The sequence below is a fragment of the Phascolarctos cinereus genome, unplaced genomic scaffold (assembly GCF_003287225.1).
Source record: "Phascolarctos cinereus isolate Bilbo 61053 unplaced genomic scaffold, phaCin_HiC Scaffold_2;HRSCAF=192, whole genome shotgun sequence".
Lineage (NCBI taxonomy): Eukaryota > Metazoa > Chordata > Mammalia > Diprotodontia > Phascolarctidae > Phascolarctos > Phascolarctos cinereus.
Genome location: NW_027555625.1, coordinates 121,633,705 through 121,745,140, shown reverse-complemented (window position 1 = coordinate 121,745,140; position 111,436 = coordinate 121,633,705). Strand labels below are relative to the sequence as shown.

The 111,436-nt window shown below is 42.4% G+C and overlaps 1 protein-coding gene and 1 pseudogene across 11 annotated transcripts; one reads left to right on the top strand and one right to left on the bottom strand.

Annotated features, from left to right (window-relative positions):
- Positions 1-14,789: 14,789 nt before the first annotated feature.
- RASSF2 (Ras association domain family member 2) lies at positions 14,790-91,043 on the bottom strand. 11 transcript variants are annotated; one of them, XM_078149558.1, is made up of 15 exons: positions 90,822-91,042; positions 88,445-88,499; positions 82,587-82,688; positions 71,144-71,367; positions 56,052-56,142; positions 44,504-44,579; positions 41,615-41,740; positions 39,602-39,753; positions 37,703-37,791; positions 33,852-34,012; positions 32,634-32,735; positions 29,980-30,031; positions 27,081-27,202; positions 23,798-23,895; positions 14,790-20,686 (listed from the first exon to the last, which is right to left on the bottom strand). In XM_078149558.1, the coding sequence occupies exons 5-15, from the start codon at positions 56,108-56,110 to the stop codon at positions 20,617-20,619; spliced, it is 1,107 nt and encodes a 368-aa protein (XP_078005684.1). In that variant the 5' UTR covers positions 56,111-56,142; positions 71,144-71,367; positions 82,587-82,688; positions 88,445-88,499; positions 90,822-91,042; the 3' UTR covers positions 14,790-20,616. The 11 variants fall into 11 exon arrangements, with proteins under 11 accessions (XP_078005684.1, XP_020841005.1, XP_020841002.1 ...); XM_020985346.2 differs by lacking the exons at positions 71,144-71,367; positions 88,445-88,499 and adding an exon at positions 59,455-59,588 and having other exon boundaries at positions 90,822-91,043; XM_020985343.2 differs by lacking the exon at positions 88,445-88,499.
- LOC110207739 (RNA-binding protein with multiple splicing 2-like) lies at positions 46,081-48,574 on the top strand (annotated as a pseudogene).
- Positions 91,044-111,436: the final 20,393 nt, after the last annotated feature.

Sequence of the window (111,436 nt, the reverse complement as noted above, 5' to 3'; positions counted from 1 at the left end):
TGCACAGCTCAACCCCTACTCTGTTGCTCATGGTCACACAGAGTGGCCTGGGGCAGTGACAGGTTAAGCCACTTGCCCAGGGCCATCCAGTTTGCTCTCTCCATTCACTATACAGCTAAGTGATCCAGTGCATAGAGCACCTGACCTGGAAGTGACCTAGGAAGACCTGGGTTTGGTTCAGGTCTCACCAGCTGGGTGACCCTAGGCAAGTCCCTTAACCTTTGTTTGCCTCAGTTTCCTCATCTGTGAAAAGGGGATAATAATAGCACCTCCCTCTTGGAGCTGTTGTGAAGGTCAAATGATACTCATTTGGAAAGAGCTTGCAAACCTTAAGGTGCCATATAAATGGTAGCAACTATTTTTTGTCCTAGCACCTTCTCAAGCGTGAGGTTTTTTAAAAGCTTAAATCACTTTATTTGGATTCACTTTTAATTTGGCATGCTATACTGAAAGGAGCATAGGATTTTTTTTTTAAGGCATTTGGGGTTGAGTGACTTGCCTAGGGTCACACAGCTAGAAAATGCCAAGTGTTTGGTCTGAGGCTGGATTTGAACTCAGGTCCTCCTGAGTTCAGGGCTGGTGCTGTATCCACTATGCCATCTAGGGGCCCCAGAGCATAGCATTTAGAAAGAGAAGAGGTGAGTTCAAATCTTGACAAACATTCAATTTCCTCCTTTGTAAAATAAAGGAACTGGATAAGATGGTGTCCTGGGTCCCTTCCAGATTTAAATCCCAAGAAACCTGTGAATTCAACAATAAATATTTTTAAGCGCCTCTTATATGTTAGGCTATGTGTTTGGTGTGGGAGATAAAAAGCCAAAACAAGGCACAATCCCTGCCCCTTGAGGAGCTTACAAATCTATTAGGGGGGTTGCAATATATTCACCAAATAAAGTGTGATACATGGTCGAATGTTCTAGGGACAAAAGAGAAACCCAGGCCAAGTGTTCTAGCGTAGAGGTACTCAATTCTGGGGCTAGCAACAATCTCATGTGGGCCCAACAAAATTAAAAAGTGATTTGGAAATATTTAATAAAATAAATAAAAATACAATAAAGCAAAGATAATGCTAACATATTTTCTGAGTCAATATGTGGCCCACAGGGATCAAGTGACATGGAGGTGGGCCCTGAACAGAGGTGATCCAGATCTATGTATTCCGCCCTTGTCTCTATCCTGAGTCACATCACCAACTGCCTATTGGATGTTTCGAACTTGCTAGCATATTGCTAACTCAACTGTCCAAGAGAGAACTCATCATTTTTTTCTCTCTTACAAAAGACTTTATTCTTTTTTTTTTTTTGGCTAGGCAATGGGGTTAAGTGACTTGCCCAGGGTCACACAGCTAGTAAGTATTATGTGTCTGAGGCTGGATTTGAACCCAGGTCCCTCTGAATTCAGGGCCAGTGCTCTATCCACTGAGCCACCTAGCTGCTCTGAAAAGTCTTTATTCTTGTTGGCACTGCCATCCTTCCAGTCATCCAGGTTTTCGATTTTAGTACCATCCTTGATTCTTCATGCTTACTCACCCCACATATTGACTCCATTACAAAATCTCATTTCTATCTCCACAATCTCTCTCCTCTTTAACACTCATCACCTCTTTCTTAGACTGTAGCAATAACCAGCATACGTCAAATGTCTCCTCTCTCCAATCTATCCTCCACAGAGCTGTCAAGGCGGTTTTCCCAAGTCTGACTATGTCACTCCCCTACTCAATTAACTCCACTGGCTCCCTATTACCCCATTACCTCTAAAATCAAACATTAACTCATCTTTTGGACTTTTTAAAACCCTTTGCAACCTGGAAACAAACTATCTTTCTAGCCATCTTATGCATTACTCTCCTTCACAATACCTATAGGCCAAACTAACCTTTTTGCTGTCCTCATATATGGTGCATCTCCATACCTTTGTACTGCCCCACCCCCACTTCTACCTCTTGGAGTCCCTAATCACCTCACCTTTCACACGAGGTCTTTTCCAGTTCCCCAGCTTGTCCCTCTTCCTTTCCCCCAAACCACCTATTTTGTATACACCTACATATGTACATGTTGTCTCCCTTGAGAGAACGGAAGCTCAAGGAGAGTAAGAACTGCTCCACTTTTGTATTTTTATTTCCAATGCCTGGCACATAGTAGGTGCTTGATGAATTCTTGTTGACTGATTATTTGAAAAAGAATAGATGAACATGAGATTGAGATTGAGTAATAGCACATAACCTTGTTTGTCTGGAATGTCCAGTATATAAAGGGGCAGAATCAGGATGAGGATACTGGGACTTTGACTGAGTTGCCACTATATTTGGATGGTGATGGATTTAGAGGGCTCATGCTAAAAGCAACACCTCCCTCCACCCCCCATCCTGGGGAGGTAGCAGTCAGGGGGTGACTACTTAGGGTAGGTGGGAGGGTGATGGCAGAAGGGGTAGGGCAGCCAAGATTTGAGCCGGCAAAAAGGATTAATTTGCCATTGACCTTCCACCAGGTCTAAAGAAGTCTGAACTAAAGTTTTTCTCTTAATATCTCTATGACACCAGTACCCTAACACCAAAGATCCCCCTTAACAAGCACTCAGACTGGCAAAGTATCCACTAGAGAAGAGGTTTTATTTACAGAGTGAATACAGAAAAGATTTTCACTGAAGCCCACAGGAGTTTTTGTCCCTCCCCCTTTTCTAGTGAGCTTTTGTCTCTTCAATGGGGATCAATATAGTCCAAATGACTTCTACTTCTCTAAGTTACTAGCAATATAAGTTACTACCAATGTAGTCCAAAGGACACATTTCTATAATTCATTTGGACTATATTGGTAGTAACTTACATTGCTAGTAACTAGTAGTTTGGTAGTAATTTTTCTCAGGTAACTAAGTTGGAAAAGACTCACACAAAGGGGAAGAAGCTCAGGGTCACAAGAAGTTAAGCAACTCCAGGTACAGTAGACAAAGCTTTGGGACTTTCAACACTGCCCTGAAGAGGGCCCTTGGTGGACAGCATTATGTTAATATCCTTGAAGACTATCTCAGAAGGTCCATTTCTGCCCTAAGAGGCTGTCATCTCTTAGGTGAATGAGCTTTAAGAGAAGAAGGGGAACATTGAAAGAATATCCTAATAATGGAAGAAAATTTCATTGGGGATGGGGATAGAGTATGAGGGCAGAACTTACCATAGCGGTATCATCCTAGCCTGAGTCAAGGAACAACCAAATTGTGTCCCAGTCACCTTTGGAGTGCTCCAAAGTCCACATAGTGGACTGTATCAGACCATGGACGCTGTGAATGCTCACAAGGGAAGACTCCTATATTATGCCAACTTGTCTTCCTATTCTTGTCCCTTGATAGGAGGTGATCAGGTGGCCCAGAGTACCTGGGCCTGGGTCAGGGAAATTGGACTTCAAATCTGGTCTCAGATACTTAGTAGCTACGTGACCCTGAGCACTTAGTTTCTGCCTCAGTTTCCCCAACTCTAAAATGGGAATCATAATAGCAATCTGAATCACAGAATTGCTATGAGGATCAAATGAGATAAGACTTACAAAGCACTGAGCACACTGCCTGATTTTGTTTGAATAAAAGCTTTTTAATTTCATATAATTGAAATTTTCTGTTTTATCTTTTGTGATCACCTCTGTCTCTTGTTTAGTTAAGACTGCCTCCCCTTAACCATAGTTTAGAAAGTTCTGGTGACTTCTTAAAGAATGTTTATCAGAAGCATCTGAATTTGTTTTGTCCTGAAAACCAGAAACCAGATAACAGAGTGAGTAAAACTGTCAACAGAGGATTTACAAAATGTTGTTAATTTGAAGAAAAGCAAATTCTGGCAGCATTTTCACAGATTTGAGAAGAATGGATTACCAGACATGACAGACAAGCTTAAAAAAGCATCTTGTACAAGCTCCTCATTCTGCAGAGGAAGAAACTGAGTCCCAGAGACAGGAAGTGCCTTGTTTAGGGTCACACCTCTAATGAATTGCAGAGCCATGAGATCAGATCTGACACTCGATGTAGTGTTCTTTCCATTACACTGAGCTGCTGACGAGAGCACCTACGTTACAGAGATGCTTGACTTGCTGATTTTATTAGAGGTTTTCCTGAGGAATTCAAAGTCGTCAAAGAGTTCTTGGCACTCACTCTTTCCCATGAAGGGAAAAATGGGCTCCTGAGACATTTTCTCCATGAGGGCATCACTCACTAACAAATACTGGCAGCCTCAGGACAAAATGGTACCTAGACCGATGATTGGCCATGTCACCACACTGGTTGGCAAGAAAGATGGAATCAGAGAAAGCTTTATAAAAAAAAAAACACAAACAAGTTACAACAACTGGTTCACTGGAGCAATTATTAATTCTCCACTATATAATATCCAGAGGTAGGTGTGCCAAAAGCCTGCAGATGAATCACAGAATGGAAACTCATTAAAGTTGTCAACTCCATTCATGAAAGAGGATTGAGACATTCATGTGAGGTCATTCAACTGTCAAAGGGAACTCAACATCGGTACAGAGCGTATGGGAGGAATGCCAGGTGGTAAGCTGTGGATTTGTCCTGAAGTCATATTTGAACAGTAGAAGGAAACACAGAGTTTTAGTTTATTTTATGGTTTGGGAAAGCAACCAAAAGCATTAAAGAATTAAGTAACTGTCCATGGATAAGTGAAGGAAGTTTTTTTTCTTTCTTTTTCTGAAGGCTATAACACAAGAAACGGCCATTTGGTATAATAGAGTGTCCAACCTCGAATTGGATGTCTTGGCTTCAAATCACAACATGTATAAGCTGTGCAACCATGAGTAAGTCATTTTAGGTACAGTGGAAAGTGCTCTCAATTTGGGTTTAGTTGACCTGGCTTCATATCCCAGCTCCACTTCTTCCTACCTGGGTAACCCTGGAAAAGTAAAACTCTCTGTACCTCAGATCTCCATCTTTTAAGGGGGTTGGACGAGATGAACTCTGAGGGACTCTTCCAGATTGAATCTTTGATACTACAACCCGCAGGTTTCAGTTTCCTTTAGAACTATAAGTAGCAATTTTTATTTTGGAGACAAGGAATACCTCAAGGACATACAAAACACACCCTTGATTTGGTTGGGGATGTTAGCGCATGGCAGAGACACTTGGATATACAAGGCCAGAAGCCACTACTCCCTTGAAATGGAATTCGGAGGAATTCAGTGGGCTGGGTACAGAACAAAAACCATCTGATAATGAGGAGGATTTATATTTTAAGTAATTATTCTTACTACCTAGAGTTGTTTCTAAGTTACTGGAAGGCTGAAGGTGCTATCAATATATGTTTCAAATTTTGATATCCTAGGACAAAGCACCAATTTCTCCCACCCTAATCATGGCCTTGGTTTCCTTCCCTGTAAAATTCACTTATTCTTCCCTTAGCGAGGAAGAAAGCCTTAATAACTAAAAAATTAGATTAGTCATTATTAACATTTGACTTGTCTAAATAAAAAAGCTGGAAGTAAAACAGTTATGTCTTGTGAAAGTTGCACCAAGTTAAGATTTAATGCTAAACTTAATGCTAAAATCTCATTATTTTGGCCTTTCTTGACACTCAGGAGAAGCAGCATGGTATAGTGATAGAGAGCTGGCCTTGAAGGCAGGAAGACATGGCTAGATCCAAGTCATGCCTCTTATACTCTGATACTAGCTGTGTGACCTAGACAAGTCACTTTACTTCTCAAGGCTCTGGGCACCTCTCAAGGATGAAGTCTCAGAAGAGAAAGTGCTGAATGACATTGGTTGGTGGCCTGGGAACTTCTTCCACCAGTGATATAACAGGCCTAGTCTCTTCCCTCAATACTTCAATCCCCAAGTGTTTCATTTTTGGGGGAAGGAGGCAATCAGGTTAAGTGATTTGCCCAGAATCACTAGTAACTGTCTGACGCCAAATTTGAACTCAGGTCCTCCTGATTCCAGGGTCATTGCTCTATCCACTATGCCACCTAGTTGCCCACCCCCAAAGTGTTTCATTTTTAAATGCTCAAGAATCTGCCGAGAAAACATTATTGCTGTATGATTTAATGAAAGATTTAAGAATTTTTATAGAGGAAAATCCTGGATTTTTGTTATGATTTTTCATTGCCTTTGAAACTTGATGGGGCAGAACAGTAAGCCACCTTCAGAGTCAGGGGGCAAACGCGTTTGTGCCCCGCTCCCTGGCAATTCTCTAAGACTAAAAGGTACGGATAAAGTGCTGAATCCCAGAGGAAGTCCCCTATAATGATAAAAATTAAGTTCTAGTTTAATTAAAAGAAATTTGATGTTATCTCAGCCCCAGAAAGTATACAAATAGAACTAATGAATTTTCAGTATGACTTTATCCTAGAAAAATATACCAGAAAAAAACAAATGCTAGATTTTGAGTCAGTTTTGACAAAGGATCAGCACTCTGGGTCCCTGGCAGTGAAAGTGCTAGCTAGCTACCTGGGCCAACCAAAGAAGTCTTTTCACAGATGACCCCACTCACTTGAAAAGAAAAACAGACTGATGGGGAACACTGAGATGGGGCAAAGAAGGCAGTGCCCAGAAATTTATCTCCAAGGATAACAAAAACTTTCAGAATCCAAATGGTGTCACCCATCCAGCTCGCCTATGCTGTTAAATGAGGTTGCTTTCCTTTTAGAATCTTTTTTAGGGCACTCACCTTTTAAAGTAATTCTTTCATTTATTATTATCATATTTAATTAAGCCTATATTTTAAATTTTTTAAAAAATGAGTCTGTAAGGAAATCATTGATGAGTTTTTCACACTCGGATCTATATAAAGTGTTTGCCAGCATCACTTAAGAAGAACTATTTACAGTGTTAAAATATGATTATATATCATACCATATGTTTAAAACCCCACCATTTATCCCCTCTCCTCCCATCCCCAATTTTGTATGGTATCATAGGCAGAAGTAGATAATATCAGATTTGGAATCATAGCACCAAGTTCAAATCCAGACTTTACTACTTACTACCTATATAACCTTGGGCAAGTTACCACCTCTCTGGGCCTCAGTTTCTTCATTTGTAAAAAAAAAATGGATTGGACTAAATGGCCTGTAAAGGAGACAGAGTTCTGATTAACTGGAGCTATCAGAAAGGCCTAATATAATCAGTGGCACTTGAGTTATGCTTTCAAGAAAGCTAGGAGTTTTTCCTTTTTTTAAAATTATTTTTAACATGTGTTTTTAAAACTTTGGGTTACAGATTTTCTCCCTTCCTCCCTCCCCACCCACCCTCATTGAGAAGGCAAGCATCTTGATACAGGTTATAGATGTGTAGTCATGCAGAACACTTTCACAGTGCTCTTGTTGTGAAAAACTAAGTGTATTTCCCTTCATCCTATCCTACCCCCCATTTATTCTATTCTCTCTTTTGATGCTGTCCCTCCTCAGAAGTGTTTGCTTTTGATTATCCCCTCCTCCATTCTGCCCTCCCCTCTATCAGCCCCCTGCTCTCTTGTCCCCTTCCCCCCTTATTTTCCTGTAGGGTAAGATAGATTTCCGTACCCCATTGTTCAATAAGATTCACTCATTCCCTCTCACCATCCCCCATTTCCCCTCTGCTGTAAAAGCCTTTTCTTGTCTGTTTCATGTAAGACAATTTACCCCATTCTACTTCTGCCTTTCTCCTTCTCCCACTCCTTAATTTTATTTTCCAGATATCACCCCTTCATCTTCAACTAACCCTGTGCCCTCTATCTATCTATCTATCTATCTATTACATACATATAATTTTTTTCCCCTCCCACTACCCTACTACTGACAAAGGACTCATGAGAAAGCTAGGAGTTTTTCAAGGTAGAGGTAAGAAAGGACTGCATTCCACACATGGGAAACCACATCTGCAAAGACACGGAGGTGGGAGATAAAATAGTATACACAAGGAACAGCACCAGGCCACTTACTTTGTTGTTATTCAGTTGTTTCAGTTGCATCCAACTCTTCTTGACCCTATTTAGGGTTTTCTTGGCAAGGACACTGGAGTGATTTGCCATTTCCTTTTTCAGTTCCTTTACAGATGAAGAAACTGAAGCAAAGGGGGTTAAGTGACTTGCCCAGGATCCCCCAGCTCATAAGTGTCTGAGGCCAGATTTGATTTCAGGAAGATGAGTCTTCTTGATTCCAGGCCTGGCACTCTGAAGCAGAATAATAGGGAGCTGTCCCAAATACTTATAACTAGTTTATCAGATATCAAGATAAAATTCTCTTGATTTATAAATGGAAAATTCTGTACTAAGGTATTTCTAATTCTTTTTTTGCTATCTTGGTAAAAAAGTTCTTTAAAGAAAAAAAAGACATAGTCTTGGGGAGGAAAATACAAAAGATTCCACCCAAATGGTTTAAGGATTAGAAAGTAAAGAATGAATGAAGTAAATGAGGAAATCCTTGGGTTGGGCTGATCAGAGATGAAGCCAGGAGAGCCTCTTCCTGTAACGGATTATGAAGGGATAAGTGGGTCTTACTTTCAAAGTACTTAATAGATGTTTATTCATTTGATCTTAAAAACCTTTCAAATGGGTTATGGCACTAGTGAACAGAAAGAAGGTTGGACTTCAGTTTGGAGTCAGTGGACCTAGGTTCAAATCTTGACATTGACACTCACAAATTTTGTGGCCATGGGTAAGTACCTTAGCCTCTCTAGGCTTCAGTTTTCTCCTTCATTAAACGAGGCAACTGGACTAGATCAAAGGCTTTTAACTTTTTGGTACCATGAATCTTTTCTAAAATAACATTTTCATTGCATAAAACAACATTCAACTATTTTGGTGTGTGAGAGGCCTTTTTGTTAACAATCTCTTTCAGGTGTATGCCTCACAATAGACTCTTTGGGTGAAAGGATATGGACATTTTTGTCACTTTACTTACATAATTCTAAATTGCTTTCCAGAATAGTTGTACCAGTTCACAGCTCCACAAACAATGCATTAGTGTGCTTGTCTTTCCACAAACCCCACAACATTCATCATTCCTATCTTTTGACATCTTTGCCAACTTGCTGGGTGGTAGGTGGAAACCTCAGAGTTGTTTTGATTTGTTTCTCCTATTATTAGTGGTTTGGAGTGTTCTTTCATAATATTTTTAAATAATATTTTCCCCAGTTACATGTCAAGAAAATTTTAGTATTCATTTTTTTACAAGATTTTGAGCTGCAAATTTTCCTCCCTCCCTCCGTCTCCTCTTCTGAAAACAGTAGGCAGTTTGATACAGTTTATACATGTGCTAGCATGTAAAAATGTTTCCATATTAATCACAGTTGTGAAAGAAGAAACAGATCAAAAGGAACCCAAAAAACCACAAGAAAGAATAAAGTAAGCAAAAAAAAAATGCTTTGATCTGCATGCAGAGTTCATCAGTTCTTTATCTGGATGTGGATAGCATTTTCCTTTGAGTCCTTTGTACTTGTCTTGGATCATTGTGTTGCTGAGAAGAGCTGAGTCATTATAGTTGATCATCACACAATGTTGCTTATACTGAGTATTGTACAATGCTTTCCTGGTTCTGCTCATTTCACTTTGCATCAGTTTGTACAAGTCTTTCCAGGTTTTTCCGAAATCTACCTGTTCATCGTTTCTTATTACACAATAGTATTTCATTACATTCATATACTATAGCTTGTTGAGCTATTCCTCAATTGATGGGCATCCTCTCAGCTTCCAATATTTTTGCCACCCCACAAAGGGCTGCAAGAAATATTTTTGCACATGTAAGGTCCTTTTCCATTTTTTATGATCTCTTTGGGATATAGATCTAGTAATGATTTTGCTGGATCAAAGGCTATGCACAATTTGGTTACCCTTTGGGCACAATTCCAAATTGCTCTTCAGAATGGAAGGATCAGTTCACAACTCCACCAACAATGCATTAGTGTCCCAATTTTCCCATATCCTCTCCAACATTTATCATTTTCCTCTTTTGTCATATTGGCCAATCTGATAGGTGTGAGGTGGTATGTTAGAGTTGTTTTAATTTGCAAAAGTGATTGAGAGCACTTCTTCATAAAGATAGCTTTAATTTCTTCATCTGAAAACTGCCTGTTCATATCCTTTGACCATTTAGTTTCTTTCATGATATTATTGATAATTTGCGATTCTTTTGAGAATTATTTATTCATCTCCTCTGGCCACTTTTCTATTGGGGAATGACATTGATCTTTTATATTTGTTAATTCTCTAAATACCTTAGACACCAAATCTTTACCAGAGATATTTGATAGAAAGATTTTTTTCCCTCAGTTGACTATTTTCTTTCTTGAGATGCATTATTTTTGTGAAGAAGCTTCTCAATGTCATAGAGTCAAACTTATCTATATTGTTTTTGTAGTTGCCTCTATTTTTTGTTTAAGAATTCTTCCCCATCTATGGCTACGAAAGTTATGATTTGCTTCTCTTCTAATTTTATATGGTGTGAGCTTTAATATTTAGCTTATTATATGTTTTGAATTTGTGGTGGAATATAGTAATAGTCTAAGCTCTGATTGGTGGGTTTGTCTTGCCAAGGCCAGCCATTTCCCAGAATCTGTACTCTATGTTCTATATGAACACCTTCTTTTCTAACACCCAAAGATATTTTGTCTCCCTCCATTAGAATATAAGCACCCAGAAGGCAAGGACTATCTGGTTTATATATTGGTATCCCTTACTTACTAAGCACTTACTAGATGTTTTATCTACCTATCTACCTGAAGGTTCACCAGCCATCCCATTGATGGTTCTAGAATCTTTCAAGGCCTCAAAGTCAAGCTCACAGAGCTTGCACTCTGTTTTCTTCCCTTTTCTGAAAATGGGATATTTTCTCTTCTCCAGTATGGAGGTATTTCTCCCACATTACTCACAACAACCAACTGGCCCTGGAGAAGAGAAGAGGAAATACACCTCATTCCTTTCATGTGGAGAGGGAGGGGACTGCGCAACACTGTATATTCTGTGAGATATGGTTGGCACATCAGGTAGTTTTCTTGAACTTCCTTGTTACAAGGATTGGCTCATTGGAAAGGTAAAAGGATGGGGCATATTCAGAAACGAGTATGATGTAAAAATAAAAGGCATCAATAAAGATTCAAAAATGCAATAAAATATAAAATGTTGTTTTTGCTCAGTTGTGTCCAACTCTTCGTGACCCCATTTGGGGTTTTCTTGGCAAAGATATTGGAGTGGTTTGCCATTTCCTTCTGCAGCTCATTTTACAGATGAGGAAACTGAGGCAAACAGGGGTAAGCGACTTGCCCAGGGTCACACAGCTAGGAAGTGTCTGAGGCCAGATTTGAATTCAGGAAGATGAGTCTTCTTCATTCTAGGCCTTCAATCCACTGTGCCACCTACTTTCCCCCAAAATGTAAAATAATGGCCTAACAACCCCATAAACTGTATTTTAAATTCTATGGTTTGTTGATAAATTGATCTACCTCAATAATGCCATCTCATCCCACGATAAACACTCTCCCATCAGGAGTCCAACCTTATCTCGTAAAGATACCCAAATGGGGGCACGATCAGGCACTCATTGCACCAAAGACAGCATACCCCTGGGCCTGGGAGCCTCAGGGCTGGGGATGTTTTACCTTGCATCTTCTTTCATGCAAAAAATGCCAGTGGTGGCTGGTACATATTGTGGCAGAATGCCATCCTCTCCTCTGCCTTGCTTTGCAGACATGTCTGTGTGCTCCACCCACGCTCCCAACTCCATTACTGTACCTGGGATGAATCACTGTCCACTCCTGCCCTACCCTAATAATAGCCATACAAAGGCTGGGCGAGATCTCTGTCGGAGCTAATTTCACAATATGGCGACAGCGGCAACAAGAAGGCTTTACTCTCCCACTCTGCTCCCTCATTAGATAGTTCCACAGCCATGACCTCATTTGAACCTCATATCAACCTACTGAAGTAGATAGAGGAGGTAGTAGAACACACCTTTTGCAGTGAAAGGGCTGAGGTCCAGAGGGATCTGTCAGTATCTCACAGCTAGGCAACAGCATGGTTTCCCCATTCTCAATCCAGGGCTTTCCCCACTATTTTTATCTCTCCACTAGGGACAGCTAGCCTGGAGTCAACAAGACCTGAGTTCGACTCCAGCCTCAGTCACTTACTAGTTGTGTGACCTTTGATAAGTCACTTAGCCTCTGTCTGCATCAGTTGCCTAAAATGTAAAATAGGGATAATAATAGCCCCCATCTTTCAGGGTTGTTGCATATATCACCTGAGACAATAAAGAGCTTAGCACAATGCCTGACACATAATAAACATTTAGTCATGTCCAACTCTTCGTGACCCCATTTAGGGTTTTCTTGGTAAAAATATTGGAGTGGTTTGCCACTTCCTTCTGCAGCTCATTTTACAGATGAGGAAACTGAGGCAAACAGGGATAAGTGACTTGCCCAGGGCTTCATAAAAGTTTTTGAAGTTAAATTTGAACTCAGGAAAATAAGTCTTCCTGCCTCCAGGCCTGGCACTCTATCCACCATGTCACATAGCTGCCCTGAAGAGCTATATAAACGTTAGTTATTATTATTTTCATAGCTCATAGAATGCTAAAGGTCAAAGGAAACTGAGGGATCTTAGATCTAAAACCCTTTTACAGATGAGGAAGTGCAGGGAAGTCACACAGGTAGTAAGCATCAGAAGTAGGATTTGAACCGCAAACATCTCACCAACTCCAACACCACCATTTTGCAAATGAAGAAGTTGAGCACCAGAGACAAAAAAACATGACTGTGAAGTCCAAGTCCTGGGTTCAAGTTCTAATCCCCGGCTCTCCCACTAATGAACTCTATGCCTCTGACCAAGTCATTGCTCTCTCTGGGTCTCAGTTTCCTTAGCTGTACAATGAAATGGTTAGACAAGTGGTGTCTAAGTTTCTTCAGACTCTGGCATCCTCTCATTCTATAAGATCATATGAGTTGAGCTTTTCCTTCTAAGACTCACCTCCCACTTCACAGGGTGTTATGAGGAAACTGCTATATAAAGCACCGGAGGAATACTCCAGTCCTTTCAGGAATCCGTGATTTTGGCAAGGCTGGGTAGTCCCTCCACTGATGCAGACCCCCACCTTTGTTCCCTAGTTGTGTGCTGTTAAGAGTCCTTAGGTCTGGAAAAAAACACCAAACATCTGGCAATGGACATCTCCACGCCCAACCAGGCAAGCCCTTGGAGGAAAGACGTATGGTTTATCCCTAGGCCCATTCTTGAATTTTTCCAGCTTACACAAGCTCTGTTGAGACTGTACTCCACTAACACAGACTTTCAGAACTCAGGATCACCTCCACATCCTGGTAAGGCAGCAGAGGATTTTAGTACTGCTAAGAGGCAGTGTTGGAGAGACAATTAGGTGGCTCAGTGGATAAAGCACCAGTCCTGGAGACAGGAGGACCTGAGTTCAAATCTGGCCTCAGACACTTACTAGCTGTGTGACCCTGATTGTCTCAAAAAAAAAAAAAGGCAGTGGTGGCACAGCAGACAGAGAATTGGCCTTGGAGTCAGGAGGGCCTGGGTTCAAGTTCCACTTCTTTCACATACTAGCTGTGTAACGTGGAGCAAGTCACTTAACTTCTCAAGTAACTCTCTACAATTGCTAAGTTGAAAAACATGCTGACCTTTATTGACGGAACTCCTCACTAGGAGTTCCTTATACCAATAAGAGGGCAGCTAGGTGGGGCCATAGTGCATAGAGCACTGGTCCTAAAGTCAGGAAGACTCACCCTCCTGAATTCAAATCCACTCTCAGACACTTACTAACTGTGTGCTCCTGGGCAAGTCACTTCACCCTGTTTGCCTCAATTCCTCATCTATAAAAGAGCTGGAAAAAGAAATGGCAAACCACTCCAGGATCTTTGCCCAGAAAAATGCCAAATGAGGTTATGAAGAGTCAGACACAACCAAAATATCAATGAAATCAGAGATCTTGGTGAAAATTAAGAGTTACTTTTAAAATGTGAGTTATAATAGACATAATAGCTGGAATTTCTACAGTGTTTTAAGGTTTGCAAAGCGATTTCCATGTCATCTCATTTGAGCCTCACTAACTCCTTGGGACTATTGGCATTACTATTATTACCATTTTACAGATGAGAAAACTGAGGTACAGAGAGGTTAGTTAAGTGACTTGTCCAGGGTCACAAACTCAAGTGTCTGAGGTTGTCCGGGCTTCCTGACTCCAAGCTTAGCACTGTATGCACTGTATCATGTAGCTGCCCAAGCGTAACAGATATAGTGGGCAGTGGGCCAAACTCAGAGCCAGGAAGACCTGCCTGTAATCTTTGGAATTCCCCTTAAAAGATATATGCTAGTTGTTTGATTGTGAGCTCCTCAACGGCAGGGTCCGTCTTTCATCTAGTCTTTCTCCTTTCTTTGTATCTTCATTGCTTCGCACGGTGCCTGGCACACAGTAAGGGCTTAATGAATACTTTATGATTGACCATGGGAGAATCACTTTAACCAGTCATTGCCTCTGAGGCAAGAATCTCAGTCTGCATGTAGCCGCTGAGTTACGTATTTGTAGATCAGTATCAGTGGAGGGGTTTCCATACCAGGAGAATCTCCACAATGGTGAAATCACAGATCCAGAACAACAATAAATTATAGGCTCAATTAATTCCTCACCTTGATTCAGTAACCATTGTTTGGATTTTATAACCAAGTTTCAACCAGTTTATTACCTCAGGGCCACGGAGATCCGTGATTGAGAACAGAACAAAAAGGCGTCCTCCCCCATTTTCTCCTGCCTCACCACCATAGCAAAGGTCCAGCTCACCATCAAACCAGGCTCATGGTGGACAGCTGAGGCATGAGGGAGCCATTCTCCACAAAGTGCTTTATTTGAACAAGACTCAATCATGTGCTTCAGACTGTTTCAATGAGTTACATTAACATTCACTATTCGTTTCCAACTGAGGCAGTGTCAAAACTTGTGCTTAAAATACAAAAAATAAAATAAAAGCAGTGTCACTTTATAAGTTCATGTACCATCTTCGAGGTGTAAGCTACAGGTGAGTAAAGGATACTCTACAAAGCTAAAAGGGGGAAAAGAAGGTAGGAAGGCCAGGAAAAATGTTACCAATTACATGTGAGAAACCACTTCTGGTCAACTTCAGAAACAGGAATGCCTACAGATTGGCTGACTGTCCTAGTGGAAATACTCCAGATTTGTGCTCAGTCATCCCCCTTTGCCATCTCTTCCCTGCTTTACTCTCAGAGAAAGAAAGTAATTCAGTATCCCCTCCTCCATGGTATCATCTGACTTAGCAATGCTGCATGGAAAACCTTATTTAAAATATTCACTTTCAATTAAGAATCCAAAGCTCTTTTCCTTTCTCAGAAACTTCAAAAAAGACAGTTTCTCCCCTCTACTAACCACCTCCCACTTCCCCTACTCAGTATTTGGCCACCAGGAAGCCCTGCCATGCTCCACCATCATTCACGGATGGCTGGCGTCTCCAAGGTCCTAGGCTCTTTCTAGAAGGAAGCTTCTCTCCCTCAACACCCACAACTCTCCAGCCAGAGTCTTCACCCACCCTATTCTATACCCAGTTCACTGGAATTGTCAAGTCTCAGTCAGGTTAAGAAAATCCTTGATCCTGAAGAAAAATGGATGTGGACAAAAGATTAACATGTCTACGCCAAGGGTATTGTTTGTATTGATAGAAAACAGTTTTGAGTTACTAAGGCGAGAGTTTTATTATTGTTGCTGTTGCTGCCTTCTGGCTGAGAGGGTAAAAGAGCTTTCTCTTTGGCATCAACAGCCCTTGGAGGAATGATTATACTCTCGGGGTGATGGTCTTAGAATGATTTAACAAAGCAGGGAGCAATCCCAACACCTCAGCCAAGTAACCAAGTCTCCAACGCCATCCTCTAGTACTTGTTAGAATTCAGTTGTCCAGTGTTATTAATGTGCCCCAAATCTCCCTACACAGAGTCCCCATGGACAACGCATTCTGTTTTGTGCTGCCTGATCTCCTTAACACCACCACATTGAAAACTTGGTCATTCAAGTCAAACCACAGGCCCTCCCCTGTGATGTGAGCACAGATTAACACCATCATGTGCTTCTTCCATCAACACCTGTGGAACCGGCCCCAGCTCCTTCTCTGCCACCAAGCTCAACACTTTATTCTTTTCATTTGATCAGCCTGTAAACAAGCTGAATCCCTTTGAGAGAGAGAGAGAGAGAGAGAGAGAGAGAGAGAGAGAGAGAGAGAGAGAGAGAGAAGTACAGAGAAAAGAGAGGGAAAAAAAGAAAAGGATTTTTAAAAACAGGAGAAAAGCAAAAAAAACCCAACTTGCTTTTCATCTTAACCACATTTCAGGGCTCACGGCAAACAGCTGCAGAGCCCTATAAATCAGTTTAGCATTTCAAAGAATCAAAATTCACATGATACTGGTGGGAAAAGCTTAGCTCACTTTGTTGGACTCAAGACATCCCCCCTTGTCATCTGCCAACACCCATAGCCCAATTTCCTATGGCAAGAACAACATGGTTGAGACAGTTTCTAAATGGGCAGTTTAAAATCAGGATGAGAGGAGCAGAAGTTTATTGTACTGTGTTTATTCCTCTCCTCCTTTTTATTTCCAAGAAAGCACATTTTAGAACTTTGGGGAAGTGGGAATGGAAGAGTGGTAGGATAAGGGAAGATTTGGAATAACTTGGGCAACCAAAGGTTTATGATATTTAACACTAGTGGGATCCTAAGCCTAAATCAGAAATGGCTTTGGCATCCCAGATGTGGTGTCCAAAAAAAAAATCCCAAAACAAAACAGATAATTGTTAGTGATAGATAAACCTAGATACTCCTGCAAGAAAATGTACAGGGGCCACGAGAAGTCGGAGTATAGCTGGGAAAATATAAATGTACCTATAGATAAGGAATGTAGCAAGTTAAATTTTTGAAAAGACAAAAGTAGAAAATTTAGGGCACTTACTTTACTGTCTTGTTACCCTTGTTAAAACAGGGAACATCTTCCATCTTGGCCTCCCTCTCCGGACACACAAATCGTTTGCCAAGTTACGGATCTGGGCTGTAGAGAGACTGTTGGTTCCTACCTGGACCCCAAGCTAAGAAGTTTCCTCCAGAGATGTCATGTGGGATGATGACCATGAGGGAAGTTGACTTAGTAGCCTCAAATGGTGGGTAGCTTTGTGGGGCCCTTTATTCTCCTGAGGAGGAAACCAAAGCCTAGAGGGGTTGACTGACTGGCCCAACACCACACATTTATTAAAAGGCAAGGTCAGGATTCAAGGTCCAAAGTCAGAGCTCTTTCCACTCCTCGAATCACCCTCTCTAATGATGCTCATTACTCAAGTTGAAACAGAAAGATGCCAGATGGTCCTCAAACTAGTTCCAAAACTCAATAATGAAACCACAACAAGGCTGAATTTTTTAAAGGGAAAAGGAAGAAAGGAAGAGTCCTATCAAAGCTGGAAATTCTCATTCTGAACAACCATGGTGCACTCTAGCCAAGTGGGTGGGAGCTAGGTAGTACAGTGGAGAGAGCCATGGACTTACAAAATCTGCTTCAGGTCCTGATTAGCTGTCTGACCTTGGGAAGTCACCTTACTTCTTTCTGCCTCAATTTCCTCCTCTATAAAACAAGACTAAAAGCAGCACCTACCTCCCAGGATTGTGGTCATGAGGATGAAATGAGAGAAGAGATGTAAAGCTTTATGTAAACCTTTAAAGCATCACATAAATGCTGGTTATTATAACAGCTCTGTCTCCTATAGCTACCTCACAAATGAACTTTTGAAACACAACCCCTTTCTAAGCCTTCCTGTACATTCCCAACTTTGCTTTAATTGGCATTAGAGTTAAAAGTTTAAAATCTGGCAGTTTTCTCTTGAAGAAACAAGCAACAACATTGCACCAATTCGTGTATTCTAGGGATTTCTTAGCATTCCAATGATTCTGGTGGAAGCTGATTCTGTGGAGGGGTCACTGAATGACCTCCAAGGTCCCTTCCACCTTTTAGGTCTGATTCTTTGAGGAAGCCATGGTACAGTGGGAAGAATGGTAGATCTTGGTGCCCCCAAAAGATGGAATTCCAATCCCAGCTCTGTTACTTACTACCCCTGTGACCTCAAGTAAGTCAGTTAACCCTCTCTGGGCCTCAGTTTCCTCCTGTATAAAATGAGGGAGGTTGGACTGGACGTGCCCCATGGCTTGCTTCTATCCTACGTCCCCAGGTAGCAACAAAAATTCTAAACACACAGATGGTATCATTTTAAAATGTTGCTTCAGGTTCACACAAATGGTCTTATCCTCCTGGACAAAGGACAGGGAAGGATTTCTTTTTAATCACTAGAAAGGGGGTGGGAGGAAGTGCTGTCAATACTAATTAATGATTTTAAAAGAATGAAGCTTAAACCCTGAAACCTGTGGCCTCAGCTCAAAAGTCCAAGGAGATAACTGAGTGACAGGAGGCAAGGCCCTCTCTTGCTTCCTTCTTTTACTGCACATAGTAAATATGCTGCCTTCCACTTGAGGATCAAGGGGGAGGGCACTGAAGGCCCCTCCTCATAGAAACACACTGTCCATTTAGCACAGAGCAAGCAGAGGGTAAGAAACCATGATGTGGACAACACCCTAAGAGGAAACAGGCCTCTGCTTTGCAAGGAAATTCACTTTTGCCACTGAGCATAGTCTTTTCTCTAGCTTGATAATGAAATAGAGGAGTGAAAGGGAAAGTCCTCAGTCAGCTAAAAAGTGCCCCTCTTTCTTTATTCTAAGTTCCTAGGAGATCTAAGGTACCACCTCACACCTCCTAGCATGGTAAGTGGAAAGTGTGCTGAATTTGGAGTCAAGGGATCTGTGTTCAAATCCTAGTTTTGCCACTTACTATCCATGTGACTTTAAGCAAGTCCTAACCTCTTTGGACTTCAGTCTCCTCATCTATGAAATGAGGGAATTGGACTTGATGGCCCTGATGGGCCTCTCGCTTTAAATCTATGATTGTATAAACAGAAGGGCAGTTTCTCCAGACTCTGTGACTTTGAGTCCTATCTTGATGATGTAGGCACTGCTAATGATGCCAGTGATCTCAAAAAAGGCCCCAGTGCTAAAAATTTCACAAACCATCCTTAGCAGCACACATCCTGCTCCAGTCTCTATGTGTTCAAATGCACTCCTGAGCAGTCTTCCCCATTTGTCTTGCTATGAGTTTCAAGGGCCTTCTAAAACACTCTGGTTGGCATCTAAAAGTTCTGAGTAAGCCCTTCTTATTGAGAAGGCAGGAATGTGCTAGTTCATTTCTTGATTTATACAAAGGCCCAGTAAATACTTTGGATTAATTGTAGGAAGAGAAAATTCTTTTCATATTTAGGGACACCACCATAACGCATTACATACATTTTTGTTTTCAGGAAGGTCAAAATTGCCAGGCAACAAACCAGAAGCAAAGGGTCACACCAACTGTCCAGCTCTGTTAACTTCTTTTTGGTTCTGTCAGACACACTAGAAGAGTGGGCCCTGACTCATTGCTTTCAAAAGGAATTATGTAAAGGATGCTACAGGTGATGGGGTCAGGGTACAAAATGAGACATTTTTCAGAACCAGTGAGTAGGAAAATTGTTTTTTCTTGACTATACAAATTTGTTACAAAGAATTTGTTTTTCTTTTTTTTTTTTAATGAGGTGGGAGTAGGAAAGATAGGAAATATATTTTTAATTGAAAAAAATTTAAATTTAAAAACATTTTTTTAAAGAAATCCGGCAAGGATTTGTCCCTCAGCCAATTTTTGCACATCTGTCAGATCTAACTGGAGATCCTGACCTTGACTACTCCCATATTAAAGAGGTAAGTGTGATGTCATGGAAAGAGTTCTGAACCATTAGACCTGGATTTGAATCCTGACACACAGCTACCTGTGTGGCCTTCAACACTTCCTTCTGTTCTTTGTGCCTCAGTTTCACCCTCAGTGAAATAAAGAGAACAAATCATCTTTAAATGCTAATATGTAATAATTCCCCAAATGGTGGCATCATTTCGAATGAGAGTCACAGGAACCAGGATCTCTGAGAAACTAGCCTCTCGTCTAATCAAGAGCCCTAACTAATCCTGGAACCCTGGCCCTTACGTCAGCCTAAATCTATCAGAACACATGATCCAGGTCTGAAGCCATCATTTCTACCAGATTCATAGCCCAGTTGCTGGTTGTTTGGAATTTTTAAACTGCATGTGAAAATACTCTGAATATTAAAAAAGACCATTCCCCACTCCCACCCACTCCCAAAACACATACATACATCTCTCTTCTTCCCTCTTCCACCTACCCCAAACATACGTGTAAGTGCCCTCTCACACAAATGCACATACACACATATACACACAAACATTCACAAGGTCAGGTTCTCTAGACACCACAAATCAAGGTCCTCTCCCAGAGAGGGAAAAGAGCTGATTGGGAGTGTCCAAGAGCTGTCTGCTGGTGCATCTGCTTCTGGTCCAAGAAAAGGAGGGAGACTGTCAGGGGTTTTGTATTCAGAAAGTTCCAGGTTGAGGGAAGGGTTTTTCAAGGCCCTTCAGGAAGCCCCCATCCTTCTCCATCTCAGTATTTCTTCATGTAAACAAAGGCTTAAGACTCATCTGTTTCCAGAAGGGCCTCCAGGCCACATGCGGTTTCCCACCCCCGGTTTAGATGGTAGCCGGGCTTTCTGCTATCTCCTCTAATCTCTGTTCAATCATTAGTCTGAGCACCGTATATCTGTGAAAAGGACAATAAAGCATCACTTGTCAGCTACCTGCAAAATGCTACCTTCAACTAAGTCTTAGGGTTTCCAAGAGCTGGTAACATGATTTGTGGAATTTTCCAGGCTCCTTTTCTGGCATTAGACCTGTGGAGAGACCTTAGAGACAAAGTCTCATTTCCTTATATACCAGAAAGAGAACTCAACTTGAGGTCTAAAGAGACCTGGGTTTGAATCCCACCTTTGACAATGACACTGTGAGGCCATGGGCAAATCACTTCACCTTTCCTGAGCCTCAGTTTCTTCATCTGTAAAAGGAGGGTAATTGTATTTGTACTATCTATTTCATAGGTGCTTGTGAGGAAGAAAGTGTTTTATAAACTGTAAGGCACTATAAAGAAAAGCTCACCTAAACCCTCTGGCCCTCAATTTTCTTATCTGTAAAATAATAACAATAACTAGAATTTTTATACCATTTTATAGTTTGTGAAACATTTTACAAATATTATCTCACTTTATCCTCACAACACTGGGAGGTAGGTGCTGTTATTATTGCCACTTTACAGGTGAGGAGACTGAAATAAACAGAGGTTAAGTGACTTGCCCAGGATCATACAGCTAGTAAGCCTCTTAGGCCACATTTGAACTCAGGTCCTTCAGATTCTGGGACCTCCCTATCCAAGGTTTTGAAGTAGATCAGGTATTTTTAGCCTTTTTTGTATCATGGTCCTCTACGGCCAATTTGGGGAAGCCCATAGACTCCTTCTCGGAATCTTATTTTTAAATGCATAGAATAAAATACATAGGATTACCAAGGAAACAACTTGTACTGGAATACAGTTATAAAAATATTTTAAAAACAAGTTCACAGACCTGAGGTGAAAAACCCCTGAACCAGATGATTTCTAAGATTCCCTTCCATCCTGACATTCCCAAAATATATTATAATCAATAGTTTACTACAGGAATGTCTAATTGAGCAGTTTTCAAACTTTTGGGTCTCTGGACCCTTTCATGCTTTTAAAAAAGAGTCTCTCTGTCTTTTGTTTATGTGAGTCCTATCTATTAATAGTAATCATATTAGAAATTAAAATGTCTTAGTATTATTATGAAAATAGTTATGACCCCCTATTAGGGTCTCAAGGACTCCAAGAGGTTCCTGGCCCACACTTTGAGAACCATTGGTTTTGCACAAGGGTAGGGAACCTGAAGCCTCAAAGCCACCTGTGGCCTTCTAGGTCCTCAAGTGTGGCCATTTGACTGAACCTGTGAAGCTTGGATTCAGTCAAAGGGCCTGACTTGAGGACCTAGAGGGCCACAGGTTCCTCATCCCTGGTCTAGCTCGTCCCTTTGACAAAGACAACATTTTCAGATGTCAAGGACACGCCAGATTTCATCAGTGTGGATGTGTATTCCCTCTACTGATGCTGTCATAATAAATTGGTCAATCAACAGTCCCTTGTTAATACCTCCTATGTGCTACACACTATGCTAAGCACTAGTAGGAACACTAAAACAAATAACTCCACTAGAGCTAAGCAGGTGGTATTCAAGAGCTGCCATGGCTAAAAAAAAAAAAAGCAGTGTCCTGTGATTGAGGAGATGAGCCCTTCAGCCCTTCGCTAGTCTGGTCTTTGAACAAACACACCCCTGTGCCATGGGGCACAAGATGAACCAGAAATATGGGGGCAGCTAGATGGCACAATGGATAGAGCACCGGCCCTGGATTCAGGAGGACCTGAGTTCAAATCTGACCTCAACACTTGCTAGCTGTGTGACCCTGGGCAAGTCACTTCACCCCATTGCCTAGCAAAAAAAAAAAAAAGATGAACCAGAAATAAACTAGGATGTTCCAGATGATCTGGTCTCACAGAAGTGACTCAGTCTTGGGAGAAATCAACCTTGTTTGCTACTATGATTGTCATCCCCGCTCCTATATAACTGCTTATTAGGACAGCTTAACTCCAGGCATGAAGAATTCCTGACTCAGGTGATTTTCTTCCTTTCCCCCAAGATCTTTCTCTTTGTTGCACTTTCCCCCCACCCCTACCCCCACTCTCTCTTATTAATCATCCCAAGAACAGAGACGTTGCTTAATTAATGCAGTCATGTACATGAACAGACAAGAATATTGTAGATGGGCACATGGGAGGCAGGCCCGGAAAATGAACATTAAAAGCAGTCACTCATTCTTGACATAGATATATGCTGAAACCTGCATCATGGATCTGTGGCCCAGAAGATGAAGAAGGGCCATTCTGGAACATGAGGGATTCAATGCTGGGAGGCAGGAGGGGAAGAGATAATAAACTGAGATGAGGAATGGCAGTTTTTGCATTTCAGTCTCTCCTCCCTGTCTGGAGAGCCCATCCAGAGTTTGCAAAGGTCATCTTTCTGACAGTTAAGACCTGAGAGGCCCATGGCCAAGTAGGCACAGGCAACAGACTAAAACTAGAGCATGGTAGTGGAAAGGGCACTTGTCTTAGAGTCAGAAGACGCGAGTTCAAATTTGGGCTCCGATCCTTAATGGTACTGTATTGCCCAGGAATAGTAAAATTGCCGAGGGGGTTGAATTAGATGACCTCCAAAGTCCCTCTCAGCTCTAAATCTATTATTTAGGATCCCAGGATACTATCAAGGAAGGCCTTCAGCATGTTGGGAGGCTCCTGTGAGAAAGAAGACAAGGACCCGGCTGGCACAGGCTAAGAAAGCATGGTTCGGTTGTGGAAGGAATGTCTGTTTCAAAGAGGGCACCAATGCATTCAAAGAGTGAAAAAAAACCAGCAAACTTTTGACTCTTGGTTCCCACTTAACCTCCCTCTGCCTCAGTTTTCCATCCATAAAATGAGGATTATAACAAATGAGCCACACCCCAAGATTCTTGTGGGAAAAGTACTTGGAGAACTTGAACTAATATAATAATGTAAATTATTATCTAATTATGGTTAATTATGGCAGTGTTATAACATAATAATAATAAATCTCCCAAAGTGTATTTTTCCTTCCAAGGACTGTCCTCAGGTACCCCTCTGCCCTTGCCACCTGTAACAACTGCCCTGGAATGTGCACATGGCCACAAAGCAATGAATCAAAGCAGCCCCTCTTCCCACGAGGGCTCAGACACTCACTTGCGCATTAGTTTCTTTACTTCCCGGTCCTCTTCCTCTTTGAGTTTCTGAATGAAGCTCTTCAGGACTGGCATTTCGAATTTTATGTACTGGGCCACCTGGGTGGAGGGGTCAGAGAAAAAGGAAGAATGTGAGGGTAGGAAGAGGAAGCAGCTAGGTGGTTCAGTGCATAGAGCACTGGGCCTGGAGTCAGGAAGACTCATCTTCCTGAGTTCAAATCTGGCCTCCGACAATCACTAGCTGTGTGACCTTGGGCAAGCCACTTAACCTCTGTTTCTCTTAATCCACTGGAGAAGGAAATGGAAAACCATTCCAGTATCTTTGCCAAGAAAATCTTGGCAGACATGACTGAACCACCAAACAAGGGAAGGAAAAGTAAGAGAAAAAGAAGGGGAGGAGGAGATAAGTCTGACAAGGAAAAGTTCTCAGCTGACACATTAGCTCTAGGCTCCCCTGGGCCAACTTTCTCCCGGTGCTTAAGCAAATTGCTTTAGTTTTCCTAATCCTCTTAGCACCTCTTAGACAGTAGATTCAAGCTACTGCCCCTCCATTAGGCTGTCACAGCCTTATCTTGTACCTTATTTCTCTTCTGACTCATTGACTCTGAAATGAAACCAAAGCATCTTCCCCCAACTTGCTGATGGTGAGACAGGAAAAAACATAAGGCACAGCCTCCTTCAATCAGGAATCCCTCTGTTATCTCCCTTTAGGGTGGAACAAATGCTCCTCCACAGAGGTAGGATGGGGGCAGTAAAGATAACAGGAACCCAGAAGTCCTGGCACATACTTACTAGCAGTAAATGAGGCTGATCTCTTCCAGCACTGAGTCCTCTGTGAGACCAGATTGTCTGGAACATCTTAGTTTATTTCTGGTTCAGTTTGTGCCCCATGACACAGGTGGTGTGCTTGTTCAAAGACCAGACTAGCAAAGGGCTAAGGGGCTCATCTCCTCATTGCTCAAAGGGCAATGATTATTTTTTAGCCATGGCAACTCTTGAATAACATCTGCTTAGCTCTAGTGGGTTTATGATAGAATGTAGGCTCCTTGAGGGCAGGGATTGTTTAATCTTTGTAAAATATGAACTAAGAGATGGCTTTCCACTTTGAGGAAGTACACCGTGTACCTTGGCCACCTCCCATTCTATGACAAGAAAGCATGGCTCAAGGGATGTGAGATGATTCAACCACATCCAGGTTCCCAGGCAGAACTATAACACTTTGAAAGGTCTGGGATTTTACAGGCTCATATGATTTAGAGCTAGAAAGGACTTTAGACACCATCCAATCCAACCCCCTTGTTTTATAGATGAGCCAAATGAAATTAGAGAGAAGAAACGTGCTCAAAGTCAAATTATAAGTGAGCAAGGCAGAGCTTGAAAGCCAGCTCCCCTAGATTCTATCTAAATCCAATATTCTTTCTACTACTTTCTTCTTCTTCTTCTTCTTCTTCTTCTTCTTCTTCTTCTTCTTCTTCTTCTTCTACTACTACTACTACTACTACTACTACTACTACTACTACTACTGCTACTACTACTACTACTACTACTACTACTACAACTACAATGATCCTTCTCTCTCTTCACCCCCACTCCCCACCCCAACCTTAGCAGAGAATATCATGAGTTGATGTGGCTTAAAATATTCATCACCTTGTGGCCTGCCTGGTGATGAGCCTTTAAAAACTGAGCCAGGCTCGTCCTTCCACAACAGATACACACTCTATCCTGGTTCCATAACTGAAGTCTGCCCAGTGTGGAGGGCTCTGTGGGAGCTTATGCTGTCCTAGCACAGCCTTCAAGATCCCAAGGCCATCCCCATGCTACCATGAGGATTCAGAAATGGATCTCAGTGGAATCTCCAATGAACACAGGAAGGAAAAGCATACATGTCAGCATTAGGAGACTTTCTGCTTCCATATCTCAGGATGGACACCAGGGGGCAAAAGCCAACTATCTTCCACAACAATCTCTATGAAGCAGCCCTGTAACTCACACCAATATCTCTTTGGATTCTTTCACCAGCTAGATAATGAACAAACATTATTTCTGAGCTGATTGTGAGTCACTGATTCAAAGACAGACCCGAGGGTCCAGTCCTGCCACTGACAGCCCAACAGAGTGAGACATCTCAGTAGGATAAACAACATACAAACTGACTTCTGCCCTGCCAGTCACTCACTGAGAGCTTGAGGGCTTCATGCGCACTGAATGTCCAATCCCACAGCAAGCACTGGTCTCCTCTGCCCAATGGCACAGGCCATAGTTTTGCCCCAAAGAGAATCAACAATTCCCTGGGACAGGATCTTGCTCGAGTCCACATCCCATAGTAAGCACAAGGTTTTGCAACAAGGGAGATCTGGAAAGACTTACAGGACAACCGGTGTCAAAGGGTTAGTCAAAGAAAGGTCAATTACATAAAATTACACAGGAAATAGGTACAGAGTCATCCTGGCTGGGCAGATGACAAGATGTGTGTGATCCCTGGCCTATAGCCCAAGGGCTGTTCTCCTGTGCATGCACCAAGCCCAACCCCAGAGCACAACCTGTACTCCAGTGATTCTGTGCTACTGTAACAGCCAGCTGGACACGGGTGATAGGGGCTAAATACCAGCTTGCTAAGGAAGGGTTGTTTTCAAAATCAAATGAGGTAGGTGAAAGGACTTTTAAAAGTACAATTATACACACACACACACACACACACACACACACACACACACAGAGTATTATTTTTCTCAGAAGTAAGAAAAAGCTCCCTGACCCTTCTGTTGCTGACTTTGAATCCATTTGCCCACTTTTAAGCAGGAGATGGCCTTAAAATGCCCTGGAACCTTCTGCTCTTCTTCTCCCATCTTTTTTCATTGACCACAGTGGTAGATGGGGAAGAAGGTGGCATAATGTGCTACAGAGAAAACTAGTTTTGAAGTCAAAGGTCCTATATTCAAATTCTGGCTTTGCTGTTTATTATCTACGTGACATTGGACAAATAACAACCTCTTTTGACCCCAGTTACAAGTAATTAGGTTTGTTAACCTCAGAGATACCTTCTAGTTCTGAATTCTATCATCCCGTATTTCTCATCCTTAGATAATTTTTCCACCTGGTTCCTCTTTTCTCTCTGGTCTTCAACCCTGTGAGCTACCCAACTTGCAAATGCTTCAGAAATGGCAGGGAAAAGGGATAGTCAGGAAAGATGTTCAACAAAACATATGGATGCAAAAACTTGGGGATGAAACACAAGCCAGTAACATTCCATAGGTCAGATGGCCTGTCCAAAGGTAACTCACATCATAGGTGACCTCTTCCACTTGGTCCTTTTCCATAAGGAAGACTTTAGACACCTGTTCACATGGGCCTTGGAGGATTCTGGCAATCAGGGGGTAATCTGTGACCTTTAGCTTCTGTTTCTCTGGAATAGATAATCATAGGGCCAGTCATTCCTCTGAGCACAAAGCTCCTCAGTTCAGTCCCACCTTCTCGCACTCCCACAGCTAACACTGACTCTGTGGCATTCATGCCTCCTTAGGACAATCTGAGCTAGACCCTGGGCAAGTCACTTAACCCAGTTTGCCTCAGTTTCCTCATCTGTAAAATGAGCTGGAAGAGGAAATGGCAAACCACTCCAGTATCTTTGCCAAGAAAACCCCAAGTAGGGTCAGGAAGAGAAATGCACCACCTACAACAAAAATGGGGACAATAATAGCTCTTCATGGTGTTGCCAAGAGGATCAAATGAAATCATATGTGTAGAATGCTTGTAAATTTTAAAGTGATATGTAAATGTTATCTGTTATCATTGTCATCATTATTAACTAATTTAAGTGTCTGACTACGAAGTAATGAAACTTTTAATGTCTGAGATTCCTTCCATCTCCTCGGTATGTATTCTGTATGTCCATAATGTTGTCTTCCCCATTAGATTATGAGCTCCTTGAAGGCAAAGAGCTGTTTCTGCCTCTGTTTGTATCCCTGGTACTTGGCACAATGCCTGGAACACAGTAAGCACTTAATAAATGCTTACTGACTTGACTTTTTGAACAATCATGTATGATCAAAGGTTCTCAGGAATGTAAGATCATCACCATCCATTGTACAGATTGTAAAGATGAGAAGACAGAAGCCAAAAAGCCAAGTATAGAGGTGAGATTCGAACTCGTGTGTCCTGATACTAAAACCAGAGTTTCCTCCCCTGGACCTCACTACACTATTTAAATAGTCAAAGGAGTTCTGTCTTCCAAAACAGGCACCATAGAGGACCACACTCCATTGAGGCTACCAGGGCTCAAAATGTTCCTGGAGCCAATTCTTCTTCAGCCGCTGTTCTCAAAGATTATCGATGAGGCACACAACAAAAATCAGCCCCAATCCTTTTTAATCATAGTTCTATTTCTGACCCCAAATACTCTTCCCCAGCTTGATCACCAGACTCCCTTCCTAGTAAGTTTGGGCTACTTTCCAAAATCAAACTCAATCCATTTCAATAAACATTTATTAAGCACCTAGTGTGTGCAGGGCATTGTGTTAAATGATGGGGGAGAAAAGAAGCCTTTGAGAAGTTTACACTCTAACAGAAGATAAAAATTCATACATAGGTAGCTAGAATACACAACGCTGGAGGGTCATGCTCCAGTGATGCTACCAGGGCTCAAAATATTTGGGAAACCAGCACGTTCAGTGCATTAGAGTGGTACAAAACAAAGCGCTATGGGAGGTCTGAGAAGGGAAAGATCATTTGCGACCCGGGAAGGCTTCACGGAGCTATTAAAAAAGACCAATGTGGATGCAGAAGGAACGGAACAAAAAACCTAGATTTTTAAAAGCCACACACAGAAGTCAGAAAGAAGGATAGGTAGTGGAAGGTGAATACAAAAAAAAGTATCTACATGGCAAAGTCTTGGGAGAAGAGCATCAAGCATAGTAAAGCTCAGAAAGAGGAGAAAAGCTGAGAAAGCTAACGACAACGAAAGGGTTGGTTGTTTCTTAAAGCTATCATCTCACTCAGAGTGGATGAGAAAATGATAACTTATGACAGAGATGGTAATGATATTCAACTTTAATGTTTCTTTTGTTTCTCCTACAAAAGAAAATAGTCTTAGTAGGGGAAGGACAAACACAGCTAGATGACCACTTGGGGGATATGATGCATAGTAGCTAGGTGGACTCGTGACTGGTCAGGTCAGAAAGACCTGAGTTCAAACTCTGCCTCTGATACAATCTCTGTGACTCTGGCAAGTCACTTCCTGAGCCTTAGTTTCCTCATCTGTAAAATGGACATAATAACAGCACCTGATTTCCTGAGCTGTTGTTGAGAATCAAATAAGATAACTTATGTAAAGTGCTTTATAAATGCTAGGTACATATGGGCTGGACTACATGTCCTCTGATGTTACTTCTGACTCTGAGATCCTGTGACCTTGTGATCCTGAGGAGCTAGCAGGGGTGGGAAACATAGCTAGAACATGAGGTGGAGGAATTTAACATGGAATGAAAAAGAAAACAATGACATTCTATTCAGAGAATACAGCCTGAGCAAAAGTATAGAAATAGGAAAACACAACTCCTATTTGGGAAGGTAGAAAATGACCCAGTTGGGCTGCATCATAGATTGCACGGAGGGGAAAAAACATCAGGAAAGGCTGGAAGATAAGGTAGGACCACAATGTGGAGGGCCTTGGATTCTAGAGGATGGAGTGGGAACTTTACCTAGAAGTTAACAGGACAGCCTAGTTTTCTGACCAGGCTAACCAAGCCACTGTTTGCTTGTTTGTTTTCCTACACTTTCCTCCTCTTTTGGACAAGGAGATAGTCTTTGGGTAACAGACATGTAGGGGATGCAAGGCAGAGGTCATGCAGAGAGCTTGCCTTCCCATGTTCCCTGTTCTCTCACTGGCCCTCTATTCTAGAATCCTGGGCCATTCTATGTCCAGGAGCCTGGGCCTTGGGTGGCATCCCTAGCTGCCTCTCACTAGGGCTGCTTGTCTGGCTTAAATTCTGTGAGCTAAGGAGTGACATGGCCAGATCTACACATACAGAACAAAGGCCTGCCACCACAAGGAGCTCAAAAGGACAAGCCCTAACTAAGGGTTTGAATGTAATCTTACATGCAAAGTCGATCTATAAGTAATAACTAGCAAAGGAAGAAATGGTATTTTTAAAAAGTTGACTTAACAGACATTTTCAAGCTTACCTCCACTGGTATGAACGATGTACAAAGCAAATTCCTCTGCAGAATTTTCAATCTGGAAACAAAGGAAATAATTTCAAGAAGGGTTGTTAATCATCAACACGTATTTATTAAGACCCTATCATAAACTGTTAGATTTTTTAATGAAGCCATTTGATTTCAATTCCCTCTTTTCCCATTTTCTTCATATCAAAAACCCTTGACGTCATTTCTCACTCTCTCTGTTCCCCTAGTCTCAGACAAAGAGTTATCCCATCTCCTTACCAAGGCCAACCCCTCTACATGTGTACTTCACCTCAGCCCCTTCTATCTTCTCCAACACAATACAACCTCAATCATCAACTTCTCCCTATCAACTAGTCCTTTCCCTGCTGCCCTCAAATATACTCATCTTTAAAAAACCTTTACTAGATTCTACCATCCCCTCAAGCTATTGTACTACATCTCTCCTCCCGTCCTTAGATATACTCCTTGAAAAGGCTCAATGCTTACGCTTCCTCTCCTCTCACTCCTCAACTCTGTAATCTGGCTTCCAGTCTCATCACTCAACAGAAACTTAGTTATCAATGATCTTGTAATCGTCCAATCCGATGGTCTTTTCTCAGTTCTCCTCCTTCTTAACCTATCTACTGAATTTGACACTATTGTCCACCCTCTCCTTCTGATAACCATTTCTTCTCTGAATTTGTAGGTTTCTCCTTCTACATGGCCAGTTGCTCCTCTCTCTCCTCTGCTGGCTCATTATACATATGACACTAGCTAAATGTGCATCTTTCCCAAGGTTCCATCCAGGTCTTTTTCTCTTCTCTATTCTCTTCCTCCTCCTCTTTTTCCTCTCTCTCTCTCTCCCTCTCTCTCTCGCTCTCTCTCTCTCTCTCTCTCTCTCTCTCTCTCTCTCTCTCTCTCTCTCTCTTTCTCTCCCTCCCTCCCTCCCTCCCTACATCTCCCTCCCTCTCTCTAGCTCCCTCTAACCTCATCAGCTCCCATGGGTTTAACTGTTATCTTTATACAGATGATTCACAGATAAAGACACAAATATAGATATATATGTGTATAGATGTGTGTGTGTGTGTGTATATATGTATACATACATATATTATGTACACACACAAACACACAAACACATAGACACCCAATCTTTCCCCTGAGATTCACACCTGCATCACCAATTGCCTACTGAACATTTCAAAATGGATGTCCCGTATGCCTTTCAAATTCAATTTGACTTAAAATGAATTCATTATCTTTTCAGGGAGCAACTTGTGGCACAGTGGATACAGCACTAGGCCTGGAGTCAGGAAGACTCAAGTTCAAATCTGGCCTCAGACAATTACTAACTGTGTGACTGTGGGAAAGTCACTTAACCTCAATTTGCCTCAGTTTCCTCAACTGTAAAAAGGGGATAATAATAGCATCACCTACCTCCCAAGGTTGTTATGAAGATCAAATGAGATAATATTTGTGAAACTCCCTTAGCACAGTAAATGTACACTGCAGGTATTTAATAAGTGCTTATTCCCTTCCTCTTCCCTTTTCTCCCAGTACCAGACTTGCAAGGCCGCCCTTGGCAAACACATGTTCCCTATATATGTGCTCCCTCTCTCTAAAGGTCTTATATGTATAAGAGAGTGCACCCCTGATCTTGAGGAGTTGTTTTGCAACAACTGTTCTTGATACGCTTTCTCATAAATTCCTTTTCTAAAAGTCAATGAGTTCAACTGGCTGACTGATAATGAGAAGCACCCTGGTGGGGGGGTTCAGGAACTATAGTGTTAGAAGCTTTAGTCTCTTCTCCATCCTGTTCCTGATTTCTTCCTTTTCTTCCTTCCTATAACCCCTCAGGGTTACTCCTGAAATCCCAAGGAGAGTTATAGCTACCTTCTAAAGACCCAACCTGACAGTGTGAGTGGGGAGTGAGTCCAGAGAAGACACTACTACACTTATGTATGTACTTGTCTCTTTCGTTAGACTATAAGTGGTTTGCCATTTCCTTTTCCAGCCCATTCTGCCGATGAGGAAATTGAGGTAAACAGGGTTAAATGACTTGCCCAGGGTCACAAAGCTAGTAAATGTCTGAGGCCAGATTCGAACATATGAAGATGAGTGTCCTTTACTCTAGGCCTGGCACTCTACCCACTGCACCACCTATGTTCCCACTGCATTGGCATAATGGATAGAGTGCTGAGTGTGGAGTCAGGAAGACTTGAGTTCAATCTGGCCTCAGACACTTATTAGTTTTGTGACCCTGACACAAAAAAATTGTCTGTTTGCCTCAGTTTCCTCAATTTCGAAGTATGACTCATAACAGCACCTCCCTCGCAGGGTTGTGATCAAATGAGATAATAACTGTAAAGCACTTAGCACAGTGTTTAGCACGTAGTATGAGGCTTAACAAATGCTTTTTCCTTCCTCTCTAGATTAGAATGTAGAATCTCAATGTCTTGACTCTCTAATTTCTCGTATCTATGGATCCTACTCTCCCTGCCTTTGGAGGAGGAGCCCTATGACTCTACCCATGAGGATCTTTTGGCAAGGCCAACCACTGCCATGATACTTAGTAAAAAATCCTGCCATGAGCCTCCTTCTGCACACCTACCATCGACCATCGACCACTGCCCAGAGGCTGTTGGTCAGAACAGCTCTTGAAGACCACTCACCTTAAATTTATTGAGTAGGAGCTTGAGGACCTGAGGCGTTGTCATGGTGCTGTTAATCCTGACATTGGTGATGGAGCCGTAGGCTGGGGTGAACACAGAGGTCTGCCAACAGAAGAGCACACTACTGCAGTTCTCATTAATGAGTCCAGTGATGGGGGAAGGAGGAGAAGAGGGGAAAGAAGAAAGGTCATATTCCAGCTGTGCATCCACAGCTGGAATACGACCAGAAGGTCTAGAAGCCTGGGGACAATCCTCTAGTGACCAGGGCTTTCTGGGCAGCTCCTCAGGTCTCCCACAGGACCAGGGGAACCAGGCCAAGCCCAAGAGACATCAGCAGGGTTAAAGACAAAACAACTTCGAAATTTAAATGTCTGTGAGACAGACAAATGGTTGTGCAGATTGCTGCTTCTCCCTGTTGTATCACCATGGGGGAGGAATCTACAGGCTAGTTAACACAGTAGCTACAGAGGCTTCATTCATTCTAGGAATCCAGATTCCCTATGTGGCTGGCTTTTTATAGGAGCTCTACAGAGCCCAAGAGGCCTTAACTTTAATACCCCTTTCCAGTGGTGATTAGGTATTTGATGACCACCCAAAGGAAGAATAAACAGAGAGTGCCCTTCTCTTTTAGCTATAAAACATATCATTCTGTGGCTCTGTATCATATAGTTGGGCTTCTTGGGCAGTATTTATTCCGACAGAGAAAACAGAAGGGGCAGGCTGTCAGGGGCTGACTCTCTCTTATTCTGACTCATTTGTCCTCCCTTGCCTTTTTGACTTTATTCCATGAAAACCAGTCCCATATGTGCCCCTCCATAAACTGCCTATCTTGTAGGGAGATTTGCACAAGAGGATAATGTATGTAAAGGCTGTGTTTTATAAGGCATTGGTGGTTTTTGAGGACACCTTACTAAATATGCCCAACCATTGGTAGATTGGGGACTTCTACAAGCATGGCTGCCAAAATGGTATACTTGGGCCAGTTTCATTCCTAAGTGCTTGTAGAAAGCATCTGAGCAGTAGCTACATCTGCTCCTAGCCAACCCACCAGTCTAAAATTCAGAAAGTCAACACGTTACCTCCCTGCGCTGTGCTATCCATGGACCCCACGCCCTTCTTCTTTTGAAGTGGACCTTCCATCCATAGCCCTGACTACAGCTATCTCTTGTCTTAAGAGAAGACATTGCTTCTTTCTCCCTGCCCACCCTCCCACTCTACCTTATGGTTGTAGAAGTGGCCATTGATGGAGAAACGGTGCCGCTTGATGCGCCGCTGGTCACTAGGGGTGCGCACGTTGCCACGGCGCCGAACCCCAACGTCACTGTGTGTCCTCATCAGCTGAGGTGTGTCTTCTTGTAGGGCCTTCAGGTCTCTGGTACCTGGGAGAAAAGTGATATATTATGAGCCCCACTTAAGGATCTGACCATCATCTTCACCACTGGCCACATTTTCAAAATGTCATGCCTACAAACATACATCCTAATAAAAACTACACTGACAACTCCTAGACCTCTCTTTCTATCAAAAAAATCTCAAGAAATTAGGAAATGGATGACTCCTGCCTTCTCCACAGCCTCTCTGTAGGCAGCTAGTTGATGGCACAATGGATGGAGTACTGAACTTGGAGCCAGAAAAACCTGACTTCAAATCTGGCTACCTCTTGACTTCTGTTTGCCTCAGTTTCTTCTTCTGTAAAATGGGGATAATAATAGCAACTACCTCTCAGGGTTGTTGTAAGGATCCAAGTAAAACACCATGCTAACTATGATTATTATTTCCTAGCTTCCATGACTCTCCTCCTACCTCTGTCCATTTCTCCTGTCCCCTGGGCTGGGACCTCTCCCTCCTGACCTTGAAACATGAGTGTCCCCTGCAGTGCAGGAGCTTAAAATGATTCTGGCTTCCATAATCTGCTCTAAGCTATTTTTCCAGGCTCATTTCATATTATTTCCTTCCACAGCCAAATTAGACAACTCTCCATCCCACTTGGAACATGCCTTTTATGTCCTTTATCCTTACTTATTCACTCCATCCCATCACCATCTGCTGAAGCACCTTTCTTTCAAGGCACAGTTCAGTGCCTGCCTCCTCCATGAAGCCCTCATGACCACCCCAGGTGAAAATGACCTCTCCATCCACAAAGTCCTCTTTACTTTAATCTTTCTATCCTTTAAAGTTATCTTAAGAGGTAGCATGGCACAGGAGATAGAAAGTTGACCCCAAAGCCAGGAAGGACTGGGTTCAAGTCTTGCCTCTTGACATACATTGGCTATGTGACCCTGGGTAAATCACTTAATCTTGCCACGCCCCCAACCAACCAAGACTATAAATTTAAGAACAATTGTCAATCTGCCTTACAAGAGGTAGTTTCCTCTTTGAGTACGCAAGTCCTTGACAGACGAAATCGCTGGTCTAAACCAAAACATACAACTAAGGCCCAAAGATGGCAAAAGTCTCTCCTTTAAAGTGAAAAGCCTTACAGCCAATATGATAAAAAGAGATCCTTCAATTTAGCTGGATTTCCTTCAATACTAGAGATAGTATCATGTACTTGAAAGCCCACTAGAATAAGAAGACCTGGGTTCAAATCCTGTCTCCAACACTTATGATCTCTGTGACCACAAGGAAGTCAGGACCACTAGGATTCTTCCAGCTCTAAACCCTGTAACTTCCTTAGAGTTCATGGGTCTGACCTAGCTCTAACCTGGACCCAACCTTTCATATCCTCCTTTTCCCCAATCAACCGGGATCAGTTCTTGTTCCTCTTCTCCTAGCTATTAATAATAGCTAGTATTTAGAGAGTTAAAGTTTGCATTATCTCATTTGAGCCTAATACTTGTGATGTAGGTGTGTTATTATTATTATTATCTCCATTTTTACAGATGAGGAAACTGAGGCAGGCAAAAGTTAAGTGACTTGCCCAAGGTCACATAGCTAGGAAGCGTCTGAGGCTGGATTTGAACTCAGATCTCCTTGACTCCAAGCCCAGCACTCTATCTACTGTGCTACCTAGTTGCCTCAAGAAAAATTCTTGCCACTTTTCTGAGTTTACAGCTCCCAATGGCCCTAGAAATAACATTTTCCTAAGTTATAAATTTCTTACTTATCTAGGAGAATAAGCAGGTAGAAGAATATTCTGAAGTTACATCTCCCAGCCTCTGCTCCCATGAAATAGTCAGGGAGATCCCCAGAAAAGGAGAGTGAGAGGGACTGCACTGGGGCTCAGCTGGGATTTGGAACCCCTGGGCCAGCTTGCTTTAGGGCCCAGAGGAAAGTCCCACGTGGGAGCAGTCCTACAAAGAGGCAAAGTTGTCCACAGGGCATGATGTAAAGGGCAATCTTCCTCAATGACACCTGAAGGAGGCAGGTGCCAAGGCCTGACTCCCTAACTCAGACTCTTAACAACTCTCCACTACCATTTTAACTTTACCCTAGAGGGACTCCAGCTATGAGTAACTGACTGTCATTAAGCAGACAAGCAATGAATCATTCCTTTGGCTTAAGTAAGGCTTTTCTCTAGAAACCACTTTTTATTTATTGTCAAAGCAACGCCAAGATAAAGAACATATTAAATGTGATCCGAAGCCCCTGCCACTTCAGTGGAGCCAAACTGACTCATCAACTTCTTCAACTACAAACTTGAGAAACTCAGGAACAAGGATATATCTGGTGGTAGTCTGGCATGGAGGGAGAGGTTTGGGGACAGGGAAGACAAGGTGAGGAGGGAGAAGAGAACAGAGGGGAGTGGAGGGAAGCCCCACTCATTCACTTCCTAGAGTTCTCTAGGGCTAATCGGCATCCCACATGGTCATAGCATCTGGGGAACTAGAAATCCAGGCCCTCTTCTGGCCTAGTGAATTTCTCTAAACTGATCTGATCTGTACTCACCAGGGAATGCTCCCTATACGTGGTATAAACCTTTTGGAGCCTGGACCAAAGGCAGAGGATGTGTTTGCTATGAACAATGGTATGTGGCTCAGCAGAAGGCTTTCTAGGACCTCTCTGCTCATATACAGTCCAAAGGCCATGGTCTACAGGCTCATCTTAGGAGCATAGATTTAGAGCTACATGAGAAAATCTAAGTCCACACCCTCTCATTTTACAGATGAGAAAACTGAAGCTAAGACAAGTAAAGTGGACTGTAGGAGATCAGGGTAATAGGTGGCAGAGACAGGATTCAAACCCAGGTCCTTAGACAAAGAATCCAGGGCTCTTTCCATTGTTCCATTATCTGACATAGAGCATTGTCCTCAGGACCTGGCACATAGCTCTTGCTGCACCCTCCCTGGAAATAAAGTGAGGCCGTCTCTTATAACCACTTCTTATCCCCCACCCCCAGACAGAAGAGGTCTGAATCTGAATCCCTGTTATGCTACTTATTAGCTGTGTAACTACAGAGAAGTTACTAAACCTCTATGAGACTCAGTTTTCCGCAATGATAGAGCAAGGAGCCTGGAATCAGGAAGAACTGAGTTTGAATCTGACCTCAGACACTTAAGAGCTATGTGACCTCCAGAAAGCCACTTAACCTTTGTCTGCCTCAGTTTCCTCATCTATATACTGGGGATAATAACAGGGTCATGGTGAGGATGAAGTGAGAGATAATAATTGTAAAGCACTTAGCACGATGCCTGGCACATAGTATGCACTACATAAATGTGAGCTATGATTGTATATGATAGTAACATCACTCAAGGATTCAAGCTGACCTCCTGAATAAAGTGAGCCTATTCTTTCTCCATTAAAAAAAAAAAAAGATCGCTGCTTCATGTCTTGGAGCTACAAAAGAGAAAAAGCATGGGAAGAGGTGGAGAGAGCGAATTAGTGATAGAGCCCTCCTAGACACTCTGGCTCCCCACATAATCCTGCCCCTTTATGGGCAGGATTATATAGGTTGGCCCCTCCAATTTTCCCCAAGCCTGAAACTACTCACTTCTCAAGCTAAGCTGAGCCAAACTCTGAGAAAAAAAAAATCAGGGAAACACACTGGCATTGACAGCTAGTATCATATCTCTTAATGGGCCTGCCCCGATGACCCTCCCTCCCACTTTCCCCAATCAAAGTTTCACCTGTTGGGCTAAGCCTCCTGTCACTTCCAGGGGCTGCATCCGTGTCTGTAATCTGAATATCTGGGATGGCAACGGGCTTCATCATGGACCTACGAGACAGAAAACAGAATGTGAGCTCCTCGATGGAGTTATTTCGCTTTTGTCTTCACTTCCCCGGGGGCCTGGCACGCAGTAGGGGCTTAATAAATGCTTGCCGAATGGAACAGAGGGGCCAGTTCAGCCCACAGCCAGGCAGCTGACATTGGGTTTCCTTGGCCCTTTCAGCGGTGACAAAGCACCCTCTCTCGCACCGGCTCTCAGAATGGCACTAGCACATGGCAGGGAGTGGAGGGACGCTTCCTACTGGGCTGGCCCAACTCCCAACACCTGAGGATGAAGGCCACCTACAGAAAAGACAAGGGATTCTGGCACTCAACATCTGCAGCAATACAATTGCCCATTTCATCAAACCCCCAGCCTGAGAACAAAACCAATTTGTTGCCTGTGGTCCAGGCTCTGAGGCCGTTTGGGTTGTGCTGTTTATTTGGGAAAACGCTAACAGAGCTCCTTTGTTCACCAGGATGACATCCTGGAAAGGTTTCATCTCTGCGGGACTAATAACTCAGGGGCTGCTTTTTGGAATCTTAAAAAAAAAAACCCACCTGGCAAAAATCAGGCCTTGTGGAAAAACAGAGTACGGACAAACACCTGGTGGGTATAATCATGCCTCTTACGTTTCTCAGTCTTCTCTGAGACAAAGCCCATCCGTGGGCTGGAAGAAAAGAAAGCTGGGTACCAGACAGCCTCTTGGTGACCTATGACCTTGGTAAGGTAGGGTCACACTACGTCCTCTTTCCCCAAAGCCACGGGGAGAGGGAAATGGGAGAAAACACAGAGCAATGCGCTCAAAATCATCAAGGAAGCTAAAAAAATAGGTCAGGCAGGGGAAAAAAATATCATTTGGGAATATCTGAAGCGTGATCAAAAAGCACATATTTCACATAGTGTAGGGGATGAAATTTTTAAAAGGGAAAATTAAAGCTGAAACTATGAATTCCTGAGCAGTCCATAAAAGTCTTCTGAAGGAGATCTCCCACAAGGGAAATTTCCTGACCTCATTTCCATCTCATGAGAGGTAGAGGACGAAGAACAGACACTGTGGGAGCTAAGGGGCTAGAGGATGCTGCTCTGTGGAGAAGTAACGTGAAGGAGAGAAGGAGGCAGGGTGCAGCTGACACAGGCCTAGGCTGGGCCACTGCCAGAGCCTTCTCATCCAGACTGAGGCCCTCCCACAGTGAGCCATGTAGACCGGCCATAAAATGGACTGGGCCATACCAAGGTCAGTGCTTGTGATGTGCTCCAGCTCCCATGATCTCTCCTTTCTCACTTCCTCCCAACAAAGCCCAAAAGACAAAGCATTTATATTTGAAAGGGATTGTAGAAGTCACCAACCTAACCTCTTTATTTTACATAAAAGGAAACCGAGGCCCACAGAGGTTATATCTTATCCAAGGTCACCCAATGGATAAATATATTAGGTGACATTTGAATCTAGGACTTCCTGACTCCAAGTCCAGCTTTTATCCACTACCTCATGCTGGGAACAGATTGGTGAAAAGAGAGAAGGGATGAGGTCCTGGTTAGGGAGAATCATTGGATTTCATGACCCAAGTCCAACTTTCTATCCATTACCCTATGCCAGGAACAGACAGGGGGAAGAGAGAAGAATGCATGAGTTTGGGGTTAAGAAGAACCATTCAAGACCCTTTCTTCCCCTACCCAAACTTTTGGTGCTCATGAGCACGCACACACACGCACGCACGCACACACACACACACACACACACACACACACACACACACATGCAGAGGAATACACATATAAGGCTATCCCCCTGAGAAGGGGCTGCTACATACTGACCCATGGGCTCCCAGGTTGCAGCCAGAGTGCCAAGAGGAAGAGGAGGGAGGGGGCCTAATCCGTTCATTGTCATCTTGCATCTGCAAACGGATAGGCCGGCGCAGGCCCCAGAAGATGTTCAATAATCCCTCCACAATGAACTCATCTTCTTCCTGCCCCAGAAAAGCAATGAGCTCATCAAAGCCTAGATGAGGGGACCCTGTGCCCTTGCCCTCTTGACCAAGTCGTCCATGCCCTAAAGCCTCACCCGACTGCTATGGAAGCCAGATTCCATTCTCACTGAACAAAGAACAAATGTATCTTGTGAGCCCCAGGGCCAGGGCAGAAGGGCCAGGGCAGAACAAGAAGTATATAGTAGATGAATCTATTATGACTATGGGAGGGAAGAACAATTAGCCAGTTCATGAATCTGGCCTCTAGTTATGTATTTGAATGATGGTCCTTTGCTAATTTAAGTAAAACCCTAGGTTTGATTGATTAAAAGTGATAGTTAAGGTCCCCACTCTGAAAGTCAATCATGCTTTGGGAAATTCAGAAACATTATCATTAGTTCTTTTAAGGAAGGCAGAACTTCTTAAGTAAAAATACACAAGTGGTAAACTTTCTCTTCTAAAAAACAAACAAGACCTAAACATTCAATCAACTAGTGTGTGTGTGTGTGTGTGTATACATATATGTGTGTGTGTATATATATATATGTGTGTATATACATATACACACATACACACCTACATAAAGATAGATAGATAGATAGATAGATAGATAGATAGATAGATAGATAGATAGATAGATAGATAGATATACACACACATATATAATCTCCTCACAGACCACAGCTAAATATTAAACAGGGATCCCAACCTTCCCAGCTCAAATGCTACCTCCTCTAGGTCACTCTTTCCTGCTCTTTCCTGAGCTAGAAGTATTTTCTCCCTTAAATGAACTCCCAGTCTACTTTATTGGTATCTGTGTGATAGCCCCTATCAGAGCCTAGCTTGTGTTACAAGTACAGTATTTCTGTAAATGTCCTCTCCCTGATTGGTCAATAAACAACACAGTGAAAAAAGCTGTGGGTTTGGAGTTGAAGGCCTGCCATTTCATACTAGTATGACCTTTGATAAATCACTTCCCCCTCTCTAGGCCTGTTTTCTCATCTGTAAAATGGGGTGGTTAGTACCAGTAGTATCTACTTGGGTTCAGATCCCACCTTTGACATTTACTAGCCATGTGACATAAGCAGTCACTTAATGTCTCTGAATTTCAATTTCCTCATCTGTAAAATGGGAATAACAACACCTATACTACCACACCTACCCTATGGGATTGTTTTTGCCTTGCCCAAACCTGTGATTTCACAGGATCATTGTAAAGCCCAAGTGCATAAATCTATGTAAAATGTTCTATATACATAAATGTATACAGAATATGTATACAGAATACGTATTGACATAAATGTCAATTGTTTTATTATTGTTGTTGTTATAATAATAATAACTACTTATAGAGCGCTGTTAAGGTCTGCAAAGCACTTTACAAATATTTTCTCATTTGATCCTCACAACCACCCTGGGAAGTAGGTACTCTTACAATCTCCATTTTACAGATGAGGAAACTGAGGCAGACAGAGGTTAAATGATTTGCCCAGGGTTACACAGCTAGCAAAGTCTAAAACTAGATTTGAACTCAAGTCATTCCGATTCCAAGTCCCACACTCTATCCACTGAGCTACCTCATTTACCAACCCCTGAAGGGATTAAATCAGATAATCTCTGAAGTCCCTTCAGCTGTAGACCTTATAAGCCTCCATGCTTCAAAGATCTGGGACCTCATTATGCTAAATCTTCCTTCCCCTAATACAGCTCACAAGTCTTCAATGATTTAGTAGATGGATTTAAAAAGAGTTTCTGTGGCCAAATGATTCATCACACAGCAGCTAAATTGGTGCTGAACCTTTCTGCATTTATCCTGCCTGGTCCTCAAATGACAGGCAGACGGTCTATTCCCAGGCCCGACCTCAAAGCCTTTCCAGCTTGGCAGCAGCTGCCAAAAATCAACTTTCAACTGGCACATCCTCCACGAACCAGGGTCACCTCCACACCATGATGAGGCATTGAAGTAGGATTTTAATGGAAGATAAGCCTATGAAACAATAGAGGTCAAAATTGTATTTATAGTGTGTCTGTGATTGGCCTAGGATCCTCTGGCCAACAGAATGGGTAGTTGCTTCACAGAGGGACACAGGGAAGGTGTCCCCCCTGTACCCAAAGTTATCATTCAAAGGCTGTCATGGTGCCTGAATTTCTTTCATTAGAAAATCATTCTTTTACATTAAAGGATTCAGACATTATTGGAAAAGGTAATATTCCTTGCTCCCATCAATCATTAACACTTTGTTATGAATTAATCAGACTGCTTTTTTGGCTTGACAGCTCACAGTACATGGGGCCCTTACAGGGGTAAGTTTTGATTGGGGATCAGAGGTAGTGGGGAAGAAGCCTGGTAAGGCCTGTCTTGAGCAAGGGTAAGGGGAGAAGAAGCGAGAGCTTATGTCTCATAGCTGGAGAACCATTACCAGAAGAGGTTAAGGGCTTTTCTGAACATCATGGCTCCTCAATGACAAGAGGGAGAACTCACTCCCATACTTCTAAGACTCTAGAACCCTAGACAGGACCTCTGGACTGAATATGGGAGAACGGCCTATTAAAAAACACACACGTAATACATAAAATTGAATAGAAACCAAGTATTTTTCATGTCTTTTCAGACTTGTAATAGAGGAACAGGTTTCAGCCTCACCTGAATATCACTTTCACAGCACAGAAATGATATGTCATTTACATGCTATGAGGACCATCTTAGCTCACATTTCTATAGCAATTTAAGGTTTACAAAAACACTTTCCTCACTACTCTGGGAAGTAGGTCATCTAAGTCTTCTAATTCCCATTGTACAGAATAGGAAGCTAGGGCCCAGAAAGAGTGACTTGGACAAGGTGGAACAGCTAGTTAGTGGTAAATAAAGAAAGAACACATGCTCCTGGTAGAATGTAAACCCCTTGAGAAAAAAAAAAACTGTTGATGGTGATCTTATCAGTTTCCATGGGTTTAATCATCTCTATATAAATTATTCCTAGATCCATATATCCCATATATATATATCATATATACATATACACATACACATACACATATATATACATATATATCCTAACTTCACGCCTGAGCTATACATCACCAGCTGCTTTTCAGACATTTCAAATTGAACATCGCATAGTCATCTCAAACTCAACATGTCCGAAACTGAACTCATTATCCTTCCTCTAAAACCTCTTTCAAACATCCCTGTTACTGTCAAGGGCACCACTATCCTCCCCGCTATCCGGACCTGCACCTCAGTGTCATGCTTAACTCCTCAAGCTGTGGCCAGATTTTGTCATTTCTACCTTCCCAGCACCTGCCATATACGTCTCCTTCTTCTGTCTGCTCATACAGCTACCACTCTGATACATGCTTTTATCACCTCATGCCTGGATTACTGCAATAGTCTTCTAATTGGTATCCCTATGTTAAGCCTCTTCCACTTCCAATCCACACTCCACTTGCCTGCCAAAGTGATTTTTCTAAAGGGCAATTTGTCCCATTGTTCAATGAAATCCAATGGCTTCTTATTACCTCCAGGATCCAATATAAAGCCCTATGTTTGGCACTGAAAGCTCTTCATAACCTGACTCCTTCCTACCTTTTCAGTCTCCTTATATCTTATTCCCACTCCCCACATACTCTATAATACAGCTATAGTGGCCTTCATGTTCCTCACAGAGAACACACCATCCTCCACTGTCCCCATACCTAGAATGCTCTTCCCTCTCACCTCCAGCCTCTTAGCTCAAGACTTGAACTCTCAACTGTTTCATAACAAAATAAGCCCATGGTTTCCTTCAAACAGAACACCTGGATTCACTGTTAACATGCCAAGATAATACAGCCACTGCTACTGAAGGCCCAGAAAAGCTAGTTCTTGCCACAAATTTCCTTGGCCCTGTCAAATGGTTCAACATCAGAAACTGATATGATTTTATTGATGGCAATGACACAAAAGAAGAGGCATTATCTTCTGCGGTGCCTATGCAACCCTAAGGACCATGGGACCTTCCCAACTGACTTACAGCTGAAACCTTCCATATCTGTTGTCTCCTCCACTGGAATGTCAGTCCTTGAGAGTGGGGATTGTCTGACTTCTCTGTTTGTACCCCCAACTCCTTACACAGAGAAAGTGCTTCGTTTGTCTTCATTCCTTCATTCAATGAAAGGGTAACTAAACTGATGTAGCTACTCTCATCATCTCTTTTGGGGGTCATAAAACATAAAGCTGGAAGGGACTTTACATCATCTAATCCAATCACCACATTTCACACATGAGGAAACTGAGTCTCAAAGAGGGATTTGCCCACAGTCACATAGGTACTAAATAGCAGAGCTAGTTGTTGAACCTAGGGCCTTGGACTTTTAAATCTAGCATTATTGACATTATATCCCATTGCCCATCATTTAATTTCTCTTTTTTTGTGAGGCAATTGGGGTTAAGTGACATGCCCAGGGTCACACAGCTAGTAAGTGTCAAGTGTCTGGTCTGAGATCAGATTTGAACTCAGGTCCTCCTGACTCCAGGGCCAGTGTTCCATCTAGGCACCACCTAGCTGTCCCCATTTAAGTCCTTTTGATCCAAGCACTGCCATCTCTGGCTGAAGCCAAGTAATACCAGATCCTTTCAAAAAAAAGTTCAATTCATTCCAATTATCATTTATTAGGAACCTATTGTCTACAACGTATTGTTTGCTGGGTACCATGCTTCCTACCAAAGTAAATAAGGCCACGTGTCACTTACCATCTTAGGATTTCTTACCTCACGGTGCCGTAGCTGCAAATTCTGACCCTCGTAATATAAATTGTAGGTCTTCAGATGTACCAGAAGTTCATTTCTTTAAAGGGGGGAAAAGATACACATGAGAAGGCATGAGGTTGTCAAGTGTAATGCAGGCATTCAGTCGCTGAAAAGCTCTTTTCTCACCTCCAAACCAGCCTTGGCTCAGTCTTTTTGAGAAACAGGATCAGTCTTGGGAGAATCAGAGAATGTCAGAGTTGAAAGGGGGCCCAGGGTCATCTACTACAACCCAAATCTGGACAAGAGTCCCCTCTACAATGATGGCTTAGCCAAGGGGTCACCCTTCGCTTCTGCTTGAAGATCTAGAGCAAGGGGCAAGTTACTGCCACACAAGGCTATCTATTCTCCCTTTGGACAGTGTAGTTTTTAGAAAGCTTGTTCTTAAATCTTTTCATTGGCTCTCTTTTGTGGCAGAAGAAAAAGAAAGGAGGAGGAGAGAGAGGGGAAGGGAGGAGGTGGAGGAGAAGAAGGAGAAAGAGAAGGATAAGGAGAAGGAGAAGAAGAAGAAGGAGAAGGAGGAGAAGGAGAAGGAGGAGAAGGAGAAGGAGGAGAAGGAGGAGAAGGAGAAGGAGAAGGAGGAGAAGGAGAAGGAGGAGAAGGAGGAGGAGGAGAAGAAGAAGGAGGAGAAGGAGAAAAAGAAGAAGAAGAAGAAGGAGGAGGAGGAGAAAAAGAAGAAGAAGAAGAAGAAGAAGAAGAAGAAGAAGAAGAAGAAGAAGAAGAAGAAGAAGAAGAAGAAACAGCAGCTAGCATTTACAAAGCACTTTAAAGTTCGCAAAGCACTTTAAATATGTTAACTCATTTTATCCTTGCAATTATTATCCCCATTTCACAGATGGGGAAACTGCGATTGAGAGGAGGTTAAGTCCTTGCTCAAGGTCACATAGCTAGTGTCAGAGGCAGGTTTTTCTGACTCCACGTCCAGCACTCTATCCACTGTGCCACCCAGCTGGCTTATATTATACTAATACTGATCAGCTGAAGGATTTGTTATAGAAATCTACCATTAACAACAAATTTATAGTTATTTAAAAATGCAGTTTCATATGGTTCACAGCATATAGAATTTAGGGAAATTCAACTCCCTCATTTTACCGAGGAGGAAACTGAGGCCCAGGGATGCTAAATGATTTGCCCAAGGTTCCATAGCTAGTAAATGTCAGAGGTAAGATTCAAACCCAGCTCTCTCCTGACTGACAGCGGCCTTCTTTCCATTACAACACCCTACACCCCTCAGGGTCTAACCATAAAGCAGCAGAGGACCCAAGATTATGGGTTTCAGAATTCCATTCTTTCCCCCTTTTGCATTATTCCTCTCCTCATCCTGTAATCTACTATTATTTCACTCTCTGGAAGACTCTCTCCTCAACTTTGCAGATGGAGCCCTTATTTACAGATGACCTTCCTAAATGAAGCAGCATCTCTAGAAAAAGAATAGTGACTGGCTTATTTTTAGTGTTTTTTAAGATTTGCAAAGCACTGTCCATACATCATCTCCTTCGATTCTGTGAACTCTGTGGTTTTAAAAAAAATACCTTAAGATGCTTTCGCTGCTGCTGTCTGCTAAAGCTAATGTAGCTTTTATTCTGGAGTTCCCAAACAATTTTTTTCAATCACTCTGCTGGTATTTCAATCATCTTTCAAAACTAATCTTTGCTTCTTTATGTCTTTCAAAGTCAATGGAGCTGAAAAGAGATCAGGGCAACTCTACCTTTAAACATCATCAGTCAATAGAAACTCAATGATCCATAAGCATTCATTAAACACCTACTATTTTCCAGGCACTGTACTAAGGGCACCTGGCCACAGTGTTGCTTATTGCTTTACTCAGCTGTACTTATTTCTTACAAGGGAAGGTTCTGTTGGGCAAGGAAACATCACTGGGAAAAAGACAGTGACATTAAGGACGAAAGCCTCAAAACATTTTTTCTAAATCAATTTCATTTTTTTTTTCCATTCTGAATTATCTCCTTCCCACATCCCCCTCCTACCACCATTGAGAAAACAAATAAATAAAGTTACCAGTATGTATAGTCAAGTAAAATAAATTCCCACATTAACCAACAGCAAAAAATAAAACAAAACAATCTGCCCTGTGAGCTCATCACCTCTCTCTATCTGGAGGTGGACTGCACGTTTCATCATGAGTCCTCTGGAACTGTGGTTGGGTCCATTGTTATAAAACACCTTTAAAAATTTAAAGCATGATCTTAAAAATTATGGCCTTTAATAAAAAAAAATATGGCTTTCACTCTGAATGCAAGAGTTTTCCTTTTAGTGTGTTCCTTATATGGCAATGGAAATCATCATCATCCTCCTCCTCATAATTAGCATTTACATAGTGCTTCAAAGTTTGCAAAGCACTTTACAAATATTAACTCATTTTATCTTCACAACAACCCTGAGAGATGGGTGGGATTATTTTCCCCATTTTATAGACATGGAAACTGAGGCAGACAGAGGTTAACTGACTTGCCCAGGGCCAACCAGTTAAGTGTCTAAGACCTGATTTGAACTCAGGTCTTCCTGCCTCCAGAGCTAGCATTCTACCCACTGCACCACCTAGGTAGTTTCCAAAGTTCTAGACTTGGGTTATCTCTAACTCTTCCTCTCACTCCCAGATCCAATCAGTTATTAAGTCTTGTCACAAGATCTCATATCTATCTGTTCCGCCCTTTCTCTTTTCCCATAGCCAACTCCCTAATGCAGGCCCTCATTACCACTCATTACCAAAGGCTCTAACAGGTAATCATGACTTGACTTTCTCCCTTTTTCCAAACCGTCTTTTTGCAATACAACCAGACTTGTTTTCCTTGTGCATGGAAATAGTCACATCAATACCCTGCTGAAAATTCTGCAGTGGCTCCCTGGTACCTTCTTGGCCAAACTCAAACTCCTTGACCTACCCTTCCATTCAAGGCCCTCCACTACCTGGCACATGGTCATCAAAATCCAAAATAAAAACTTCTGTTTGGTGACCAAAGCCCTTCACAAGTTGGCTGCTTCTTACTTTTCCAATCTTCTAATACTTTATTCCCTTCCATGCTACACTTGCCATCCCTCCCTGCTCTCCATCTCTCAGCTTTGGGCCTAAGTACTGGTAATCTGCTCCCCATGCCTGCTCTCTCCTCACCTCCGACCCTGGCTTCCTGAAAGATGGAATTCAAATTCCACCTCGGGCAGAAGGCCTTTCCCAGCCTCTACCCCTACTCCCACTGACTAAATAGGAAAAGTGAGATCCTTGGGGCAGGAATCCTCCTTTGCTATCCTTTGTATCCACCATTCCTGGTACAAAGGCAGCCTTTAATAAATGCTCATTGACTGACTACCCTTCCAACCTCAAGCCATATTATCTAATGTTCCCTTCATACGCTACCCTCAAGCCAAACCAGACTATTTCTGTTTTCTGTACACACCTTGAATTCCTGCACTCTCCATTCTTCATATTTTTGATGAGGCTGTGCCCTGCACCAGCATTGGTGGTAGCTTGAAAAAGGAGCTCCAGAGACTGTTCATCAGTGTCCTCTTTGTAGACATCAAACCAACAGAACTCTGTCTTCTCTTCTGGCCATTTAAGGGGTATGAAGGGTCACTGAGCAAACTCACATCTAAGCAGCCTGTAGGTTTTGTGACTTTGACAGCCATGCTGGGGCAGAAGCAGCCAAAAAATGCATTGAATGGTATCCGTCTTGACCCCAAGAACCCACAGATCTTATGGTTAGAGTTTGCCAAGGCCAACACTAAACTGGCGAAGAACAAACTGATGGCAACACCAAATCCCACCAGCATTCACCCTTCCCTGGGTGCACATTCATCACAGGGACCCCTATGATCTGATGGGAGCTGCTCTGGAGGCCTGGACCCCTCACCCATGGGGCTGACCCCTGCCACCCCACCTGCTGCATTCACCTACCCAGCTGCTGCTGCTGCCACTGCCCTGCATGTTCAGATGACTGGTACCCTCCCTCTGAAGCCACACAACAAGCATGGAAATCTCATCAATTCTGCTGGTCCTTCAGTAAGTGCTGGTCCTGAGGACAAATGATGCTCTTCTTGCTTTCTCCTTTCCTTCTCTCCAGCCCCTTCTTGTCCCCCAATCTCAAGCCCTGGTTGAACCCTGGTGCCCTTGATCTGAATTTATTTCACTGGATGATTAATGAGCAGGTGCTCTCCTCTGATGCGGCAGCCTCTTCTGCCTTCCCCTTCCCTTGTGCCACGTCCATGCCTTCTAGCAAACCAAAGGAATCTTTGGCCTTCAAACCCCAGTGCCTAGGCCCTGAGCCTCTCCACCAGAGCTGCCAGTCAGTATTGGTCAATTAAGTATGTCGGGTGGATAGAGTCCTGGACCTGGAGTCAGGAAGACTTCAAAATCCTCCCTCCGATATGTATTAGGCTGTGTGACTCTGGGCAAGTCATTTCACTTCTATTAGCCTCAGTTTTCTAATGGGGATGAGTAATAATCATCGACCTCCCAAGATCGTTGAAGATAAAATGAGCTAATATTTGTAAAGCTTTTTGCAAACTTTGAAGCATTATATAAATACTAGCCATTTTATTGTTGTTATTTGGGCCTCACTGGTTTCTTATCACAAAAAATAGACATGCTCATTATTATATCCTGGTGTGCCCCTCCTTTTTTGCTCTTAGTAATCCACTCACTACCACCTATTTCCCTTCTCAAGTCTTGCTGCAACAGCTTGAAAGCCCCAGCCTGAGTCCCCACTGGAGCATCCATCTGGGGAGAAAGCCACAGAGTCAATTTGCACCTTGTTTTAGTGGGTACCAGCATCAGTGCTTGGCACTCCTATCACCTCTGGCAGCCCTCCCAAGGGTGCTGCCATCTGTCCTTTTTGATGAGGCTATGCCTTCTATCCCCTTCTCTGCTGCCAGCTGAAATCCTATCTATTCCTTAAGGTCCAGAAAAAAGCCACTTCCATAAAGCCTTCTCTCATCACTCCATGGTCAGCTAGGTGGCACAGTGGATAGAGCTCCAGGCCTGGAGTCAGGAAAACTCATCTCGCCGAGTTCAAATCTGACGCTTCTAACTGTGTGACCCTGGGCAAGTCACTTAACCCTGTTTGCCTCAGTTTCCTCATCTGTAAAATAAGATGGAGAAGGAAATGGCAGACCACTTCAGTATCTGCCAAGAAAACCCCAAATGAGGTCACGAAGAGTCAGACACAGCTGAACAAGTCAAAGGACCAACGGCTTATAGTTAGCCCCCTACTTAATCGTGAACCCTGGTGGCAGACAGGGACCATGTCTCATCATGCTTTCTGAAGTTAAAAGTTTGAGGGGCAGAGGCAGCAAGAAAAACTCTTACTTTCTCTCATCTAATTTCTGTCCTCCCAGTTCTGAGAGCAGCTCTGGAATACTCTCTCCAGGAGCCTTCCTGGCCTCCTCCTTCTCTCCCTCCTCCCTCCCCCTTCTCAAACTTCAAAGACACATACAAAAGTAGGAGTGAAGATAGGCGGGCAAGAAAGCAAAGGGAACACGATCAGGGTGGGAATTTGCTTTCCTTCCACCTTAAACTCTGGTGCTGCTGACTGAGGGAAAACAGTCACCATTTGCTAGCTGAACAGTTTCCAGTGGGGTTTGGATTCTGTTAAGTGATCAGTGTGGCTATCTCAAGCAAATCAAAATTAAGACGTTATCATCAAAAGCCTTCATGCTTGCTGTGTTCTCATCAGCCCTCAACAAATGTAGTGGATTTCAAAGACCACCAACATCTTCCAGGGTGAAGATAATCCAGGGTTAGAGCCACTTGGACGAAGTCTTATCCACAAGAGTGACTCAAGGAAAACAGGTTGGCCTTTTCTCTGCTGAGGAAGGGGGGCTACCCTCCCAAAAGAATGAAGCCAAATGTACAGCTAGCCAGGCCGCTCACGTACCCACACTCCCAAGATAAGGTTTCTTCCTCTTCTCCTTGGACTCCAATCCAGATCAGCTACTTACTAACTTGGACAGGTCACAAACTCTCAGGGCCCCAGTTTCCTACTCCAAAAACAAAGGAGGACGCCCTACATGATCTCTGAGCTCTCTTCTTGCTCTAAATCCTACGGTCCTCTGATCCCTTACAAATGTTAGTCACAAGGTAGTGAAAAATCGCAGTGGCTTCATGGGGCTCAGAAGGATTTTGGTTCTTTTAAAACAGTAAGATTAAGTCTAGGTCTTTGAGTTTCACTCTGTATGGGCTTGGCCTTAATACTCAATCCAGCCCAACAAGAATTTATGAATCTATATTTGTTCTTATGATTTGATCATATCCAAGCTTTTTTCAAACATAGAATTCAAGCGTATTCAGCTGCCAACTCTTTCATTTCAGGACTAGAGGCTTAGGGCTGTAGGTGGGTGGAAATGGAGAGGAAGAATCATAGGTAATAACTCCCACATCCTGATTTCCCCCAGTTGTTAGTATCTCTCCCCACTGCCATGTTGTTTCTATGAGTGTATGTGTGTAGATTTATGTCTCTGTGTGTGTGTGTGTATGCGTGTGTGAGTGTATGTGTGTGTGAATATGCTACCTCCTCTTAGTAGGATGTAAACTCCTTTGAGGACAAGACTCTAACTTCTGTAGGCATCTAATAAATGCTTGCATATTGCCTGATTTCATTCGTACAGTACTATGATGTTTGCAAACTGGTTTCTTCCCCCCCCCCCCCAGCCACAGTGACCTTTTAAGGTAGGTCCCCCAGATATATCATCCCCATTTTAAAGAGGAAGAAAGTGAGGCTCCAAGGCATTAAAGTAACTTGCCCAGACTCACACAGTGACAGGTGGGATTCAAACCCAGGCTTCCTGACCATTACACCACACTGCCTTTTCAAGTAGAGTGTCTAGCAAGTAGAGACTTGGTTACATGCTAGTTCACCTAGTGTTGGGGGTGGGGGTGGGGGGGGTTGTCAGCAATCTCCAAACTTGTGAAAGAAGCCAACGAAGTTATAATTCAAATTAAAGTTAGCCTAAGCCTGCTAACTTGGTAAATCCTTGTTTCTAGAGACTCTAGAGCTAAGGGCAGGGTTGTGACCCAGTAACTCTACAATTAACCACTCCTTAAATTCCGTCCCTAGAAATGTGGTCTGCCAGATTCTGGGGAGCCTAATATGGGCAGAATGGAAAAAACAAGCAAAACAAACAAACAAACAAACAAACAAGAAAACAAAACACTGACTTGGAATCAGAAAAACTTGAATTTGAATTCTAACTCTAACACTTACCTACCTATGTGACCTTGGTGCAGCCACTTTTCCCCACCCCTATGCCTGTTTCTCCACTTGTAAAATGAGGTAGTTCTAAAGACACTGTGCTTCATTACAAGTGAAACATAGAAAAAAAAGGGAATATAGCCCCTGTATTTCTGACCACCAGGTCCAAGATGATCTTGTGGTCATCATCATAGGAAGCAGAAAATAAAGTTCTCACCTCCAAAGTGGCTCCATCAAATGGTTTAACATTGGAGCAGGAGATGATTTTCTCGGTAGAAATGAAATTTTAAAAGATGCATTACCACCTGCTTTGCCAGATTATCCTAAGGATTACAGGAGCTTTCCATCTGACTCAGAGTTGAAACTAATATAGGCTGTCTCCCCATTAGAACAGGAGCTCCTTGACAGCAAGAATTGTCTTGTCTGACTATTTGCTTTGCACACAGTAAGCACTTAATAAATGCTTTTTCATTCACACATTCACTCTTCTTTAAGGTCCCTTCCAACCCTAAAATCTCATGATTCTTAAATCAATCCTCATTATGTTAGACTACTTAGGTAGGGGAAGAGGGCACCAGTATAAAATTATGAAGTGTGAATGAGGAATATTTTAAAACAAATGAAATTTAGTACTTTTGAGCACGTACAGCAAGTTCCAAAAAAATTGTCCTGAAGGATTTTAATGCAGAGATATGGGTTATCTAGAGGCAGCTAGGTGTCTCAGTGGATGGAGAGCTGGGCCTGGAATCAGGAAGACCTGAGTTTAAATCCAGCCACAAACATTCACTACCTGTGTAACCTTGGGCAAGTCATTTAACCCTATTTGCCTTAATTCCATAATGGAAAACCATTCTGTATTTTTGCCAAAACAAAGCAAATTAAACATGAAAAGTCGGACACAAGTGAATGACTAAACTTCAACAATGAGGGCTGTGGGCTGTGTGCAACTAACTCATTATAGTAAAAATAATTCCCATTTCTGTAATGTTTTCTGGTCTATAAGTAGTAAATGATACTACATGAAATAGGAGAGCAGTCTCCTCACAACAACCATGGAAAGTAGACAAGATGGGTGAGCAGGACAGTAGAAGAAACAATAGTGGAGAGAAGAGAAAGAGTTTTCCTAGGCTTATCTAGCTGTTGAGTACCCAAAGGGAGACTGCCCTTTTTACTCAGGATACCACGACTGCTTTTCACAATGGTCTATCACAATTTACAATTGAGGGCTTCTAAAGAGCTTGTAATTACTTTGCTCTTTCAAGTAGCATTTCTTATCTCATCTTGCTTCCATTATAATTTGCTTAGCAAATCAAGTCCTCCGGCCACAAATTCTGAATTAATAAGGCTTTAGGATATAATCCAACAAAAACCCTGGGCCCATTCATCAATATCTGCCTAAATCAGGCATTCCCCCATTTGGTAGAAGAAACTAAAGAATTCCCCAGAAAACAGAACCTATGGAGAGGTTAGTCTTCTCAGAGCTTCCTTTTTCCAAAGGACCACGTGGGTCCAGGAGACTGGAGAGAAGTCACAGACTTGGCAAACAGTAATTTTCAACTGTATGATCCTGGATAAGGCATTAAGTCTCAGTTTCCTACTCTATAAAGTAGAAATAATAATACATGCACAAACTACCTCAAAAAGTCATGTTACCAAATTCTATGTAAATGCTAAAGTGCTATAAGAAGGGGTTTATTATTCTGCATCCTTCTTCTCCACCAGTACCCCTAAACCTATACTTTTGAAATCAGAGACTTGAATAATTCACAAAAGCCCATTAATCAAACTACTGTAACACCGATTTAGGATCCTGCATGGTGCCAAGGAGAGAGTACTAGATTAGAAATCAGGAGACCTAGATTCTAGTCCCATTTCTAGAATGCAATTACTGTGTTACTTTGGCAAATTACTCCCCCCTCTCTGGACCTCAGTTTCCTCCTCTGTGAAACGTGGGGTTTAGATTAGATGATCTCAGAGTTCCTTCAAATTCTGACATCCTGTGTTCTACAGTCTCTTCCTTTTAACTTTCTATATTCTCAGGTCCTTTTCTAGCTCTGATATTCTGTGCTTTTTAAGGATCATTCCAGAATTCTAACATTTTATATTCTATCTTTCAATATTCTATGATTGTTTTCAAGTTTCACAGTTGACTCTTAATGATTTCTCTTAATTAAAGGAAGAGGTAGCATAGATGATCCAAAAGCTCTGTGTGTGTGTGTGTGTCTTTATCTGTAGCGAAGTTCATAAATATGTGCTCATATTGGTATCTAGAAAGCAATAAAAAAAATTTTTAATAGAAGATTTTTCTCTCTAATTATGTCTACCTCAGGCTGGTACTAAAACAAAATTGCAGTTAGCAAAAAGAAGGAAAATGGCAAATGTTGGAATGGCTGTGGGAAAAGAGGCACTCTGTTGTACTGTTAGTAGAGCTGTAAACTGGTGCAGATGTTACACAAAGCAATTTGGAATCATGCCCCCCAAAAGTTATTAAACCATGCATATCCTTTGACTCAGTGATACCAGTATTAGGTTTTTTACCCCAAAGAGGTTAGAAAAAGAGGGCAATGTCCCATATGTACACATATACATATGTATATGTGTGTGCACATGTGGGGGGGGGAGAGGGAGAAAGAGAGAGAGAGAGAGAGAGAGAGAGAGCGAGAGCGAGAGAGAGAGAGAGAGAGAGAGAGAGAGAGAGAGAGAGAGAGAGAGAGAGAGAGAGCAGCTATTTTTGTAGTATCAAAGAACTGGAAGCTAAAAGGTACCCGATAACTTAACAAAATATGGTATGTAAATGTAATGGAATATTTTTTGCATTGTAAGCAATCATGAAAGAGAAGACTTGGGAGAAATCTGGGAAGACTTGTACAAACTGATACAGTGTTGTGTATCAGAAATAGGAGAATAATTTATGCTATAACAATATTGTAAAACCAACACTTTGAAAGACTTAAAGATTCTCACCAGTGCATTGATCAACCATGATTCCAGAGGACCAATGATGAAGAATGTTACCAAAGACTCGGTTGTTAAATATTTACCAGCACATCTCTGGGTACTCAGCATCAAATCCAGGGCTCTTTCAAATGTGCAACAATATCTCTTATTCCTATCTTGTCTTCCTACCTGATAGGAGCACCTCTTGTCCTCTTCCTATTCTTAATACACTTTCCTCATCCTATACACAAAGTGATAAAAAAAAAAATCTCAAGGGAATTACTATGTGAGAACTCCATATAGCATCTTGGCAGACTTGTCCCATAATGCAACAGTGTTTAACCACCAAAAAAACCCTGGGATGATAGAAGGGACCTCAGAGGTCCTCTAGGCCAATTTCCTTATTACCATGGCTAGTATAGGTCATTTATTACCAATAGTATTTTGCCACACCACAAGTCAAAAGTTCCCAGTTTTAGTACTGAGAAGCTACCACACATCCTTAAGATCATAATATTGGGAGAAGCAGGAGATTGGTGTAGAAATGTTATCAAAACCCTCATAGAGGTATATATATTTAGTTGTTCAATTACAAGAATTCAATTACAATGCTTCTTATTATCTCAGGAGGTATCACTCATTCATTCAACAAATATGGGATCACAGGCATTAGGGCTGAAAGAGATCTTACAGATCATATAATCCAACTCTCTAATTTTACAAATGAGGAAACCGAGGCCTGGATAGGTGAGGTGTTTGCCTGAGGTCACAGAGGTAGTAAAGGATGGAGTCAGAATTTGAATTCAAATCTTCTAGCTCCAAGTCAAATATTCCTTCTATTTTAGAACTATACTACACATCTATTTATTAAATTTACACATAAAATTAATTTTTATTCTCCTTTGTTTAAAAAAAAACCAAACTTTACTTTCACCCCCACTTCTTCTAGAGGTCAATTCAATACAAAAGAAATTCATCTAGAAAACCACACGGGAAATGAGGGAATGGAGGAAGAGAAAGAAAGGAAGGAAGGAAGGAAGGAAATATCCACATGGGGATCTGGTTACCAGAGAACAGAAAGGACCTAAACACTGTAAGGTAGTTTCACTTACGCCCTGGCCTTGGTACCTAATACAGTGTAATGCTTATACCCTAAAAATCTGTCATAAAACATTTTGAGATAGCATGAAGGAAGGGGAATAACCCCTAAATTAAACAGTGATAAGTTATAGAAATTTAAAAATTCTTAGGAATCACTGGTCTAGACCCTGAGAGCTTCTCTGTCCAAACCTTACCACTTGATACCCCATAAGTATCCAAAAGAATATTAATGTGCTTTTCCATCTGCAAGTCATAAAAGGAAATCTTACTTGGAAATGTATTTATCTTGTCCACATGGGACTAGAGTGGTCTGGCTGCAGTAATCCATTCTCAATGCCTTCTTTCATTAAGAGGAGAGATCTATAGTTGGAAGAAGAGGAGAAAGGTTAGCCTCATTAGGGCCTGGGGACACGTACGTACAAGTTTTTATTTGTGTCCTAGGAAGTCAAACAAAAATACCAACCAGGAAGACTAACGATTCCACTATTGTGTAAAGCATTTCCCCTTGTAAGAACCATTCCCGGGGGCAGCTAGTGGATAGGTGGCACAGTGGATAGAACACTGGCCTTGGAGTCAGGAGGACCTGAGTTCAAACCTGGCCTCAGACATGTTACACTCACTAGCTCTGTGACCTTGGGCAAGTCACTTAACCCCAATTGCCTCATCAAAAAGTTTAAAAAAAAACATTCCCAGAGTCCATCAGAACAAGTAAAGGGGCCAACCATGGCTCTTCCACAGGCCCTGTCATTCAGCAAGGCTAAAAAAATGTCCAACAGTTGGCCACTGTTACAATATACCTATAGCTTCAATGCAATGACCTTCCAGAGGGCCCGAGACCTTTTGGGCACTGTTCATAAAAAAACTTCCTAGAAGCATGTGTTCAGAAGACAGGTGATTCCCCTTCTCTGTGGGAATTTTTGAAGAATAATAATAGCTAACAATGATATAGTGTATATACATATGTATGTATATGTCTGTGTGTGTGTGTGTGTGTGTGTGTGTGTGTGTGTGTGTGTGTGTAGCTAGCTAGCTAGATACATAGATAGATATGCCAGGCATTGTGCTAAGCATTTCACCATTATCTCATATGATCTTCACAATAATACTTGGAGGTAGAGACTATTATTATCCCCATTTTATAGATGAGGAAACTGAAGCAAACAAGGTTTAAGTGATTTGCCCAGGGTCACACAGCTAGTAAGTGTATGAGGCTGGCTCTGACCTCAGGTCTTCCTGTCTCCAGGCCCAGCCCTCAATCCACTGTGCCACCCAGATTCCCCGAACATGTAAAATCTTTTTAACAGGGATAATTCAAAAAACTGTTATAAATTCACGGGTAGAAAATATGTTGAAGCTAGCAATGAGAAATTGGACCGATAAGGTCCAAAAGAAGAAAGAAAGAAAGAACCAGTGAGCTCTACTTCCCAATAATAGGAAGAACCAATATCAACAACCCATACATGTATGTATACGCATGTATATGCACACACATACACACACATGTACACACACAGATACACACAAGCAAGTGTGAGTCACGACAGATACTGAGACAACATAGGGTACAAGTCTTCGTTAAGGAAGAAGAGGAGAAAGGTTAGCCTCATTAGGGCCTGGGGACACGTACATACAAGTTTTTATTTGTGTCCTAGGAAGTCAAACAAAAATACCAACCAGGAAGACTAACGATTCCACTATTGTGTAAAGCATTTCCCCTTGTAAGAACCATTCCCGGGGGCAGCTAGTGGATAGGTGGCACAGTGGATAGAACACTGGCCTTGGAGTTAGGAGGACCTGAGTTCAAATCTGATACCCCAAAAGGTCTCAGGCCCTCTGGAAGGTCATTGCATTGAAGCTATAGGTATATTGTAACAGTGGCCAACTGTTGGACATTTTTTTAGCCTTGCTGAATGACAGGGCCTGTGGAAGAGCCATGGTTGGCCCCTTTACTTGTTCTGATGGACTCTGGGAATGTTTTTTTTTTTAAACTTTTTGATGAGGCAATTGGGGTTAAGTGACTTGCCCAAGGTCACAGAGCTAGTGAGTGGGGGGCAGCTAGGTGGTGCAGTGGATAGAGCACCAGTCTTGAACTCAGGAGTTCCCGAGTTTAAATCCAGCCTCAGACACTTGACACTCACCCACTGTATGACTCTGGGCAAGTCACTTAACCCCGACTGCCTCACCAAAAAACAAACAAACAAACCAAAAAACAAAACCAATAGGAGGAAGGGAGTAAGCATTTATATAGCCCCTACTCCGTGCCAGATACTGCACTACATGCTTTACGAATATTATCTCACTTGATCCCTCACAACAGCTCTGCAAAGTAGATGCTATTATTATTCCCATTTTACAGTTGAGAAAGCTGAGGCAAACAGAAGTTAAATGACTTGTCCAGGGTCACTCAGCTAGTTAAGTGATTTAACTAAAATCTTCCTGATTCTAGACCCAATACTGCCTCAAAGAGAAACTAGGCCATAGGCATGGGTATATGTGAGCTAAGCAGAGGCTTCTTTTCTCACTTCCTGCTTTTCTTAGGATCCTAGACTTGGGGCTGCATTTTAGAAGTCACCTTATTTTTTAGTCACTTTCTTCATTTTACAGATGGAGAAACAGAGGCCCAGAAGGTTAAGTGACTTGTACAAGGTGCAAGTGGTAGAGCCAGGGTTCAAGCCCAGATCCTCTGACTTAAAATCCACCCCTCTCTCCACTGAAGGAGAACTAAAGCCACGGCAGGAAGAACCATTACAAAAGCAGGATGATTTAGTTGGGGAAACTGAGTCACTAAGTAAAAACCCTGTAGCTGCCAGCAGCCAGTCCAGTACACGTGTAATGAGCTGGTCACAAAGGAAGTCTCTGAGGGCAGCTCGGTGGCGCAGCGGATAGAGTGCCAGCCCTGAAGTCAGGAGGACCTGAGTTCAAATCCAGCCTTAGACCAAACACTTGACACTTACTAGCTGTGTGATCCTGGGCAAGTCACTTAACCCCAATTGCCTAAAAAGGAAAAAAAAAAAAGCAAGTCTCTGATAGAAGCAGACTTGGAAAACTGGCTTGGTTGTTAGACAAATAACTTCTTCTTTCTGTAGTTATAACAACCGTACATTGATGAACAGCAGTATTAATCTACTATTTTTTAAGGTTTGTTGAGAGCAGGGGTTCTTAACTTAGGTCTGTGAATTTTGGATTATTTATATTTTGATCATGATATGTTCGATTTCCTTTGTAACCCTATGTATTTTATTTTAGGCATTTAAAAACATCATTCCAAGAAGGGGTGCATAAGTTTCACCATACTGCCAAGGGGGTCCACAACACAGAAAAAATTAAGAGCCACTGGTTTAGAGAATGAAGGCTGGAGGCAGGAGGGGCTCACTGCTTGGGCACTGATGGTATAATGTCAATAGATCACAAAGAGAGGACAGCTGCTGCAGTGGGAGAAGCACTGGATTTGGAAACAAGATGAATGGTCTTCAAAAAGGGGTAGATGATAACAGAAATAGCCTCATGACAGGTGAGAAGACAGTAAGATGTAAGCACCCACCAGGCCTAAATGACTCTTACAGTCTATATGAATTACATCGAAAGGGTACCGAAAGGACTTATGGATGCAACTAAGGAAAATCATGGTGGGTAGGAGAAAGGGTATTAGAATGGAGATGGCCAAATGTTCACCTTTTCCCAAAAATCATGCCGCCAAGCATATCACACTGATTCCTCAGTCATGCTAAGAAAATTAAGACTTCATATTATAACAGTATCTTGATCTGAAGTCTTCAGCCTTTTTTGAACGAAGACCTATAGGTGCCCTTTAAAAAGAACACAATAAAAATAGACAGTCTCTTTAATTTCCTTTAGAAGGCAGAACCAATATATCGAGATGATTAGAAGGAGTTTCTGGCAGCCAAACTACAAATAGCTTTTCGTTGACCAAATGAAAAGAATCGATCCCTTTTGTTTACCTTCATACAACTTGAAAGCGGGAGTGGATAGTTTCAGGAAGCCATGTTTCTCCAAGGGTATATGCCTACATCATCATCTCTTGGTGTGGAAATTCTAAAAGCCCTAAATGGAGCTGTAGTTTTATTTTACCACTATTGTGTAACTTATCTTTTGTTTTAGCAATTACTCTACAATATGAGCTGAACCACTTAAGGGGAAAAGCCTGTTCTGATCTAGCAGGGGGAGGAGCAAAGCCAATGTGAGCTTTTCTCCAAGCAGATGCTTGTACACTTAATAAATAATGTGTCTGGTAGAGCTGGCAAAAATGCAAGAGGAGATTGTTTTTTCTCTTGCACTAGAAAGTCGCTGAACAGCTAGGTGGCACAGTGCATAAAGTACCAGGCCTGGAGTCAGGAAGACTCACCTTGGTGGGTTCAATCTAGCCTCAGACACTTACTAGCTTGTGTGACCCTGGGCAAGTCACTTAACCCTGTTTGCCTCAGTTCTTCATCTGTAAAATGAGCTGGAGAAGAAAATGGCAAATCACTCGAGCATCTTTGCCAAGAAAACCTCAAGTAAGGTCATGAAGAGTCAGACATGACTGAAATGACTGAACGATAAAAGAAAGCAGTTAGGATGAGTTAGGATCAAATGAGATATTTGTAAAGTACTTAGTATAGCATAGGATAGGTACTTAATAAAGTATTGTTCCCTTCCTCACCTGGAAACTAGACAGAAGCAGTGACATATAACAGAAAAAGCAGTGGACTTAACATTGGAAAACAGAGGTTCAAGTCCCAGTTTCATCCCCTCCAAAACTAAACCAATAAATCAGAGCACAAATGTTGATATCAAAATTTCTAATAGGGATTGTTAAACAGTTTGTAAGCATTCAGAAGGAGGGGGAAAACGGTAGCTGCTAGAAGTCAACATGAATTCACTAAAAATAAATTATGGTAAACTACATTTCATTTATGGGTAAGGTTTTAGACTGGTGAAAAGCAGAGTGATAATAAGGCAGCTAGGTTGTTCAGTGGATAGAGCACTGGACCTGGAGTAAGGAAGAGCTGAGTTCAAATCTAGCCTCAGATACCCACTAGTTATATGATTCTGGGCAAGTCACTTAACCTCTTTTTGCCTTAATCCACTAGAGAAGGAAATGGAAAACCACTCCAGTATCTTTGCCAAGATAACCCCAATGACAATATGGTCTATGGAGTCACCAAGAGTTCAACATGAGTGAACAAATGAACAATAGCAGAGGACAAAGGCCTGAATTTGAAGCCAGGAAGGTTAGGGTTCAAGTCCTACTTCTAAACCAGAGGAGCTTTATGATCATGAGTAACTAATTTAACCTCTTACTTCTTCCTCCCCATGCCCTCCTCCTAAAAACCCAACAACTCCAAGACTTCAACTTAGAGTTGAGTTGCCAATTTGTCTCTGTGGAGGGAGCTTCCCTCGTGTCCCTGACTGCAGAGGGTGCAGTCCTCCACACTAGAAGTTCTCAGATGAAATCTCAAGTATGGAACCCTCCCCACCCATCCTATCTTCCCCCCACTCCACTCCCTCCCTCCCAAAAGAACCACAGACTGGTAGATCAGGAGAATGTGATAAACATGGTGCTTCTTGATTCTAGCAAGGTATTTGACAAAGTTACTCACAATATACATATGGCGAAGAGACAGAGAGTGAGAGAGAGAGAGAGAGAGAGAGAGAGAGAGAGAGAGAGAGAGAGAGAGAGAGAGAGAGAGAGAGAGGGCGATGGGCTAGATGACAGAACAGTTTGGTAGATTTTTACCTAAAGAAAGATGGTAAACATGGATGTATTCACATAAATTTGGAGGAGCCTGCACTAGCAGCTGGCTCTGTCCTTTTCAATTTCATTCACAGAGAAGATGAAGACATGGGAGCCACGTTTATCAAAGTAGCAGATGACAGAAATGGGGAAAGGGTAGTTACTCCTTTGAAAGACAAAACAGGACTCAAAACTATTTCTTTGTCTTACACATAGTAGCTATTCAGTAAATATCTTCCGAATGAATGAATGAACGAACGAACGAACAAATGAATGAATGAATTCATACCCATAGGAAGTACTCAATAAATGCTTGCCGAACTCTGTTCCTCAACAGGCTGGAATGGTGGCCCGACATTTACACAGGAGTAAAAGTAAAGTCATGCACCTCAAAAAAAAAAAAACCCACCTGCTCAAGGACAGGGAACATATGGCTTAATAGTAGATTACAAAGAGCCTTGCACATAGTAGGCACTTCATAAGCGCTTATGGAATTAAATTGCATTTATAGGTGCCATTGACACTATGCAGTGGCTAAAATAAAGCTGATACAACTGTGGGCTACACTAAAGGAATGATTATGTCCAGAACAAAGGTGATCAGAGTTCTATTGTGTTCTATCCTATCCAGAATATATTGTATTCAATTGTGGCTTCCACATTTTAAGGGGTACATTGACACACTGGGATGCAACCAGAAGAAGCTGACCAAAATGGTCTTGGACCCATGTCATCCAAGAGCTAACTGAAGGAACTGGAGATATTCACAGCCCAGAGAAGAGAAGATTTAAAAGGAACTTGATATCTGTCTTTGGATATCTGAAGGGTTACATTAAACAGAAATTAAGTTTATTCTGTGTAGCTTCAGAGACTCTTGAGAGGCAGATTTAATCTCAATAAAATAAAACAAATGAAACTGTTTAAAAAAAAAAAAGGAAAAGACTATGTGATGAGGTAGTGAGCTCTCCAACACCAGACATGTTCCTATAGTAACTACACAACCATGTGTCAGGTATTTTAAAGAAAGGATGCCTAGAAGTGGGTAGGCCAGCAGATTAGAAGGCCTCTAAGACCACTTCCAACTCTGCTTAATCCTTTGATTACACATTAGTCCTGAAAAGCCACAATTTCTCTTTAGAAATTTTTAGCCTAGCATCATAATCATCTCTCTCCAGAGGCAGCTAGGGCACCATCGTGCACAGAGCACTGGGCCTGAAGTCAGGAAGAACTGCATTCAAATCCAGCCTCAGACACTATCTGTATGTCCCTGAGCAAGTCACTTACTCTCTATCTGCCTTAGTCTCCTCAACTGTGAGAAGGAGATAATACATAGCACCTACCTATACCAGGATGGTTGTGAAGATCAAATGAGAAAATATTTGTTAAAAAAAAAAAGTATTTAGATAACAGTGCCTGGCACATAGTAGACATTTAATAACTGTCTGTCTCCTCCCTTTCTTCTAGGCCATGAAAAGCAAAAGAAATTTTAATAGCACCCTTGGATTAAAGCAGGTAGAAAAGCCAACAACAACAGGAAATTCTGTTGTATAATAATAGTAACAATCTCTCCCATTTCTACAGAGCCTTAAGGTTGCTTTGCTTTCTTCATAACTACCCTGGAGGTAGGTTATACAAACATTGTGCCCATTTTATAGAGGAGGAAATGGATACTCAGAGAACTCAGTGGCTAGCCCATGGTCAGAAAGCTAACAATAGGCGGAGAGCTAGAATTCACTCAAACCCGGGTTTTCTGATCCCGCTTTCCAAGTGTGGAAAATTCCTCCCATACTTCCCCCAACCCCAGTTATGGCAATTTTCCTTCCTCAGAGTCTTTTTTCTCAAATCTCAAACATACACAGAGAGGGAAAAGGAGAAGGAGAAGAGGAAGGCTTATGAGGATGGAATGTAAATTGAGCTGGACACTTTGTCCTCAGGGTTACTTTTGTTTCAAGGCCTGCTGAGACCCTGCTTTCAGTCTGAGATTTAAAGCCTTGCTGGGCCGGGAGAGGATGAGGTATAACACCCAGGTTGCAATTAGCCAGCCTGCCCTATGATTAGTTAGCATTTATAGAGATCTCTTGCTTTCCAAAATGTCTCCTAAGAATTGATTATTGTCATCATTTGACACAAAGGCAAGGTGGCAGTAACTATTGCTACGCCGAAGGGGGCACAGAGGGAGAGACCGAAGGAGTGCCTTGTACGGGGTCAGTGAGCATCCAGGAACCAGGGATGCAACTCAGTGCCTGTAAGTATTAAGGGCCTAATATACACAAAGCACTCTGTCTAACCCATGACTAAAATGGAAATTTATGAAAGCATTGATCAGTTTAATCAAATGGACAGAAGAACAAGAGAGAAGGAACGAGACCAAGGAATAAAGAAAAGACATAACTCAAATTTGTTTTTTCTACAAATCTTTGGCAGCGAATGAACCTTGTCAAAAGCCTTTTGAAAGTCTAAATAAATTACATCCACAGGCTCCCCTGCCGATTTACCCCCTTCCAAGAATCCCAGGCCCGATTTCCCCTTACAGAAATTATACCGCCTTTCACTAGATAAATTACATTTACTTCAGCCCTGGGTGATTCTTCCCTTAATTATAATTTCTGCCAACTTGCCAAGAATAGAAATGAGACTCATCGGTCTACAGTTCCCAGGGTCCCCCCAAGCAGGGCTTATGAATGGAAGTCACATTGACAAACTGCCAACACAGGGCACAGTAGCTGTTTGTAACAGGTTACCCATTTTGGCCAAAGGTTCCCGTTTTCCACAGTTCCCTCGGAGCTGTTGGGAGGATGCCATCTGGTCACAGTGATTTTATTCACATCTAGGTTAGTCCACTGACTCTAGAGCATCCTGTGTGTTTACCGTGACTTGAGTCAAGAGTCATTTTGGGAGTGAGAATCTCAGTAACATCATCAAATACCTCAGAAAAGAAGTAATTTCATCTCTACTATTCTTTGTCATTCCTGAGTGCGTTCTGTCAGGAGAACAAGCCTCAGAGGTAGAGGGGACCTTGGGAATCATATAATCATAGAGTCGGAGATCTGGAGCCAGAAGAAACCTTCGAGTCCCCAGATTCTTAACTTGAGGTCCATGAGCTTATTTTTTAAAAATATATTTTGATAACTATCTTTCAATATAATTAGTTTTCTTTTGTAATCCTATACATTTTATTTTATGCATTTAAAAACATTATACTGATAAGGGGTCCATAGGCTTTAACAGCCTGCCAAAGGGGTCCACAAGAACCAAAAAAAGGTTAAGTTAATTTGATCTAATTCATATGCCTCATTTTACAGAGGAGGAACTTTACAGACTTCTCTTGCCCCATCCTTAGTGCGTGGCTTTATCCTTACTCTCCAGATAAGGCACAGCTTAAGTGAGGGTGGTAGACAGTGAGCAGCAGTAGGTCAGCACCAGGTCAAAGAAAAAGCTCACTGGCTGGTCAGCGACAGCTCTTGGGACTATCAATTCTGTATCACACAGCCTTGAACTGCAAGAGAACAACTTCCCAGCTGGGACTGTCAGATGGGAGAGGAGGCGGCAGACAATGGGAGGGAATAACAGATAAAGAAGCCCCAACCCAATGTCTCTGACAAAATCCTTTCCTTGTTTCTCCTTCCAGTATGGCTCCTCTGCATGGAGCATCCCAGGGAGCACACACTTCCCCCCTGTGCAGATGCTCACCAGTGGTCCAGACACCCAGGTGTGACCTCTGAAGCCTTTCACAGAGGCACACCCCAAGAAAACAAAGCAGGCCAATTCCCCTCCAGTCCTAATGTTCTGCTTTCGCCAATCCTGAGATGAAATGGAGACAGTCTAATGGAAATCCTCCAAGTTAGGCTGGAAAAACCCCATCCAAAAACAATTCTCTTCCTAAGAAAAAAGCAGAACCCTCAACTCAGCCGTTAACCCTTGGTTTTCCCTAATACCCAAGGCAGCCCTATGGCCCTAGGATTGGATTAGCAAACAGAGAGGAAGCTGCAGACTGACATATAGTCCCTTCCATGAAATACTCATGCTCACCTGGCTCCATCAGAGAGTGGGGAAACATAGAAAGTTCCCATTTTAACCTCAGCCTCAATTTAGTAAATGTCATGTAGTTCCCTTTCTAGCCAGCCAGCTAAAATCTTAAATGTCATAGGAAAGATTCTCTCAGCCACTAAGAGCTACAGAGATTGGGAAGAGTAAATCCCAAAGCCAGCGCTGGGCAAATAAAACAAAACAAAACAAAAAAAAATCCCCTCGTACCCCATGGATTCCTTAAGTTTGGCAGAAATAACTTGGAACAATAATTCATAAAGTAAAGAGACCTGTGGTGGGTCTAAGTAGTCTGAGGCAGGTAACCAAAGATGACAAATGCTCAGTAGTCGTGTAAAAGACATGTTGAAGAAAGCCTAAGACTAGAAAAGGAGATAGGTTGGCCATGTGGTGAGAACTGGACAATATGGCAGACCAACAGGACAGATGGCGGGTTGGTACTTGTACTGGCCCACTTCAACAATCCATTGTTAGGCTAAGATCCTCTATCAAAGCAGACAACTCTGGACCTTACCAAAGTTTTCCATGAATTACTATGGCTGAAAAATACATTATCCTAGGGCCAATCAGGTGAGAAGTCTCTCCTCCAACAGTAGAACATAGCAATGGATAGGGCTCTGGACTTGGAGTTGGAAAGATGTGGGTTCAAATGCTACCTCAAGGTATTACTAGCTGTGTGGTCCTAGGCAAGACATTTGACCCAGCCTCAGTTTTCCTCTCTGTATAATGAGGAGGTTGTACTCATTCTCCTCTAGGATCTCCTTCAAGTTCTAAGTCTGTGATCCTATGATCAATCAATCAACAAGCTTTTATTAGCAGTACTCATGCTCCAGTGGCACAGCCATTGACACCAGGGCAGCCCTTTCACACAAGAAATAGCAGAGGGTATCTTTAGTTAAAGATTGCACACTGGTTACCCACAAGATATTTATGTACCTGGAAGGGTTCCAACTAACATTTATATAACAATTTAAAGTTTACAAAGCTCTTTACATATATTATCTGCTCTGTTCTTTATCGTTATGAGTAGGTGCTATTATTATCTCTATTTTACAGATGAGGAAACCGAGGCTCAGAGAGATTATATGACTTGCTATGGGTCACAGAGATAATAAATATCTGAGGCAGGCTTTTAATATTAGGTAGACTGTCAGCTGAGGATTTAAGTGACAACATTGATAAGAATCTCACCAGAGACATAAATAAGGGCTTGTGTTAGGGGTGGGAGCATCTCCACAGATAAAATCACAGATCCAAAGAAATGCCAAAGTCTCCTTAACTACAGAGAAATCACTTCTAGGTGGAGGCCACTAACAAAATGTACTTCTCTTTTCTCAACACCACCTTAAAGGCTTATTTTTCCAAGTTATGTGGCTGGAGCTGGGGCTCGGAATTACTTCTCTCCCACTACCAAAGATATAACAAATATAGACTAAAGAATGAGGGAGAAAGTAATATGCAACAGGTCAAGCTCCCTAGAAGGAAGACTGGAAGGGAAATTGTGTATGGTTTGGCACCAAAATGGCTCTGGAGAGAGAAGCTAATGGAATTTCCATTGTTTGGGCCTTTGTCCAGAAGAACAGCCAAATTTATATGCTGCTTTAGTTTTCAAAGTGCTCTGCATGCATTATTTTATTTGGTCCTCAAAGCAACCCTGTAAGGTGGGTAATACAATTATCTTCACCCCCATTTTACAGATGAGGAAACAGAGAGTGATGGAGGTAGAGTGGCAGAAAATATAACACTCAACTCCAAGTCTCCTGACTCCAAACTCTTTTCATAATTTTGTAGCTGCCTCCAATCCATGAGACCAGTATAGGAACAGTTGAATAACTGAGAAGGAACTGATGGACGCAGGGGAAAAGTGGAAGGTTAGTACAGGGTAAAGCCCATTCAAAAAGGATTCCCAAAGCCTCCAAGGGATCAGCACAGGCAAAAAAAACCCCAAAAGCCAGCTCTCAACATGATATTTCTAAACCCAGGATTAGAAGAGAAACACACCTGCATTTTCTACAACATCTGTTGTGGAAAGAGAGCTTAGGTTACATTAAAGAAAGGCACGTGATAAAAGAGAGGGAGAGAGAGAGAGAGAGAGAGAGGAGAGAGAGAGAGAGAGAGAGAGAGAGAGAGAGAGAGAGAGAGAGAGAAAGAAAAAAATAGAGACAGAGTCTCAAAAACATGGGAGGCATGTTCCCTGTCTTCTTCTGCCATACCCAAGATCACATCAAGGACTGATATATTTTTGGAAGGATATTGATCAGCTTGATCAAGTCTAAAGGATGTCAGCAAGGATGTTGAGGGGCCTCAAACCCATTAATCGGCCAAAGGAAATGAGGATGTTTAGTACGACAAAAGGAAGGTTTAGGGTGGATATGGCAGCTGCCTTCAAATACAAGGTTTGTCCTGTTGAAGAAGATCCAAACTTGTCCTATTTGATTTCAGACTAGGAACAGGAGGAGGTGAACATTTCAGAGAGGCTGATTTAGACTCATTTAAAGAAAAAACTTCATAACATCTAGAGCTGTCCAAAAATGGACAGGGGTCATTCCTTAGAGGGTGATGAGTCCCCCTCACTAGGTCTTAAAACAGAAGCTGATAACCACTTAGTGGTATCGTTATGGTTCAGAATTTTTTTTTTTGGTGAAGCAGTTGGGGTTGAATGACTTGCCCAGAGTCACACAGCTAGTGAGTGTTCTGTATCTGAGGACAGATTTGAACTCCTTACTCCAGGTCCTCCTGACTCCAGGGCCAGTGCTCTATCCACTAAGCCACCTTGCTGCTCCAGTGTACTAGTATGGAAGAGATTCTTTTGTGGGTTCAGGTTAGACTAGTGACCTCTAAGGTCACTTCTAATTCTGTGATATCTGGGGTGGCTGCAACCACTCCAAATGGATCTCCAAGAGGCTCTAACTTCTCAGAAGGGAAATGAAACAATGACAGGTAATTAATGAAGGCCTATGTAAGAACACATAGACACCCAAGAAAACGAGACCACAAAGATTTTTCCCTGTGATTTGGGTAACTGCTTTGCAGAATCTAAGAACCAGATTCAAGATGAAATGGTGAAGTAAGTCAGGTTTCACTGAAGAAAACATCCTCCTTCCCCTCTTTCTTTCTATGCCCTTTCCTCCCTGAAAAATCCCACACCCCCCCCCATACACACATATGCCCCACTAAGGTATTAGGGCCTGAATGCTCCTCCTTCCAGGAGTATTTACCCTTTAAAAGAAAAAAAAAGAAATTGGGTTTACACTAAGGCAAGAGAGATCTGGTGGGACATTCTCTCTCTCACCCTCTCCCCTCCTTTTTCTCTTCTCCCTCACTCTATCTTTCCTCTCTTCTCCCTCTCTCTCCTCTCTCTTTCTTTTTCTTTCTGTTTCCCCTTTCTCTCTCTTTTCCCTTTCTCCTTCCCCCTTCTCTCTTTCCACTTTCTCTCTCTGTCTCTCTCTCTCCTCTTTTTTCTCTCTGCCCCCACTGTCTCTCCCCTCCTCTCCCTCTCTCTTCTTTTTTTCCTCCTTTCTCCTTCCCTCCTTTTCTCTCCCCTCTGCTCTTTCTCTTTCTCTCCTCCCTCTCTCTCTCCTCTCCCCAGCCCAATCTGCCCGGCATATTAGAACTCTTTGAGGAATAGGTAAATGACAGCATGCCCTTTCTCCACCCTGCAGCTAGGGCTCACCTAAGTGGGCTGCGCCAGAGCTTTGGGCTCCTGGCTGTCTTTTCTGCTTTGTGTTTTCTTTCCTGAACACAAGCCAAAAAGCAATCCTGAGATGGATGTGTCTGGCCTTGGATGCAGCCCCTCAAGCTCAAGAGGTTGGGAGTAACTAGCTTTCTCAGTAGGAGTTAAGAACATGTTCACATATATACATTTCCCATCTCTAGTTACCTTTCAAATATCTCCAATTGGATGTTCAATAGATGTCTTAAATTGCATGTCAAAAAATGAACTCATCTTCCCCCATAAATCCTATCCCCCTCCAAACTTCCCCATTACTGCTAAGGACACCAACATCCTCCCAGTCCCTCAGGCTCATAACCCAGACATCACTCGCCCAATCTCTTAGGCCTTATGGTTTTATCTTTGCTATATCTCTTAAATGTGCCCCCTTCTCTCCTGACCCTGCCACCACTACTCTGGCTCAGGGCCTCATCACCTCAGGCCTCGATTATTTTGTTCCAGCAGGTGGGTCAGCCTGCCGCAAGTCTCCATCCACTCCAATCCATCCTCTAGTCAGCCACCAAAGTGATTTTCCTAAGGCATAGGTCTGACCATGTCACCCTCCCCTACTCAATAAACTTCAGTGGCTCCCTATTGCCTCCAAAATCAAATACAAAATGCTCTGTTTTGTGTTCAGATCTTGTCATAACCTAGAACCCTCCTACCTTTCCAGTCTTCTTAATACCTCAGTCTCTGTCACATTCTCTTCAATTCTGTGACACTGGCCTCTTGGCTGTTTCACAGATAAGATGCTCTGTCTCTTGGCTCTAGGCACTTTTTCTGGCTGTCCCCCATGCCTGCAAAGCTCTTCCTCCTCATCTCTGCCAACTGGCTTCCCTAATTTCCTTTAAGTCCCAACTTAAATCTCATTTTTTACAGGAAACCTTTTCCAATCCCTCTTAATTCTAGTGCTTTCACTCAGTTAATTATTTCCCATTGATCCTGTATATAGTTTGCCTTGTATGTACTTGTTTGCTTGTTGTCTCTCCCATTAGATTGTGAGTGGAGAGATTGTCTTTTACCTCCTTTTATATGCCCGAAGATTAGCATAATTCCTGGCACAGACAACGTGCTTAATAAATGTTTATTGAGTGACTGGCACATATGTGTGTGAGCATGATTAGCATGTGTGTGTGTGTGTGTGTGTGTGTGTGTGTGTGTGTAGAAGGCTCAAATAATATAACATAAAGTGCTTCAAACTTAAAGAGCTATATAAATTGAACTATTCTTATATGGTGAGTTAAGTACATAAATATTATATATTACACATATATGTACAGCTATGTTGTTTTTCCCTAGTAGAATGCAAGGTCCTTGAGGGCAGTGTCTATTTTCATTTTTGTCTTAATTCCTCTAGTTCCTAGCCCAGCTATGGTAAAACTGTACATTCAATTGTAAAATAGAATTTAACTGAGAAATATGAACTGACAGAAGACTTTAACAGCCTGATGACAAAGAAAAAGAAAGAGAGGATGCTCTTCACCATCTGGAGCCACTGGGAACAAAAGCTACAAAAGTTGTAATTTCTGACTAGGGCTCCTTGATGAGGGAAAAGAGAAAGGGCATTTACAACTTGGATTCAAATTCTCAAGTCATATAAAGCTGGCCCTTCAAGGCAAAGGGCATTACTGTGAGAATGGCCAGTCACTTCCTATGAATGGGGCCAACAGGAGGATCCTGGAAGATATAGAATCAAGACCAGTGGGGGACCTTAGATCCCCCTCCCCGGGTTAGCCCTTCACAAGGGCCTTAGCAGAGATAAAGAAATCCCAGAAAATATTTGGGGGCCCCTAAGCCTGAGATGTGGTCATCTACCCCACGCTCAAACCCAGTGGGCAACAAAAAGGTTTAACAGGACTTTAAAGGACTTACTGTGCCCCTCAAACCAGGATGATAGACTCTTCAACCTTCAAGAAGCTGGTAGAGAAGTCCCACAATCCTCTACAGGCTTTGGGCCCCTTGAACAGAGGCGTGTTTGGGAAGCCCGCTCGAGCTCCTCTCTCCCTTGTCTGGGAGCACTGGGTGGGTGTTCTCAAAGAAGCCCAAACTTCTGTGACTGATTATGTGCTGGGCGAAGGCAAAGTTGGCAGAAGCATCTGGGTGTGTACAAGAGAATTTAGCCTCAGATTAGAAATGAACATGTGTGATAAAATAACTGAAGCCTGAGAATCCCTAAAAGATGGCCTGACCACCCATGAAATAAATACCAGAGGCTACATCTTGCCAGTCACAGCACTCCCACATCTTATAAAAACACTGACAGGCACAGCTGATGCTGGTGCTTGAAGTAACTACTCTCGGCTAACAGACCCTGGGCTATATCAATGCTATTGATTATTAACAAACCCACATACTCTAAGGACCATAGGAACATAGATCTAGAGCAGGGAGGGACCTCAAGAGGCCATCTCCTCCAATGTCTTTATTTTGCAAAAGAGGAAACTGAGGCCCAGGAAAGACCAGCGATTTGCCCGAGGTCACACTGGTAGTAAATGTCAGGGGCGGGATTTGAACCCCAGTCTAGGGATTCCAGAGTCAGAGCACACTGTTGCCATTTGTACCAACCAGACAAGTTTAGATAATATTGCTAAATTGTTGTTGTTATAAGGGCAGCTAGGTGGCACAGTAGATAGAACACCAGACCTGGGGGAACACCTGAGTTCAAATTCAGGTTCAGACATTTACTAGCTGTGTGACCCTGGACAAGTCACTTAACCCTGTTTGGGTCCATTTTCTCATCTGTAAAATGAGCTGGAGAGGGAAATGGCAAAACATTCCAGCATCTTTGCCATGAAAACCCCAAATGAGGTCTTGAAGAGTCGGACCTGACTGAAACAACCCAACAATATTAGTTCATTTGGTGATTTCATCCACTGCCGTGGATTCAATAATCATCTCCATGCAGGTGATTCTTAGATCTATTTATCCAGCCCTGATTTCTTTCCTGAGCTCCTGTCTTGCATCTTAACATGAATCTTGCATCTCAAACTGGATGGCCCTAGACATATTAAACTCAACATGCCCAAAACTGAACAAATTTTGTCCGCCTCCCTCCTCAACCTTCTCATCTTCCTGAATTCCCCATTACTGTCAAGGGTGCCCCTATCCTTCCAAACCCCTAGGCTCTAACCTTGGTGCCATCCTCTACTCCTCATTCTCTCACCCCCTATATCCAATCAGCTGCCAAGTTCTATTGTTTCTACTATCATGCCATCTCTCCTATTGCTCCCTTCTCTCTTCTGACACCTTCACCACCCTCTTATACCTCATGCCTGCACTTTTGCAATAACTTGCTGATTGTTCTCCCTGCCTCAAGTCCCCCCCAGTCAACAGAAAGCATTTAGAAAGGGTTTAACAAAATTGATTGAACTGAAACGAATTCAGATCCCTTCCTGCTACAAATCTATGATTCTAGTTTTGAAAGAAAAGGGGAGAAAAGTCAAGGAGATGTTTTTCTAGAGTCATTTGAAAGTTGTGCTACCAGAACCCAAGGGACCGTATGAGACAAATTCCCTCTACTCCTATGATTGTAATAAGGTACTCTTAAAAACAGGCCAACTCACTCCAGAAAAAAAAAAAGAGTGATCCCATTGTTCTAAATCCTATTCAAAGTACTTATTCATATTGTGTTAGAGGGTTGGCTTCTTATAGCAGGTGGTGGTTTTGACACTGTTCTAACCTCCATAACATCAGGGAGTTTCTGTTCCTCTGCACCATTTTTTTTCTCGTTTCCTTAAACAGAAGCTCTTTGATGGCCAGTACTTCCTGTTTATTGACTTGTTACCAAGCTGCTCCCCATCTCTTATATCACATCCTCTTCCAAAAGAGAACCTTACCCATTCTTCCTTTTTTGGTGCTGTGTGTGGGGGTACCTGAAGGTTCAGGCTGAACCCAAGTACTCCATCCTCTGCCCCATGACATCTCTCAACACCCAGGGTAGCCTCTATGCCAGGTGTGGGGAACCTGCAGCCGCACTTGAGGACCTAGAGGGCCACGTATGGCCCCTGCCCTAAGCCCAAATGATAGGGCGAGGGGGGAACATGGGAGAAGTGGGAGGAGCTGCCAGCACAAAACAGAGTCTTTGATTACATCATCAGTGCTGTTAGCATGTCATTCATTCAATAAACATTTATTAAGTGCCTAATTAATATGCCAAGCACTGACTGGGCTAAGGAACTGGGCAGACAGACCCTTCCCTAAAAGACCTCCAACTGAGGAGAAATAACATTTACAGAGATGAGTCAGTACAAACTATGTACAAAGTGTCTATGAACTCTTTTTTGGTGGTTGAGAAAGGCAATAACAACTAGGAAGGATCAGAAAAAAGGCTTCGTGCCCAAGATGACATTAGAGCTGAATTCTGAAGGCTGTTAAGAGACTGAAGGTGAGGAGGGAGGGCATTCCAGGCATGAGGGACACAGCTTTTGCAAAAGCACAGAGGTGGGAATGTCTTGTATTAGGAAAGGCAAGGAAGCCAGTCTGGCTGGAAAGTAGAATGCCTGAGGCAGGGTAATATGAGAGCAGTCTGGAAAAATTGGTTGGAGCCAGACTGTGAATAAGTTATCAACGTCTATCGAGAAGCAAGAGGCAGGAGCATCTCAGGTAATAAAAACTGGTGACATTTACGAAACACTTTAAAATTTGCAGAATACTTAAAGTTTATGTACATTATTTTATTTAAACAGTCCTGTAAGGTAGGTACTACAAGTGATTGGGGGGGGGGGGTACACAGGACCTTTTTGTTTGTAAAATGCAGGAACTAAACCCACTTCTTCCTGACTGAGGCTGCCTCTCACTCACTAAAGGCATTAATATTCCCATTTTATAGATGAGGAAATAGAGGCTCTACAAGGTAAAGTGATTTGCTCATAGTGCCATAGCTAATAATATTAATAATAATAAATAATAGCTTAAAATTTCTATAAAGTTTTAAGGCTTGCAAAGGGCTTTATGTTATTTCCTCATTTGATTGTCCTTGAAACCGCCCTGTGAGGTAGATACTATTATTATCCCACTTCACAGCTGTGGAAACAGGGTGAGAGAGGTTAAATGACTTACCCAGGCACACAGTTAGTGAATATCTAAGGCAGGATTTGAACTCAGTCTCCCTGACTCTAATTCTGGCCCACTAGCCATTGTGATACCCAGGTATTCCTGACTCCAAATCTAACAGGCTTTCTACCACACACACAGAAATGAGCCTCAGAACTCTCTTAGGTAATTCATTCTCCCGTCACAAATCTCATTCCCTTTAGACAACATAAGAAAAAAGTAGAAAAAAAAGTAAACAGAAAATAAGAATAAGACAGGATTTGGGGCCCAGGGCCCAGCTTCCCCTCCCAGCTCTACTCCTAACTTGCTGTGGGACCGGAGGCAGGTCAACCCTCAAATTAATCTGAAGGCCAAAGAAAGGGGTGAAATCCCAGGGCTGCCACTCCCCACCCCACCCTGGAAATGCTATGATCAAGTGGTACTCCACTTCACCTCTGTACTAGTCTCATAAATGTAAAGAGGGAGGGGGCAAGTGCACTGGATGTTAGATGTTGTCTTATTATAACAGCAGGACTTAACCACCACCCTGAGCTTCAAAGCCTACTGACTTGTACCTGTTCTCCGGAGTGATGACTAATCAGGGAAAAGAGACACCTTGGAATTTAAAGAATGCTTTCTTTAAAAGGAGTTCAAAGAGCTTGACCTTGCACTGCTCTAACCAGATTCTCCAAGTAGCCTGAACTCCTTTTTATGGTGGCAAAATTGGGAGCTATAGCCTGCTTCTCCCCAAGGCTACTCATGAGCTCGAGTCAGAACTCAAAACCCAGCTCTGTCTTCCCATCTGGTCCTGTTCCACCAGCTTTTCAGGGTGCCAACTTAAGAAAAAGCTCAGGACATGTGGGTAGGACATAGGTTCACTAGGTCAGAAGATCACAAATTCAGAATTGAAAGGAAGCAAAAGTCAGGTCCAATACACACATTTTACAGATAGGGAAACAGGAGCCCAGAGGACTAAAGGAGCTTACCAGAGGTCAATGAATCCACCAGCACTTTTAAGCACCTACTATGTGCCGGGCATCGTAAATACACAGACAAAAAAATGATACGGTCCCTAACCTTAAGGAATTTACATTCTATTCAGGGAAACAACATATCCCCATACAAGTATAAACACAATATGGATGAGGGCAGCTAGGTGGCACAGTGGTTAGAGTGCCTGTCCTGGAGTCAGGAAGACCCAAGCTCAAATCCAGTCTCAACACTTACTAACTGTGTGACTCTGGGCAAGTCACTTAACCCTGTTTGCCTTAGTTTCCTCATCTACAAAATGAGCTGAGGAAGGAAATGGCAGACCACCCCAGTAGCTTTGCCAAGAAAATCCCAAATGGGGTCATGATGGAGAGTCAGACTTGGCTGGAAAAGGATTAAACAATAACAACAAATAGAGCGGGGCAAGAGGAGAGTGAGGGAGAGGGGAAAAGGCAACTAGTATCTGGGGAGTGGGAAGAGGGATCACAACAGGCTAAATGTTGAAGCTGGCATTAGAGCTCAATCTTGAGGGAAATTATTAGAGGTGGAGGTAAGTAGGGAGTGTATTCCTGGGATGGTAGAGAGACTGTAGGAGGACAAAGAGATAGAGTGTCATGTGTGAGAAACAGCAAAATCACACAGGCAATAAGAGGTAGGAGGTAGGATTTCAACCCAAGTCCTCTGACTGTTTCTACTGTGAATAGGACATGGAGCATTTTATAAATGAAGAAACTGAGGCACAGAGAGATCAAGTTAAGTCTGCCCACACTGACAAGACCTACAATGGCACTGGACTCAGAGTCAAGTTGAAATCAAGGTTCTGCCACTTCTTCATTGTATGATCATGGGTAAATCATTTCATCTTCAGGGACTTCAGTTTCAAAATCATGGAACTTCAGAGTTGGAAAGGACCCAAGGAGCCATCTAATCCAACCTATATTCAAGAAAGAGCCCCCTCCCCCACCACATACCCTTCCAGGGGTCTTCCATCCAGCCTTCCTTGGATGACTTCCAATGAAAAGGAACTCCTGCCCTTGGGCACTTATTCCAATGCTGGATAATCCTGTTAGGAAGTTCTTCCCTGAGAGAACTTAAATTGGGCTCATCTCCCTATGCTCCTTGTTTTCTCCACTAGAAGAGTCTTCTTCCCCATGACAGCCTTTCAAGTTCCTAAGGACAGCGATTAGGTCCCCTCTGAATGTTCTCTTCTGCAAAGAGCATCCCAGTTCTTTCCAATGACCTTCATGTGGACCCTTCACCCTCTTGGCTGCCCTCACTCTCTAGCTATCAGTGTCCGCCGAAAATGTGGCGTCCAGAACACACTACTCCAGACACGGGATGGTTGTCTCCATAGTCCTGGAAACTATGCCTCTCTTAAAGCAGCCCAAGACCTCTTTAGCATTTTTGGCTACCATATCACACTGTTGACCCACTGGGATTCTTGCTGTTGTTGTTACTGTTACTATTGAGTTGTTTCAGTTGTGTCCAACTCTTCGTAACCCCATTTGGGTATTCTTGGCAAAGATACTACAGTGGTTTGCCATTTCCTTCTTTCTTCATTTGACAGATGAGGAAACTGAGGCAAACAGGGTTAAGTGACTTGCCCAGGCTCACACAACTAGTAAGTGTCTAAGGTCAGATTTGAACTGAAGAAGAGTCTTCCTGACTCCAGGCCAGGTGCTGTACCCACTGTGCCATCTAGCTGTCCCAGCATTGGAGTTGCAGTCCACTAAACCCCCAGGATCTTTTTCTGGCAAAGTCCTGTCTTACCATACCCCCTCTATGTTGTGCTTGCAAGGCTGATGTTTTTTAACCCAAGTCTAAAATTTGACATTTATCACTATTAAATCCCAATGAAATAAGGTGGTTAAACTAGATAATCTCTACGGTACCTTCCAGCTTTAAATCTTATGGTTCCATGACTCTTTGTGAGAAGTATATATGCTGACTTCTGTTCTCAACCACACACCATGAGATGGCCCCAACAGTGCCATTTCAGCCTTGGCTGAATTTCATTTTCTGCAGGAGATGCAACAGACCACAAATCCTCCCCCTTCCAAGAAATCTGCATTGCAAATCCGTCCCCTGTCTTGTAGCTGGAAATTCCCACGAAGAATTGAGATAGGAGGTTTGAGTCATGGTCCAAGGATAATGGTACTAAAATGTAATCAAGAGATGGCTAGGGCAGAAGTCAACCACTTCACCTGCTACCCTATTTACAGATCTATAAGCAGATCAGTAATTACATCACTATCTTTATAGGACCTACCCAGAATAAACTTATCACCAGATATATCATCAGGAAATTCATCACCTTGGAGATGGTTTCAGCAATACTGTTGATTCTGTGGGTGTTGTTCAGTCATTTTTAGTCTTGTCCAACTCTTTTTGACCCCATTTGGGGTTTTCTTGGCAGAGATACTAGAGTGGTTTGCCAATTCCTTCTCCAGCTCTTTTTACAGATGAGGAAACTGAGGCAAACAGGGTTAAGAGATTTGCCCAGGGTCACACAGCTAGTAAGTGTCTGAGGCCAGATTTGAACTCACAAAGATGAGTCTTCCTGACTCCAGGAATGGTGCTCTATCCACTGTACCACTAACTCCCATCAGTTGATTCTACCTCCTCTGATTCATGGGCTGGGGGGAGAAGTAAGAAAACTCCTCCCATAGTCTCCCCTTTATAGAGGCCTCAAAATCCCAGCCAGCTCATTTGCTACTAGTTACTCTGCTTAGTTTCAAATCCATCATCATCTTCATGTCCCCCCCAGGCATTCCTCCCTGTCCTCCCCCTTCTCAGCTTCCTTTTGTATTGTCTCCCCCCCGCTTAGATTATAAGCTCCTTGAAGGCAGGGCCCAGATTTTTCTTGTTTGTATTCCTGGCACTCAGCAGAGTGCCAGGCAAATAGTGGGCACTTAATAAGTGTTTATTGTATCATGTGTAGCTATTTAAAGAACCCAAGTTCCTTGCCACGCTTTAGCTCCACAGAACCAACCTAGTCAGAGAGAATAATTAATATAGACAATTACCACCAGCTTGCTTCCCCCCCCCAAGTAAGGGTGCGTTTATCGCATTTTCAGTTTGGGATACTTGCCCCAGTTGCAAAAGTCCCAATGAAAGCTCTCTTTGTCTCTAAGAGCAGGTGTCACCTCTAATTCCTGACCTGGATCACTTGCTAAAAGACTTAATATATATAGTAAGTCAACATGTTACCAAGAATTTAAGCACTTACTATGTGTTTGGTATTATGCTAAGCACTAGGGGTACAAATATAAGTTTAAAAAAAAGTCAGTCGCTGTCCTCAAGGAGCTTACATTCTAATGGGGGGAAATGAAAAAGTTGGGGGAGAAAAGAGGGGTAGGAGAGAAGGTACCTGAGTGGAGGCAGGGTGGTATAGTCTAGAGATTCCAAAGATGAGCTAGGAAAAGAATGAAGCTGTGGCTGGCCTATGTCCTTTTTCCAAATGGTGGTTCTGGGGAGGAACTCAATGATGGGAGAAGATGTTCCAGAGTGAGAAGGCCTCGGAGGCTGAGGGAACTTATGTTTGCTTGCACGTATAAGGCAGCTGAGGCATAGTCCTAAGAATCAGAGTGAGAAGCAGAAAACCCACATCCCCTTGGAGTATCCCTCGGAGATGGCTCCAATTCCAAGGAGGAGGGCCTTCAGACAGGGCAGAAAGATGGGATCACATCTGAAACAAACAACAGGGGCGCTCCGGGAGCCAACCAAACCTCAGAGAGAGAAATAGAAAAGAATCGACTGACAGCAAATCATAGCAGAATCTGGCAACAGTTCCAACGGGGCATTAGAAGTAAAACCACGCAAGCAACATTCAACCCTGTCATTTGAAAGGGCTCCTTTCTCATTATAACCTAAATATATCTCCAGGCTGAGAGGGAGATTTAGCAGCATGGTGCAGTGGAAAGAGGCCTGGATTTAGCCTCCCAAGTCTCAGTTGGAATCCCAGCTACGCACAGCCTAGGAGTGTGACCTTGGACAAGTTCATTCTTCATTCTGAGCATCAAATGAGGAGTCTGGAGTGGGTGGACTTCAAGGCCCCTTCTAGCTCTCATCTAGGACCCTACGACATTACCTGCTGTGAAGATTTGCGCTATCTTCTCTGCAGAAACAGGTATTGTTGCTGCCACTGTTCTGTTGTACCTGACTCTTCACGACCCCATTTGGGTTTTCTTGGCAAAGACACTAGAGTGGTTTGCCATTTCCTTCTCCAGCTCATTTTATAGATAAGGAAACTAAGGCAAACTGGGTTAAGTGACTTGTCCAGGGTCACACAACAAGGCCAGATTTGAATTTAGATCTTCCCAACTCCAGGCCTAGTGCTCCACCCACTGCTCCACCTCACTGCCCTTAGAAAAAAGTGAGAGAAGCCTATAAAATCATGGTAGACAGAGGTCCTTCTGAATGATCCCATTCCAATCCCTTAGACACACTTCAAAAACAGAGCCTTGCAACTTATACTGAAGCACGTGCTATAACTGAATGTTATATAAGGTTTCCAGTTCAAAATAGTCCATAGATATATGGAAAGAGGCCTATTTGATGCACTGAAATAGTTTGTGGTGTTTTTTTTTTAGAATAGATGAAAGAGGTCAGAAAGAGGAAGCAAAAACAGTTCCCTTTTGGCTTTCTTCAGGCAAACAAGTCCTTCCCTTACAGACAGTTATACAATATTATAGATAGAAGAGAACCTCAAGATCTCTAGTTCAGAGGCATTCAATACATGGCCCAGAATATTCCTGGAGACTGCTCACACTGATTAAAATGTAACTGGGAAATATTTAACAAAACAAATAAAATACAATAGAATGTGGATAACGTTAGCATGTGGTTTTTCCAAGTCTTTGCAGCCTATGGGGATCCTTCTGTATGTTTTTGTGGCCCCTGTTTCTATTTGAGTCTGATACACTGATCTAGCAGTATCTTCCCTTTCATGGTATAGAAAAGGAAACTGAGGCCCAGAGAAAGGAAATGACATGCCCAAAGTCACACAGTACACTAATGTACTAATGTAAGATGCCAGGTCTAGAATCAAGATTTCCTGACTCCCAGGCCAAGACTCTTTTTTTTTAACCATATTTCATTGCCTAAACCTAGAAAAAGGATTTTGCTTCAAATTAGGGTACTTAAGCAATGGGAAAGTACCTACCACAGTGCCACATTCTCTGCTGAAGATTTTCTATGATCACTAAGTGTTAGCTTAGCATTTCTGAAACTAAATCAACTAGGATAAAACCAAAAGCCATGGACCTGAGTTTCTCCTGTGCCTTAGTTTCCTCACTTGTAAAATGAAAAAGTTGGAGCTGATGATCAATAGTGTCTCTTCCAGTTGCAAATCCTATGATCTGGCATATTTTTATTTTATTGTATTATTATTATTTATCTAGTTTTATTTTATTTTACTTTTTTCAACTGACAAGCATGTGCTTGGCATCTCTTTTTAAGATCATCTTGGTCTCTGGGCCAAGCAACTAGAGTCACTGTGAGCAAGGGTTCCACATTAGCTCTTGCCTCCAGATCATAGCTCCTAACTCAAATGGCTTCGCCAACCTTTCGTCCCTCATGATTACAGCCCAGAATCCCCAGATGATAGAGGAGTTACTGGAGTCAGACGATGCCCATGTTTGTAAAGGCCTGCCATCCCTAGGGTGCCCCTCTTCTCTCCTGGAGCCACCCTCGGTATCCTTCACAGGAACATACAAGGAAGACTCAGTGTAAACAACAGTGTAAACAACACCAATGACTACCCAGCTTGTGGCGCTGACCTACTTCCAAAGGACTTAGTCTAAAACCATAAAAAAGGGAAACATGTTTTGTTGTTGTTGCTACTGTTGGTTTGTTTAAAGTGACAGTGTCTTACCGGCTTCCTCTTGCTAGGGTAACTGTCTGGGGAGGGGAAATCAGATGGAGATCAGCCCTGCAATTGTTTTAAAGTGTACCAGCCCAGCCTCCAAGGCTGGCAAGGGTGCTGAGGAATGCCTCTTTTCACAAAAGCAGGAGGCTAAGCCTTGTGGAAGTAGACTCAAGAGAATCACAGAATGTTGGAGCTGGGAGGGACTACAGACTTCATCTAACCTGGTCTCTTCATTAGACAAGCTCACTTAATTGATGAGCATCTATCAAGTACCTAGTATGTGCTAGGCTGTGCCAGGCAGTAGAAACATATAAACAAAAATAAAAACAATGGTTCCCTGCCCTCAAGGGCTTTATATTCTTTCAGGAGAACCAAGTCTGATATCTATCAGTATATTCAAGATGTGTACAAGGTAATTTTAGGGTAGAAGGAAGTACTGAGAGCTGGGAGAGGGGAGGATCAAGAAAGGCATCAACCGGAAACAAAGCTTGAGCTGAGCCCTGAAGGAAACCACAGATTTTGAGAGAGATCGTCAAGAAAGAAATATAGCACAGGCATGGGGGAAAGTCAGTGCCAATGCAGAGAGATGAAAGATGGAACGTGAAATGTTGCATATGAAGAACAACAAAAAAGCCAGTTTGATTGGACCATAGACAGGTATTAAGGGAAGACAGAGGTATATGAGTAGAAAACCATGTAACGGGCCTGAGATTCAGGACTGATGATCCCAGCTCCCAGCTCCACCATTAGCTAGTGTCCTAGAAGACCCAAATTTACAGAATCCCTTTTCAAAATCGCTGTACAATTTACAAAGTGCTACCCTCACAGAAACCCTATGAGGTAGATAGTGCAACTCTTTCTTAGTTGTGCCATTGTACAGAAAAGGAAACTGAAGCTCAGAGAGGTCTTTAGTTGTTTGCTCAGGGTTCCACAGCTAGTAAATATCACAGCTTGGATTTGAGTCCAGATTTCCTTATAGATTTATAGATTTAGAAATTTGAGTTAATTCAGGGGTCATCTTCATGGGTTCACCGGTTCAAAGCTAGAAGGGAATTTAAGAGCCATCTAGTCTAACCTCTTCATTTTCCAGATGAGGAAACTGAGGCCCAGGGAGATTAAGTGACTTGTCCAAAGTCACGCAGGGAGTATCAGAGGAAGAATTCAAGAGAAAGTTCTCTGACCCCATAATCGGTCAGGGTTCCTTGGACCATGCCATGAAGAGTCTTCTCTGATTCCAAGCCTGGCTTTCTTTCCACTATATCTATGGTCCCCCCACCCAGAACCAACCATGATGAAGCCCCTTTTGGAAATGTCCCACAGAGCTTTGGGAAATGTTCTCTATGTAAGGAGTTAGAACAGAGAACAAAACGGGGCTGCTGTGCCCTTGGGCTAACAAAGTCTTCACATACTCATTCCCTTACTCACGTCCTCTCCTTGTCTGGCTCTCTGCAGAGAAACTATGAAAGGCCCAGACTCTCCCAACTGTGAGGGCCCGTGATCAGCATTAGCACACCTTCGTGCCTTCACCTAAGAAACAGGGAATAAACAAAGAGGAGAAACTGAGACCAGGAAGAGCCCTGGGAGCCTCACGGCCAACTCCCTCATTTTCCAAGGAGCAGAAAGGTTCAAGATCACAGAAACATTTGCCCAAGGTCTCGCAGCCAGTCAGCAACAAAGCTGGGACTGCACCCCACGGTTCTTCCTGCTTCATCGCGGGCCTTCCCTGTGAGTACACATCCTCATCCAGGCTGCCTTCAATGTTCAGCTTAATCTGAATACACTCAGATAAGGGGAGACACCCCGGGGCACCCAAGAGCCTTGCACCCCTTAGTGGCAGCTGCTTTGCCTTCTCCCCTCCCATTATCTCCAGAACTTAGATCAGATCCAAAAGCCCCAGGATCCAGACATCCGATGTGTGCCAAACCCCCAGTTGTCACGTCTATACAGAAACAGCTCTGCTTGTGATTGTTTTCCTCTCAAAGCACGGGACAACAAACCATTCTGTATTCAGGGACATTTTTCTCTAAAATCAATGCAGGATGAACTGAAAGATAAAATGTAAACATTCTTAGTTACGTTCTTAATCAGTGGTTAGAGCACTGGGCCTCTGGAGTCAGGAAGACCTGAGTTCAAATCTGGCCTCAGATCTTTATTAGCTATGTGACCCTGGCACGTCACTTGACCTCTGTTTGCCTCCATTTCCTCATCTGTAAAATGGGGATAATAAAAGCACCTACTTCATAGGGTTGTTGTGAGGACCAAATGAGATAATAATCAATATTAATCAATTATAATTAATCAATCAGTTGATAATAATCATCATTAAAGCACTTAGCACAGTACCTGGCACATAGTAAGCGCTATACAAATTTTAGCTTCTATTACTATTATTGTTATTATTAACATTATCTCTCTCATCAGTCAAGTACCAGGAAAGGTAAAAAAAGACAACAGATTATAAGCTCCATGAGGACAGGAACAGCATGTTACGTAAAGTTTGTGTCTTTACAGCCTCTAGCTTTGAAGCATGAGTAACTGAATGAAGGGCAGCTAGGTGGCACCATAGTGGATAGAGCACCAGCCCTGGAGTCAGGAAGACTCATCTTCCTGAGTTCAAATCTGGCCTCAGATACTTATTAGCTGTGTGACTCTGCATAAGTCACTTAACACTATTTGCCTCAGTTTCCTCAACTGTAAAATGAGATGGAGAAGAAAATGGCCAAGCCACTCCAGTATCTGTACCAAGAAAACCCCAAATGAGGCCACCAAGAGTCAAACATGACTGAAAAACGACAGTGACAGCAAATGAAGGAGGGCAGGAAGGAAGGAAGGAAGGAAGGAAGGAAGGAAGGAAGGAAGGAAGGAAGGAAGGAGAGAGGAGGGAGGAGGAGGGGAGGAAGGAAGGAAGGAAGGAAGGAAGGAAGGAAGGAAGGAAGGAAGGAAGGAAGGAAGGAAGGAAGAAAGGAGGGAGGGAGGAAGGGAGGGAGGAGGGAGGGAGGGAGGAGGAAGGAAGGAAGGATGGAAGGATGCCTTTCCTAGGAAGCACAAATAGCCGTGTCTCTATACTAAAGGAGGCTGTGCTTACTATCTAGATACCATCCCAGAGAGCCTTATGGCAAGAAATTCTACCCATCCTCACTTCATGGTTCTCTGTCAATTTGAGAGTTCCCTCTCTTTTGGGGGCCTCTGGTTGAGTTCCCTAAAAGGAAGGGAACAAAGCCCACTGAAAACCAAAATCAGGCTGAAGGCCTAAGTGTGCAAAAGAATCCCCCATGGGTTAGACACCTGAGGTCCTATAGTGAGGCCTGGACCAGGTCAGCCAGGACTAAACTCCAGTGAGAGTAAGCAAAGGAAATTCCATAGCTAAGCCCCAGAGAGTGATACCTCCACTGCCTCAGCTCTCATCCTCCTAAAGTGTTTGTTTAAATATATATGTCATGACTGGAGGCCATGAAAGGAAAGAACAATTAGCAAACCCATTGGTTAAAGTCCCAACTTTACTTTAGTGAAGATTATTCCCTTAATAATATAATAACGATGACTAACAATAATGTAGTGCTTTAAAGGTTTGCAAAGCACTTTCCACATACCTCATTTGAATCTCACAACAACCTTGGGATGTAGGGGCTCTTATTTTCCCCATTTTACAGCTGAGGGAAGTTAGCCTAAGGGAAGTTACATGTCTTACCCATGGTCTGAGGCAGGATTTGAACTCATATCTTCCTGATTCCAAGTCCCCTACTCTATTCAGGGCAGTGCCTAGCTGCCTTATTAAGATAAAAGAGGACTTTACTTTGTGGTAAGATAATCAATAACAACTCTGCCAGCTCTAAAATCCTGCATTCACGTAAGTATCATTATGTAAAAATATTGATTGACTCTGGGTCCCTGCTGCCAAATGAAAGTTTTATCAAATTCAAGCATATTCCAGAACAAATAAGGTTATAGGATTGGCAGGAGCTTTGTACCCTAACTTGGTCAGGCCACACAGGCTATTATGTTCTATTCTGGAGGCCACATTTCAGGAAGAACACTGATAAATCTTGATCGTTCTAGAGAGTGTCTAGGGGAAGGAAATCAGCATGGTGAAGGACCCTGCACTCAGGACACCTTCAGTAGAACTGAAGGACCTGGAGATGTTTAGCCTACAGAGAAGAAGACTTGAGAGGAGAGTGGGGAGTGATGATGATGGTTTTCAAGTATTTGGGGGGCTGCCACAAAAAGGGATTCCATTTGTTCTGCTTGGCCCCAGAGGACAGAATTAGGAGCCGTGAATGGATAGAAGCTTCCGGATTTCAATTTCATGGAAGGAAACATTTCCCAGCCATCAGAACTGTCCACAAGAGAGATGTGCAGCCCTAGGAGGTTGTGGGTTTCCCTTAAGGGAGTGGGGGAAAGGGAGGTGGTCTTCAAGAAGAGACTAGATGACCACTTGTTGGGAAAGTTGTAGAGAAGATTGCTATTCAGGTATGGGTTGAACTAGATGGCTTTCGAGGCTTCTTCTGATTCTGACATTGTATCACTCTTGTGTGATTCCAAACAACAAATGATCAGAAGTGTGATGACAGTGCTTAAGTTAATGCCTTCTCTCAGAGATCATCTCCAAACGATCTTGTCTATATCTTGTTTTGGGCAAAGTACTGGGCTTGGAGTCAGGAGCACCTGAGTTTCAAATCTGGCCTCCAACACTTACTAGCTGTGTAACCTTAGACAAGTCACTTAACTCTAAGTGCCTCAGTTTCCTCATCTGTAAAATGAACTGGAGAAGGAAATGGCAAATCACTCCAGTATCTTTGCCAAGAAAACCCCAAATGGGGTCACAAAGAATCAGACATAATACTACTGAACAACAACATATCTTATTTTTACACAGTTGTATAGATGTTCTCCTGCCAACCTCCCTCCCCCATTAGACAATGAGCCCCTTAAGCACAGGAATTGTCTTTTACCTTGCTTTGTATTCCCAGCACTTAGCACAGTCCCTGGAATACTTTAGGCATTCATTGACTGACACTATACAGGGTGTTCCAAAAGTCATAATGCAGTTTTATGCTTTAATAAAGCATTAAAGATTAAATCTGCACCAAGACTTTGGGACATCCTGTATGTCTTCTTTGTACATAATCGTTTCCTCGTTATCTCCCCCCATTAGACTGTGTGCACCTTCACAGAAGACTGTTTTTGCTTTTCTTTGTAACATAGTGCCTAGCTCAGTTCAATCATGTCCAACTCTTTGTGACCCCATCTGGGGTTTTCTTGGCAAAGATACTGGAGTAGTTTGCCATTTCCACGTTCAGCTCATTTTATAGATAAGGAAAGTTAGGCAGAGTTAAGTGACTAGGTCACACAGCTAGTAAGTGTCTGAAGCCAGATTCAAACTCAAGAACATGAGTCTTCCTAACTCCAAGCCAGGCACTCTCTTCACTGGGCCACCTAGCTGCCCTGTAGTGCCTAGTAGCAGACCCTTAATAAATAAATACTTGTTTACATGAGTTGATTTGTCACCATTGCTCCCTACCTCACCAGTCAGTTGTTCAGTTGCTAGCCTTAAAGCAGTCCATATCAGCAGCCTCAACAAATGATGAATAGTCATCAGATCTTTGTAGTTTACCAAATAGTACTATCAAGGCTTCTCTTCCAGCCTCACTGACTGAAATAGTAAGTGATACTAAGTGCTTAAACATTATAGTTTGTAAAGGAAGACTTTTGCATAGTGGATTTCCTTTCATTAATGCAATCAGTCATAAGACTTCATCTCACTTCGAGGAATGCCCTCCTGCCTCACCTCCACTTCTCAGAATCACTGGTTTTCATCAAAGCTCAGCTCAGGTTTTACCTTCTGCACAAAGCAGATCCAATCTCTCCCGTTCCTAGAGCCTCTCCCCACCCAATTCTCTGTCTGTCTCTCTGTCTTTTGTTTCTTTCTGTCTCTCTGTCTCCCCCATCTATGTATAAATACATGTGTGTCTATATATACATATGTGCAAAATTGCTCCATATGTAGATATAGAGTAATTTTTAGTATCTGTGCCAACATTTATAAATAACGTTTTCCTTGATTGAATGTAAGGTATGTGAAAGTATTTCATTTTTGTTTTTGTAGCTCCAGCACCCAGTAGGTGCTTAAGAAATGTTTATTGATTGAATCAATTATGTATCCCATTCTATTTCTAACCCAAAAGTATTCCTTCAATTTAGTGCTGCTTTCTAATGAGCTCCAAATCTTTGTCTTTTGATGCCATAAAATAGTATTAAATTCTCTTCCCTTTCCCCCCTTGTTGCTCTGACTACCCTGTTTTGTAGTAGTTGTTGCCTAGCAAAGTTGTTAATTACTTTTTGTTAATGCTGTACTTTACACAGTTCACTTAGAAGGCCAAATGACTAAGAGAACTTTGGCAAAGCGGAGTTCAGCCTGGCCCCAGAGAGAGCCCAATGGCTTCCTCAGTGGGATCTGAACCTAGTAAGAGAAAAGGGAGGTAGAAGACAGGGGGATAGGCTGGTCCTTCCATAGCAACTACACAATCTCACAAAGCCTTTCCATCTTGGTAAGACCGCCCAGGGCTTGAGTTCAACTAGCATAGCTTTTGAGAATCCAGGGTCATCTCCACCCTCAGGACAAGGCGTCAGAAGGATTTTAGTGGAGGTGTGTAAATAATAATCATTCAGTAATAAGCTACCTAAATGGTAATATAAACATTGTCCCTCCCACCTACAGAGCAAGTAAAAAAGTAGAAAGATGTTTTATCCCTATCACACACGGGGTGAATATTACTCCAAAGATCCTTTTAGCTTGGAGCTTTCTAGTGGACAAAATGTCATTTCAGAATTGGTCTTCCTGATCCCAAAGTCATAGAACTTGATCTAGAAGAGAAAATCCTGAATTTCCCACTGTCCTTAATACTCACTATATGTGTGTGTATGTGTGTATACATGAACTTATATGTGTGTATGTATCTATGCATGCATAGATACAGGTATAACTTGGAAAGTAGGTTGGGATACACTTAATATATTTAACATATGTACCTTTTTCAAAAGTATTCTCAAAATGCCATATAGCATTTGAATTCTTTAATACTGTAATGAAAATGTGGGAAAGACTTCTTCTGGACTTTGACAATTTTTCTTTTCATCCCTACTAGCTTATCAGGAGCATAGGAGAAGAATATTTGGAGACAGAGGCAAAGGGATTGAGCCAAAGTCATAGAAAAAGTAGCAGGGCTAAATTCAAACCCTGGCCTCTAGACTAGATCCATTGCTCTTTCTGGTAGTTCAGACTGTACCTTGGCCAATGTGAGGTGAGCATGTGAAAGCCTCTCTGGGTCTCAGTTTCCCCATCTGTAAAATGAAGGAATTGGATTGATCCTTTGCAAGATCCTTTCCACCTTTAAACTTCTGTTGTTCTCCCCAAACAGTTCTCCTTCCCTAAAGAAGGTCCATGATGTTACCAAATTGGTTGAATTTAAAACAAAGGTGTTTTTTAATCCTATCTGTTCATGAAGCCACTTATTTTCACAGCAGCCCTGTCTCTTCTCAGCAGAAATGTCTGTCATCCAAGTGCCTAGTACAGTAAACACACCAGTCACTTAATTAAAAAAAAATCTGAAAGGTCATTCTATGGATGAAGAAATGGCTTCAGAGAAGTGAGAGGCCTCACCCAAGGTCACACAGCTAGTGCCTAGCTGTGTTCTTCCTACTACATTGCACTGCTTTCTACCTTGCCCAGAGTCATAATTCAATTCAGTTTGGCCAATATCATCAAGCATACATAATGCAGTGGCTAGGTGGTACCACTGGGCCTGGAGTCAGGAAGACCTGAGTTCAAATCCAGTGTCAGACACTTAACTAGCTGGGTGACCCTGGGCAAGTCACTTAACTTCTATTTGCCTTAATCCACTACAAAAGAAAATGGCAAACCACTCCAGTACCTTTGCCAAGAAAACCCCACGAACAGTATAGTCTAGGGGGTCAAGAAAAGTTGGAAACAACTGAACAACTCTGCTAGGCACTGGGAAAACTAGAACTAGAACCTTCATTTTCTGATTTTCGATCACTCTGCCGGAGTGATCTCTACTAAGGGAGTCCCAGTGACTTAAAGAACAAAAGCTCTTCTCCCCTAGTATCTCACAATTGCAATTAAATATCTGTAGACATAAACTCAGCAACCACAGACCTGGAGCTGGAAAAAGACCTTAGAAGGTCATTCAATCCAACCCCTTTACTTTGCAGGTGAGGAACCTGAGGTCCAGAGAGAGATGTAAGTGACCAGTCAGTGACAGAGTCAAGATTTGAACCCAAGTTCCAGAACTCTAGTTAGAATGCTCATTTCATTCCACAAGGCTTCCTACGCTGCCACTACCCCTGAGAGTGAGGCTGGCTAGAGAACTGGTAGCAGGACCACCACCTGTTAAAGCCTCGGGCCTACTCTAGAAACCAAGATGAACGATAAGCTTCAGAGGACAAAATGATTTCTCCTTCACCTCAGAGAAAGACAAACAAAACAAAGCAATGAATCTTCCCTGAATTGGGTTTTGTATAAGTCAGGCGCATAGGCACAAAGGGTGAAAAGAGAAGAAAGAAACAAGAGAGCCATCCCCTGCGCTTCCTGCCTTCACTTCTAAAAGAAGTCGAGTAACTGTTCCTTCTCACCAGCCTGGGATGTTTAACTCCCCCATTCAGCTATGGCAGCTGCTTGGCTAAAAGGACTTGACAGCAAGCTTGGGATGTTGGGGGCTAGGGTTACTCCCTCCCTCCAAGGGTTGTTGAAAAGAAAAGATTAAAGGAATGTAATCTATTCTAATTCTAAGGAAAAACTAGAAAGGCTCATTTTGCTGCCCCCAAGATCTTTTATTCCACCTTGTGCCTGGAATCATAATGACTTAGAGCAGGGAAAAAATACCGACTTAGAAAACACCTAGCCTAGCTGCCTCATTTTACACATTCAGAAAGGGGAAGTGATTAGTAAGGCCAAATGCCTAATATGAAGAGCAGAGAAACAGGAGTGAGAACCAGGGCCTCTGACTTCAAAACTTGGGCACTTTCTACCATCCTGTTCCCAGAAGCCCAGCTCTGAGCACCTGCACTCTCTCCCGATTGGAAGACTGTGAGAGCGGAAAGAACCCAGACTACCACCATGGAAGTGTAGTTTTCAGGACCTCAGAGGGGGATCTCCAATGGTCACAACTCAGATCCAATCGCATCTTCACAGTATTAAAGAAAAGGTCAAATACTCCAACCTTCTCATTGTACGGATGAGGAAACTGAGGACCCAAATGAGAAGTGAAGTCCCTAGGGTCACCCAAGTAGTGCCGCTACAAGTAAATAACACAATACTCCCCTCCCTTGCATTTGGGGATGGGGGAGAGAAAGAAGAGGAGATATGGAGGAGTTGTGCCCACAAAGATGGAGCTGGGATGCTAAACTTTGAAAGACAGAGAGAGATGTCGGTGCGGTTTGCGTGGGAGGACCCAGGATGGTTCGCTGGGACTGAGCGCAGGAGATCCACCGGGAAGGACCCCAGCCCAGCTCCACGCGCGCACGGGAACACGTACACACACACACACACACACACACACACACACAGCACCCAGACAAGAGGAAGGGGAAGAGCGAGCGGGGCTGCCAGGGCAGCCAAAGGGGAAGGATCAAAGACCGCTTTACCGTGCGCCCCCGGGCTAGCAGGGGAAAGCTTGGGGGCGCGGAGCTACCCTTGCGGGGCAGCCCCCGAGGATTTCAGCCCGGTCCACGCGGCAGCCGTCGCCTCCCCGGCAGGTCCAGCCCATCAGTCCCCGGGAGGGCTCGCGGGGCAGCTTCGGGGAGACACAGGAGGGAGGACCGCACCAGCCACCAGGCCACCGCCCTCCCCCTCTTCACCCCCCTGATTGATGGAGCCCCCAGCTCCAATCCAGCCACGGCTGGCCGAGGGCTTCTGCAGCCCCATTGGCTAGGCGGCCCCTCGCCTCCCCGCCCCCTTTTCTTTCCACTCTCCCCCTCCCCAGGGGGGACGGGGGGCGGGGCTTCTCCCCTCCCTCTCAGACAATGCTGAGCTGCTGGAGTGGCGGCTCTCTAACATCCACCCCTTGGATTGTCATCCGAGGCATCTTTGCTTTCCTTTTTTTCCTGGAGCGCGGGAGAAGGCTAGTGGTTTGGGAAGATGAGCTGAGCTGAGCTGAACTAAACGCCACTCTTGGAGTACTACAGCTATCTAGGTTCCAGGCTGCCCTAGAACAGGAGGAGGTGGGGGAGAACGGAGGGTCTGGAGAGGGAGGGAGAATTCCCAGAACGTTAAAGCTGAAAGGAATCTTAATCTTAATTGAGCAACAAGCATTTATTTAGCTCCTGCTGACTGTCAGCTACTGTCCTGGGCACCGGGGGATACAAGGACAGAAATGAATGGTCCCTGCCCTCCAGAAGCATTCATGGTTGGAAGGGAGGCCGCTGCCGGTGACACCACCTATAAGTTCGCATATACATATTCACATATATGTATACGTGTAGGTATGTAGGTATGTATACAAGATCACAGGATCACAGATTTCGAGCTGGAAGAGACCTCAGAAGTCATGCAGTTCCGCCTCCTCCGATGAGGAAGCTGGGGCCCAGGGAAATGACTTGCTTGCCCCAAAGTCACAAAGCTTGCGTCAGAGACAACGGACCCAGGTCTTCTGAGTCCAGAGTCGGTGAATGCTCTTTCCGCCGTGTTAAATTCACTGGCTCCTAACTCTATACCTTCTGTCCTCTCCCCTCCCCTCTCCCCCACTATAACCAGAGTCATAGGATTTAGAGCTGTAAGTAAGGGACCTTACAGGTCACCAAGTCTAACCCCACCATACGGACGTTCAGTCAGTGGCTATTCTTTCACCTGCACAATATCCCTTACAATCCTTCCCCCCTTCTCTTCTTTCCTACTGCCATTGCCCTAGTTCAGGCCTTCAAACCTCTCCTCTGGCCTAGTCATCAATTACCAGACATTTATTAAGTGTTTGATAGCTATCAAGGGCTGTGCTAAGCACTGGAGGGTTTTTTGGTTTTTGGTTTTGCTTTTGCTTTTTTTTTTTTTTTTTGGTTTTTTTTGGCTAGACAATGGGGCTAAGTGACTTGCCTGGGGTCAAGAGATTTTTTTTTTTTGAAGCAAAAGCAGTCCCTGCTTTCAAGGAACTTACATTCTAATGACGGGGAGATAACATGTAAATAAATACATACATACCAGGGATGAAGTAGAAAGTAACCTTAGAAGAGAGGATCATAGGATCATGAATTTAACCATCATCCAGCCAGACTCCCTCTTTCTATAGATGAGAAAACTGAGGTTAATAGACCTGCCCATGGTCCCAGAGCTAGCTGAAGGCTTCAAATCCTGGTCTTCCTGACTCCAAGTATAGAGCTTTTCTCACCATATCACAATGCCTTCAATAATGGTTAGCATTTGTTTGGTGCTTTTAGGTTAACGGGGAAGCTAGATGGTAGAGTGGATAGAGTGCCTGGCTTGAGTCAGGAAGATTGAGTTCAAATCCAGCCTCACATACTTACTAGCTGTGTGACCCTACGTAAGTCACTTAACAATGTTTGCCTCAGTTTCCTCATCTGTGAAATGAGCTGGGGAAGGAAATGACAAACCACTCCAGTATCTTTGTCAAGAAAACCCCAAATGGGGTCATGTACAGTCAGATATGACTAAACAATTAAGGTTTGCCAAGTAAATCATAATTATCTCATTCTATCCTCACAGCAATGGTGGGAAATAGGTATTATAATTATTATTATTATCCCCATTTTAAAGATAAGGAAACTGAAGCCCAGAGAAGTTAAGTAATTTGCCTAGGGTTTTGAGCTCAAGTATTCCTGACTCTAAGGCTCTATCTATCCCCTTATCACTTCTCAGCCTTTATCTTGGGGTACTTTGCATATAGTCCTCTGTCACCTATCATGAGAACAGAGATCTGGAGTTAGAAAGGAGTGCATTTACCACGTGGAGCAATTCCTGGACTTTACAGATAGCATCATTCTGCTCCTAAATCTTAGCCAAAGTCACACAGAGCTGGGTCAATGGCAGTACTAGGGCCAGAAGTACAGTATTCTAATTCCTTCTTCATGAGCTTTCCATTGCATCATTCTGCCAATCAGAAAACATTGTCTCTGCTCTCATGAAAGTGAAGAAAAAAATTAGTTAGGGAAGCAAAACACATATCAAGAAGTTAGGGAATAATTTCTGTATGGGGATGACAAATCTTTTTCTTCCCAGCATGCAGATGGTGCTGAGGTCCTTCACTCCTCCCTTTTCTAAATGTTTAAGGAAGTAGCCCCAGGGAACTTGAATAATTTTGCTCAGCTGTTCATCAGAGAAAGAAAAGTCACCAGAGAGAGAGAAAAAGACACATCCTCTCATTCCTCCCTCTCCTTTCCATCTTCCTCCTCAGTCCCTGGGATTTAGCAGACAGGATGTGTTGCTGTTATCAGGAGAAAGACCACCCAGGCACTGGAGGAGAGAGGATGCAAGTGGTAACAAATCACCATAAGCCGACCAGGAATTGGGGGAAAGGAAGGATCTGCTTTTAAGGTATAACTCTGAGCCCCCTGGAAGATCTCTTGTATGTGACACCAGAGTCTGTAGAGACAATCTGTGAAAGAAAGCTTCTGAAGAACAGAGGAGCTCAAATCATTATAGACAGATCTGGGAGAGATCTCAAAGTCCCCCTAGTTTAACCCTCATTTTATAATTGCAACTGTGGAGGTTAACTGACTTGTCCAGGATCTCAAAGTCACTAAGCAACAGACCTAGGACTCAAACCTACATCTTGGCTAGAATTTTAATAGCAACAACAACTACTACTACTACTCCTTATGTAGTGCTTTACCTGCATTTTCTCATTTAAGCTTTATAATGATCTTGTGATGCAGATGCAGTTGTAATCTCCATTTTATATATGAAGAAGTTGAGATTTGAAGAACTTGTCCAGGGTCATACAGCTATTAAGTGTGGGAGGCAGGAAAGACTCAGCTTCTGACACCTAATCCAATGTTCTTTTCAATACCTGAAATCCAGACTCTTTCCCCCCAGGGGAATCTCTCTAGCAAGAGATTCTAGCTACATAAGATCCATGGTCTTGACCAGGCTTTTCAAGGTAGGGAATAAGTTTCAGCTATGACATCTCAGGGCAGTCCATGGGACAAGGACGTGGGGCAGAATCTTCTAATGAGCAAGGAATAGTCAGAAGGTTACTTACACAGCTTAAGACCTTATGACCAGAGGCCATAGTCATGTCTGAAGAAGTAGTCCAGGTCACAATGTGGAATGAGGTCAAATCCACAGCAGAGTCCAAAAAAGGAGGGTGAGTCAATATGAGAAGCACAATCAAAGCCATGTAAGGTTGATAGAAGGTAGAGTTGAAATTTCAAGAATTACAGGTTGGGTACCAGGTAAAAAAAATGATGTGCTAGACAAAATTCCAACTTGTCGCTCTATAGGCACATTCATTTTAACCTGACTTTGGATGGGCAGGTTGGTATCATGTTTCACCTTATCCTGTATTCTGTATAGCTGGAGAATTTGTGCTTTGCTACCCTCCCCAACTTTGATAGGAAACTGTGGAATCTATGCTGAAGTAGCTAGGCCTTGTGGGTTCTTGATCAGAGGACAGAGAAGAAAGTAGTTTGTGAGGAAGATCAGTCTTGCAGTGGCCAGCAGGATGGACTAGAGACACATACCCTGGAGGCAAAGAGCCCCTAGGAGAGGCCTAATGGCCTAATGAGAATAATAATAACAACAGTTAGCATTTCAGGGTTTGCAAAGCCCTTCACATACTTTATCTCATTTGATTCTTACAACACCCTTGAGGCAGGTTCTACTAAGCCCATTGTTACAGATCTGGAAACTAGCCCAGGGTCACATAGGGAGCAAGTGCCTGGGATGTGAACCTTGGCCCTCTACTTGATATCTAGGGCTCTTTCTGCTATACCAGGGTACAGGCTAATTTTTATTAATTTCTTACCAGTTGGGAAACGAGGTGATGTATAAACAGGATAACTGAGGAAAGCATTAGATCAGAGGCAACTGCTGGCATTGATTAGGAAAATGACCTGTCATCATTCACCTTCATCTTTTCTAGGCCTTTGAGGTTTCTATCCAGGTTAGCTCCAACAGAGCCATCATTTTGTCATTCAATTTTTCATGTGTTTTATGTCTCATCTCCCCAACCAAATTGTAAATTCCTTGAGGACAATGATGGTGTCTTAAGCTTCCATGTTAAGTGTGCATGGAGGGATCCCCTGCCAAAAGAAAATACCTCATCTGCTTGATAATGCATGAAATTCCTTTAACATGGATTAAAGACTGATCTTCTACAGTTATAAAGTAAGCTTAATATGAGATTGCCAGATGGGGTGGTCAGGACCACTAAAAGGTAACCTCTACCTACAACTACCATGTTAATCTTCTTAAAACGTGATGTATATCCTGTTCTCCTTTGCTCCACAATCTAAAAGGCTACCTGCTGCCTACTGCATTATATAAAATTGTTCTGCCTCCATGCTTCAGGGTGGATTCCAGTTACTCTGGACGTTAGAATAGTGAATAATGTTGAACGGAATCAGGAGAAGCTATGGATTTAGAGGCTAAAAATGTACATGTGCCCATAAACCAATGTGTGCCTAGAAACTGGTTTTGGTTAGAACCAGCCCTAGGCCCAGATATACACACATACCAAGTACCCCCAGGTGATGTTTCTATTAGAATTCTCAATCCTATGTCCTGGCATGTCCAGAAAACATGGTTTGTGCTTAATGCAATAACTAATAAGGATTAGAGTGCCATTTTAGAAATGTTTAATCTATCCATATGCTATCCAAAGTTATCACCCAATCCAGATCCTCATAGCCATTTTTTATTGACCTCCCAGAACATGTGTTGCAGAGAATGAGAAGGCTGAGAAATGTTCTCTCTACCTTTCAAACCAAGTCCACACACTCCATGATACTTGGTGACTTCCTTGCCAAGACAGATATAGGGAAATGCTAATATGTAATATATATGTACATTTATGTATAAATCTATTATTTCTAAATATATACATATATCTACAAATAATTTTATAAACTTGTGTGCATATATACACATAGATGTATACATGCATATACATATAAATGTGTGCATGTATGTATGTATTTGAAAATACAGTTCAAGAGATGACAAAGCTTTATAGACTCAGAGCAGTTAAGTAACTAAAACTGTGCCTGGGGCAACTTCAACTGAGAGGGAAGGGTGGTCCTGGGGATAGTATAGTGGGAATGGAGACAGAACAAGTCCACAGCAGGTTTAGGCTGTGAGCTCTTTGAGAGTAGGAACTGTCTTTTGCCTAGCTTTGTATCACTAGCACTTAGCATAGTCCCTGTCCATAATAGGTACTCATTGACTGACACTATACAGGGTGTCCCAAAAGTTGTAATGCATTTTTAAGCCTTAATAAAGTTTTAAAGATCAAAACTTCACTAAGACTTTTTTAATGTGTTGTTTATATATAAATGTCTTCATGTTGTCTTGCACCATTAGATTGTGTGCTCTGTGAGGTCAGAGATTGTTTTTGCTTTTCTTTGTATCCAGAGAGCTTTCTAGTGTTGCGGTCTAGGGTGCTGGGAACCCTGAAATTCAGGGGTACAGGGTGTGGGTCTGCCTTGAAAGAATTCTACCACTCAAGCCTTCTTTCTGTCCAAGTAGCGAGTTTATTATGATACTGGCTGGGGTGGTTGAGCTTCCTAGTGAGTCTGCACTATTTGTGATACCAATACAAGAGGGCCAGATTTTAAGAATCTGAGCAATTGATGAGGGTAAGATTGATATTTTATACAGAAAGACTATGGGAAGATCTGGGTGGGATTAAGAGTAGCAAGTAGCCTGGGATGGGGTCAGCTGCAGATGATGGAATTAAGTATAGTGGTGGACAGCGCCATTAAAAGGATTGCTGACTGGGATAGGCTAGGTGCCTCAGAGGTCTAGGCTCACAAGCTTTGGGGTCCAGGTGCCAAAGACATGGCCTTTTCCTTTTAGGGGTCCAGCATGAATCCCATCCCCATCACTAGGACCTACTAGTAAGTGTTTAATAAATAAGTGCTTATTGTCTTGAGTTGATTTGTCACAGTCATGGAGTGGTGGTGGGCTCTCCTGCCTGGAACACCTTCAAGCAGAGTTCCAATAGCCACAGCCAATTCAGTTGACCCTGGGAGGCAGGCACTATTATCTACACTGTATAGATGGGGTACAAGGGCCCTGGTCATGGTTCCAGGGTGGAGAAGTGTGCTTCTGGTTGATCACAGACAACAGGCCAGGAGAGTGGTGACCATGCCTCTCCTTGCATCATGCCACCTTGGAAGAACTGAGGGGTTATAGACTCCAGAACTAGATCTGGGGGAGGGGGGGAAAGCATCTGGCAAGAATAAAAGTCTTTCTTGGAGAAGGGTGAGAGAAAATAAGGCTGGAGATATCTGTTCTGCCTTCAGTTACAGCCCTTCACCACATGTGGTCTCTGTCTTTACTTGGGGCACCATATCCTTGCATGTGGGTGCTCTGTCCATGGGAACATAATTTTTGGTTTCTTATATTTTGTAAGCTGTTTGGGCTTGGGGGCTAGATTTTTGTGTAAAAGCTGGGACAATTTACTTTTTGTCTTATGCAGTTTTTATGATTTCTTGAAATACAGCTCTGAAAAAAAAAACAAAACCAGGCTTTTAAAAAAATGGTTTTAAAGATGTCCAGTGATTTTCCTGATTAGCCTATTGTGTTTCAAATGGAGATACTTGTTTATGCCTTTAAACCAAAATCACTCTGGCTTTCACAGAATAGCCAATAATAGCCCCAGCTCAAGCTCCTATGATTCAATGTTTAGTTTTGATGGCTTAGAATGAGTGTAAATAACAACTGTTTTCTGTTCTAGCCAGAAACTTTGAGAATCTTCCCCTCCCAGATTGATATTTTCATGATAGTAAATTAGGCTATCTTTTGTCTCAATTCTTGCCTTGCCCTTAGTTATTGAGTGGATGTTATCTCAAACAAACTACAGCTTGGGAAAGACCTTAATTTAGAAAGGCCTAGGTCATCCACTGCATCCTAAGCCATCACCAATCTGTTTGACTTTTGTCTTGCCATTAGACTTTGATGACTCTGGAGGCAGAGAGTGAGGCCTACAACTTTGTGCAACTCTGCTTCACTCAAATCCAATTCATTCAAAAGTCAAGACATCCCCTGTGATGTTATTAGTGCTCTTTGAGAACAAAGGACAAACAAGAAGAGGAAGTCCTTCTAAGAGGAGCAGCTCCTTGTACAAAGAGTCCTGGAGTAAGCTCATTGCAGGGAAGTTTGCACTAAGGAAGAAGAACTTTGCTCTCTGGTCCAGTTGCTGGTACAAATTGTCATCCACCCTATGCTGGTCATTGCTCTGTGTAACCTATACTGAAGCTTCAGAATATAGTGAACACTTTCTTTATGAAGAAAGATGGAAGGATGGACATTCTAGACACTGAACAACAACACAAAAATAAAATGGACAGTTTCTTAAAAGACTGGAAATTACCGGTTGTTAATGTGGGAGTAATTTTCAAATCTATATGTGTAAGTCATGCTATTGACTTGTTAGAGGAAGGATAAAAACCAACACTAGACTTGTAGAAAAGATAAAGGTGAGAATATAATGGCATGCAATTGCATCAGGTCAAAGCTGATCTATATTTGATGTAGAACATCAAATTCTGATGTGGAAAAGTGGGAAATGGATAAAGCAAAAGATGCCAACATGGATTATCAACATTTCCTGCAGATATTCACCTGATATGAAGTAATCACCACAACTAGGAGGCCAGAATATCCTAGAAACTACCTTAGTCAAATGAGCAGGTGGGTGGCTCAGTGGATAGGGTACTGACCCGAAGTCAGGAAGACCCTTCTTTTTTTAGTTCAAATATGTCCTCAGACATTCGCTAGCTATATGACCCTAGGCAAGTCACTTAACCCCGTTTGCCTCAGTTTCTGCATCTGTAAAATGAGCTGGAGAAGAAATGGCAAACCACTCCAGTATCTTTGCTAAGAAAACCCCAAAATGGGGTCATAAAGAGTCAGACACAACTGAAGCAACTGAACAAAAACATCTTAGCCAGAAAAATACTTACTCTCCCTGACAAGGGGAGAGATACAGAAGTTACAGGCAACACTAGTTTAAAATATAAATTAGTTTGTAAAACCTCATTGGACAGGACAATGGAAGATTACGAGTTATATTGCCTCCTGAAGAGGCAAGAAGAGGTAGAGTAAAGAATAAGTTTGCAGAATGTTTGGTATGAGATACAACTAAGCCAAATAATCTCTTAAGATGAAACTGTGAGGCGGACAATGGACAAAAAGTATAACATCTATCAGCATCTCTCTAACAAACTATTTTCTCCAATAACGGTTGAACCACCACATTTGAATTTCAGCATCTTTGTCCCCAATGTGGCATATGTATGAGGAAGTAGAAATGGCACTAATGCAGATGAAGAGGAAAAAAGCAGCTGGATTTGAGTGAAAATACCCAAAGGAAATCTATGCTGGATGTGGCATAATTTCAAGGGGGATTGGGAGATGAATCCTCAAGATAATTACAAGAGAAGATATGAAATGATTGGGGGGGGGAATCATTGACAGTTTTATTACTGAAATAAAAGCAATCTAAGTGACATTGATAATCTGATTCAGGAAGGAAGGAAAGAAGGAAGGAAGGAAGGAAGGAAGGAAGGAAGGAAGGAAGGAAGGAAGGAAGGAAGGAAGGAAGGAAGGAAGGAAGGAAGGAAGGAAGGAAAGAAGTACTTAATACTTACTATGTGCCAGGCACATAAGAATGAATTACATGCTTTTCAGGGTGACTCCATGATAATATAAGGAACAGACAGGCTTTTGCAAACAATACTATACAACAGACCACATCAGTACAGTTCAATGGAAAGAGCCCTAGATTTGGAATTCAAAGGTCCTGAGCTCGAAACTCAGCTTTCTCTGGGCTTGAGTTTCCTCACTTGTAAAATAAGACAGTAGGACTAAATTTCTAAGCTCCATTAGCACTAAACAATTCCATAATCTTACATCTAATTTCTCTTCCACATGACATCCTTTCTGATAACTTAAAGGAATGTATGACATCCATCAGTAAACATCGAGTAAGTGCCTAACTGTGCTAAACAATGGGGTTACAAAAAAAAGGTAAAAGACAGTCCCTGACTTGAGGGGCTTGCATTCTAATGGGGGAGGACAGTATGTAAATAACTAGGTGTAGACAAGGCACATAGAGTTGATGGAAGGTAATCTCACTTGTCCCCCAATCTTCTCCAGACTAACATTCTCACTTCTTTTAGTTGTTGCTCAGTCATTTTTCAGTCCTGTCTGACTCTTCATGACCCTATTTGGAGTCTTCTTGGCAAAGATACTGGAGCAGTTTGCCATTTCCTTCTTCAGCTCATTTTACAGGTGAGGAAACTGAGGCAAATAGCTTAAGCGACTTGCCCAGGGTCATGCAGCAAGTAAGTGTCTGAGGTCGGATTTGAACTCAGGAAGACTCATCTTCCTGACTCCAGGCCCAGTGCTCTATCCACTGAGCCACCTAGATGTCCTCGTATGGTATGATCTTAAGTCTTTTCATACATTGTGGTCGCTCTTCAAGTTGTTAATGGATGTCCTTCCTAAAATGTGGTGCCCAGAACTATTCACAGATTACAGATATAATGTCAATCAGGGCAAATTTCAAAGGGACTAGCCTATCACTGAACCCTCCTAGAACTAGAAAGGGACAGGAGACTAGTCCAACTTTTACAAGAATTCTTTCCACATCTCTAACTGGTGATCATAGGATTTTTAGGATATAGAGCAGAGGTTCCCAAACTTATTTGGCCTACCTCCACTTTTAAAAAAATTACTCAGTGCCCTCCTGGAAGTCTACTTTCTTTAATCTTTAATGTTTTTTTTTTCAAATTTGTATCATTTCAAAAAATATAAAATGTTTTTAAATGGTGCATCTTAAATTTAATAATTTATTGTGAATTTATGGGTTTTTTCCTCCATTGATATTGTAAACAAGTCATTACAGGCACATATTCCTGCCAATGCATGCTGGACATACCAATAATGCGCAACATGCTCACCTGCCAATACTTGCTTGTTAAGACCTGTTGGTGAACTTGACCACTGATAGGTTATAACTTGAATTTTGTGTGTTTATTTAGAAAATTAGGTAATCACTACAACTTTAAGTCTGTTACATAACAGATGAACTACGTATGAACAGTTTTTCAAAATTTTCTTATCTTCTCTTTCCTTATGCTTCCACTGTCCCCTTATTTTTATTCAAACCCCCCCAATTGTACCCAAGGCTACTACCACATTCTCATCATTCCAGAACCCCCCAGGGAGTGGCATCACCCACTTATAGCTCTTAGAGCTATAAAGAACCTTTGTTAAAGAATTTTATCTTCATTTTCATTTCATTTTTAGAAAAAAACTGAGGCATAGAGAAATGGCTTGCCAGACATCACATAGCCAGTAAGTAGCGAAGTCAACGTTTAGGACCTCTGTCTCAAAATCCAGTGCTGTTTTCACTATCAATCATCTCTTAAGCCCTTACTATGTGCCAGACGCAAGAGATACAAAGGTAAAAAAGAAAAAAGCTCTGACACTGGGAGCTTATGTTCTATCAGTGGCAGCATCATGTATATATTTACGTACATACAAAATAAATACACAAATACAAGATGGGAGGGTGCTAGCTACTGGGCAAATGAGGACAAGCTTCATCTAGAAGGTGAAACTTGAATTGAACTTAGAAGGAAACTAGAGATTATAAGAGGCAGACATGAGGAGGGAGTACATTCCATGGATGATTGGGAGGTTGGAAGAAGAGGAACAGCCTGAGTAAAGGTGTGGAGGTGGGAGATAGAGAGGAACCGCAGGAAGACCAGTAAAGCTCATGAAGGGGATTGATTAATAAGTATTAAGTCTAGAAAGGTAATTTGGAATCAGGTTTCAAAAGGCCTTAAATGCCAAACAGAGAAGTTTTTATTTAGCCCTGGAGTATTAAGGAACCACTAAAGTTTGAACAGCAGAGTGACATAGTTAAAAAAAATCATTGTGTCATAAGATTCCCCTCATATCCATTTGTCCTGATTGATATAGATCAAAGTTCTTTGCTGAGGAAAACTGGAGAAGGGAGGTTGGGGACCAGGTTTAGGACATCTAGATAATTCAGATAGAAGCTTTGCATGGCAACTTGGCTAACCTTGGCACAAGGATGCTTTAATCAACCAAGACCTAGGTTTGGGGGCTTGTCTCTTAAAATTCAATATTTTAGAATGAGTCTTTCTCTGTCACCAAGCTAGGAGAAGGAGTCTTCCTTTGGTTTTTCAACAAGTTAGACAAAATCACCCAAAAGATGCTGGCACAGAGACAGACCCAGAATGTACTCATACTCTAGGCTGCTATGCCTGTTTCTGTTTCAGTATGGGCAGCTCAGATATTCTCTAAGCTGTGCTTTGGTTTCCCCCACCCCTAAGTGCTCTGGGACCATAGCTCTCCTTCCCCGTCATGTAGGGCCTTTGAACAAACAGCAGGATTTAGAGAATAAGCTAGCCCCTCCTTTCCCAAGGCAGAGACAGTGAAACAGAAGGCCAGCAAGGGGCTAGGGAGACACAATCCCATTCAGAACAGCCTTCTAGAAGAGAATATTCTCAAAGGGCCAAGCAGGTTTTCAGGAAAAGTTGAGAGAATCAGAGGTAGCCCAACCAAAGGGACTTAGGGACCCTACACTCTCTCTACCACACTCAGTTGGGATGATCTCCATACACAATATTATGTGACGGGAAAAGACTGAATCTGCCACTTACAACAGCTCAATCTTGGGCAAGTCACTTCTCCAAAACTCAGTTGTCCACTTTGTAAAATGAGGTAATTGTGCTAGGTCAGGGCTTCTACAAGTCTCCGACCACTCTCTCATGGTGACAAACTCCTGGGATTGTAAACCTAAGCCAGAGGCTGCCCCATGCTCACCAGAAATCTCACCGCTTTCGAGACTTTACCACCTTCCCCCTTGACCCCACCCCTCCCAACTCCCCTGCGTTAGCTGAGACAAAAGTTCAGTATCTTCATTTCCACAATCTGTCTAGTTGTTCTGCCAAGTAGCCCCTCCTGCAGGACAGTTAAACAGCCCCCACGCCTTCCTGCTGGGTCCTTCATTAAGAACAGTCCTTAGCAAGCCGGGTCTTCCAGTTCGCTTAGCCACTGCCTGCTTAAACAAGGAGGAGAGTGTCTAACAGGTTGGCATCTCCATTAGAGTACTGTACTGTCGCTGTCACACTCAAGTGGAACGACCTTCATACACAATATGGTGTGATGGGGAAAAGCACTGAATCTGCCACTTAGTAACTGCTCAGTCTTGAGCAAGTCACTCTGGCTGTTTCCTTTGTAAAATAAGGAAATTGTACAGGGGCAGGGGTTCTTAATCTATGTGTGTGTCACAGATGCCTTTGGCAGTCTGGTGAAGCCTATGGACTTATTCTAAGAATAATGTCTTTAAGTAATTAAAGGGAATGCTAAATTTCAGTTAGAGGTTGGTGAAAATAAAGTTGTCATTTTTTCCCACCCAAGTTCACACACACACACACACACACACACACACACACACATCTTGAAATCTATCATGGACTTCTAGAGGCTCCATGGACACCAAGTTAAGAACAACTTGCCTAAATGATCTCTGAGGTTTCAGTTGTTATATCCTATGATCCTCTGAATAAGAGCCTTTTCAAAGCAACATAAAAACCGAGTGGCTCATTAATTTAGTACAAACCACATAGGGAAGTTTACAGAGCACACAGAGCAAAGGAAGGATCTGAGACAATTCAAATCCACAAATATTCATTAAGTGCCCATAGCGTGCAGCCCACAGCTTTCCTTCTATGCACTGGGAGAAATTTAAGGTTTAGATAAGATATAATTGTTGTTCAGATATGTCCAACTCTTCATGACCCCATTTGAGGTTTTCTTGGCAAAGATACTGAAGTGGTTTGCCATTTCCTTCTCCAGTTCATTTTACATATGAGGAAACTGAGTCAAGTAGGGATTAAATAACTTGCTCAGGGTCACATAGCTAGTGAGTGTCTGAGGTCTGATTTGAACTCAAGAAAATGAGTTTCCTGACTCCAGGAGTCCAGTATCTTCACTTCGCCACCTAGCTGCCCTTAAAGATATGGTATCACATACATATACAAATTCAATTGTAATATCTAAGTGCATAAGGATCTATTTGAAGAAGCCCTGTAATATTCTGGAGCTTTATACAATCAGCACAATATCATCCACAGACCAAGCATCAGGAATACTTCCACCATCATTAAAGAATCTCTCTTCCAGTAGATATAGAACTTGCTATTTTTCAGTATTTGGAATACATGAGAAGATTATGCAAACATGGAGGAAGGGATAGGGAAAGTGGACATCTGGTAAACTTCCTTCTTATCTGAAATGGACAAAGGAAGACTGAACATGCACACATACACACACAAAGAATTTTGTGTAGAAATACGTCAAACTAAAAAACATCAAACTAAACAAGGGAAAAAGCAGGAATGGGAAGGAAGCAGTTAAGAAGCAGGATAATATTGGGGAGGAAACATCTACAAACAAAATAAACTTCCTGATCCTGAAGGGAAACGTAAAAATTAAAAGGAAAAGAACTGGGATGGAATGGGATGCCTTCTATTGCCTATTATACAATTGGAGAATGGCTGAGCAAGTGCTGGTATAAGAATGCTCTAGAATATTATTATGACATAAGACATGACTAAAGAAAGGATTTCAGAGAATCCTGGGTAGTGGGAACTGATTTAGAGCAAAGTGAGAAGAACCAGGAGAACAATTTAGACAAGCAGAACAACACAGTACAGGAAAAACAACTTTCAAAGATCTAAGAACTCTGATGACATAACGACTGACCATGTCACCAGAGGACCTGTGAGGAAGCGTGTTAGTCATCTCCTGACAAAGTGGTGCTGGGCATAAGGTGGACATGGCCACTGTGTGGATTTGGTTTGCTTCACTACGTTTATTTGTTATGAGGGCCTTTTTAAATTTAATTTTCTTCCAATCTCTCAATTTTTAACTGGAGTTTAGGATAAGGGAAGTTAGCAATAGTGATGCCAAAAATAGGAGGGCTATTGAAACATTTTTTTAAATGCTCAAAAGAGAACAAATATAAGTTGAGGAGGAAGTACAAATGCAAGACCGTTTTGAAAGTAATGTATGCAAAATTTATTGCATACTTTTTTAGAAAAGTAGTATGTAATAGAGATTCAGTTTCAAAGAGAAACTGCTTTACTGCTATGTTCATATTTTATTTTTTGATGTTTTAAGTTCAGAATTTTAAAATATGTATATTTTTAAATCTCTTGTGCATCCATAGGGAACTCCCTCCACCCTAGCTGCTAAAACAGCTTCTCAAAGCATTGTTTTGACCGTATTGTTCCCTTGATCAAGAATCTTCAGTAACTACTTATGATGTTTAAGATAGAATAAAAACTCAGACAGCCTCAGTCCAGTCTACTTTTTTTTTTGGAGGCACTCAAGGTTAAGTGACTTGCCCAGAGGCTGGATTTGAACTCAGGTCCTACTGATTCCAGGGCTGGTACTCTTTCCACTGCTCCACCTAGCTGCCCCTTCTAGGCTATGTTTACAGATTTCTTTCCCTTTTGTTCACACTTTCTACATGCGGATCAAACTGTCCTATTTTCTATTTTCTGAACTTCTCATTGGATCTCCTGGTTCCATACCTTTACAGAAGCTGTCTCACTCACTATTCACTATCATCTCTTGGAATCCTTAGTTTCACCTCAAAGGTGCAGAAGCCTTTCCTGATCCTCTTAGGTGTTAGTACTCTTGGTCTGCTCAAATTGTCTTTTGTGCTTACTTTTATCTTAAAAGGTTGTTCCTCCAGAAAAATATAAACACTTGGAAGGCAAGTTTTTTTGTTTTTTGTTTTTTTGTTTTTGTTTTCTCCTTTGTATCTCTGGGTGGTTATTACTGAATTTAATTTTTTGCTGGACCCTCCCAAGAACATCCTCTATGCATATCTCCTTTGTCTCATTTGACATAGATAAACAATGAGTCACTGAAGGGAGTTATTTTTCTGTTTACATTTATCAATTAATCTTCTGTCACCATAACATACCCCTAGGAGACGAGTTTTTGGTTATGAAACAATATTAAAAAAAAAAACAGTATTGGGTTCAGGATGGCTGAGCACTTGCCTTCTGCCTATGTTGCCAAGGGAGCCCTCCCAGATGGACACACATTCATGTATGGACTGGGTTCAGGCCTGGGAGAGCCTGGACCCTAAAGAAAGAGAGGGTCAGGCTCTTTTCTTTGAACTCTATGTTTTCTTATTCCCCCACACTGGAACCCTACAGAGAATGACTTAAAGCTTAGGTTTGGCTCATGTCAGTTGTGAGCGGTGGGGAGGGATTAGAAAAGTTCTCATTGAACAGTGTAGATCCAGTAGAGGACAGCTCTTTATTTCCTGCACACACGCACACACACACACACACACACACACACACACACACACACACACGCACACACAGAAAAGTTTGACACAAAAGACTCACAAGAGCACACTGACAAAAGACTTAAGCAAGCAGAAGCAGTAACTTATAACTACTATTATACTCTCCTGGTAAGTTGAACTTTAAAATGTTATTCAAACATATTTATTATTAAATATATTTATTTATGTATTTCTTATAGCTATATTAATATAACTATATTATAAACATTTATATATTTATGTAAATGTATAAATAAAATATTATTTAAAATATTAATCAAAATATTGTTTGTGAAACTACTGATAAACATTAACTTTCACCTCATGCTGCACCATCTAAATAGTTTCTTCGAGGTCCGTGTCTTCTGTCAAGCCAGGTCAGAGGTTGTGCTTATCCCCCCTGCCAGTGGTCGCCTCCTCCAAAAAGTGCTGCCACACCTAGCAGGAGTTCCTCCTCAATTACAGCAATCACTGATGATTACTGGAATAGGCTCTCCTGTATCTCAAACTCCAGTGTTACCTCCAGGACTAGAAACATCCATTTCAGTATCACCACTTGGTCACCTGTTCTCAGGAAATAAACACAAAGAAAAAGAGGCATCTAGGGTTTGGAGATCAGGTCTTAAGCTTATCTAAGCCAGCATATGTGCTGGCTGCCAGGCGTGAACTGATATGGAATGATGCCATCCCTCTCTTACCCTTGCAGGAAAGAGCTCCAGGAGTCCTGACCCCCTCACAAAAGAGAAGAGAGAGAGAGAGAGGGAAGAATCACTACCCCTAAGGGACACTGAGTTGGCCAAGGTTTGTTACGATGCCTGGAACTCTTGCTGTTATTCAGTCATTTTTCAGTCATGTCCAACTCTTTGAGACTCCACTTGGGGTTTTTCTCGGCAAAGATAGTGAAGTGGTTTGCCATTTCATCCTCCAGCTCATTTTACAAAGGAGGAAACTGAGGCAAACAGGGTTAAGTGACTTGCCCACAGTCAAATAACTCCTAAGTATCTGAAGCCGGATTTGAACTCAGGAAGATGAGTTTTCCTGACTCCAGGCCCAGCACTCTATCCACTGCATCACCTAGCTGTCTCTACCTGGGATGTAGTAGGTGATTAATAAATGTTTGGTGACTTGACTTGGGCCATTCCACCTAGCTTAGCTACAAATTCTCTCTGAAACAGTCTCTCCTACTCCAGCCCCTACAGTGGGAGGTAGGGGGTGGGAGAAGGAAAAGTCCACGAACCCAAGACTTGCCATGTCATCACAAAGTGGTTAAGTCCTTCAGATGTCTATCATCAGCCTTTCTCTTTCCTAAAGATCTCTATTACTGAGAACTGAGTTCAGCTTAAATTTCTCTACCATAAAGAGAGGCTGAAGTTAGCCACCTCATAGCATTGCATAACACAGCAGAAACCGACAGCTTGTCTGTTGGTCCTTCCAACGTCAGGTCACTTGAACAAATTCTCCCATAACAAAATACCGATAACATTCTCTCCTCATTTCTTCTTTGTTTTCCTTCAAGGCTCAGTTCGTATATCACCTCCTCTATGATATCTTCCCTGATTTTCTCAGCTGAAAATGACCTCTCCCTGCTCTGTTTTTCCGAGGGTACTTTGATCTCTCCCGTGCTCCTCTCTTGGATTATATGAATTTGTGCACAGATTGCATGCAGACATGGAACTTAAGCTCCTTACAGGCAGGCACTGGGTTGTTTTGTTATTTTTTTGTATTTTCAAATCCAAGCACAGCATCTTGCACTTAATTAATGTTTCTCAGATTAAACTGAAGACCACATGGCCTACTGGACAGGTTACTAGGTTTCACACTCAATTCAATTCAATAAGTATCTTTTAAGATCTCCTATGTATTTAGCTATGAATCAGGCATGATGAGAGAGACAAAGGCATACATAAGACATGTTCCCAAGAAGTTGTTAATTTTGTTACAGAACTAAGATATATATACTATTCACATCACAATAGAAATTGTTATATTAGTTAAAAGTCAAAATGAGGAATATTGTTAGGTCTCCGCTCCAGGTTAGGATGCTATTCTTGATCTCGGAAAGAGATAAGAAGATGATAAGAAGGATGATAAGTTGAAGAAGATGAGAAGATGAGAAAGTTGAAGTCCCCTCCCACAACCAGGTTGCCCTGTTCTCTAATAAAGTCTTTACTTATGGATATACCTGTAAAAACTCCAATCAAACCATTAGACATAGTCCTCTAGAGAAATGAAGAAAACCAAAAGTTCTTTTTTGGGGGTTGAGGATGGTCCACTGGATGTATTGGGAATTGAGCCTGCCATAAAATGTTAAAGCAGAAAGAGCACTGGACCAGGACCTGGGTAGCAGGATATTAACTCTAGCCCTGTCAGTTACTGGCCATATGATTGGAGGCAAATCATTTAATCTCTTGGCCTCAGGGTTGGTTCATCTGTAAAATAAGGGATTTGAAACAAATGCTTTCTAAGATATGTCCAATTACATGCTAAAAGGGAGTCTCAGAATCATAGATCTAGAAGGGACCTTTGAGATCAGCTTATCCAAGCCCCTCATTTTACCAAAGAGGAAAAGGAGATGGGGGAGGAGTTAAGTGACCTGGCCAAAGTCATCCTGGTAAATGTTACAGGCAAAATCTGAACCCATAACCTCTGGCTCCCCACCGCAGCACATTTCAACATAATGAAGAGTGCTGAAATTGGAATGAGTAAGAAAATGTGGGCTTGGATCTTGGCACTCAGACTTAGGCAAGACACTTGTCTTCTCTCAGGCTGTTTTCTCATCTATAAAAGGAGAAATTTAGATAAATGGTCTCTGCATTTCTTCCTGAGTCTCTGAACTTCTTCCTTCCATGGGTGATGTGTAAAGTAACTAAAATTTTTATAAGCCTGAGGTTTCTTCTTTCAAGTCCAAAGAGTTCCAAAGCAAGAGTAGAATCAGATGCTCTATGGATTTAAAACCCTCAGGGCACCCCAAAGCACTGAGAAGGGCTCACCCAGGGAGCTATCCAGGGTCCTAGTCTTCCTTCACATACTCTGTGACCCAGGGGTCTTCCATTTCTGTATCTGATCTACTTGTTCTCTCTCATCAGAGAGGAGGAATGGTGTAATAGAAAAGAACACTGGATTTGGGGTTCAAGGACATGTATTTGATTCTCTGAGCTTCAATTTCCTCTTCTTCAAAATAAGCAAGTCAGACTACATGATACCTAAGATCCCTTGTTCTCAATCGTATTATCTTTGACTTTGCTCTAATTTTAGCTATCCCCTATACTACCCTTCACATATATCCCATTTGACCTAGTCACCTACCCTGACCTCAGTCTGTTCTGACCTTGTGCCAGTCTTGTGACCTTACCTGGAGTTAGCTTGACTCTGACCACCATCTGCTATTTGGGAACCATGAAGACTTGAACAAAGAATTAGAGGTAGTGTGGTATAGTAGATAGAGTGCTAAACTTGGAATCAGGAAGAGCTGGGTTGAATTCCTGAATCTGAGACGTTTTAACTGTACAACCCCAAGCAAGTCATTTAACTTCTCTTGGCCTCAATTTCCTCATCTGTAAAATAAGGGTGTTGCATTAGATGGCCTCTAATGTTATTATCTTATGATGATCAAAAGGAGTCAAAATTGCAATAGTAGATTGGAAGCAGATTTGAATGAATTGAAAGGAATTGAATGACAAGATAAGGAGTTTGAACTTTATTCTTTAGGCCATGGGGAGCCACTGCAGTTTTTGAGTAATGGAGTGAAACTTTGAGAGTTGTCTTTCAAAGGAGTCAGGCTTTGGGGACTTGTTGGACTGACAAGAAGAGAGAATTCACGGGGAAAATGATCAGAGTAGATAAAGGCCAATGTACGTTGGGGCGGCTGGAGAAAGTAACCTGAAAAAGATGGAATATAGGCTGGACTTTGAAGGATTTAACTAGGTGAAGAGATGTGGCGAAAGTATTAAAGAATCACAAGATATCTGAATTGGAAGGAATTTCTCTGGCCATATATTCCAACCCATACCTAAAAAAGAATTCTCTCTGCTACATTCCTAAGAAGTGGTCATCTATCTGATTAAAGGCCAGTGAAAGAGAACTGAGTACCTCTGGAGGCAGCCCAATTCACTTTGAGATCTAATTGTAGAAAATTTTCCTTACACCAAGCATGAACAAAGACCAATGACCTGGATCTTGGACTAGGGTAGGTCCTAGCTCCACCCATTTGTACAGTTTTGCTAAAGGAGAACAGAAATGCCTTCCAAGGGGCATGGTCTCTGTGGTCCTACCTGACTCCCTGGGTAGACTCTTTAAAAGCTCCACTGAAACTCATCAAGAATACCAGGGGACCATTTAGTGAATTCTAACTTCGAGGCACTAAATAGTCCTCAGATGGCCTAGAAGAATTTACTGCTTCCAAAGTGGTGACTCACAGGGAAGAAAACCTGGCTCCATTAGTACAACATTGGACAAGTCCAATTGATAAACAAATATTCATTCCTCTGGGAGCTACCATGGGCAGGGCACTGTGCCTAAAAGGGGGAGTAAAAGAAGGATAAGAAGTGATCCCTGTCTTTTATCAAATATAGGCAATGGAGAGTCACTAAAAATGTCTAAGCAAGGGAGTAGCTTGAAGAAAACTATATTTTGAGAATATTTGGCTCCTCAGCCAAGAAAAGCTCCTCAGAAGGAAGG

Coding starts and splice junctions, on each gene's coding strand:
- RASSF2 (XM_020985346.2), bottom strand. CDS start 56,110: ATGGATTACTGCAGCCAGACCACTCTAGTCCCATGTGGACAAGATAAA. Junction 44,580..56,051: donor CAAGATAAATACATTTCCAA/GTAAGATTTCCT, acceptor CCCCCTTTAAAG/AAATGAACTTCTGGTACATC. Junction 20,687..23,797: donor GTAAAGAAACTAATGCGCAA/GTGAGTGTCTGA, acceptor TCCTTTTCACAG/ATATACGGTGCTCAGACTAA.